General features: G+C 44.5%; 1 protein-coding gene across 1 annotated transcript; it reads left to right on the top strand.

The window, feature by feature from the left end:
• The first annotated feature begins 24,879 nt into the window (after positions 1–24,879).
• On the top strand, positions 24,880–121,965 carry FAM174A (family with sequence similarity 174 member A). Its single transcript, XM_029572705.1, has 3 exons — positions 24,880–25,770; positions 102,063–102,197; positions 121,370–121,965. The coding sequence occupies exons 1-3, from the start codon at positions 25,445–25,447 to the stop codon at positions 121,371–121,373; spliced, it is 465 nt and encodes a 154-aa protein (XP_029428565.1). The 5' UTR covers positions 24,880–25,444; the 3' UTR covers positions 121,374–121,965.
• The last annotated feature ends 22,214 nt before the right edge of the window (positions 121,966–144,179 follow it).

The following is a 144,179-nucleotide window of genomic DNA, read 5'->3' as shown; positions in this document are numbered from 1 at the left end:
GGGCCAGATCTTAAAATCTACGCCTGATTTTATAACATGCGCACGCTGCCGCACGCATGTTATAAAATCCAGGCTTGGCACGCACAAGGGGGTGCACACATGTGCACCCCCTTGTGCGCTGAGCCCGAGGGGAGCCCCAATGGCTTTCCAGGTTCCCTCCAAGGCCGCTCCTTGGAGGGAACTTTTTTCCCGGCCCCCCCCCCCCACCTTCCCCTCCCTTCCCCTATCTAACCCACCCCCATCCCTAACTAAATCCCTCCCACCTTTGCTCCAAAAGTTACACCTGCCCGAGGCAGGCATAACTTGCATGCGCTGGCCAACTGCCAGCGCGCCTTGCCCCGGCACAGGCCACTGTGCCGGAGCACTCAACCCCACCCCGACCCGCTGCCAGCCCGTTGCCACGCCCCGGCCATGCCCCTGGACCACCGTCACACCCCTGGCCATGCCCCCGGTCTGCCCCTTTTTCGAAGCCCCGGGACATAAGCGCATCCCGGGGCTTACGCGCGCCGCCGAGCCTATGCAAAATAGGCTCGACATGCGCAGGGCTAGGTTTTTGGGGGTTACGCGTGTATCTTACGCGCGTAACCCTTTGAAAATCTACCCCTATATATGATAACAACCTGAATGTCTCACTGGAGAATCTTGCTGGAAACATCCTAACATGCCCAATCCCAGCTGCTGGGGGGCGGGTGGCAGCTTCTCAGAAGCTGTTTTCTTTGGAAGCAGGAGCTAGACAGATGGCATAGACTCATTTGCATGACAGCCTTCCTGTTACAGGCAAAACTGTGATTCTTCTATTTCAACAATTGGGTATGCCTGTTCTTGGTTTTGCTATCTTCAAGATCGATCAAGTTGTATGAGAACATAATTCCCTAAAGATGCAAGGTGGTAGTTAAGGAGTGCTTTAGGGAGTAATGGAGGTAACTGTGATCCAGTCATTAGTCTCGTTTGGTCATATGGGGTTGGGATGATTATCCATCAGGCTGGGGGATTATGCTTGTATGGTGTATTTTTGAGTGTGGTTTAGGTGGTTGGCAGTTTATACAACTTATTAATTGTATTACTATGTTTTTATTTATTATATTTTAAATTAATCTATTTCTGTGAAGCCCTGTCAGGCAGTTATTTCCATCAGAGCAGGGCCTTGCTGGGCCTCTTAGAATACCTGTTCAGTCTTCTAGTCAAAGGCCTTATCAAAATCCAAGTACATTACATCTCATGCTCTCTCCTGATCCATCTTTCTGATCACTCAAAGTGATTGATCAGATTCTTCTGACAAGACTTACCTCTGGTAAAAGCATGCTGCCTCAGATCTTGTAATCCACTGGTTTCCAGAAATTGTGCTACTCACACAAGCTGTAGTTCTCAGCCTCCTCCTTACTTACTACCTCAGATGCATCCCATCCGGCCACATCACTTTATCTACTCTTAGTTTAGTTATCTCCTTATGATCACAGTCTTCTGAAAAACATTTGCAGTTTATTTTGCTTTCAGTCCTATTTGTGTTCATTTTTTAGTAAGCCATTCCTCAGTGAACAGAGAACAATTTGCTAAGCATGTCCACTTTCTCGTCATCAGCCTCCACATATTACTCCCCTTCGCATCTGAGTCTCACAATGCCACTTTTGAGCTTTCTCCTATCACTAATATAGTGATAGGAGAAAAAAAGTATTAACCCTCCCTCATTATACTGTTTTTGCTACTTTTTCTTCTACTTGCATCTTTGTTCTCCTGACTACTTTCCCAGCTTTTTTGAACTGTCTCTGTTTCTGTGGCCAGTGGTGAGTGAAACCTTTGCAAGCTACTGTTGCATTTTGTTCCTCAGTGATGCAAGAAAAACTTGCTGGGCTATCCACCTTGTCAATAGAATATGAAATTGTACAAAACATTGGCCTGAAGAAACTTATTTCTACATTTGTTGAACTGAAATCATATAAAGTAATATTCTATTGTGCATTTCTTCTAGTGCATATCCTTGTGAAAACTGTGCATTCTCATTATTCAATTTGTTCTACAATCAGTATCATTATTTTTTTTCCATATACAATTTATTATAAACATTGAATTTTTGTTCACACGAATACACAATTTCATCACTTTTACAGTTCTAAATAATTCCTGGGAACATTTTAGTTTCGTGTACTGAGTGGAATACACTGCACACTGGCTTCTGTGACAACTTTTATTGGATCTATGCAAGTATTATTCAAAAATATTGTACATGAGCTACTGAGACTATATAGATCCCTTCTTCAGATGTGAATGTCTCTGTGACATCTGAAGAAGGACCTATGTAGTTTCAGAAGCTTATGTACAATATTTTAAGATAATTCTTATGTTGATACACTAAGTTTCCTAATCAGACAAAAATCCCATGATTAGAAAAGCAAGTTTGCTTACTGTAAATGGCGTTTCTGTAGATTATTTATATTCCACTTTTTGCACTGCATCAAAGTGGATTACATTCAGGTAGTGTAGGTATTTCCCTATCCCCAGAGGGCATACAATCTACATTTTTACCTAAGACAATGGAGGATGAAGTGACTTGCCCAAGGTCACAAGGAGAGATAGCAGGACTCAAACCTTAACCTGCTGGTTCATAGCCCACTGCTCTAACCACTAGGCTTCTCCTCCACTCAGATTAAAGGATGAATTAGCCATGCTGTCTGGGAGACGTCATCCAGCGGCCTCGAGGCGAAGCTTCTCCTAGCCATTTCAGAGCTCGGCTCTGTGCAGCTGCATGTGTCTTCCCATGCAATCTAGCGCCCTTGTTCCCCTCAGTCTGTAACATAGCAGAGAAAAATTCATATGTAATGGACCCTGGCCAGGGCTGTCCAGGGAGGCTGGCGGGTCCACATGGCTACTTCGTCCTGCTAACTGCAGAAACAAGATAAGTAAACTTGCTGTTTCCCGTTGATAGCTGGGATGAACTAGCCATGCTGTCTGGGAGACCCCAGCCCCTGGGTTGTGTTTCGCGTACTTATAGATATTGGTCCCCGGTACACTGCCTTTACTATGCAAGCTCAACCCATCTTACTGTGGACAGCCATGGAGGGTCCTCACTGCGTGAAGTGGTCCAACACTGCCACACCCAGCGCAGCATCTGAGGACATCTGCTGGTCCAGGCTGTAATGGTATGTGAAGGTATGCAGTGACAACCATGTTGCGGCTTTGCAAATGTCTAGTAGTGGTACACTACGAAGGTGAGCAATCGAGGTAGCTACCTCTCGGACATAATGTGCCTTCCCTTGCTGGGAAGTGATGTTGAACGTTTGGAATAGCAGAAATGGATGCACTGCGAGATCCAATTCAAAATAGTTCTTTTCACCACTGGAAGTTTAGGTGAATTTGGATTAAAGAAGATGAACAGCTGTGATGCTCTGTGTTCAGCATGCATTCTTCGCTTTAGTTCGCTAACGCCCTCTTGCAGTCTAGGGTATGCAACAGGCTTCTAAGAAAACTAAAAAGTCATGGGATAGGAGGTGATGTCCTTTTGTGGATTACAAACTGGTTAAAAGACAGGAAACAGAGTATGATTAAATGGTCAATTTTCTCAGTGGAAAAGGGTAAACAGTGGGCTGACTCAGGGATCTGTACTTGGACCGGTGCTTTTCAATATATATATAAATGATCTGAAAAGGAATATGATGAGTGAGGTTACCATATTTGCGGTTGATACAAAATTATTCAGAGTAGTTAAATCACAAGCAGATTGTGATACATTACAGGAAGACCTTGCGAGACTGGAAAATTGGGCATCCAAATGGTAGATGAAATTGAATGTGGACAAGTGCAAGGTGTTGCATATAGGGAAAAATAACCCTTGCTGTATTTACCCGATGTTAGGTTCCATATTAGGAGCTACCACCCAGGAAAAAGATCTAGGCATCATGGTGGATAATACTTTGAAATCGTCAGCTCAGTGTGCTGCAGCAGTCAAAAAAGCAAACAGAATGTTAGGAATTATTAGGAAGGGAATGATTAATAAAACAGAAAATGTCATAATGCCTCTGTATCGTTCCATGGTGAGCCTGCACCTTGAATACTGTGTACAATTCTGGTTGCCGCATCTCAAAAAAGATATAGTTGCGATAGAGAAGGTACAGAGAAGGGCAACCAAAATGATAAAGGGGATGGAACAGCTCCGCTATGAGGAAAGGCTGAAGAGGTTAGGGCTGTTCAGTTTGGAGAAGAGACGCCTGAGGGGGGATATGCTAGAGATCTTTAAGATCATGAGAGGTCTTGAACGAATAGATGTGAATTGGTTATTTTCACTTTCAGATAATAGAAGGACTAGAGGGCATTCCATGAAGTTAGCAGCACATGTAAGACTAATCGGAGAAAATTCTTTTACACTCAACGTACAATTAAGCTCTGGAATTTGTTGCCAGAGGATGTGGTTAGTGCAATTAGTATAGCTGGGTTCAAAAAAGGTTTCGATAAGTTCTTGGAGGAGAAGTCCATTAACTGCTATTAATCAAGTTTACTTAGGGAATAGACACTGCTATTAATTGCATCAGTATCATGGGATCTTCTTGGTGTTTAGGTACTTGCCAGGTTCTTGTGGCCTGGTTTTGCCTCTGTTGGAATCAGGATGCTGGGCTTGATGGACCCTTGGTCTGACCCAGCATGGCAATTTCTTATGTTCTTATGTTCTTTTGTGTGGTTTAGGGAAGAATGTTGGTAGAGCAATAGTCTGGTTAAGGTGGAACGCCAAGATTACCTTAAGCAAGAAGGAGGGGTGGGTTCAAAGGATCACCTTGTCATGGTGGAACTGCAGATAAGGTGGGTAATGTACTAACACTTGTAATTCACTAACTCTTCTTGTGCAAGTCAAAGCCACGAGAAACACCACCTTCGAGGTTAAAATATTTCATGTGACTACTGTCCAGTGGTTCAAACGGTGGTAACATGAGCTGCTCCAGTACCAGATTCAGATTCAATGGCACTGGAGGTTTGGTCACTAGGGGCCTGAGGTATAGGAGGCCCTTCATGAAATGAGAGAACAGCAGGTGATTTGATTGAAAGGCTGTTGTGTGGCCGGTGATAGGCTGCTATCGCACTGACATGGACTCGTACTGAGGCCATTGCCAAAACCGATTGGTAAAGCGTGTGAAGAAATCCAACAGGTTTTCAGGCAAACAGATGAATGGGTCTACTTGATGAAGCCGGCACCAGGTAGAGTAGCGTTTCCACTTGAGTTAATGGTTTTGTGAAGAGCTTGCGCAAGGAGATCAGGACATTTTGGACAGCGCTCAAAACTCCTTGTTCAGTCAGTAATGTCCTTTCAATCTTGAGGCTGTAAGATGGAGAGAGGATTGCATGGGATGCAGAAGAGAGCCCCCCTCCTGCGATAGGAGATCTGTTTCCTGTCCCAGTGGAATGGGAGGAGCTATCGACAGACGAATGAGATAAGCGTACCACGGTTGGCAAGGCCATGCTGGGGTTATCAGGATTAGGTTGGTGACACCCTCTATGCACTTTTGGATGGTGTGTGACAGGAGCGGGATTGGAGGGTAAGCATAGAGAAGGCCCTTCAACCAAGGAATTAGGAAAGCTTTCTGTGCGGACCTCAGTGGACTTGGAAATATGGAGCAGAATCTGCAGTGCTGCTTGCCGCTTGATAGTTTTACCAGGTTGTTTCACCAAAGTTTCTTACAAACAACTGTTTCTCCATTCCACAATGCCGCGGCGGAGAAACAGTTGTTTGTAAGAAGCTTTGGTGAAACAACGTGGTAAAACTATCAAGCGGCAAGCAGCACTGGGGTCTGGTGACCAAGGAATGGAGGTGAAAAACTGGTGACAGAGGTACCAAGAATGTGGGATTAAAGAATGGTAGCTGGTATATCCGGGATAGAGAATAATTGTAGTATACGAGGTTAATGAAAATTGACAGATTAATCGAGAAGTAAAGTCGGATGTTCCCTGTATGTGGAAGAAATAACAGATGTAATAAGTTGATCGGATATTCCTTATATATGAAAGAAATAATAGATGTGACAAGTTGATCCCCTGAGGAAACCATCGGGTGAAACAGGAGTCTCTTGTCGGGAGTATTTTGAAGAACAAGAAAGGAAGTATTTTGGGAGTATTCTGAAGAACAAGAAAGGGCGTATTCTGAAGAGTAAGAAAATAAGTGGTTTAAAGGACAGTAAAATAAAGAAAAATTTAGAGGGAATATTAAAGAATAAAATATAAGGGTAGAACATAAGGGAATAATTCAACTAAAAATAGGCTGCTATGGTAAAAAAATGTGAGATTTTATATGACAGTGTATTGTGTAATATGTATTGTAAACTGTATTATTGTTGTGAATGAATGTGGAGTATGAGTGATATGTTATATATAAAAATATGTGATGTTAATGTGTTTTAAAAAAACTTTTTGTAATAAATACTATTGATAATATTTATTTATTTATTTATTTATTTTTAGTTTTTATATACCGATCTTCTTGCATTAGATACAAATCAAACCGGTTTACAATGAACGAAAACTTGCCTGTAGGCTATACATAGAACCATGAACATTTAAGAAAAACTCTGGGTAACATAGTTATAAAGTTAACTAACCAGGAAAACAATTTGAATTACATAGTGATAAAGGTCAAAATAAGCTATTGATCCAATTAAATTGGGCTTGGATCTGATTAGGGTAGAGTAAATGAGATGAAGTGCAGAGGGCTAGGGAAAGGGGAAAGATAGGCAGAATAAGACCAAAGGGTATCTGAAGGTCTCTTCAAGGGAACATGAGTTAGAGAAGCTAAAAGTGAAATATGAGAGAGAAAATAACAAACCAAACCAAACTTGTGAAGAGGAATGAGCAGGGATATGATGCGAAAAAGGAGAGAATGTGTTAGCTAAAATGCGGGTTCTGGAAACGCAAGGTTGAATAACCATGTTTTTAGTTTTTTCTTGAAGGAGATTGGGCAGGGGTCCTGTCGGAGGTCTGGTGGGAGAGTGTTCCATTGAGAGGGACCTGCGGTAGAAAAGGCCCTGTTCCTTAGAGACGTTTTAGCTTGAGGGACGAAGAGAGGGTCTAGGTAAGCTCTTCTCATTGGTCTAGTGGAGTTATTAGGGTGAACCTGGAAGGTGAGATTGATTGGAACAAGGTTGTGTAGGGTTTTGTGCATGATGGTCAGCACTTTGTAGAGGATTCTATATTTGATCGGGAGCCAGTGGAGGTTGTAAAGGATAGGTGTGATGTGATCCCTCTTTTTTGAGTTCGTTAAAATCCTGGCGGCTGAGTTCTGTAACATCTGTAGTGGCTTAATGGTGACAGCTGGGAGCCCAAGCAACAACGAGTTACAGTAATCAACTTTGGTGAGTATGACTGATTGCAGAACCAAGCGGAAATCATTGAAGAGCAGGAGGGGTTTAAGCTTTTTAAGTACTTGTAATTTGAAAAAGCACTCTTGTCGTATTGTTGACAAACCTTTTTAGGTTCAGCTGGTTGTCCAGGAGGCTGCCTAGATCTCTAACGTAAGAGGTGTTTTTGATGTTATCTGGCATAGTTGAAGGGAAGTTAGGTAGAGAGTGGCTATCGACTTGAGGCTGATCATCTAGGTGATAGGATGTCTCCTTAGTAAAGAGGTTTTCATCTTGAGAGATGATTAGGAATTCGGTCTTGTCTTTGTTGATGACAAGGTTAAGCTTGAATAGGATACAATATATACAGGTTGTATATTGTATGATTATTTACGTAAAACATGGCCACTTGGTTGTCTGTGTGAACCATGATGTTCTTGCCCCGAAACTGATCTACAAAGGTTAGAAGGGCATTTCGAACCGCTTGCAGCTCCAGGAAGTTTATCTGTTGAGATCGTTCTGTTGGCGACCATATGCCTTGCATTTGAAGGTGGCCAAGGTGGGCTCCCCATCCTTTGTGCAAAGCGTCCATGGTGAGGATTACTTCATGTGCTGGGTTGTGGAATAAGGCACCTGTTGTGAGCATTTGTGGGCGTAGCCACCAAGTTATGTCCTTCTGCATGGCCTGGGTGAGGTAAACTGTGTCTGACAAGGGCTGACGGTATTGAGTCCACCGTGCCTTGAAACCCCATTGAGGGTGACACATGTATAGCCAGGTGTGAGGAACCACATAAATTGCTGCTACCATGTGCCCTAGAATCATGAGGACTTGGTGGGCAGAAGGCCTTGGTTTCGTCTGCAATTGTCTGGCAAATGTGCATAGGGTGTCTGCCCTCTCGCTGGATAGGAACGTTTTGCTTGATATCGGGTTGATTCTCGCAGCAATAAATTGCAGGATTTGCATTGGCTGGAGGCTGGACTTTTCATAGTTTATCACCAGTCCCAGCATTTGCAGGCAATTGATCGATTCCCTTAGATGCTTCTGGAGAATCAGGATGTCTGAGACTCCAATAACCAGTCATCCAGGTAAGGAAATAGTTGGACCACCTTCCGTCGGAGGTGGGCCACCACCACTGCTAGACATTAGATAAACACCCTGGGAGCAGAGGACAGTCCAAAGGGGAGCACCTTGTATTGCTAGTGTTGCCCATTGGACTGGAAGCACAGGTATCGCCATGAGGAGCAGTGCGTGGGAATGTAATTTGTAATTTCCTCCTTCAGTTATATTGTAAACCGGCATGATGTACCCACGAATGTCGATATATAAAAGCTAATAAATAAATAAATAAATAGAATAAATAAATGTGGGAATAGCCATCCTTGAGGTCCAGAGAGCACATTCAATTGTTGGGCTGTAAGAAGGGAAGGATCGTTTTTAGGGATGTCATCTTCAACTTCTCTCTGAGAAAGAACTTGTTCAGTTTGTTACCTCGGCCGCGCGGGTCTCGGCGCGGCGGCGTGGGGGTGGGACCGTCCGGGCTCCGGGGAGCAGCGGGGCCGACTTGGCAGCGATGGCGGCGCGAGCGGGCGAGGATCGGGGCCTCTCTCTTCGACGCGTCAGCCAGCTCTCGCGCGCTACTAGGGCCTCCAACTCTCGCGCGATTCGGGTCCTGGCCACGCCCCCCTCGACGTCAGACGCCGGCAGAGGCTTCACGGCGCGGGAAACTTGAGTATTTAAAGGAAACTGTTTCCCTGGTCCCCTGCTTCGGCCACAATTGCTGTTGAGCGCTTGTCTGGGGTTTGTGCCTGTGATTCCTGCTCATTGACTGCTGCCTGACTCGGACTGTGACTTGGATTTCGCTGCCTGCCGCCTGCCCTTGGATTATCTGCTTCTGGTTCCTGCTTGTCTGCTGCCGGCCCTGACTCGGACTGTGTCTTGGATTTCGCTGCCTGCCGCCTGCCCTTGGATTATCTGCTTCTGGTTCCTGCTTGTCTGCTGCCGGCCCTGACTCGGACTGTGTCTTGGATTTCGCTGCCTGCCGCCTGCCTTTGGATTATCTGCTTCTGGTTCCTGCTTGTCTGCTGCCGGCCCTGACTCGGACTGTGTCTTGGATTTCGCTGCCTGCCGCCTGCCTTTGGATTATCTGCTTCTGGTTCCTGCTTGTCTGCTGCCGGTCCTGACTCGGACTGTGTCTTGGATTTCGCTGTCTGCCGCCTGCCTTTGGATTATCCGCCTCTGGTTCCTGATGGTCTGCTGCCTGCCCTGACTCGGACTGTGTATTACGTTCCTCGCCTTCAGGTAAGCGGTTTCACCAGTGGTTCCACTACTATCTGTAAGGCTAGCGTAACAGTTGGCCGAGGCCATGGAGCCCGTTGATTTGACCGCTCTACAAGCCATTCCCGGGATGGCCAATAAGATCCAACAGCAGCAGGGAGTCTTGGATCAAGTGACGGGGGTCCTAGATCGGTTGGTGGCACGTATGGATGCTTTAGCCCACGTACCCACAGGGCCCGCTCCCATTCCGGTGGTTACTCCTGCTCCTATCCGGGTGCCCCCTCCGCCTCGATTCAATGGGACTGCAGTCTTATGTCGGGGTTTCATCAATCAATGCCGGATGCATTTCTCCTTACAACCTGCTTCTTTCCCCAATGATAAGACGAAGATTACCTTCCTTCTGTCCTTACTAGAAGGTCCGGCACTGGCGTGGGCGTCTCCCTTATGGGAACGAGATGACCCTATCCTCCATTCTCTGGACCGGTTCCTTAAAGAATTCCGTCTGATTTTCGATGAACCCGGACGTTCCTCTTCCGCAGCGAATGAATTGCTCCAGATACGACAAGGCTCCAGAACTGTGGGGGAATATGCCATTCAATTTCGTACCTTAGCAGCTGAACTGGCCTGGGGAGAGGAGAGTCTCACGGCCATTTTTCGACAAGGCCTAGCTGAAAATATCAAGGATCAATTGGCTGGTCGGGATCCTCCGGAGACCTTGGAGGGCTTGATTCGGTTAGCTATCCGTTTGGACTTACGTGTTCAAGAGAGAAACCGAGAGCGAGCTGTCACTCGCAGGAATTTCCGTTTGGCCCCTACGTTCCAGCAACCGCTGGTCGTACCTCCAACGTCTCAGACTGCGGGGGACTCGGAGGAACCCATGCAAATTGATAGATTTCGTCTGACTCCTGAAGAGCGGAATCGCAGACGGGCAAAGAATCTCTGTTTATATTGCGCTGGAGCAGGTCATTTCCTCAATAAATGTCCCAACAAGTCGGGAAACTCCCGGACCTAGGTCGGGTGGGAGAGGCCTCCCTGGGTTCCACCATTCCCTCTCCGCAATTATTATTACCAACAACCATTTGCCTCAATGGCGACTCCCTGCATTTCCAAGCCTTCATCGACTCCGGAGCAGCGGGAAACTTCATTCAGGAACACTTAGTGCAGAAGTATCGAATTCCGGTGGAACCATTACCCATTCCTCTGGCGGTAACCTTTGTTTCCGGACAACCGGTGGGAATGCATATTGCCTACATAACTAAACCTGTGTTGCTACGCACCGGTATTCTTCATCAAGAAACCATTCAACTATTTGTACTTCCAGCATCAGTGAATCAGATAATATTGGGACTACCTTGGTTATGGATTCATCAGCCGCACATAGAGTGGGCTTCTCTACAGCTCACAGCATGGAGCCCCTTCTGTTTCCACCATTGCCTTGAGAGACTTCCAGTTACCTCCGTATATGCCACGCAACTCTCCAGTGCTATTCCACTTCCTTATAAAGACTTTCAGGACGTTTTCAATAAACAATCCGCAGAAACCTTGCCACCTCATCGAAGGTATGACTGTGCCATTGACATTCTGCCTGGGCAGACTCCCCCGAAGGGACGAATCTACACCTTATCGGAACCGGAGTCCACCGCTTTACGTCAATATATCTCTGAGAACTTAGTTCGTGGATTTATCCGACCCTCTACTTCCCCGGCAGGAGCTGGATTCTTTTTTGTTAAAAAGAAGGATGGGTCCCTAAGACCCTGTATTGACTATCGGGGTCTCAATTCTATCACCAGGAAGAACAAGTACCCTATTCCTCTCATTTCAGAATTATTCGACCGGATTAAGGGGGCTCAAATCTTCACCAAGTTGGACTTGCGGGGAGCCTATAACTTGATACGGATTAGGGAGGGGGATGAGTGGAAAACCGCGTTCAACACCCACGACGGGCATTATGAATACCAGGTAATGCCTTTTGGGCTTTGCAATGCTCCAGCGGTGTTTCAGGACATGATAAATGACATCTTCCGCGATATCCTTTATTCCCACGTCATTATCTATTTGGACGACATATTGATTTTTTCTCCCTCCTTGCCCCAGCATGTGCTTCATGTTCGACAAGTTTTGCAACGCCTCCGGGAGCATAAATTGTTTGCCAAACTGGAGAAATGTGTCTTTCACCAGCAACGCTTACCGTTCCTCGGTTATATTGTTTCTAACACCGGATTATCCATGGACCCTGACAAACTTAATGCCATTCTGCACTGGCCTCAGCCGGTAGGCTTGAGAGCCTTACAAAGATTTTTGGGGTTCTCTAACTATTATAGACAGTTTATTCCTCATTTTTCTTCCTTAGTGGCGCCACTTACAGCTCTCACTAAGAAGGGTGCTTCTATACTGAACTGGCCGAAGGAGGCGGTATTAGCCTTTCACCGGTTGAAGGCTGAATTCACCAACGATTTGTGCCTCCGCCATCCTGATCCTGCAAAGCCTTTTACACTCGAAGTTGACGCCTCAGCAGTGGGAGTTGGGGCGGTTCTTCTACAACGATCAGAAGAGGATCAGTGGGTAACATGTGCGTTCTTCTCTAAGAAATTTACACCGGCGGAGCGGAATTATACCATTGGTGACCGAGAACTTTTGGCCATAAAATTGGCCTTTGAGGAGTGGCGACACCTTTTGGAGGGGGCCCGCCATGTCGTCACGGTCTATACCGATCATAAAAACCTTGAATATTTGGCGACTGCCCAGCGTCTGAATCCACGTCAAGCCCGGTGGGCGCTCTTCTTCAGCAGGTTTCATTTTCTCGTCCGCTTCCGTCCGGCACAAAAGAATGTCCGAGCTGACGCCCTATCACGTAGCTTCGACGTCATTGATGCTCCAGATCCTCCCCGCTTCATCATTGATCCCGCTCAACTTCAGTTGGCTGCCACCTTCACTGTACCGATTGGGAAAACCGTTGTTCCAAAACGGTTGCGCCTCAAAGTCCTTCGGTGGTCTCATGCTGATCAACTAGCGGGCCATCCGGGGGTCGCCCGTACCAAGGAATTGCTCTCGCGCCATTATTGGTGGCCCAAGTGGGAGAGGGACGTCAAGGATTTTGTGGACTCCTGTTCTGTCTGTGCGGCTCAGAAGACACCGCGCCGGAGACCTCTTGGCTTACTACACCCGCTTCCTATACCATCGTCCCCTTGGACACATATTGCCACCGATTTTATGACTGATCTTCCGCCCTCCGGTGGTAATACGGTAATCTGGGTGGTGGTGGATCGTTTTTCCCGGTTGGCGCATTTCATCCCTCTTCCTGGTTTGCCCTCGGCTCCGGAACTGGCACGACTTTTTTTGCACCACGTATTTCGCCTCCATGGACTGCCTCTTAGTATTGTGTCCGATAGGGGCGTCCAGTTTACAGCACAGTTTTGGACTAATCTTTGTAAACTTCTACGAGTGAAGCTTGATTTCTCATCTGCCTATCACCCTCAGTCCAACGGCCTTACTGAACGAACCAATCAATCGGTGAAGACGTTTCTTCGAGCATATGTAAACCAACGCCAGGATGATTGGGCCTCTCTGTTAGTCTGGGCTGAGATCTCCCATAATAATCACGTTCGCCAGGCCACCGGCGGCTCCCCGTTCTTCTTGGTGTATGGCAGGCATCCACATTTTCCTCTGCCCATTCGTACTGTTTCCAATTGCCCTGCGGTCAACGCCACGGCCACTTCTATGTCTCGTCTGTGGTCCGCCACCCATGCCTTGTTGGCCAAACACACTGCGGCCATGAAGCGGCGGGCGGATAAGACGCGGATTCCAGCCCCTGATCTCCATTGTGGGGATCTCGTTTGGTTGAGTACTCGTCACCTTCGCTTACGTCTCCCATCTGCCAAGTTCGCGCCCCGATTCATTGGGCCGTTTCCGATTCTGCGACGGATCAACCCAGTTACCTATGCGCTTTGCCTACCGTCCTCGTTGCGCATTCACAATGCATTCCATATCTCATTACTGAAGCCTGCTATCCTCTCTTGGCCTCAACGGAGACGGAGGACCACCGTACCCATTTTTCCTGATGATGGTCAGTATGAAGTACGTGATATTCTCGATTCCAGACGCGTGAGAGGGCGACTTCAATATCTTATTTCTTGGAAACACTTCGGCCCTGAGGACAATACCTGGGAACCTTCTTCTCATATACAGGCTCCCCGTTTGCTTCGGGCCTTTCATCTTCGTTTTCCCTCCAAACCGGGTCCTCGTGGTGGGGAGCGGGGTCCTTGCGGAGGGGGTACTGTTACCTCGGCCGCGCGGGTCTCGGCGCGGCGGCGTGGGGGTGGGGCCGTCCGGGCTCCGGGGAGCAGCGGGGCCGACTTGGCAGCGATGGCGGCGCGAGCGGGCGAGGATCGGGGCCTCTCTCTTCGACGCGTCAGCCAGCTCTCGCGCGCTACTAGGGCCTCCAACTCTCGCGCGATTCGGGTCCTGGCCACGCCCCCCTCGACGTCAGACGCCGGCAGAGGCTTCACGGCGCGGGAAACTTGAGTATTTAAAGGAAACTGTTTCCCTGGTCCCCTGCTTCGGCCACAATTGCTGTTGAGCGCTTGTCTGGGGTTTGTGTCTGTGATTCCTGCTCATTGACTGCTGCCTGACTCGGACTGTGACTTGGATTTCGCTGCCTGCCGCCTGCCCTTGGATTATCTGCTTCTGGTTCCTGCTTGTCTGCTGCCGGCCCTGACTCGGACTGTGTCTTGGATTTCGCTGCCTGCCGCCTGCCCTTGGATTATCTGCTTCTGGTTCCTGCTTGTCTGCTGCCGGCCCTGACTCGGACTGTGTCTTGGATTTCGCTGCCTGCCGCCTGCCTTTGGATTATCTGCTTCTGGTTCCTGCTTGTCTGCTGCCGGCCCTGACTCGGACTGTGTCTTGGATTTCGCTGCCTGCCGCCTGCCTTTGGATTATCTGCTTCTGGTTCCTGCTTGTCTGCTGCCGGTCCTGACTCGGACTGTGTCTTGGATTTCGCTGTCTGCCGCCTGCCTTTGGATTATCCGCCTCTGGTTCCTGATGGTCTGCTGCCTGCCCTGACTCGGACTGTGTATTACGTTCCTCGCCTTCAGGTAAGCGGTTTCACCAGCGGTTCCACTACTATCTGTAAGGCTAGCGTAACACAGTTATCTGAGGTCCAAATTGGGACGAAGGCCTCTCAACCTTTTGGGAATGAGGAAGTAGGGGGAATATAATCCCTTGTTTCATTGATGTAGTGGAATAACTTGGATAGTCTGTTGAGCGAGCAGAGTGGATAGCTCTTATTGCAGGAACTGAGGTTTTGTCAGGCCCCTGTGGAAAACGGCAGGCCAGGGAAGCATGAGGACATGTTTGAAATTGAGTTGGTAACCTTTGAGAATGATGTCCAGCACCCAGTGGTCAGATGTTATCACAGACCAGGAACTGAAAAACTGTGCTACTCTGCCCTCCACTGGAGTTGGCAGGGGTGACCTTGCTGGCCTTAAAAACTGCTTCGGGGTAAGGGTGGATGGTTGATGCTGCTGGCATTGGCCCCTGGGTCTGCCCCTCTGATGTTGCTGCTGAGGTTGTTGGTGAGGCAGTTGGGAATCTGGGCCCTGGTATGGTGGGTAGGGGTGGAACGGATGTCGTTAGAAAGTGGGCTTACGATAGGTTGAATAATACCTCCTTGCACTTGCAGACTGGTCCGCTGGGGAGGCTAAGGACAGGACTGCTATGTTTGTTCCTTCAGCAGTGAAACCGTTTCTCATAGCTTGTCCTCAAAAAGGTTGTCACCTCTACAGGGGAGGTCTGCCAGTTTGTCATGTACATCCTTCCTGATTGCGCTGGCCCTCAGCCAGTTATGGCGGATGCAGAGGCTCTGGACGATGTCTCAAACGATTCATAAATGGTATGGAGGAGGTGTTGCAATCCTTTCTGCATGTCCTGCACCTACTGCGGTAGCCCAGTTCTTGACAAAGCATCACTGAACAGGGGTTTGATCAACTGGAGGCACTCATAAAGATACTAGGTGATGTAGAACTGATGGTGCTGTATCTTGGCTCCCAGAATGGCGGACTGGAAGGATTGTTTCCCGAAGCCATCTGGGTAATGGTTGTCCTTCCCTGGAGGCATATTGGAGTGGAGCCTTGTCTTTTTAGCCCCCTTCATAGCAGAATCCATGATGATGGAAGCATATGGGAGTTGAGGAGAGGTATAATAAGCGGACTTCCTCATCATAACTTTAAATCTGTTTTCCTATAAGTCGATAATGTGGACAAAGGGGACTCCCAAATCTCCAAAACTGCATCCAAAACTCCGTGGGAGGGAAGGGCCATAGTTTCAGCCAGCACCTCAAAGATTTTCAGTATCCCCAGGATTTCAGCTCACGGGTCTGAGATCTTTCTAGTTTCAATATTAAGCTTTGTTCCCACCTTCTCCATGAATTTTGAAAAGGATAGATCCTCTGGTGGTGAGGAGGGCAGGTGGCTCCTCAGGGTGGTCTGATAGGTATCTGGTGGATGACCATGGGGAAGTGGGGGGGTGAGTCCTGCGTGTGCAAACTTGGTTGGGAAGAGAATTGTGGTGGAAGCGACCTTACTGTCCTCGGAGACTTTGCACCCGGCATTTGCGGTTCATCCTCTAGAGGACTCTCTTTGGACTTCGGGTTAGCCGGAGGTGGTGCCTGGTCACTCGGCTCCAGGGATGCGAAGATCCCCATGAGGACTGCTGAAATTTGAGAGATTGCTTGCTCAGCTAGGTTCTTCTTGTTGTGAGCTGAAGAAGCCCGCAGCTTTGGCTGCTTGTTCTCCTGCTTAGAGGTTGGTGACCACGCTCCAGAGGTACTGGGAATGGCGGCAAGTAATATATGTGAATTGGGCCCCCAGGGCCGGTGGGTGTGCAAGGCCATCGCCTGCGAGAACCTGGTTCATTTCTTGAGTGGCTCTTGCAACTGTGGAGACCTCCTTTTATGTTTGGATATGGAAGTGATTTCCAAGTACACTCGGAGTGAGGAGGAAGAGACCTTGGAATCCGGGTAATCCGATAATGACGCAACATCCGAGAATCCCATTTCATGCATCTCCTCTCGTGTGAAGATCCTCTGATGGTCTTGAGGCCTCCCTCTAGATCCATGTCGATGTTTGTGCATCGCCTGTGTCGATGGCTGCATCAACGATATAGGCCTCGAGTGCATCAGTTGCTCGGCAGTATATGTCGATGCAGGCTCTCGCTGAGAGTCCTTGGGGGTGCCATGTCCCTGCACTGTGCATTGTGTTCTGAAGCACTGCAACGGTATGTTGATCCCCCAATGCATGCGTCAAATGATCTGGTTTCAATGCTTGAACTAGCGTCAGTGTCAATGTTCTCGGCGCTCTTGGACTCTTGCATCGGCTTTGAGCCTTTGGCGTCACATTGAGTGGACTGCGCTCACGCTCTCGGTCTCTCGACGCATTATCCGGGCTTGTGTTTCATCTCATCTGCTGGTGCAGGCCATGCTCCATTGGGGAGGGCACCCTTGCCCTTTTTGTGCCCTTTCCTTGGGGCCCCAGCGAGGAGGCTCTTTTCCTTTTTTCGGGCCGCTCCATGTTCGGTCTTGCGGAGGAGTGGAACTCCGATGGCAGGGCATAGAAGCCATCGTTGCCCTCTCTCAGCCTCGCTGGTCCCAGGGAGACATATGACTGCAGTCGCAACATGCTGACTGGCCATGGTCTGGGTCCACGCAGATATAACAATAATTGTGGCCGTCGGTGATTGACATCACCTTGCCGCACTGGCAGTATTTAAATCCAGGTGGCTTCGGCCCCCTGGTAGCACTGAAAAATGCTGTTTTCTTCTTCTTCTTTTGAGAAAGAAACGGAGAAATGAGCAGGGCCGGTGCAAGGGGATTAGGCGCCCTAGGTGAGCCTTCTCCCTTGTGCCCCCTGTTGCGCTGCCACCCCCCCCGGTCTTAGCCCCGACTCCTACCTCATTCTCGATCACGCCTGCTGACTGTGTGGTTTTCTGGGTCGTGAGCAGGTTGGACACTGCTTGCGACCCGCCAAATCTCGACTCCTCTTTGCCACCGCTTGCGGCCCCATATGGCTCGCACCCAGTGGCGCACCAAGGGTCTCCGGCGCCTGGGGGCCAATGCATTTGTGTGCCTCTCCAGCATCCCCCCCATAATCCTTCTTGTACTAATGCTTAAGATCACAGAAAATCAGTGGCATCTCTAGACAGAAGAATTTTGGGGGGGAGGAGCCAAAATGACATTTCTTCATCACACCCACCTCTATAGCATGGATCCTGCTTTAAAACTGGTTATAAAAAAAAAAGTGTTAATAAAAAAGTCCAAAGGGTCTTCTGCGTAATTTTAAAAAGCTGGCCAGTTTCACACTTCTAGTAAAACTACTATAAAATTATTTGATAGCCTCATTCAACTAATTCTATATGGCTATGAAAGTGAAGTCTGGAATATATAGGAAGGGACAGAATGTCAATACAAATCCTGCACCTCCAGTTCTGTAACTCTGTGCATCCACTGAAATTCCCCTAAACAATGGAGCTTGGATATTTCCCTTACAGCTCATCATACTAAAATATATTTTCAAATTCTGGTGTCACCTTTCAGTAACAGCAGCACAAACACCTTCCACTGCGAGACACATTATGAACTAACACAAAACCCCGCAAAAAAGACACTCAACATCTATACTGCAATCCCATCATAACATAACAGTAATAACACCAAGGACTCAAACAACAATAACCCTACCTGTGAATAAGCAAGGGTAAATATTACACTGGGTCCTAGAATACCAATACATCATCTACTGAGGAAACAAAACAAACCCGATTGCTATAGATCCCTATACAGACACTACATGCTAGCAGAATCTCTCATCATGGTCACACACAGAGAGAAGAGACAGACCCTCACCAAATACAGAATACAAAATAAAGAAGCACAAATTAGAAAAAAATGAAATGTAAACCCCAAGAAGCCAGACTCTGTGTATTAACAATGGAAAAACAGAACCACCATTCCTCATAAAACAATAAAATCAAGAAACATAAAGCATCAGTTATAATAGTAAAACCATACTAATAAAAGAATATTTTAAAACTACTGATAAATAGAATTTCTATTAATTAAAATCATATACATTTTTTACAATTTCCCAAACACCAATAAAACATTTCAAAACAGCACATATATCAAATAACACCCAATAATTTAAACTAATAAGGATTTTTAAAAGCCCCTGCTGTCCATACATGGGAACTCTTGATTTCCAGTCACCCTGATATTGTCGAGGATTAGGAGGTTATCCTCTCTCTCTCACACATACTCACATGTCCATTCTCTCTCACACATACACTGTCACATACATACACATTCATGCTCTTATACCCACCATAACCTCTCGCTCTCACAGACACTGACACACTCTCAGGCTGTAAGACACTCTCTCCCCCTCCACACACACCCCCACACACTCACTCTTATTCCCCTGGATTTTCTCATACATACTCATGCTCCCTCACATACACACAAACACACACACCCAGGCAAGCTCCCAATCATTCTCACACACACAGACCCCCAGGTAGGCACCAATTCATTCTCACACACACAGACCCCCAGGCAGGCACCAATTCATTCTCACACACACAAAGACCACATACAGGCAGGCACCTATTTTCACACATACAAACCCCAGGAACACACCCATTCATTCTCATACACAGACACACCCTCAGGCAGGCACACATGCATTCACACACATACACCCCCAGGCAAACTCCCATTCATACACATGCACAAACTAAAGACAGACCCCCCTCTCTTTCTTTTGCCAGCAACCTCAGAGCCTCTCATTCCTCTGTTGCCACTGTCACTGCTGCCGCGTGGCTAATGGGGAGGTGCTGATTGCTGCTACTGGCACTGAAGCCCATTCTGCTGCCTCCTCTGTGCAGGCCCCGTGGGCTTCCACTTCTCCATGCTGATCTGGTACATTTTGAGATCCGCATAGAGAAAGTGCTACTCTTGCAAATTCCCAAAGATTACATGTGCCAATCAGTAAAAAGTACTTTTTCTTTTTACCTTTGCTGTCTGATCTTAGTTTTCTAATCAGTTAGTCACAGGCTTTTTTTTTTCCACCTTCCATTTCTTATTTTTTTGCCAACTCCTTTTATATTGTCTTTTTTTCTATTTCTTTTCTCTCATCTGTCTTCTTCCCTCAAACACTGTCAGGTTCTCATTCTCACATGCTTTCTCTCTCTCTCACACACATACATACAGACACACACACACACACACACACAAACAAAGGCTCTTACTCTCACATGCTCTCTCTCATACAATCATTCATAAACACAGTCTCTCACTGGCACATGCTGTCTGACTCTCACACACACAAGCTCTCTCTCACTCCCACATGCTGTCTTGCTCAAGCACAGGCTCTCACTGTCACATGCTCTCTCTCTCACACACACATGCTGTCTCTGCAAACATTCAGGTCCTCACTCCCACACAGAGTCTCTCAACTCACTCTCACACACACTCTCTCAACTCATCTCATACACGCACACATACACACTCTACAGGCCCTCAGCCTCTCTCTCACCTCTGGGCCTCCTCTTCATGGGTCGCCGCAGGATGGGCTCTGCAGCGGCCCTGATCTTCTCGGGCCACCCACAATGTGGGATCTATGGCGGCGGCGGCCCTGCTACAGGGCCTCCTCCTCTTCTCAGGCCGCTGCGAATTGGGATTTGCAGCGGCCCATAAGCGCTGCTCCTCTTCTGCATGCCGCTGATGCTCCTCCTCCTTCCTGCCAGTGCGGTTCCGGCAACATTTTTCTTCCGGGGCTGCGCGGGCAGGAAGAAGGAGAAGCACCTGCATGTTTAGACGTGACCTTTTTCTTCGGGCCCTGCCGATCTTCTTGCTGTGTGTATCCTGCACACAGCACAGTAGTACTTCACTGCTCAGCCGCCAGTGGGATGAGGTCCACCGGCGGCCGCATGAGCCTTCATGTTGGCCATCAGTGGCTTGGCGTCCCCTAATGCTCAGCGCCCTAGGCCCAGGCCTAGTTCACCTAGTGCTTCCACCGGCCCTGGAAATGAGCTCCATGTACGTTCGGCAGCGTGGAAAGAACAGACTGAGGGGAACGAGGGCGCTAAATCATGCAGGAAGACACATGCAGCTGCACAGAGCAAAGCTCTGTAATAGCTAGAAGATCCGCCTCGGGACTGCCCCCCCAGACAACATGGCTAATTCAGCCCTGCTATCGACGGGAAATTCAATTTTCAGTATAATGTTATTGTACATTCTGGGGTCATTATTCAAAACTGGCTGGTAAGAAACATAAGAACATAAGAAAATGCCATACTGGGTCAGACCAAGGGTCCATCAAGCCCAGCATCCTGTTTCCAACAGTGGCCAATCCAGGCCATAAGAACCTGGCAAGTACCCAAAATCTAAGTCTATTCCATGTTACCATTGCTAATGGCAGTGACTATTCTCTAGGTGAACTTAATAGCAGGTAATGGACTTCTCCTCCAAGAACTTATCCAATCCTTTTCTAAACACAGCTATACTAACTGCACTAACCACATCCTCTGGCAACAAATTCCAGAGTTTAATTGTGTGTTGAGTAAAAAAGAACTTTCTCCGATTAGTTTTAAATGTGCTACATGCTAACTTCATGGAGTGCCCCCTAGTCTTTCTACTATCCGAAAGAGTAAGTAACCGATTCACATCTACCCATTCTAGACTTCTCATGATTTTAAACACCTCTATCATATCCCCCCCTCAGTCGTCTCTTCTCCAAGCTGAAAAGTCCTAACCTCTTTAGTCTTTCCTCTTGGGGAGTTGTTCCATTCCCCTTATCATTTTGGTAGCCCTTCTCTGTACCTTCTCCATCGCAATTATATCTTTTTTGAGATGCGGCGACCATAATTGTACACAGTATACAAGGTGCGGTCTCACCATGGAGCGATACAGAGGCCGATTAGAACTTATCCACTATGTTACGATACATATTCAGCAGCATGGCTAAGATGCTGAATATATGTGTATAACTGAGTGCTTAGCCATATAAGTCTAACTGGCTAAGTTTAGACATGCTCTCTATGGCATGTTTAGCTTAACTATACAACCTATGCGGCTAAGTCCTAATATTGGCAGTTAGCAGCATAAGTTGTACGGTTAACTCGCTCTGCCCCGAACTGCCCACTGCCTGCCCACAACTTATACGGCTAACTTTTTAACCATATAAGAGATTTATACAACTAAGTGGCGGCCGTTGAACATGGGTATATATTCAGCGGCTGCTACTTAGCCGCATAAGTCCTGCTTATCTGGCTCTATAGTGCTGAATGTGCTTTGAATATCGGGCCCTCTATGTATAATTTATTTTATCTAGAGGGAGGTGGTGATGGATTTAATAATTTTGTGAAAACAAGGAATGTCTTAACAAATGCAACAGAGCTGGTGAGAACTTCCTGATAAGAAATGTGCAGCACCTCACTGATACTGTAAGAATCAACCAAAATAGTCTTGTAATAGTTCATGTACACTATAAGGCCAGCCGGAACTCTGTTCTGTATTTTTTACTGTATCCTTCTGAGAGAGGGAGGGGGTTCTGTTTAATGACTGTTGAATTTAATCAAACAGGGATGTGAATTCATTTGAAACATTTCTGATTTTGTTGCATTATGTTTGCAAAACAAAACAGAAGAAAAACCAATGACATTTTGTTGGTTTACTTCCATTTCATTTTGAAAAGAAAAAAAAAAAAGAAAAAGCCCTCTTGCGGAAGACCAGGGGCCTTCTGGAGGCCTCCCCAGGACCCAACAACTGAGACCTCAATTCCCTTCGTACCAAAAGGTACTGGGTGCCGGGAAACACCCTGGCCCCCACTTACTCCGTCCATAGAAGCCCAGAGAGGCAGGAGGGATGCATGCTCACCTCCTGCCCCAAGGTCATCCAGATCAGCTGGAAATGGCCCCAGTCAGCCTGGAGACAGGTGCCATATTGTGATGTCAGAAAGGCACCAGTCGGACTAGCACCGTAGTACAACGTCAAAATGGCTCCTTCTCAGGATTGGCTGGCTGGAAACATTTTCCTGTATGGTAGTATAGAAAATGGTGCCAGCTGCCCCTGCGAAGATGCCAGTCTAACAATGTGGCGCTAGTCTCGGACTGACCGGTGCCATTATCAGCTAATCCGGACAACCTCGGGGCAGAAGGTGAGTAGTCATCACTCCTGCCCCTCTGGCCACCTGTGGAGGAAATGGGTGCCAGGTTTAATGGGGGGTACTTCCCAGTGCCAGGACTTTTTTGGGGAGAGAAAGGTGGGCATGGGAGGCCTTGATTTGTGTGTGTGTGTGTGTTTTTTAGGAGGGGCGATTAAAGATGTTTATTTTGTTTCTGCAAAGAAACGAAATAAACATTAAATGAAACAATACCTGCCAGGAGAGCAGGCCCAGCGCGATCGGGTGTGCATACCATGCATTTGCATGGAGTGCTTAAGGCGGCCCCTTGGCCTCTTCTGCTGACATACGGCCCACCAATCTTCCTGCTTGGGGGAGGGAGGGAGCAGAAGCTGTGCGCGGGGAGTGCGCACAGTTTCTGCTATCTCTCCCACCAAGCGGGAAGATCGGTGGGTGGTATGGCCTGAAGGTAGCAGGAGGCCCTTGGGGATATGGGGGAGCTCATCCCGCCACAGCCCGAAGACAACGGGACAGGAGGCCCGCGGGAACTCATCTCACCATGGCCCGATGATAACAGGAGACCATGATGTGTTTGAACTTGTATGTATGTGTGAATGAGTGAGAGCCTGTTTGTGTGTGCCTCTGTGTGTGTGACTGTGTAAGAGCCTGTGTGTGTGTGGTGTGACTTTGTAAGAACTTATGTGCCTGTGAATGTATGTGAGAGCTTGTGTGTTTGTGTATATTTTGTGCCTGTGAGAGCCTGTCACATGTAGGCTTTTACAGGTATGCACACACACACATACACACACACAAATGCATTTGTGAGGGTGAGGAGAGGCAGCCTGTGTATGTTAGAGAGAGGGAGTGTGTGAGAGAATGAATGTGTTACTGTGTATGTGTGGGAGAGAGAAGGTAAAATTTGTGCGGCCCTACCTCCCCCAATCATCGACAGTCTCAGGGTGACTGGAAATCAGATCCCAGGTATGGAGTACAGATTTTTAAATCCTTATTAGTTTTAATTATTGAGAGTAATTTGAAAATTTTGCTGTTTTGAAATATATATATTTTTTGGGGGGGGGGGTGGGAATAGAACATTTTTAATTGGATTTTTTATTCTTCAGATTTTTCAAATGTATTTGTTTTCGATATTCTATTCATTAACTGGTTTGAAATATTTTTTTTAATATTGCTTTACTATTATGATTAATGTTTTATATTTCTTGATTTTATTTAATGTTTTATGAAGAATGATAATGTTTCTATTTTTCCATTGTTGCTCTGCATATAGATTGATTGGCTTGTTGTGAGTTCTAGTTCAGTTCTTCTCAGCACGCTTGTTTATACTTTCTGATCTCTTCATTCTGTATTTGATCAGGGTCTCTTTGTGTTCAGCATATGTGACCGAGGTAAGGTATTTTGCTAGCATGTAAGCTCTGTGTGTGGCAAGCAAGGGATCTATAGCAGCCTGGTTTCCTAATAAGAGCTTTTATTGGTGTTCTAGGGCCTGGTGTAATATGTGCAGTGTTGCCTTTTCATAGATAAGGTAGTTAGGTTTCTTTTGCTATGGGAGGTTTACTATATTGTAATGGTAATTCCATATATTCATGGCTTTCTGAGTGTCAAGCTCACATCCAATACATAGGCCCTCCAAATGTCTTTTTTGTAGTTTTCTGGTTGGCATCACAGGTGTGAATGTAAATATAATATGTTGTAAATATAGTATGTTATAAGTGATATCTTTGCCTCAGAAGACTGTACTCTTGAATGTTCTTTTTCATGTACAATTTGTTATAAATTCATAACTTAATTGTGTGTGTCTGTGAAGGGTGAGGGTGGGTGTGTGTGTGTTGGGGAGGGGGGAGAGATATGTGTGCAAGGCTGTAAAGTATGCCTGGAGTACTTAATACACTTTCTTATCCACGGGTTGGGGCTTGTCAGTTATTACAAATATAGATTGCAGGGCGGAGCTGAGCTTTATTTGATGGGCCCAGGACCGACACTAAATAAATCGGCAGCAGCGGGGGGAGGGGCAGCACAGTAATTTTTCACACAGGGCAGCAAAAAAAGCTAGCACAGGTCAGACAGGTCCTGCAGGCGAGGGGCTGAAGAGAAAACAAAAACAAAATTAAATTTTTGAGGCTGCACACTCCTATTATCAAAATCTCGGCATGGGATCCTGTTGGGCAGGATCAGTGCTTCCATTAGGCAAACTAGGCAGTCTCCTATAGCACTAAGATTTTGGGGGCAGCAAAATCCCACCCGCGCAAATGTCCAGAGCGGCGATATACTAAGGCCAGTATTACCAAAGAAGGAAGCATAGTCCTTGGAACCAAGGAGCGCCGAGCCGGGGCGGAGGTCAGCAGAGAGACGCGGCGGGTCGTGAGCGAAAAAGACACAGGCCGATCCGGGCCAGGTTTTCTCTTATGTGATGCTGGGACTTGTAGTTCTGCCACCGGCCTCTCCCCGACGACAGTCAGGTCATGACCTCTTACCAAACCCGAGCGCAAAAGCGGCTTCCCGACCTCCTTCTTCTTCTTCTTACGTCACAGCCACGCGTCACATTGGAGAGATAGCAACAGCCAGGCGGCGTCCATGGCAGCTGAGGGCTCTTTCCGCTCTCGCTACCCGTAGACTCGGTAGGGCAGCGGCGGAAGCGGCAGACCGCCCGGGGTGGGAGTGGCGAAGCTTGGAAGATGCTGGGCCCTCGGGGCCGACTGCGGACGCTCAGCCCGCTGCTGTCCTTGCTGTTGACGCTGAACGCTGCCGCCGCCGCCGTCCAGAAAGTCGCGGCCGACAGCAGCGTCGGGCAGCCGCTGCCGTCGCTTTCGCCATCCTCCTCTCCGCCGATTAATGGCAGCACCAGCGGCAAGGCGCTGCCGACCCGCATGGCAGCCAAGAACGCCGGGGTCTCCTCGGCAGTGGCGCCCGAGAAAAGTAAGCCCCAAACCCAGAGAGCCCTGGCCGTGCTAGTGGTGGTCAGCGCCGCTGTCATCGTCTATTTTGTTATTCGAACCATCAGGTAAGAGGGTAGGCGGCAGAAGGAAATCTCCCAACGGTGTCTCCCACCCCGGGTACTAGTCATTAAAAGCGCACCGAAGAAAAGGGATTAGTGCATTTGTACGAGATAAGGGAAATGGAGGAAAACTCACTTCCCGCACTTTACACGTTATTAAATGGTAAACGGTGTTGTGCTTTCAAAGACTCTTAAGATTATGTGATCAAGTCACTGTAATGTGGAAATCTGCCCATAGAATTTTGATTGTGGGCCATGTGGTGAAACTCATTTTAAACATATTTTATAAAATTAAACGTAGAAAAACCAAACCACTTGTGTTCTTTCAAGATCACAGTAAAACCTTCCCTTAACAGCCACATAACTGCCAAAGTTGTGTGTGCTTATTATTGTTCTAGATAATGTAAGTGTGACTCAAGCTAGTAACATCAACTAGGGAGCAGGTATAAGACATAGTTTATGTACACAAATCATTTTCTGCACATAAAATAGTCACACACAAAAATGCTTTCTGAGCAGAAAGCATTTTTTTGTGCATACATCAGATTTTATGCATTGCAATGATGAGTTTTGTGCATAAAATATCAACTATAGTTTCTGGCACCAGAAAACCAGCTTCCGCCCTTAGACGAATAGCCCTAAAAACTTTATTCAACCTGGAATAAGTGTTAAATTTTCAGCTCTAAGAAAATATGAGGTAAGCCAGTGCATCTTCTCTGCATTGTAATAGCTAATGCATTCATTTGCATGAGCTTTTCATGCCAGTGTGCTAATCAACACACATTTTGGGGCCGATGCAAAAAAGTTGTGCTGAAAGCTGGCGCTGTGTGTTCAGCGCCCCTAACCACCTCTCCTGGGGGCGCGATGCAATATTTAAATTAGGGCTCGCGCTGTTGAGGCGCTAGGGGCGATTGCGAGCCCCTAGCGCAGGGGTCGGGAACCCATGGCTCGCGAGCCAGATATGGCTCTTTTGAGGGCTGCATCTGGCTCGCAGACAAGTGTCGCCATACTTCGCGGTTCCCCGCTGACCCAGCTGCTCCCCGGTCCTCCGCCGCCCGGGCTTAAAATGCTGTCAGCCCGGGCGGAACGCGGCAGGACAGCTGGAGTCAGCGGCACCGGGGTGCTCTCTTCTCCCCCCCCCCCCCCCCGCGGCCCGGAAGAGGAAGTGGAGAGCATCGGGTGCCTGCGCGGGAAGAAGAGACCACACTAGCGTGGTCTCTTCTTCCGCGCAGGCACCCGATGCTCACCACTTCCTCTTCCGGGCCGCGGGGGGGAGGAGAAGAGAGCACGCCGACTGGAGTCATTCGGGTGCCTGGGCGGGAGTCATCGGGTGTCAGCCGGGTGCCAGCGCTGGAGTCATCGGGTGCCTGCGCGGGTCTTCCCGCGCAGGCACGCTAGTGTCCGACGGGAAGAAGACTGCAGCGCGGCTCGGAGGAAAATGAAAATCTTCAACCGCGGCCGATGGGACTCCGCCTTCGCCTCCGCGAGGGCTGAAAATGAAGGAGGTTAGCGTTGGGAGGTGGCTGCTGCTGCCGCAAGTTCCCGGGGGGGGGGGGGGGGGTGGGTGGAAGGGGGAGAGAGAGAGTGAATGAGCGAGCAAGCATGTGTGTTTGAGATCCTGTGTGTGTGAGTGAGAGATTGCATGTATGTGAATGATTGAGAGCCTGTATATGTGAAAGAGAGTATGTCTGTGATTGAGATCCTGCCTGTGAGAGAGAGAGCATGAATGTAAGTTTACCATTGGGAACCTGTATGTGTAAGTTTGTAATTGAAAACCTGTTTGTTTGAAAGAGTATGTGTGTATGATTGAGATCCTTTGTGTGTGAGAGAGATCATGTGTATGTATGATTAAGAGCCTGTGTGTATAAGTAAGAGAGAGATCATGTGTGTCTGTGTCTGATTGACAGCTGGTTTAGGTGATGGAGCATGTGAGTATGTGATTGAGAGCCTGTGTTTAAATGAGAGAGAAAGACCATGTGTGTCTGTGTGATTGAGAGCTGATTTAGGTGAGGGAGCATGTGAGTATGTGATTGAGAGCCTGTGTTTAAATGAGAGAGAGAGACCATGTGTGTCTGTGTGTGATTGAGAGCTGATTTAGGTGAGGGAGCATGTGAGTATGTGATTGAGAGCCTGTGTGTAAATGAGAGAAAGAGAGGACATGTTTGTAAGCATGTGAATGAGAGTCTGTGTGTGAGAGAAAAAGACAGCATGTATTTATGTGATTGAAAGCCTGTGTGTGTGTAAGCGTGAAAAGATAGACAGCATGTGTGTAAATGTGTAATTAAGAGCTTATATAAGTGAGAGAGAAAAAACATTTGTATATGTGAGTGACTGAGAGCATGTGTGTATAGGTGTGTCATTGAGAGCCAGTGTGAGAGAGAGCGCTGGTATGTGACTGAGAGAGGAGAAAGTTCCAAGCAAACCACCCCACCTCCTGCTAATTCAGAACAATCTCAGGACACCTGGATATCAAACGTTCCCAGGTATGCAGAGCAAAAAAATTTTTGTATCCTTATTATTTTTCATTACTGGATCTTTGTGTCTGCTATTTTGAAATATTTTGTTGGTATCTGGAAATGTTTTATATGAGTTTTTAATTATTTTAATTATCAGCTGTTTTGAAATATGTTCTTTTTGTTAGTACAGTTTTACTGCTGATGATTTTATATTTCTTGATTTGTTTTATAAGGATGTGTGATGTTTCTTTTTTCCTTTGTTACACTGCATACAGAGACTCTGGCTTGTTGCAGTTTCCAATTCAGTTTTTGTCTGCATGCTTCTTGTTATGCGTTTTGGTCTCTTTATTCTATGTTAGGTGAGGGACAGCACGTGATTCAGGTGAGGTTTTCTGCTGGCGTGTAGTTTCTGTGTAGGACTCTATAGCAGCCTGACTTGGTCCATTTTCCTAATAGGAGATGTATTGGTGTCTTAAGGCCTGGTGTAATATTTTCAGAGACTTATTGTACTTTAAAAGTGTGATCTTACATAAAATGCACACATTTACTTGTATTTAGTTTTAAACATATTGTATGGCTCTCATGGAATTACATTTTAAAATATGTGGCGTTTATGGCTCTCTCAGCCAAAAAGGTTCCTGACCCCTGCCCTAGCGCCTCCTTGACAGCATGAGCCAGAGAGAGGTCTGCTGTCAGTGGCTATCCGCTGGTTAAGAAAACGGACGCTGAATTTATCAGCGTCCTGTTTTCCTAACTGGCGCACATGCAGGAGTTAGGAAAATGGATGCTGATAAATTCAGCGTCCATTCTCCCAACCTGACTACTGGCACCAGAAAGAGTGTATAAATCAATATTAAAGTGTCTTGCTCTTAATATTAATTTATTCACTCCTTCACTAATTGCTGATTGGTCCCTTTTACTGTCACATGTCAGTGAGAGGATCAATCACATTTCAGAAGGCTGCCCTAGAAGGGACTTGGTCTCTTCACTGTCACATGTCAGTGAAAGGACCATTCACCTTTCGGAAGGTTGTCCTAGAAGGGGCTTGGTCCTTTCACTGACAGATGTCAGTGAAAAGGACCAATGAGCAATAAGTGAAGGAGTGAATAAATTAATATTAAGTGCCCGACACTTTAATATTGATTTATACACTCCTTCTGGTGCCGGTAGTCAGGTTCGGAGAATGTATGCTGAATTTATCAGCGTCCATTTTCCTAACCCGTGCATGTGCCAGGGGTTCAGGAAACCGAAGCTTGTCAACTGAGTGTCTGCTTCCTGCACCCAACTGCCAGTGCTTTTTTTTAACTTTTTTAAATTAATTTTTTTAAAGAGTTGTTCCTACTACTTAATATCCCAACGATATTAACGATATTAATATCCCAACGATATTAAGTAGGAGGCAGTACAGAAAAGCAGTTTTTTCTGCTTTTCTGTACTAGTTTTAGTAGCGCTCAGCAATTAATGCCTGCTCCGGGCAGGCATTAATTTCTGATTGCTAAAATGTGTGTCCTAGATGCACATTTTTTTTGCATTGGGAGTATAGGTAATAGCCTCATTCACATGCATTTGCATGTGATGAGCGCTATTAGTTTCACTCTGCATTGGACTCGGCTGAGCTCACTGTATTGCATTGGCTCCTTTGTGTTGCTGTTAGGCCTGCAGGTTTTTAATGGGTGGCTCAGGCCTTTGGTTTCTGGTTCAGCTTTGCCCTTCATTCCAGGTGCCTAGATTTGACCCTACAACTCACTGAGTCCGCACACAATAGATTTTTTATGATAGCAGTGTTTTATTATTAATGCTTAGTGCCATATCTAAAAGTAGTGCAATAGAAATAATAAACAGATACAGCAAAGACAGTAGTTGCAATAATGTAATAATGTCTTCTTAACAATTATTAGGAGGATGGCTCAGTTGTGTCTGTCAGTTGAGGATTCTTTTACTGTCTGTCCCTCTACCTCCTTCCTCACGTGTGTTTTAAGAAATGTATACAGTTTTCCTGAAACACAGTCCAGAGTGAGAAATAATTCATGCTCTCTTGTGTCTCTAACTCTCTCACCACATCTGTTGTTTAATATTCCTATACTAACACTTATACAGTCACATGATGTAGATTCAGTGTGAGAATAATGACTCCAGTTAGGTCCTTCTTCTGCATACAGTCTAAACCACTGTTTCTCAACCCTCTCCAGGAGGCATACCCAGCCAGGTGGGTTTTCAGAATTGCTAGAATAAATATTCATGGGATTTGCATACCCTGGGTCTCCGATATATGCAAATCCATCTCATGCATATTCATTATGGATATCCTGAAGACCGAATTGGCTAGGTGTGCCTCCAGGAGAGAGTTGGGAAACACTTGTCTAAGCCAGGCTCGTCAGACTTAGGCCAATCAATCCCAATTCAGTTAGATGAATAAAACATTGTAGAAAAAACGATGAGAAGCTAGGGGAGAAAGAGGAAGACATGATTGATGGACAAGGAGAAATGTCAGTGGTAAAAAAATCAATTAGAATGTTAGGAATTATTTGTAAAAGAATAAAAAGCAACATGGAATATAATTTTTATTTATTTATTTAAAAACTCTTCTATACCATTGTTAAATAACCACCAAAACGGTTTACAGTAAAGGCATGATAATGAAAAAAAGAGTGGTATAGTTTATAACTTAATAATGTGCCATCATAATGATTTTGAATTGATCCATGGTGCAATTATTCCTGGAGTATTGAATGCATTTCCATTAACATCTAAAAAAAATATTGTAATACTAGAAAAGGTGCAGAGAAGGGCAACAAAAATGATAAAGGGGATGGAATGGCTTCCTTATGAGGAAAAGCTCAACATGTTGGGACTCTTCGACTTGGAAAAGAGATGACTTAAAAGGGGATATTATAAGGTTTACACAATCATGAGTGGTGTAGAACAAATTAATTGGGAATGGTTATTTTTCCGTCTAAGCAAGCTGAATTAGCCATGATCTGTGGGTGTCATTATTCGGCAGCACCAAACAGACTTGTTTCTCCAAGCTAATAAAGCTTTTGAGTAGCTCTGAGCACGTACAGGAGGAGTTTCTGCATTGGCGTTGCCTCGAGAGCCTCTTCACTCTTTTTGTCTGAGCACAGCCCAGATGTGTACTCAGTCTCCAGATTTTTTTCCAGAATCCTTTAAAATTTTCTTTTTCTTCAGTTTCTTCTCTATTTGTTGACTTACTGCTCTGCAGCACCCACAATAAAAAAACAAAACAAAAAATAAAACAGCCTTGAATCTCCTCAGAATGGCTGTAGAACTGCATCCCTAATAAGATGAAGTTCGTCATGACGTGGCCACCACACTCCAATACTCCAGGCCACCACACATAGAGGAACTGTTTAAGTCTCTCAGAAGTGGCAGTAAATCCTCCTCTCATGATACAGTGTTGTCTGCCTTATTGGGAAATGAGTTGAGCAGGAGTTCAAAGCCATAGGATCACTTGTTACAGTTGCCCTGCATTGAACTGGCGCCTGCATCAAAGAAATGTAAGCATTGGCACCTTTAGCACAAGGTGCTGCAGCATGCATGATGCGCTCGGCACACCCGCTAGACTTGCTTGATGCAAGCTGCTCAGATGCACTCGAGCATGATGCATGCACAGGGGCACTCAATGGAAAGGGAGCATTAAGAGACATAAAGATCAATCCAACAGCTCCTCTTCAACAATATGGCAGCGATTCCTCAGACCAGAGTCCCAGTATCATTCATTATGGTGAACACTTCCACAGAACCTTTGATAGGGGATTTTTGATATTCACATTTAATTGCAGTGGAGCCTAGCTGCTCAGACGTGCTTGTCCAGGGTTTTTCCCCTTGCAAAGTAACTGGAAGAGTCCCCTGGTTTGCCTTCATCATTGGAGTCCTTGGTTAGTAACCCTCACTTTCAAAATAGGGTTCTACAAATACACCCCCTAACCCATTTCCGGATACGCCTGACATTGCATCGGAACATCTTTCAAATTCATAGTTCATGGACAGGTGAGGACAAGGCTTAAGGCCTGATTTTCAAAGCATTTACATGCTTAGAACTGGGTTCTTCATGTCTGCATACACTTTACCTGTATTGCGTGGCTTTTTAAGGATTGCTACAAGATATGGTATTGAAGTCATATGTTTTACCCACGTTAAGTGTACTTAGCTTAGGAAAATAGCTTTTGAAACTTACTACGATAGTATGATAAATTTATATATATTCAACTGTTAGCATTATAGACCCATCTGCATAAAAAGCTTAAGGTCCCTCTAGATATTAGATATCCCTCAGAGCCAGTGGCTCTTCCAGTCTTCAACATTCTGATCTGTTTGAAGATGAGAATGTGGAAGCACCTATCTCTGGCATTCCTACGACTACAAAGCTGAATCTCGAATGCAGAGTTCAAACACTACGGATTTCGGAGTCATCCAGCTATGCATCAGTCAGTTGTTTTTAGGTTTGCTCTGAATAAGGCTGCTTGGACATTTTTGGCAAGGAAGACTTCAAAGGCTCCATGTTTCCTGCCCATATCTGTATGCATGATTAAGTGCAGTATCCTTGCAACTGTATTTAAAATTGGAAGTTGTTTGTTTCCTGCATTCTGCAGGGGGGTCTTACTGCACTTAACCGCTTTTGAAGGCAAAAGAGTGCATTTGTCACCTTTTCCATTCTGTTTATGAACTTTTCAACTCTTCTCCAAGCATCATGTCAATTGGAACTTGACATATGACATGACTGAGGGCGAATAGCATCCAAGATGATGTCCATATGAAGTCACTGGATGTACCTGGGCTCTGTGACAATTTAAGAAACTGAACATAGCTGTCCAGATCTTCATGGGTCCATGACCACGACCTACACTTACCAATGGTCAGACTCACCTAGGAGCCATTTCTGACCTTTTTAGCAGTACCACCTCCCACCTCTTCTGGCCCAAGATTATCAGCTACTTCCAGCTGCACCCCAGCAGCGTGAGCGCCATCAGCCTAAGGCTACTGAACAGCCCAGGCCCAGTTTTTCATCCCTCCAAAGTCTGTTCCAGAGGGGAACAGGATTGAGATCTTCTTCAAGGGTGGCATTAGAACTCTAGGTTCTCTGAATCATGGAGTTTGGATACTGTTTGTGTTTTCTCCCGGTTACCATTCCCTCCAAACTGCTTAAATTTTGATTTATTTATTTATTTTATTTAGCATTTTTTATATACCGAGGTATAGCAGAGTTGCCTTCACTCCGGTTTACATACAGAACAACGTGTTACATTGAACGATGTTTGAAATTTAAACATATCAAAAATTAACAATAATGAGCAAGAACATAACAAGGAGAATGAGTATAACAGGATAACACTGAGTTGAAACCCTGAGTAGGTGAACAGAGATATCTGGGAGCATTGAAAACAGAGGACATCTGCATCATGAAACAGGGAGATTGATTGAAGGAGATATTGAAAGATAGTAGGCTATGTTAATATACTATAAGTTCATTGAGTGCAGTCTTTAAAAGATTGGCTGAGTAGCCAGGATTTTAGTTCTTTTTTGAAGGATTTTAAATTTTCTTGATTGGTGAGGAAATGAGGTAATGAATTCCAAAGTTTTGGGCCAATAATGGAAAGGGCTCTGTTTCTGGTGGAGGATAATTTGGCCTGTGGGAGTGAGGAAATCACTAGTTGGATTTTACTAGACGTTCTTGTTGTTCGTTGAGAGCAATGTAAGTGAATGATGTCATCAAAGGTGGAGTAATCGGCTTTGTAAATTGCATTGTGAAGAATAGAGAGAACTTTGAATTCTACTCTTTTTTCAATAGGGAGCCACTGTAATTGATTGAGAACAGGTGAAATGTGATCGGCTTTTCTTTTACCTGTTAGTACTCTGGCTGCAACGTTCTGAAGGAGCTGTAGGGGTCTCAAAGAAGATTTAGGAAGGCCAATCAAAAGGGAGTTGCAGTAATCCAGACTGGAAAATAAAAGGGCTTGTAGGACGGTTTTGAAATCGTGGGGGTGAAGCAGAGGTTTTAGATGTTTTAATATTTGAAGTTTGTAGAAGCCTTCTTTTATTTTTGTAGCGATGTGTTTTTTGTAGTTTAGCTCAATGTCTAACCAAAATCCCAGGTCTTTAATGCTCTCTTTAAGATGGACGAGGGTCTTATCAAAGTGGAAGGGTGGAATTGTTTTATGATCAGGATTTTTTTTTTGCAATTAGGATACATTCAGTTTTGCTGGTATTTAGACATAGTTTAAGATGAATTAGCATGTTTCTGATTGTGTCTAGGTGTGAAGCAGCTTTAGACATAGCATCTTCTATTGAGGAGGAAATTGGAATGAGGAATTGTATATCATCGGCATACATGTAATACGTTATGTCGAGTCTAGATAGGAGATGGCAAAGAGGGGTAAGGTAAATGTTGAATAAGATGGGTGAAAGTGCTGATCCTTGTGGCACACCTGTTTCGAGGGGGATGGGGTTCGATGAGCAATTGTTGTGAGAAACTTTGAAGTGTCTATTATTGAGGAAGGATGTAAACCAACTAAGAGTCTTGCCAGCTAGTCCAATGGATTCTAGACATGAGATAAGAATTTTATGATCCACTGTGTCGAAGGCTGCAGAGAGGTCTAAAAGAATCAGAAGGTATCCTTTTTTGTTGTCAAGTCCTCTTAGGATGGTATTGGAGAGGTTGAGTAGGAGGGTTTCAGTGCTGTGGTTTTTTCTGAAGCCGAATTGGGAGGGAAAGAGAATTTTGTTATCGTCTAGATGTTCGTTGAGTTGTTTCAAAGCTGCCTTCTCTATCATTTTGGCGAAAAAGGGTAGGTTGGAGATTGGGCGGTAGTTGTTTAGGTTGTCTGGGTTGAGGTTTTTTTTTCTTTAATAAAGGTGTGATGGTGGCAATTTTTAACTTGGGAGGCAGCTCACCTTCCTCGAGCGACCTGTTGATGATTGCTGAAATTGTTGGAGCTAAAGGATAAGCAATTTCTTTAAGTGCTCGGGTGGGAATGGTGTCAAGTTCGTGTCGTGCAGGGTTGATTTTCTTCAGCATTTTTTCTGTTTCTAAGATGGAGATAGGTCTGAAATCGAGCCAAGGAGGGATGTTAATTGTTGATGATTGAAAATTGAAGCTTGAAGTGGAGTTAAAGGTATCTGTTATTTTAGAAATTTTGTCCTTAAAGAAGAAGGATAAATCTTGGCTTAGGTTTTTATTGGTGATAGTTGCGTTGGAGGTGGAGATATCAGAAATGAGGTTATTTACAAAGTTGAACAAGGATTTGGGTTTGTTAGAGGAATTAATAATTTTAAAGCCGTAGTAGTTCCGTTTTGTATTTTGGATTGATTTTTTGTAGGCCGCTAATTGTGTACGGTATTTTTGTTGTGTAGCAGGTAGCTTATTTTTTTGCCATTCTTTCTCTGTTTTCCTGAGAGCTGATTTCATGTTTTTTAGGGTGGTGTTAAACCAGGGGTTTTGAATTGCGTTTTTGTTCTTTAGAATTTTGATCTTCTCCGGGTTAATGATGTTAGCGGTTGTTTCAGTGATTGCAGACCAGGAATGGATAGCGTTGTTTATGTTAGATAAATCTAGATTCGCTAGTTGAAGTCCTAGCTCTTGAAGGAGAAGATTCGTTTGAAAAGGAGGACGGAATTTGAAGGATTTTTTTGTAGAATTATTATTTGTTGTGTTGTTGTAGTTTGTTTGAGACTTGCAAAGTAAGAGATGGTGGTCAGACCATGGAACTGGGTTGTGAGAAATGGAAGTGTTCGTGAAGAAGTTATTGGTGAAAATCAGGTCAAGTGTGTGACCTGCTTTGTAAGTAGGGTTGTTCACCTGAAGGATGAAGTTTAAACTTGACAGCATGTCTAGTAGGGTTTCGCAGCTTGGAGAACAGGGGTTGGCATCTGTATGGAGGTTGAAGTCTCCAAGGATGATAGAAGGTTTTTTTGTGTTGATGTTTGAAATAAGAAATTCAATGAGCGGAGAGATGTTGCTGTCTAGCAGTTTGGGTGGGCAATATACAAGGCAGATTTGCAGATATTGGGAGTCGAAGAGAGTAACTTCAAATTGTTTTGGGAGGTTATGTGGGATTATTTTCATTGAAAAGTGTTTTCTTATAATGAGTAGCAGGCCTCCTCCTCTTTTGTAATTACGGGGAATTGAAAAGGTATCGTAGTCATTGTGGGTAAGGTGGTTCAGAATTACTTGGTCGGTGTTTTTTAACCAGGATTCGGTTATGGCAAAGAAGTCAGGATTGTTTTCTTGTAGTATGTCGGAAATTAACATGTGTTTCTTGGACAAGGACTGAGCGTTGATGAGAAGGAAGGTGAGACAAAGTAAGTTTTTGTTGTTTTTCAATAGGGGGATGTTTATAAGGTGGCTGTGTCTGTTTTGTAGATGAGGGTTGTTGAATGTCACCATCTTTGATTAGGCGAGGGAGTGGAAGAGAGGAAAACAGGTGAAGAGTACAGGAAGTTGAAAGAGACTGAAGGGTCCGAGTGGTGGATGCTGGAGGTTGAGTGCAGTCCGAGTGATGGATGCTGGAGGTTGAATGCAGTCCGAGTGATGGAAGCTGGAGGTTGAGTGCGGTCCGAGTGATGGAAGCTGGAGGTTGAGTGCGGTCCGAGTGATGGAAGCTGGAGGTTGAGTGCGGTCCGAGTGATGGAAGCTGGAGGTTGAGTGCGGTCCGAGTGATGGAAGCTGGAGGTTGAGTGCGGTCCGAGTGATGGATGCTTGAGGTTGAGTGCGGTCCGAGTGGTGGATGCTGGAGGTTGAGTGCGGTCCGAGAGGTGGATGCTGGAGGTTGAGTGCGGTCCGAGTGGTGGATGCTGGAGGTTGAGTGCGGTCCGAGTGGTGGATGCTGGAGGTTGAGTGCGGTCCGAGTGGTGGATGCTGGAGGTTGAGTGCGGTCCGAGTGGTGGATGCTGGAGGTTGAGTGTGGTCCGAGTGGTGGATGGAAGAGGTAGAGTGGGGTCCGAGTAATGGATGGTAGAGGTTGAGTGCGGTCCGAGTGATGGAAGCTGGAGGTTGAGCTTGAGGTTGATCCATATCTGTCTGACTTGGTGCAGTTTCGCTGAGAAGTGCAATCACTTCCTCACCAACATAATAGAACCAATCTCTGCATCCCAGTATGGACAAGGTTTCTACTCCACATATTTCTTAATCCCCAAGAAATTGGGGAATATTGAGGCCCATTCTGGAACTGAGGCTGTTGAACAAATGCCTACTTCAGTAGACATTCACAATGAATTCCCTCAGTATGCTTCTCCTTTACATCCAAAAACAGAAATGATCTGCTCTATATGCTTAAATACCCACCCATACTTTCTGTTGCGCTACCTTCGCTTCAAGGTGGATTCTTCCCATTACCAGTACATGGTTCCCCCAATGCCATATCGGCAATTCTGAAAGTCTTTGCCTAATGTTTTACAGTAGTAGCTGCACACTTCTATTGCCAGAGGTTCAAGTTCTTTCCCACACCTGGATGACTGGCTAATCACAGCAAAGTTCTCAGGAGTAAGCTTTATTTTTTCCCTGTACAGGATGGCCTGTCTTCTCCAAAATTTTGGACATTTTGGGTCTTTTTTTTTTTTTAAAAGTCAGATCTAGTACCTACAAAGAGAATGAAATCCATTAAACCATGGATAGACTCATTACAAGAGTTTCTGATGATGGATCAAGCATATACAGTGATATTGCTCATACACAAACTATTGACCTCTCAGGACGCGATGGCTGGAGCGATTCTCCTTGTGGCAGTGGCTGTTGAATGTGATTTCACTGAATCACGTTTATATCAGTTATCTACACAGGGATCTCCACTCTCAATGGGATCAGCTGATCCATCCATTATCCACCACAATCCAGGTTTCCAAGGTGAGAGTTACTTCAATGGTAAAATCCTTGGGTTCAGGAGGGAGTGCCACTTTTTGCTCTTCCCCCATCAGTTCTTGCTAGCGACTAACTCCCCCTCAAAAGGGAGGAGGCACTCCCATGGGATCATTTTCATTCTAGGGCACCTGGTCTCACAAACAAAGCCATTGTTGGATCAATCTGCTCAAATTCTTTTTAGTTTTTGACATGGAAAGTAGTATTCCTCTTCGTAGTTACCTCATCTATGAGAGTCTACAAGCTTTAAGCTTATGTCTGCTATGTACCATACATACAATTTTTCCCATGATCGGGTGGACTTTTCCACTCAACCAAAATTTCTACCAAAGGCTTTCTCTGCTTTCCATATCAATCAATCCATCATATTGTCTATCCTTTTTTTTTCTGAGACTACATGTCCATGAAGGATAAAGAGCCCTTCATACCTTAGGTTATAAAAGTGTTTTCATCCAGTATAAGAAAAGAATTCCATCACATTGCCAGGCTTATCATCTATTTGTCACATGCAACACTAACTGACTTGAATTTAGTCACCTACCATACAGGTTAGTGCAATGTGTTAAGCACTGCTGCTTGTTAGAAGGCTTAAAGATACAGACTAGGTCCAACCTCTTCAGCTCAGAACTCTGGCTACTCCTGTTGCTCATCTTAGGGTAGTACCCTTTGGGACATTTGAAAAGTGCAACTTGGTTACAAATTCACACCTTTATTTATTTATTTAAGGTTTTTCTATACCGGCATTCATGATAAGATCATATCATGCCGGTTTACATATAACAGGGGGTGCAAAAACTGTTCTTTTAACAAGTGCAACGGAAGCACTTATGTCTCATTGCTGCCTGAGAAACCTCTCAAGGACTGATAGTAACTTGGGGCAAGCAATTTTGCATATCCTGTTCTCACAGTAGTCTACTCTCCACGGAGGAGTCTGGGTTGCTTACTCAGTAATTGCTCCATTACAACCCTCAGCTTAGGACTCCCCACAGATCATGGCTAATTCAATCTGCTTATCGATGTAAAAAAGCAAGTTTCGTACCGTAAATGGTGTTTTCTGTAGATAGGATAAATTAGCCATGAGATGCCTGCCCATCTCCCTGGAGAGTCAACTATCTAGCTATATATTTAGTTATGATATAGACTGAAGAGGCTCTTGAGGCAATGCCCATGCAGGAAATTCTGCACATGCTCACTAGACCTCAAAGCTCTATTAGCATGGAGAGAGAGACAACCATTCAAAGCTGTCGAATAATACTTCATACAGATTATGGCTAATTCATCCTGCTATCTATGGAAAACACAGTTTATGGTAAGCAAACTTGTTGTTACTCCATCAAACAGTACTAGAACTAAAGAATATTCCATGAAATTAACTAGTAGCAGGTCTAAAACAAATTTAAATAAGTATTTTTTCAGTAAATGAACAATTAAGCTGTGGAATGGTTGCCAGGTTAAGACAAGTACTATAGTTTCAGTTACAGATTTCCTCATTGTCCTATCAGATCAGTCCAGAAATGTGGGTTTGTTCACCCTGCCAGCAAATGAAGGCAGAGGGCAAACTTTGACCTGATGTCTCTCCTCCCTATATAGCCTGGTACAGCAGGGGAGGCATCATTAGTTCTCTGCTTCCAGCAGGTGGTAGGAGACTCTCTGGTTCAATAGAACAGCAAAGTAGAGAAGAGAAGAAATGAAGCAGCTGAGGCAACATCCTTTTAGAAAGTTGATTTTCCGCAGTTATAACTGAAGTCGTCAGGGGAAATAGATGACAATCGGAGACTATTCTTCTTTCCCTGGGGCAGTCATCTTCAGTAGAGCTTTGCATTGTTCCTAGAGAAAGAATTGCATGTCAGTGATAGGTAAAGATTTTATTGAAAAAAAATAAAGGAAGACTAGCTGGCAGAACAACCGAGGGAGGGAATCCTTTTCAACCCACAGCATTTATGTGGCCTGATGTCAGCTCCTCCAGAAACCCTCAGCAAGGATGGAGAAAAGGCAGGAAATGTGGAAGGTGTGGCCTGAGATGCCTGCTGAGTATTGCCAGCTCATTTTGTTTGATGTACGACATGAGCTCTCAAAGGAGGAGCTGTCGAGGAGAACAGTGGCCAAGACAGATACAGACAGCATGCTACCCGAGCGCTATGAGAACGCAGCAGCTATGCTTCCAGCACTGTTAGTGTCTGGAAACTTGGCAGTGGGATGGTCCTGCCATAAATTTGTTGCATCAGAGACGTCTTGCATGGAGCACAGGGAGGAGGAGGAGCCTCAGATGTCCAGGAGGGCTAAGGGGAAATAATTTTCAACAGATTTTGGGCTTCTTATGCACGGCATATTTTCCCTTAAATGGAATAGACACACCTCAGGACATAGCGTGTTAAGGTCTCTTGGACCTTTATGGAAAAAACTCAGAATGGAAGCAGGGTTGGATTCAACTCCAGGAGGCACAGCACCCTTGCTTTCAGTGCTGGGTGCAGGTTCTGGCCAAGGTGATTTTTGAGGAGGAGAAGGAGAGCATTCCTCATTAAGAGAGGATTCAGCAAGAGCCCAAATGTATCACCTACAGAAGTCTTCTATTCAGAAGGTCCCCCCCCCCCCCAAAAGCCTTTATTTGTAGAAAAGTGTATTGGTTGCACCATTTATCAGAAGGAACCTAGAATGGTGATTAATCTAGGCCAACCTGGAATGGCAGACTAGTCTATAATTCCCAGTGACATATGCAAGCAGGACAGGATGAGGAGCAGGTAGCTCAAGGTCTCTGGTCTTGGATGGGAGGCTGCCTAGGGACTAGAGCCATCAGATTAGCACTAATAAGCTTCCTTCCAAGGACAAAAGGAAAGGCAGTCGAGGTATTTTCAGACAATGCCACAGCAGTGGCCTAAGTGAACAGGCAGGGAGGTACAAAGAGCCCGCAGTCAGCAAAGGAAACAGAACTACTAATGGCATGGACAGAGACAACATCAGCAGATATCAACAACATACATAGTAGACAATATACAGATGTATTTCGTAATCAACAGAGACTAGACCCATGGGAATAAAAGCTAGTCACAGTTAGGGTTACCTCAGTGGACCCTAATGGTGACATGCAAAAATGTGAAGGCAAAGGAATTTTTCAGCTGAAGGAAAGAAGGAAGATCCTACAGGATAGACACCCTGACACACAGATGGCTGCAGAGCAGTCTTTTATATGTATTCCCACCCTGACCAGTGGTGGCAAAGGTTCTAAGAATTGCAGACCAGCCAGGGAATATTATCTTGGTGGACCTAGATTGGGTGAGGTGTACGTGATATGCAGACCTGATCAGGCTCAAAGAAGAGGAACCACTCATATTCTCCCAGAACAGGGGGCTTCTAAGACAACAGGAACCATGGAGGACCTGACAGTATTTTGACATATGGCATGGCTGTTGAGAGGACGAGATTACGCAAAAGAGGATGTTAAGGGCAGGTTATATCAACCATGCTGAAAGCAAGGAAAAGGTTGACCTCCCTAGCATATGTCAGGATATGGAAGGTCTTTGAAGCATGATGTATACAGTGGAGGGGGATACCATTTAAAGCACAGTTAGGCACTATATATATATATTTATTTATTTTTCTATACCGACATTCGATTTGACATATCACATCGGTTTACATATAACAAGATGTCTAAAGCGAACCTTATAATGACATGATACAATATAACAGCTTAATTGAGTAACTGGCTACGTACATATAACTGTTTTACAAGATAGTATTACAATATAACGTGCTTAATAGCATAACTTCTTACAGAATATATTAAGAGTTAAATTAACTATGTACAGTGGCAGGGTTGGGGGACTGGGGGAGGTTGGAGGGGATTGTTATATGGTGGGAGGGGGGATCTGTGGCGGGATTATTTGTCTAGAGTGAAAGCTTTCCGGAAGAGCCAGGTCTTGAGGTTCTTTCGGAAGGTGGGTGTAGATGGTTCAGTTCTGAGAGAGGTTGGAAAGTTGTTCCAGAGGTGAGGGCCTCTCTATGGATGCAGCGCGTTCTCTAGTGGGGACTCTATGTACTTCCTTGGCGGGGGGAATGGGGAGAAGGTCTGTGTTGGTTGAGCTGAGATTTCTAGTGGGGTTGCAGGGAGTCAGAGGTCCTTGTAACTAGCTGGCTTTATCATTATGGATTGATTTGTGTATGAGCATGAGTGTTTTGTATGGGATCTGAACGGGACGAGCAGCCAGTGGAGTTGTTTGAGTGTGGGCATAATGTGATCTGTTTTTTTTCTTATTTGTTAGCGACCATGCAGCAGCATTTTGTAGGAGCTGGAGGGACTTGAGGGTGGATGCAGGAAAGCCAGTTAGGAGGGTGTTACAATAGTCTATTTTGGCGAAAAGGAGGGATTGCAGTACCATCCGGTAGTCTGGGGGATGAAGTAGAGGTTGGAGTTTCTTCAGGTTTTGGAGTTTGTAGAATCCTTCTTTTATCAGTGTCTTGATATGCTGTTTGAAGTTCAGTTCCTGGTCCAGGGTGACTCCGAGGTCTCTAACCGTCAGGAGCATGTTATAATTGGATAGAGTTGTGGGGTCAGAGATGGGTTTTTCTGGAGAGGTGAAGAATTTCCGTCTTGCTCTGGTTGAGCGTTAGTGCCATTTCTGAGAGGATGGAGGTTATGTCTGTCCGGTATGCTTCCCATCGGTTTAGGGTATTGCTGATGTTGTCTCTGATGGGGAGCAGGATCTGTACGTCATCGGCGTAAAGAAAGTAGGTGAGCCCTGTTTTGTCTAAGTATTTGCATAGTGGCAGCATATAGACATTGAAGAGGGTGGGGGATAGGGATGAGCCTTGTGGGACTCCCTGTGAGAGGGGCATTCTTTCTGATGTTGTATTTCCTTGGGCTACTTTAAAAGTTCTGTTGGTGAGGAATGATTGAAACCATTGGAGAATGGTGCCAGTGATGCCTATTTCTTTTAGTCTGTGAATTAGAATCTTATGGCTGATGGTGTCAAATGCGGCGGAGATGTCTAGTAGGATTAGGAGGAAGGATGTGCCTTTGTTGAAGCCTCGTAGTATAGTGTCTTTGAGGGTGAGTAGTAGTGATTCGGTGCTGTGAAATTTTTTTAAGCCATGTTGAGCGGGGGCCAGTATGTTGCGGGTTTCCAGGAATTCTGAGAGTTGGTGGTTTACCGTTTTCTTGATGATCTTGGCCAAGAACAGTAGATTCAAGATGGGTCGATAGTTGGATGGGATGGTCGGGTAGAGTTGTGGGTTTTTTAGGATGGGTTTGACTAAGGCACATTTAAGGGAATCCGGGAGTACTCCTTGCTCGAGGGAGAGATTGGTGATGTCAGCGATGGGTCTAGCTAGGCAGTTCGGAATTAGCTTGAGGGTTTTTGTTGGGATGGGGTTGAGTGGGTGTGCTGCTGGGTTGATCTTTCGAATAATGTTTTCCACTTCAGTAGAGGCTGTGGTCTCAAACTGTGACCATGCTGCTGCTGTAAGGGATGTTTGCGTGTTGGGTTCAGGATTGATTTGTGGGTCTTTTGGGTTAAGTCTGGCTGTTTTTTCTATGAGGTATTGGGCAAAGCTGTGGCTGGATATTGTTGATGAAGCTTCTTTTTGTGAAGGATTGTTGATGGGTCACGTCAGCTGAGTTACATACTCGAACAGGACTCTAGGGTTGTATTGGTAGTTGTGAATTCTTTGGGAGTAGCAGTTCCGTTTGGCTTCATTGATGTCAGTTGTATATATGTATAGGAGAGTTCTATATCGGTCACGTAGTTGGCTTGTGGGGTTGCTTCGCCAGGCTTTTTCTGCTTGTCTTAGTCGGTGTTTCATGTTTTTTTAGATCCTGGTTATACCAGGGTGATTTGTGTTTTGTTGTGGTTCCAATTTCCTTTTCGATGGTTGAGCAGATCTTTTTTGCTGTTTCCATGTTGATTGTGGCCCATGAGTTGACTGCATTGACTGTATTAGAGGTGTCTAGTTGTTTTAGGGCATTGGGTAAGGTTTTTTCTAGGATTTCACTGGAGCAAGGTTTGGTGAAGATTATCCGTTTTTTGTCTTTTAGGGTGTGGATGTGGGTGTAGTCCACTTGGAGTTTGGTTTTTATTATCATGTGATCTGACCAGGGGACAGGAGCGGTGGTGGGAGGGGAGTTGAGTATTATCTTGTTGTTAATGAAAATCAGATCCAGGATGTGGCCTGATTTTTGCGTGGGGGAGTTTATTATTTGTATGAAGCCCATGGCAGATAGCGAGTTGAGGAGGAGCTCACCTGAAGGGGAGAGGGGAGACTTGTCAAAATGGAGGTTAAAGTCTCCTAGGATGATGGTGGGGTGGTTGGTGTTGATGTTAGATGCAATGGTTCCGATGAGAGGGCAAGGATCTTTGTTGAGAGTGCCTGGGGGGGGGGGGGGGGGGGGCATAGATCAGCAGGATTTGGAGGGTTTTGGACTTGAAGAGACTGACTTCGATGGGTAGTAGGGAGTTGATGGGGAGCGTGCTGAATTTAAGTTTTTTGGCTGCTAGGAACAGTAGGCCGCCTCCTTTTTTTTTGTGTGTCTTTGGTATGGAGAAGATGTTGTAATTGTTTGTTGGAAGTTGATTAATGAGAGGAGAGTCTGTGTCATTGAGCCATGATTCTGTGATACATAGTAGGTCCGGCTTTAGGTCAAAAAGAAGGTCGTTTAGGATAGGGATTTTCTTTGTAATGGATTGTGCATTCAGTAATAAGAGGGTGAGAACTGATAGGGCGGCCATGTGAGGGGCATGGAATAGGGGAATCTAGAGTAGTCTGAACTAGCCTGCAGTTCCTCCAAGAAGTATTATATAAAGGACTAGCAGGTACAAGCAGTAGCCATTTCATGTTTCAGGTACAAGCAGTAGCCATTTCATGTTTCATGGGCCAAATCAGAAAAACTCCCTAGTTATGCACCTGGATGTGGTCTTCTCTTGGGGAGCAAAATGCCTGTGCCTACCAAGGAAGCCGCTAGTTCCATCATGGGACTTGAACTTGGTCCTGAAAACTCTGGCGAAGGCACCATTTCGACCTTTGAGGAAAGCTTCCATAAAAGATTTTACACTGAAGATGACATTTCTGGTAGTGGTCTGTTCAGCAAATGGGTTTTTGAATTACAGGCTCTATCTTGTAGGGATCCTCAAGGAAAAAGTCACAGTTAGACCAGTACTATCACTTTTTGTTGAGGATATTGTCAGAGTTCCTTACCTGGATTCAGGAAGACAGACTGCATGGAAGAAGATGTTGCAGTTCTTGGCTGTGAGGAGGGTTCACTGATGATACCTGAAAACCATGAACTCCTTCCGTATGTCGGATAGGATTTTTGTTTTGTTTGCAGGCTCCCATAAAGGAGAAGCTGTCTTGAAAGTATGAATTCTGGATTAAAGAGCATATATAATAAAAGTTAAGACAGTCCTAACGTGGCTAAGAGCACACTCCACCAGGGCATAGGTGGCATCCTGGGCAGAGTACAGATTGGTGGCACCAGTGGATATCTGTAAGGTAGCAAATTGGGCATCCTTACGCTCATTTATAAAATTCTACAGGGTAAACCTGCAAGCAACAGGAGTCCTAGAAGCAGCTCTGGGATACGTCCACCAGGGAAAGCTACTGCTTAGGTAATCCTGCATGTCTGTCTGTATTGGTCTGATGGGATGAGGGGGAAGGTTAATTAAGTTCTTGCCTGCTAATTTCCTTTCCTTGAGTCCTGCCAGACCAATCCAGAACCCACTTGAATAGGGGGGATCTTAGGAAGATGAGAACTCAAAAAAGGGAAGAACATGAAAGAAGTGGGTCATCTTTTCCCCAGTAGAGAAATGCAACCAGGGAATAAAAGCAGGGTCACTGCTCAGATTTTTCTGTCTTCTGATGATCTTCCTCCCAGTTGTTCCATTCACAATTGAGGTCAAATAGGATCTGCTGGTAGGGAGAACAAATCCCACAAGTCTGGACTTGCCTGGCAGGACTGAAGGAAAGGAAATTAGCAGGTAAGGACCTAATTTAATCTTGCACAAATTTCTGGAGGGCAGTGCATAAATTATTAGCCCGACACATTTGGGTGTGCCCATATTTTTGGGCATGAGAAATGGGGGAATTACTGTTTATGATCTGCTGGGCTCTTCTAAGGGATCCAGATTGGCCACTATCAGATTTAGGTTGCTGGACTCAGTGGACCATTAGTCTGTTTGTGCATGGAACATCTTGTGTTCTTATGAAGTAGAAGAAAAAAGGAGGAATGGTCAAAGTCATGAAGAGAGAAAATACATGAAGTGTGGTGGCAGAGGATAGAAGATGTGCCTTATGGAAAGAGAGAATAGCAGGGTAAATGAATGAGGAGATATAATGAAAGCAAGAAAGAACACAAAAGGAAAAGTAAACCAGAGGAGAAACTGAAAGAGATGTAAGAAAAATTATCCAAATCACAAATTGAAAAGTATTGTAATTTTAAAGGAAAATATGCATATTTATATAAAATATGTAAATTTTACTCAAATCTGGCAAAGAACTTAAAAAAAACTTTGACACCTAATTTTTTAATGTTTGTAAAATCTATCTCCTCAGTTACTGCAAAAAACTAGTGGCTTTGTACTACTACTAGTACTTATCACTTCTGTAGCACTATTCGATGTACTCGATGCTGTACAAAAACAAGTAAGAGTCCCTAATCAGTAGATCTTATCTAATCAAGACTTGCAGGGCTTGAGACTTTGAGAATTTCATTTATTGTGAAAATGTTTGTTTAAAATCAGTAAGGCTATGAGTGGCATAATCAGGCACTAAAATGTAAAAGCTTCAAAAAGGTGTGTTTTTAGACAAAATTTGAATAAGATAAGAGAGGGAGCATGATGCACCTTCTCAGGAAGTCTGTTCCGAGCATATGGTGCAGCAAGCACAGAGTAAGGATGCAACTTACCGTCAAGCCATGTCTTGCTGCTGAATCCTGTGGCCTTTTGATGTGCTTCTGGTATCTGGTCTACACCCCACTCTGTCTTGGGGCTCAGCTACTTCCGGGTTTTATAGGCCTTACTTCCTGAACTTCCTATGGCACTGACTGATGTCAGCACTATTCCTGTATATATAGAAGCGCATTCCACTCACCAGATGCCTTGTCAGCAAGTCTTGCTTTCTGCTCCTGAGTCTCTTCACTATTCCTGCTTCTGACTACTCGTGTTACCTAGCCTTATTCCTGACACTGTGCTGCTTACTGTCTGCACTGACACTTGCTCGACTCTTGTCTATGTATGAACTCTGCCTGTCCCGAATTCAGCCTGTCTGACCATGAATTTTGCCTTCTGCTATAACACAGTGTCTCAGGTCCTATCCATCAGATACAGTCTGTGAATGTCCGGGTGTCGACTTGTGACCTGGATCTTCACTGTGGTCCTAGGCCCCCATGAAGACAGGAAGTGGCGTTAGAGTTGAAGGGCATAGATAAGAGTGACTTCCCCCATGAATGGAGTTCACAAGGAGGTATGTAGGGAGAGAGAAGAGAGGAAAGGCAGTGAAGAGCTGCAGTGTGATGGCTCTTTTAGTTGATTAACAGGAGCCAGAACTGTATGTGGAAACAGATTCGAAGCCAATGCAGTGACTTGAAAAGAAAGGTTCCTGTACATACCCAGATCAGTCCGGACCAGTGGTTTATACACTCCCACCAGCAGATGGTGTCAGAGCAAAGCTTCGAGGCACTGGTATCCCAAGTGTGCCACCTGCAGCTCATTAGTATTTCTCTGACTCCAGCAGATGGTGGTCATGTATACCTGAGGTGCTATGTTCAGTATCTGGGCCATCCCTCAGGTAGAGCCGGGCGAACGGGGGGGGGGGGGTTGGTTACCCCTGGCAGTGCTAGCCCATGTAGTTCCAGATCCCCTGATAGCCAGGGGACTGGCTCCCTCAGCGACCCGAAGGCTCCCCCTCAGTATCCTCTTTGGGGATTTTTTTCTATTATTCTTAGCTTAGGCTTTATTTTTTTCTGTTACTAGAAGTTAAAGATTTTGTGTGTTTAAAAAAACAAAACCAAAAACCAAAAAAAAAACCCAAACAAACAGCTCCAAGTTCCCTGTTTGCTGCGGCTCTTGGGGTAAATCAGTCTGCCCGGTGGTGCAGAGCCAGGCAGACCCCTGAAGAGGAGGGGAGAGTGTTTCAGCCCTGGTAAGAACCTCTGAAGACATTTTTAGGCTCCCTGCCTCATTTTTACCGCCAGCTCCGGAGCTATTTTTACTGCGGTGGCCATTTTTGTTTTTTATTTTTCGACCTCCCACGTGGCTCCCCAGCGTTCCTGCCACCGATTTTTTGCGGCGGGAGTCACCAGGGCTGGGTGGCAGCACCTGCTTTCTTCCAGGTGGGGGGGAGTTATATGCCCCTTTTTGCAGGAGGAACATGGCAGAAACTCCTCTAGTGGAACCCTGTAAGGCTTGTGGAGTATGGTCAGCTTATTTAGACCCCCTGTCACTGTGCACAGACTGTGCACTGGGTGGGGAAGGGGCCTCAGACAAGAGGACCAATCCTAAAAAGTCTGCACACAAGTCAGGCTCGGCGGCTGGGTCTAACGAAAGGAGCCCAACCCCCACTGTGCACCCTGTGGAAAAGGTCTCCCAGGATGACCCTCCCCCGCTGTCCCCCACTGCGCGGACTCCGAGACCGGAGGAATCGAGAGACACGGACATGGATTCTAGCAGTGACGAGATGGGACCGGGGGGATTTTTACTGGAATTTGTGCTGCTCATGCAAGAAGCATTTCTGGCTCGGAAGCTTGCGAAGCGCAGAGCTCAGGATGGGAGCGTCCAGGGAACGACTCCACTCCTCCCCCGAGGGAAACCACTGCAGATCAGAGTGAGGTCCCTCCAGACGCAGATACAGGCGACGACGATCAGGATCCGGTAGAACCTAGTGCAGAGGGGGACGACCCCCGCATAGTCCGGCTGTTTAAGAGGGAGGAATTGTGTCCCCTTATTCCCCAGGTGCTTGAGGAATTGGGGGGTGTGACCCTCACTGGAAGATTCCGACAGCGAGGGAGTGAACCTAGTCCTGGATGGTCTCTGGGGTCCACCTAGTGCTTTTGCCATCCAGAAGAAGATTCAAAAGCTCATCAATCGGGAGTGGGAATCTCCATAGGCGGGGCTTAAGGTCGGCCGGGTGATGCAAAACTCTACCCTCTAATGGAGGAACATTTAGAACTCCTCAGGGTACCTAAGGTGGATGCGGCTGTATCAGCGGTGACCAAGAAGACGACCATTCTAGTGGCGGGAGCGGCTGTTCTCAGAGATGTGCAGGACCGCAAGCTGGAGTTGCATCTGAAGCGGGTGTTCAAGGTCTCCTTCTTAGTACTTCGGGCAGCAGTGTGTGCCAGCATGATGCAAAAAGCGTGTTTATGTTGGATTCAAAAACCGCAGGACCCTTCGTCTTCTGGGACTTTGTCAGCTTCTTAGGTGGCGGTAGCATATGTGGCGGATGCCTTATATGACTTGGTGCGTTCGGTGGCCCGGACTATGGTCTCCTCGGTGGCTGCTCGGAGACTCCTATGGCTCTGCAATTGGGCAGCGGATGCTTCCTCCAAGTCACAACTGTGCAGTCTGCCTTTTCAAAGGAAGTTGCTGTTTGGAGAGGATTTGGATCAGCTGATGAAATCTCTGGGGGGATTCCAAGAGCAATAAACTGCTGAAAGATAGAAAGCCCTACAGGAAATCATTCGGTCCTCTATCCCCTTTTCGGGATTTCCGAAAAAGCAGGTCGGGGAGGAGTGTTCCACTCTCTGGTTCCAGACAGACCTCTTCCTGTACACAGTCCTTTCGTGGCTCCAGTCATCCTGCCAAAGGTGGTTTCGGTCATGGAACTGGAACTGGGAAACCTGCCCAATGAAATCAGGCCCGCCCACTCCTTGGATGGGATGATCAGAGACAGGTTGTCCCAATTTTACGAGGAGTGGGCCAGAATCGCCTTTGATTGCTGGGTGTTGGAGGTGGTAAAAGAAGGTTACGCCTTAGAATTTTCTCAGCCTCTCATGCTGGCCTTTGCAGAATCGCGATGCGTTTCCCGCAACAAGCGAACCGCGGTAGAAGACATTCTACAAAGATTGCTGGCCCTGAAAGCGATCGTCCCTGTGCCGTCCGAGGTATGGGGAGGGGACGGTACTCCATTTATTTCGTGGTTCCCAAAAAGGAGGGCACTTTTCGACCCATCCTGGACCTACAGAAGCTGAATCGCTGTTTGAAGGTGCCCCGTTTTCGAATGAAATACTTCGAACAGTCATCGCAGCGGTTCGAAAGGGAGAGTTCCTCGCCTCTTTGGATCTCACTGAGGCTTATCTACACATCCAAATTTGCAGCACTAACCAGATATTCCTACGATTCAAGATCCTGGGTTAGCATTTTCAGTTCCGGGCGCTGCAGTTCGGACTGGCGATGGCCCCGTGCATCTTTACCAAAGTGATGGTCATGGTAGCGGCGACCCTCCGAAAGGAAGGGATAATGGTCCATCCTTACCTCAACAATTGGTTGATTTGAGCCAAGTTGGAAGAGGAAGTTGAGCGGACGGTTCTTCATGTGATCCATTGTCTCCAGTCCCTAAGCTGGGTAATCAACGAAGCAAAAGGTCATCTGACTCTGTCACAGTGTCTGGAGTATTTGGGAGCTCATTTCGACACCCTCCAGGGCAGGGTGTTTCTCGCGAACGACAGGATGTACAAATTGCAGCAACAAGTGTGTCTCTTGTTTCAGCTTCCAATCCCCAGGTGTGGGATTACCTACAAGTTCTGGGGTTCGTGGCTTCGACGTTGGAATTGGTGCCTTGGGCCTTCGCTCACCTGAGACCATTGCAGAGAGATCTACTGTCGCAGTGGAACCCAGTGTCGGAGCAATACCAATTGCCCCTGCCTTTGCCACAGTGAATCAGGTCCAGCCTGCAATGGTGGCTGTCGGAAGCCAACTTACTGAAGGCGATGCCCCTCGAAGTCCCTGATTGGGTGATCGTGACAACGGATTCGAGCCTTCATGTCTGGGGAGCTGTGTGCCTTGGTCATGCAGCGCAGGAACCTGGTCCTTACCTGAATGGTTGTGGTCTATCAATCGCCTAGAGACAAGGGCAGTCCTCAAAGCGTTGTTGGCATTCCAGTCCCTGGTTCAGGGGGAGAATGGTTCGAGTCTTCTCTGACAACGCCACTACGATGGCATATCTCAGTCGCCAGGGAGGAACCAGGAGTCCGGCCATGGCATAGGAAGCACACTTCCTCTTCGCTTGGGCCGAGCTTCATCTGGAAGGCATCGCAGCCTCTCTCGAGGCAGGCATGAACAACGTGCAGGTGGACTTCCTCAGTCATCAACAGCTGGATCCCGGGGAGTGGGAACTATCCCGGGAGGGTTGGAATCACATTTGTGCTCGTGGGGAGTTCCCCAACTGGACCTCTTGGCGACCCATGTCAACGCCAAGATGGACCGATTCTTCAGCCAAAAGAAGGAAATCGAGGCAGTAGGAGTAGACACCCTAGTCTGCAAGTGGCCAACCGGAATCCTCCTGTATGACTTTACTCCATGGCCCCTGATCTGGCGCGCTCTTCGGAGCATAGAGGACCATCCCGGTTCGGTAATTCTGGTGGCACCAGAGTGGCTGTGGCGGCCATGGTTTGTGGACCTGGTACAGTTGGTGACAGACGGTCCACTACGCCTAGCTCATCTGATGAACTTCCTGTGACAAGTGCCCATTTTTTCGGATCGGGAGGATCACTTCTCTCTTGCAACCTGGTGTTTGAGAGGCAGCGGTTACGGATGAAAGGTTATTCAGAACAGGTGATTTCCACCCTGCTTCAGTCCAGGTGGCCCTCGACGTCTATGGCATATGCTCGAATGTGGAACGTGTTTGAAGTCTGGTGTGACCAGCAGGGTAGTGCCGTTGTCGGTGACCATTCCTCAGGTCTTGGGGTTTTTGCAGCAGGGATTATCTAAAGGTTTGGCTTATAGTTCCCTGTGTGTTCAGGTTTCGGCCCTGGGATGTCTCCTAGGGCAGGTAGGTGGCAGGCCTCTAGCCAACCACTCGGACATTGTCCGTTTCCTGAAAGGGGTGAAGCACCTTCGTCTTCCTCTTCGTAAGTTATGCCCGGAGTGGAATCTCAATCTACTGTTGAGGGTGCTTCATGATCCCCCCCCCCCCCCCCCTTTTGAGCCTCTGGGTCACACTTCCTTAAAGGACCTCACCTTGAAGACTGTGTTCTTGGTGGCCATCTGTTCCATGAGGCGTATTTCAGAATTGCAGGCTCTTTCCTATAGGGATCCCTTCCTTCGCATCCCGGCTGATAGGGTGTCCCTGCGCACGGTCCCTTCCTTTTTGCCGAAAGTGGTTTCTTCCTTTCATGTTAATCAGTCCGTGGAGTTACCCGTGTTCCCTGATTGGGCTCATGACCCACTATGGGAAGAGATCTTCATCTGTTAGATGACCACCGGGTTCTCCTTCGGTATTTGAAGGCCACCAGTCTGGCGTGCCTCTTTGTGGCTCGTTTTGAGGAAACCTTTGTATATCCATCTGAAGGTTTTCAGTGTATATCCCTGTGGCGGAGTTTAATGCAGTGCTTACGGATCAGCAATTCTTTGATGACCCTGCTTCTATTGAGGCACCTACTGTCACCTGGCCCGATATAATCAATTTACAGAAACGTCTTACACGAGCAGAACTCCATGCTTTAACCTTGGTTGAGTATTGCAGGGTTCGAAGAATCCCTCGGGGACTCCGTGTACAAAAAGCCCCTCGGCTACACACTGACAATCCTACGTTCGTAACCCGGTGGAACCAAATTTTAAACAAGTGTTCCTTTGACTTAATGGTACTCATAGAAACAACCAAGGTTCTGCAAACCTCTTTACAAGAGGAATTGTCTACCCAATTGGAAGCCATTAAATCCTCGACTCCAGTTGAGGTCTTTGATCGGGAGTTGTGTGAATTCCATGACAACCTTACTAAATTTAAAACTGATTTAAAAACTGTGAAATACAATAAATTTGTCCGGGACGAGACCGATTATACATCTGGCTTTGTATATCAATGGATGGCCAAACCTCGCCAGCAACAAGCCTCAAGAAAGGTGACCTTTGCCCAGTACTCGTCCGGAGACTCTTCAGGCGAAGAAATCATTGTAACTTGCCCAAAGCAAACACGCGGCGAAGGTGCATCGGCCGGAGTACGACCCGAGAATACAGTGGCATCTACACGTTATGCATCTATAACCTCATCTTTTTTGGACTCGGGTCAAAAACCTCCGGACTCAGGACAACAGTCTCGACAGGACCGCAATCCTCGATCGCGACTGCGAGGCAATGCTACACAAGCTCAACGGGTAACCCGAGCGACCAGCCAGCGAGCAGATCCGTGGCAGTAGAACCTCCAGCCATCTTTAATTTGTCATCTCGAAACCTGTCTGAGGTTGAACTTGGGGTATTGGGGAAAGGACTATCATTTGTACCCACGGTCCAATATAATTTGTTTGACCTTAAAATACATCTGTACCGTTTCTGTAGAGTTCTTAAGTTAAAATTATTTTTTGCTGATTCACCTACTGTACGGGATGATTCATTGGTGTCTCCGAAATCTCGATGGATTCCGCCTGGCACTACTGACCCACTTATTGCAGCCTTTGAGACTCTGGTTGACCAGGATATAAGTAGCTTGGTATCTAGTCGCCATTACACATGTTTTAATTTGACTAAATATGAATATGAGGCCATCAAACTTTTGGAACGTGATCAGAGCATCATAATTAAGCCTGCAGATAAAGGTGGTGGGCTAGTGGTGCAGGACATTGAACATTACGAGGCTGAGGTTTACCGTCAGCTGAATGATCGCTCTTTTTACCTTCCATTAGCTGGTGACCCCACACCGGACCTTGTACATCAAATTAAGGAAGTGGTACAGAGGGCAGCAGATGCAAAAATATTGACCCCTCGGGAAGCCAAGTTTCTGGTGACAGAGTTCCCAAAAATACCGGTTTTTTACACCTTGCCTAAGGTGCATAAAACCTTAAACAAACCCCCAGGTCGGCCCATTGTGGCAGGAATTGGGTCAGTTCTCGAGCCATTATCACAGTTTGTAGACCTATTTTTAAAACCCTGGGTCCCGCAAATTTCGTCATATATTCGTGACTCCTCCCATCTGATTACTATCTTAGATAGTACACCTGTTCCATCCACCGCATTTTTCTTTGTAACCTTGGACATAGTCTCCCTGTATACAAACATCCCGCAGGTAGAGGCATTGAGGATTGTTGAAGAAACTCTAAATTTACGTCAAGCCCCATATCGGGTTCCCACGCCTTTTTTAATCACTTTGGCGGAGTTGGCCTTGACTAAAAACTATTTTTGGTTTAAGGATTCCTTTTTTCAACAAATAAAGGGCACTGCTATGGGGGCCACTATGGCCCCCAGTCTGGCGTGCCTCTTTGTGGCTCGTTTTGAGGAAACCTTTGTATATCCATCTGAAGGTTTTCAGTGTATATCCCTGTGGCGTCGATTTATTGACGATATTTTTTTAATATGGGCAAGGTACAGATATACAGTTTTTTTTTTTTTTTTTTGATTGGCTTAATTCATGTGACCCGAATATACAGTTTAATTTTGCAATACATCCACGCCAAATTTCTTTCTTGGATATACTGATATCTGTTCATGACAACCAGTTTACCACCACGATTTACCGCAAAGACACTGATCAAAATACTTTGCTTTCATTTCAGAGCTGTCACCCGCGCAATTTACGCCAGAATATCCCTACTGGGCAATTTCTGCGTTTGCGCAGACTCTGCACAACCCGGGCGGAATTCCTATCTCAGGCCAAGTTAATGACGGGGAGGTTTTTGTCAAGGGGTTACCCCTCTCTAGTAATAAAGAAAGCCTTTAAACGGGCCCTGTTTGCGAATCGGGATCTGCTATTTCTCCCACGCTCTGAGTCATCTGAGAGTATCAACAATTGTATTTTACCTTTTTCTATTTTGAGCCGTCAGGTTACGAGCATCATTCGTAGACACTGGCAGTCCCTCTCTTTGAATCGTCTCTTTCAAGGTCCCTTAAGGTTCACCTATCGCAGGGGCCGTAACCTTCGTGACAGATTGATTCATGCGGACTTACAGTCGGAATCGGGGGCTCCTGCATCCCCAATTGGACATCAGCCCTGTGGGCGTTGTATCATGTGTCAACACACTGTAACCTGTACATCCTTTATACATCCTATCACACAAGAGGTTTTTCCACTTCGGGCTTCCTCGGACTGTACTTCAAGAGGGGTGATTTATACTATTACTTGCCCTTGTCCCTTAATCTATGTGGGAAAAACTACTAGAATGATAAAAACACGCATTATTGAGCATTGCTCAAATATACGTAATTCTCGCGAAAATGAACCCCCTAGTAACACATTGGGCTCAACAGTCACACACTCTTTCCGACTTAGTCTTTTGCATTATCGAAGTTGTCCCCCGCTCTTCTCGCGGTGGAAACTATAATGAGCAGTTGGGTAGAATTGAGCAGAGGTGGATTTTCCGCCTTGATACAGTAGCTCCGAAAGGGCTTAACCGGGAACTCGAATGGCATCTTTTCACATAAAGTGTATGGGGTCACCAGAGATGACTTGCTGTTTGCACTGCTAGTTGCGCCTCAGGAACGTGGGCCACTGTGATTGGTCCCTCTTGACCATGTGACCTGTCAACCTGAGTTTCGCACTCACTCCAGTAGGTTTAAATACCTGTCTGCATCCAAGATGGACGCGCTCCCTGCCAAATTTGAAACTGTTCTGCATTCAGGTATGCGATGAAATTGTAATAGAATTAATGTGTCGGCAAATTGCAGCTCTATGTCCTAACCTTTGTATGTTTATTTACAGTGCCTTTGATAACTCTGTTGCTCCCCCCCGATGCAGCCCTTGGCGAAACACGGGACCGTGTCGGGGGACGCGGTCTAAACTGTGGTGTGATTGCAAGTCAGTGGAGTTGCCGCTTGAAAAAATGAATAAAAATCTCGTGCTCCTTAGAGCTTTTTGAATTATCTTGTGGTTTGGACTAACTCTTTTCTGCACTCTTGTGTTTGGATACAATTGAGAGCTCCCATCACATTTGGCAAACCGGTTATGTTGAAAAACGCTCTCTTCATTTGTTGCCACTCCTGAAGCTACTATGGTCCCTCTTCAGCATGGCCCTCAGTACCTGGGTGAAGTGACGGGAGAACGTGGATTATTCCATGTCAGCCACCACAGCAACTGTGTTATGGAAAGAACCAGTGGCCAGAAAATGAAGGGCTCAGATCGGCTTCTCCAGGCCTGGGATGGCATGTCCATATTCTGTGAGGGGATCAATGTCCTCTCTGAGTTCTTCATACAAGCCCATGATAGCTCTGAGTTCAGTCTGTGGGTCCTCACCACATCAGACTCAAGGCAGTCCCAGCAGCATGGTCCTGAGTCAAAATATCTGCTCCCTCTGTACTCTTCTGTGGCCTGTTCAGCTGGAACAGCCTGCTTCTCACGATCACTCCTCTCCACCTGCTCCCTCCGGATCCTCTCTCTCCTGTCATGACCTGTTATCTACCAAACCTTCTGCTGCTATCATCCTTTGTCGAACCCGCAGGATATACCACAGCATCAGGAACAGCTGGACACAATCAGAAATTTCCATCATAGAAATCACACCAGAGCTGCATGGACACACAACCACTCCACACCAATGCAAGCAATGGAATAAAATGACCCCCCCGAGTCGGCACTGTCACTTGACTTGTTCCCTGACCGTGGTGGTAAAAAACCCGCATTAAAATACCTGCACTAGCATTAGCAGGGCTCCCTGCATTGCCAATCGCCTCCCAAATTTGCATGCCATCATGCATTCGCACAAAAAAAACAAAAAAACACGGGTCAGTAAGTGCGTTATTACGCACATTTTTTTCCATGCACAAAACCATTATTACATCCCCCGTAGAGGGCTTTGCACGGGAAAACGTGCATACAAACGCGTACATGCGTGCCAAACCCGCCGCAGCTTCAGCACACTTTGTCTGCCCCAAAGAGACATCCAGGAGCTCACATGGCTGACTGCTGCAACTCATAAATTTGTCAGAAACAGAGCAATGTGTTGGAGCAAGGCAGGGCTTGTGTGGCCTGGTGGGGGCCGAGAGAAGTTCCTCTTTTAAGGGAACCTTAGTGCTTGGATCATGATGAATTGTAATAAGCCTCAACAAGTTTTCACTGTTTGCACTGTGTGTTAGATACTGAAGGGTGGCAGTACTGAGTTTTTGTTTAATAATTTTGATTGTTTGACTTCAGCTTCGAATTGAGACTGTTTTCTGTGCTAGAAGAGTCTGAGAAATTGGGGTAAGCAATAGTGGGATTTTATGAGGAATGTTTGATTTTCTATAGCAACTTTATATTCCAACCTTCTTGCTTACATAAAAACAGACAGTAGAAAAATTACCAGCCTGGGCAGCATTGTAGATTTCTAGCTGAATGGTAAAGGCTTCTGAGTTGCCAGGGCATGCAATGAAAAAAATTGGGCCTAAAAGGAATGGAATCATTTACCTTTTAAAGCAGTCATAAAAAAAAAAAATTGGAATGAGAGTATTTTGCTTTAATTAAATGCAGTACACTAATATTTACTTTGTGTGGCAAGTGTCCAAAGCAGTCATGAGTGCTTGTAGTTGCTGTTTCTTTCACAGGTAAAAAAAAACCCAAAACAAAACAGAGAAAATGTATGTTACATTCTTTCTGGAATAGGTTGAGAGAGCTGAAAAAGATAGCATTAAAAAATCTTATTTCCACTGTCCTTTTTTTTTTTTTTAATCACATATTCCGTTTTTTGGCATTTTGAAGCACATTACATTCAGGTACTGTAGGTATTTCATGATATCATGAAGCTGCATGGTCAAATCAATTCCTTATAAATAGATCGTACTTCTCACTTCTGAATCTAATAAATGGCACTTTTTCAGGACAGCCAATAAGGCAGAGGTGTTTTGAGTTTTGGGGGGGTTTTTGTTTGGTTTTTTTTTTTTGCTTTGGAAGCCTAAAATGTACATAGCAAATTGTGTCTGCCTTTTTAAACAAACAAAATGTCCACAGACCTCAAAGCAGCATCCTATTGTTTTTCATCCATTTACAAATCTCTGTATGGGGTGGAATTAGATGCCTTAGGAGATCCAATAAAAAAAACAGTTGAATTCCTTATCTTTACTCCCATTGCTGGGAACAGCTAGCAAAATATTGTGGACACCGTTCTCCTAAGGTCACAAAAGCTGCAGGTCCTGATTTTCCTTAGGCTTGAATATTTAAAATACTCTGATTATTATGTCCTGAATAGCTTTACAGAAGAAGATGACTTTTATTCTTTTAGAAGTTGTTTTGTCTATAGTCCACACTAGGGTTGTGCACATGAAAAATGTTGTTCTTTCGGGCCATTTCGTTTAATTCCTTTTTTTTTTTGGGGGGGGGGGAGGGGGGTTGTATTTTTGTTTTTTACCCATATAAAATGTGTTAATATAAAAACGAGATAAACCATATGGTCTCTTTCTTTTATCTAGTCTGCCCATTCCCACCAACTATTCAACTCCACAATCCCTACCTCAGATCTTCTGTACTTATACCATACTTTCTTGAATTCAGATATTGATCGTGTCTTCACCTTCACTAGAAGGCTGTTCCATGTATCTACCAATCTCTCTGTAAAAAAGAATATATATATTTCCTTGGATTACTCTTGAGTCTACTTCCTTTCACCCTCAACCCATAAACCCGTGTTCCAGATGCCCACCTACTCTGCTCTGATACCTTGGAGGTATTTAAATCTCTTTAGCATATTGCCCCATCCCGCTTTTGTCCCCATATGCTTTTACAATAAAGATCCCTGACTGTTTTGGTAGCCATCCTCTGTAGGATAGATAGTGGCTACAGAGATTAAAAGATTTAACAGATAATCTGATGCTACTAATTCAGTAGGTTTAAGGACGCAGTTATACTTTTGAGAGGTAATGAATCAGTTTTATTGTAGCAGCATCAGTATACAAGATTTAATCCATTACAGATATTTCCTTTTTGTTTTTGTTTAAAAATTGTTAGAGCAAAGCTTTGTTCTGTAGCAACTTTAAACAAAAACAGATTTATGCAATGTCAAACTAATTAAACCAATTCAATTAATTTCATCCCCAATACTGTACCGCTTCCATGAGTTTTGCAGACCAAATGCATGAGACTGCATTTTTTTTTAGCTTTTGTTTTCTAGACCATTCCTCATGCTTTGTTAGATCCTTCCCTATGTTTTGTCTTCTTGAACAACTACTCTGTTTCAGATTTTGGTATCTTATGCAAGAAAACCCCAAACCTTTCCTGAGGATTTTGTAATCTTGCTTATGAAAATGTTGAAAAGAACTGGTGCAAGAATAGATACCTGTGGCGTACTATTAGTAACGCACCAGTCTTTGAAGTGAACTCTTTCTCGTTACCACTAAGCTTTGGCAGAATGGTTTTAGGGGCTGCAGAAGCCTCGGCCCACCCAAACTAGGTACTGCTGAGGCACATCCCACTGATATTCACTAGTCTGCAGGACAAAGAGGAAGGTGAAAGTTATACTTACCAGTTAAATTGGCTCCATGTAGGCATAAAGATTCAATTTAGTATCCTTTGTATGACTTTTAAAGTACTCAGAAGAGGCCTTCCACAGTATTTGACGAATATCCTGATTCCTTATTGTTATGCTTGGTGGTCCATGGGCCGTTCCTGCGAACTGTTGTACTCATCTCCGCATTGGTGTTCTTAATTATCTGTTATGTTTGTTTAATTTTATTGTTGATGATGTTTTTAATATGTGAATCACTATGATATAATATGATGAATGTTGGTATATCAAATTTTTTAAATAATAAATGATAGTCCAACCATCAAAGATGAATAACCAATGAGAGGAGGAAGGACATCAAATACTCCACAATGTCCAAAAAGTTCCAAAAATAGTTTTTATTGTATATAAGCAAGCAGAAGAGTTTAAATTGTCAGCCTCAAGCCAATAGTTTATATCAAAATCCCCTGGCATGTGCCGTGTTTCGAAAAGACTGCACTGGGAGAGAGCCCATAAATTGTAAGGAACTCAAGTCAAAATGAAGGTTGTAGCCAGAGAGCATTAAATCCCCCCCAAAAGCCTGGAAGGGTCAAGATAATCAACAAATGTATAGGTAACTACTGGTTCAGGAGTCTTTATAAAATAGTTGCATAAGGGGACTGTACAGGTTTGACGCTGACAAAGCTTTTTAAATATGTACCCCTCCGGATCTAATCATGATGGAGACAAATACAAATTCTAGTTGTTTCTCCTATGAATGGCAAAGTAGGAAAGGTTGTTAGGTACTGTGACAACTGCTGAAAAAATTTTGATTGACATTGGGAGTATATATATATTAACTTCTATGTCAGAAAAGAGTCTCTGAAAGTAATGCACTGTACAGATCATAATGATGATGATAGGCAATGATTTATGAAATCTAGAATTATAAGAAGCTGGAATAATATGACCCTCCCAATCTCTGCAAAGCCTTAAATGCTTTGATTTAGCTAAGTGAGTCTTATAACAAAGCAATTTGTCCTTTCTTACTCCAGAATATGATATGGAAGCGGGCAAACATCAAAGGGCTGTTATTGGATAGACAGAATTTAAATAAATCAATCATGGATACATATCATACAAACTGTGCCATACACTATTTGATGTGTGGCAGATTCAAACTAATCAAATAGTCAACATTTTTAAGAGCCATTTTCCTATCTACTTTTAAGGAGAGAACAAAGATGGCTTTATAGTCTACACGTTATGGCATTTGGCTTAAACAATGAAATTAAATGGCCTGTTTTCTGTAAACTGTTTCGTACAAGGATGATATTTCAGACCTGGATTGAAGAACCATTTTCTTATTGGATGATGAGTTTGGATGTATCACAAGTTGAATAGTGTGTCATATTTTTCCAATGTCTATCCATATCACCTCCTCACACCGGACATAAGTACTGCAGTTCACATCTTTCTATGTAATCCGCCCTGTGCCTTTCCTAGGAAAAGAAAGAACAGCAATTGGAAATAGCTAATCATTAATTTTATTTATTTACATTTTGTCTATTGAGTCACAACTCATTGAAATTTACTAAATTCAACATAAAATTCTGGAGTATATGTTCTGGTTCTTCAGCGAATACAATGGAGGTGCTGTGAACAGGAAAATATTAATTTTTGTAGTTCTTTATGAAACATTTATCTGTTGTATTGAATTGATACATTCATTGCAGCAAGGTCATTTTGGCAGATCCCCCCCAAGGAAGGCACTTGTTAACAAAAAAATTAGTATTGGAACATCACAGCTATAGTTTTTTTTTACCTGTACCAATTTAATTTTTAATTTTATCTATCTTTGAAGCCTAGTAAATTTATATTTGGTGCATAGCACTGTTAAATCCATAGGGGCAGATTTTAATACCTCCGCGCGGGCGTAGATTTGTGCGCACAACCCGGCACGCACAAATCTACACCCGATTTTATAACATGCGCACGCAGCCGAGTCACCATTGAAGCAGCACCGGCCATTGGAAGTCCCATCCTCCGGTACCCCCAGTAGCCCGAGGCGTTCCCCACTGGCAACTGTGCTGGGTGCCGTTCCTTCTCGTGATCCTTCCGAGGATGTGCCAGTCCTAACTACCCAGGACTTTCAGGAGGAGTTGAACTGCAGGGTGCAATCAGCGGTGCTCAAAGTGCTACAGAGTGTCGAACTGCTGGCGGCACGGCCCCCATAATGGTGCCCGAGCTTCTGCCATCAATGCTCGCACCGCTGCTGGAGCGTCTGGACGTCCTTCTTGGTGCCCTACCAACACAATCTGTGCCCAAGAGGCCTCCAATGCCTCCTCGGCCACTGATGCTCTACACTGGAGCAATCTTGATTCCCAGGTCCTTCGAGGAGGATGAGTCTTCGGAAACCAGGTGCCTGTGATTCCCCAGGGCACAAATGATGCCCCCCTCGATGCCCGGGGTTCCATTGATGCCACTGGTGCCTTCAGTGCCCTTGGGGGCCCAGGCCTACAGCCCCTCCTGGCTCCCCTCCCCAATGACCTGTGGGGTGATGACTCATCCTCCGAATTCTCCGCCGACACCCCCCCCCCCCCCCCTCTCGGCGCCTTCCTCTCCAGAGGAATGGTGTCGATCTCCATCTGAAGACCTGTCATTTACCAGCTTCGTAAGGGCCATGGCAGAGGCCATCCCCTTCCAGCTCCTGTCGAAGGAGGATACCCATCACAAGATGCTGGAGGTCCTCCAGTTCATCGATGCTCCAAAAGAAATTGTGGCGCTGCCAGTCCACGACATCTTTAAGGAGCTCCTCCTCTGTATGTGGGAACACCCAGTGTCAGTGTCCCCAGTTAACAGGAAGGCTGATGCGTCCTATCTGGTACAACAGGCTATGGGCTTTGAATGGGGGCACCTACCCCACCAGACAGCTGTGGTGGAGTCCGCTCTTAAAAGGGCCAGATGCTCCCGGACACATGCTTCTGCCCCTCCGGGGCGCGAACACAGGGAGCTCGATGGCATAGGGAGAAAGATGTTCCAGGGGGCTATGCTGGTTGCCCGTATTGCAGCCTACCAGCTATGCATGACCCAATACAACTGCAACCTATGGAAGCAGGTTCAGGAGTTTGCAGAGGGCCTCCCCCAGCAACAGCAGGAGCTTCTTGAAGCCATTTTCACACTGGGGCTTGAGGTGGGTGGACACGATGTCAGGTCTACCTATGACATGTTTGAGACCGCAGCCCGCCTAGCCACCAGAGGTGCCTTGGCTCCAGGGCTGGCTTGGCTCCAGGACTCAGGTTTCCGACCAGAGGTTAAGGATAGGCTTGCAGATCTCCCCTGTACAGGAAAAAACCTGTTTGGGGATAAGGTGAAAGAGATGTACAATTCTGGTCGCCATAGTGTGTACAATTCTGGTCACCGCATCTCAAAAAATATATAGTTACGATGGAGAAGGTACAGAGAAGGGCGACCAAAATGATAAAGGGGATGGAACAGCTCCCCCTATGAGGAAAGACTGAAGAGGTTAGGGCTTTTCAGCTTGGAGAAGAGAAGGCTTAGGGGGGATATGATAGAGATGTTTAAAATCATGAGAGGTCTAGAACGGGTAAATGTGAATCAGTTATTCACTCTTTTGGATAATAGAAGGACTAGGGGGCACTCCATGAAGTTAGCATGTGGCATATTTAAAACTAATCGGAGAAAGTTCTTTTTCACTCAATGCACAATTAAACTCTGGAATTTGTTGCCATAGGATGTGGTTAGTGCAGTTAGTGTAGCTGTGTTTAAAAAAGGATTGGATAGGTTCTTGGAGGAGAAGTCCATTACCTGCTATTAATTGACTTAGAAAATAGCCACTGCTATTACTAGCAACAGTAACATGGAATAGACTTAGTTTTTGGGTACTTGCAGGTTCTTATGGCCTGGATTGGCCACTGTTGGAAACAGGATGCTGGGTTTGATGGACCCTTGGGCTGACCCAGTTTGGCATGTTCTTAGGTCATGGCGCAGCTGAAAGATCAGCATGATACTCTTGAGCAACTCTCTGCCAGCCCCTCTGAGGACACTTCCTCTGCCAGGAAGTCCTCTAGGCCGGGCTCTAGCAAGCCCTTCTACCTGCCGAGGAAACACTTTCCTCTAACTACCTGTGTCCAACCACCTCGGTCTAGCCCTAGAGGTCATAGCTGACAGCAGTGGGCTCCGAGGGCCCAACCAGCCTCCCAGCAAGCCCCTTTTGCTAGTTTTTGACTGGCGGCGAGGGGGTGCTAGCTAAACGCTGGTTCCCCTGGCAGTCGAACCCCAAGTCGGTGCCAGGCTCCTTTGCTTCGCCCACGTTGGGAGACAATCACTTCAGACCATTAGATCCTCTCAATTGACCACCAGGGCTACCGCCTGAACTTCAGCAAGCTCCCAGAGACCGCTCCCCCAAGTCCATCGTGGGGTTCGCCCGCCCATCAGGTTGTCCTTCTGTCAGAACTTTCCACCCTTCTAATGGTGGGCACGGTAGAACCAGTTCCCCGTGAGCAGCAGGGCCATGGCTTCTACTTGAGGTACTTCCTCATTCCGAAGAAGAATGGTGGCTTACGCCCCATCCTCAACCTCAGGGCGTTAAACTGATTTCTCGTAAGAGAGAAATTCAAAATGGTCTCTCTGGGCATGTTGATCTCACTCCTCCGAAGAGGAGACTGGCTCTGCTCCCTCGACTTGAAGGAGGCTTACGCCCATATTTCAATTATTCCCAACCACAGGAAGTACCTCCGCTTTTTGGTGGGGATGGAATATTTTCAGTAAAGAGTGCTGCCCTTTGGGCTGGCATCCGCCCCACGCGTCTTCACGAAATGCTTGGTGGTGGTGGCAGCCTACCTCAGGCGTCGCTCGGTCCATGTCTTTCCATACCTGGACGATTAGCTGATCCGGATCGTCTCCCACTCCGGGGCCCTGAATGCCCTGGTGTTAATGGTTCCGACCTTGCAGAGATTGGGATTCATCATCAGCTTCCCCAAGTTGCATCTCAGTCCGTCTCCAAGGCTAGACTTTATTGGCACCCAGTTGGATACGTCACCAGCGAAGGCTTTTCTGCCCAAAGATCAAGCTGTTGCTCTATCCTCGCTGGTCACCCTCATTCGCGACAGAGGGTACTGGCCCGTTTGCTGCTCCGCCTGCCGGGTCACATGGCGGCCTTGGTCCACGTGACCCTTTTGGCCTGCCTCCGCATCAGGGACCCTCAGTGGGCCTTGCGGTCCCAGTGGCAGCAGGCATCTCAGAATCCAGAGGCGTCGGTGACGGTCACGGACTCTCTGCCTCTCCCTGGCCTGGCGGGAAGCCCTGCCCAATCTGGAAACCAGCTCCCATTTCAGCCCGCACCGCCCCAGATGACCCTCACCACTGATGCCTCGCCTCAGGGGTGGGGGGGCCCACACGGACAGCCTGCATACCCAGGGCCTTTTGACTGCAGCCGAAACCCGCTGCCAGACAAACTTCCTGGAGCTTCGGGCAATCCAGTATGCTTTGTGGGCCTTCCAGGACAGGCTGGCCTCCAAGGTCATCCTCATCAGAATGGACAACCAGGTGGCGATGTAGTACATCAACAAGCAGGGTGGCAAGGACTCCTTCCTCCTCTGCCAGGAAACGATACAAGTCTGGGATTGGGCCCTTTTCAGAGAGATGCATCTACGGGCCACCTACCTGCTGGGCCACCTGAACACACTGGCGGACTGTCTCAGTTGGTCCTTTCAGCCACGCGAGTGGTCCCTCTCGGCAGTGGCAGCCGACTTGTTGCATCGCTGGGGCACACCAGACATGGACTTGTTCGCCTCTCCCCACAATCACAAGGTGAGCATGTTCTGCTCCCTGATTCCGGGGAAGGGCCATCCGACCTGCGACACGTTCTCCCTTCACTGGGGACAGGGTCTCATGTACGCGTACCCCCCTATCCCACTCCTCTCGAGGACTCTGACGAAATTGCAAGAAGATGGGGGGACCATAATCCTGGTGGCATACTCCTGGCCAAGGCAGATGTGGTTTCCTCTGCTCCAGATAGATATAAGATAGATATAGATAGAAGATATATATATATATATATATATATATATATATATATATATATATATATATATATATATATATATATATATATATATATATATATATATATATATATATGCTACTTTTCTTTTTTCTTGTACACCATGATGTTTTGTATGAATGGCAGTGTTTTAAGTAATAAATTAAACTAAACCTGTTTTGGTTAAACAACTTTGCAATATTTAAATACATAAAACATTTGTACATGTTTGAGACTGAAAACAGTGTAATTGTTTTTTTGTTTTTTTTGGGGGGGGGAGGTTATATTTCTAGGCCTTGTTTTGGAAACTTGTCACCTTTTCTAATTCATTTTCCCAGCTTGATTTGAAATGTGATTGTTTGCTGCTCCCTTTTGACCTTGAGTACTGATTTTCTTTTTCTCAGAACATATTATACAAAACATTTCATTTCTGAAGTCTTGTTTCCACTTACCATAATTGGAGGACATGACCTCCTCGTATCTTATTCTGAACTAGGAGAGCGCCGTTTTTTTCATTTTAGTGTTGCCCTTGCAGATTGTTTTATGAATAAGAGACTGAATTGGATGTTGCTCAAGACTGTGTTTGGAAGAAGTAGTACCCATTTGGAGTGCCCCTACTATGAATGTCTTGTATGAATGAGGTATTCATGACACATGGTGGAGCCACTAGACCTTAAACCAGAGATAGTAAAGGACTTTAAAACTGTTGTCTGTTTATCTCTCTCACTCTTTTACATTTGCCTTGTACATCACTTTTAAAGATACAGTGTCAAAATTAATTATGCCTTGCATTTCTTAATGACTTAGATTTTTTTCTTAGCTTTTTAATGAAATTTAAAAGTTTTAGGGCCAGATCATACATTGGTGCAATAGCAGATAATTGCTTACAGCCATGGTGCAACAGCAAAGCCATGCATAATGAAGCAGCAGGTCAACAGAACACAGCTTAGCTGAATGTGTCAAGTCTGTTCAATTTACATATTTTTGCTGCTGCATCATTCTTGTAAGCAAAAGATGTTGAAATTCTGGTTTAAGAACATTAATGGTATACTTTTAACACTAAATTTTGTAACTTGACGCGGTGACACAGGATTAAAAGTTGCATACCTTTTTTATGCCTTATTGATCACTGTTTTGTCATTCTCATCTGTTCTGTTTAATCCTCCTACTGTTAGTATTTATATAGCAATATTAGAGATATGCAGCGCCATTCATATACAGGACAGTTCCTACTCTGTGTAGCTTATGATCTAGTTAAGAGAGACAGACAAGACCAAGAAGTTTCAATGAAGTGGTGGTGTTAGTAATCAAAGAGAAGATTTAGATCTAGGAGAGTAATAATTAAACCCTGTGGGGAGCTTGCAGGCCTGCAAGCTAATTTTCAAAGGGAAACATCCCACAGCATTTCTGAACATTCAGGCTGACATTTACACTACAGGTGCAAAGTACCCTCTCCAGTGGTGTCTGCTTTCAGTGTGGCTAAAGATATACGCAATGTCATCCAGAGTTGTTCAAGTGGAGTGATTTCTAAATGCCATTTTTGTGCAGGTAAAAATGCTTTTATCTACATAAAAACGTTTACTTTTTACCCACTATGAGAAAAACTGCTAGTGGTGTGGTGGGTGTGAGATAGGTTAAGTGGGACTATATGTTCTTATAATGTAGCCCAATAATTGTTGCAGAAAGAAGAGAAATGCATGTAATTTTGCCAACAGCATCCAGCAGTTTTTTTTTCTTGTATCTCTTGAATTTTGTGTAACAATATTGTTTTGATCTTGAATTCTTCCTAAGATAAAGTATATTGCCATTTTTGTCAGTCTACTAGTGTGAAATGTAGCAAATACTGTATTTCCTAGTGTGTAGACAGATGGACTCAGGACCAGTGGGTTATGCTCCCCTGCCAGCAGATTGAGACAGAGCAAGTTGACTTCATAGTATATATACTCCTGCAGTGACCCCAGCCTGCCAGTATTCTCCGTCTCCAACAGATGGTGGCCATACATCTCCCTATGGGGATTGCTGTGAATTTTGAAAGGAGAAGTTTGTATTGAGAAACGAAAGCCCTGCTCTCCTGCGGTGATACCTAAAGGTCCCTTTTCCAGTTGAGAATTCCTGAGGTGATTTCCGTGGGTCCTCAGAGGTGTTCCTTGGTCCGATAGTTGGTTCCTGGCGTGGACTTAGCTGCTTGTATAGCTGACAGGCAGCGGGTGCAGGAAGCCAAACGTGGCGGTGACGGCAAATACCCTATCCCTCCACAGACATAGACCTTCTCTGTACTCAGCCGGTAAGTGCTGAGCTCCGGTAAGTTTAAAAAAAAAATAATTTTTTTTTTACCTACAGAGACAGGGGTTTTTAGGCCTTACTTCTGTCTCTGTGCTCTGTGCACTGTCCTGACATCGTTCCCACTCCCGTTTGGGTTAGGGGAACTGGGTAGCTTGACAGGTTGACCGCCATGCAGTAGGCCTTTCTCTGCATGCCGTGTGGTAGGCTGCAGTGGCATTTTGCCATGCGCTTCTACATGCTTTACTGCTCTCTACAGGATGTTGGTGTGTGCAGTGCATCGGCTCTGTGCATGTGTTGTGCGCACTGCACTAGGCGTGACTTTTGCATGCATAACTTTTTTGAGCGTGGTGATTCGCTCCAGCGGTGTGCACTAATAGTGCATGCGCCTTACCATGCTTATTGCTGGGGCAGCTAATTTTTGCGTGCAACTTTTTTTTTTTTTTTTTTTAAAGCGTGTGCCATTTTGAGCACACAATTACTGGCGCTCATGGCGCTGGTAAACAAGAAGCCTAAGTGCCTTTCTCTTTGTGTTTTCTGCTCAGGGAGAGTTGTCTTCTTCGGATTTTGCTAAGCCTAGATCCTCTCATTCTGATGATGATCTGGTTACAGTTTTGGCTAGAAGTTGCCAGATCTTGGTATTCTCTTGAGTGGCTCCTCCACAGTTGCTGGCAGTTCTGTTGGACCCACTCCAGCACCTTCTGGGCTTGGTCTGGATCCAGCTGCTTTTTCTTGGTTGGAGTTTTTTCACAGTTTACAAGCCTTTGTTCAGGTCGGACTCTCAGCCAATGGCCCCTCCCTCTTCAGGTCCTTCGGTTAAGCGCTGTGGCACACCTCAGTTCACCACGAGTATCCAGGGTGGGTACCCAGATGGCTTAGATGATGGGCAGATCCTGATTCCTTGGAAGATGGTGAAATTCCTCCTGGTTTGGAGCTTATATCAAACCATGTTATGGTTCTTTCATAGAGATGAACTACCGGCCCTGATTTCCCAGACGTTGAAGATACTGGGATTGCCTTGTGCGGATTCTATGTCAGACCTGAAGAAGAATTCCATTTTGGTCTCCTTGCATAAAGCCTCTTGCTTTTTTCCTGTTATGGATGCCATTAAAGAATTGATTGATCATGAATGGGATGCCCCAGAGGTAGATTTCAAAGGGGGTTGGGTATTGGAAGGCCTATACCCTCTGGATTCAGCTGCGAGAGAGCGTTTGTGTTTTCCCAAAGTGGATGCGCTTGTCTGCGCCATTGCTAAATGGACAACTATCCCATAGAGGAAGGAGCGGCCTTGAAGGATGTGCATGATAGGCAGATTGAATCTATCCTTAAGCAGGCCTTTGACACAGTGGCGATGATCTTGCAGATTGCTTCTTGTTGCATTTTTGTGGTGCATTCTTGTCTATTTCTATCTCAGGAGGTGGATGATTCAGGGGTGAATTCCAGAGCAGTTATGGAACCTGCTGCCGCCTTTTTGGCAGACGCACCATTACCGAAGCCACTCCTCGGCCAGAGGAGTGGCTTTGGTAATGGCGGCCAGACATCAGCTATGGTTGCAGAATTAGTCAGCTGATGCAGCCTCCAAGGCTAATATTACAAAAATCCCCTTTAAAGGCTCACTCTCTTGGGGGCGAGTTGGAAAAACTGGCCAGTAAGTGGGGTGAATCTCCAGATCCTTAGTTACCGGAGGATAAGAAGCAATTGCAGTGCCCCTTTTCTGTGAGGGGTCATCTCAAGGGATTCCAAGTGTTTTTATCCTTACAGAAACCCGTCCTTTCAGAGTACTCATCCTTTTGGCAGGTCTCTGTCCTTTCGTCCCAGACAGTCCAAGAGAGGAGCAGGCTCGAGTCATCCCAAGCTTCCCAATGAAGGTTTGCCAACCAACCTTTGGGAGGAGGAGGAGATAGGGGGATGCCTAGCTATCTTTTATCAGAGGTGGGTCGAGATCACATCTGATCAATGGGTCTTGGAAGTGATATGGGAAGGCTATGCACTGGAATTTTGCAGCATTCCTCGGGATGTGTTCATGGTATCTCCTCGCCACTCCTTGCAGAAGAAGCAGGCAGTGGAGTCTACGCATCTGAGGCTTCTCTGGCTGAGGGTTGTGATTCCTGTGCTTATGTCTCAGGAAAATATGGGGCACTAATCCATTAATTTTGTTATGCCCAAGAAGGCAGGTTCCTTTCATCCCATCCTGGACCTCAAGAGTGTCAACCGTCATCTGCGGGTGACTCATTTTTGCATGAAAAAATTAGTCTGTGATAATGGCCATACAATCTGGGCAGTTTCTGACCTCCCTGGAACTGTCCGAGGCTTACCTTCATATTCCCATCCATTTGGAACATTTTCTAGGCTTTGCAGTGCTGGGTCACCGTTATTAGTTTCAGCGCTGCCCTTTGGTCTGGCCACCGCCCCCAGAACATTTTCCAAGGTTGTGGTTGTTGTGGTGGCGGCACTGAGAAAAGATGGGATCCTGGTACACCCATACTTGGATGACTGGCTAATTTGGACCAAAGTCTGGAGACTAACAAGGTAACTTCCTTGTTGCAGGAGCTCGGTTGGGTGGTGAACCTGGCCAATAGCAGTCTCTGGCCTTCTCAGTCATTGGAATATCTGGGAGTTCGCATCAACACGAGGCTGGGCAAGGTTTTTTTTACCAGACGTGAGGATCCAAAAGTTGATCTCTCAGGTGCATCAGTTGATGAACACTATCCACCCGACGTGGTGGAGCTATCTACAGGTGCTCAGTTTGATGGCGGAAACCCTGGAAGTGCTGCCGTGGGTGAGGGCGCATATGCATTCTCATCAGCGTTCACTGCTGTCTCATTGGAACCTGCAGTCTCAGGACTATTCTGTTCAGCTTCACTTGCCGATGGAAATCTGCTCTCTCCTCCAGTGGTGGTTGCAGGAGGCTCATCTGAGAAAAGGAGTTTCCTTGTCTTCCCTGAATTGGTTGGTGTTCACGACAGATGCGAGTCTCCAGGGTTGGAGAGCTCACTGTTGGGAACTGATGGCCCAGGGACATTGGACGGCCAAAGAGGCGCTCTGGAACATCAATTGCCTGGAAACTTGGACGGTCAAGATGGCATGCTTGCAATTCAGCTACAGACTACTGAGTTGAGCAGTTCGCGTGATGTCGGACAAAGCAACGACTCTGGCCTACATCAATCACCAGGGAGGAACCAAGAGCCAGCAAGTGTCGCAGGAAAGGGACCAACTTATGGAATGGACGGTAGGATATCTTTAGATGATCTCGGCATTGACATCGCAGGAAAAGACAACATACGAGCAGACTTTCCCAGCAAGGAGAGTCTGGGTCCCGAGGAATGGGTGTTGTCTGCCGAGGCGTTTCAGCTGATAGTGGATCACTGGGGCCTTCCATCCCTAGACCTGCTGGCAACTTCTCGCAATGCAAAGGTTCCTCGATTCTTCAGTTGCAGGAGAGATCCGTGGTCCCTGGGCATCAATACTCTCATACAGATCTGGCTGGAAGGCAAGTTGCTTTATGCCTTTCCTCCAGGGCCCTTTCTGTGCAGGGCCCTTTCTGTGCAGAATCATAATCCACAGGGGGCTAGTACTCCTGGTGGCTCCGTTTTTGGCCCAAGAATCTGTGGTATGCAGATTTGCGGGGACTCCTGGTGGAGGACCCCCTTCGTCTTCCGCACATGGATCTGTTGCAGCAGGGGCCAGTTCTTCATAAGGATCTGGCTCTGTTCTGTCTTATGGTTTGGCCCTTGAGAGGGCTCTCCTGTTGAAGTGTGGATATTCTTCTGCAGTGATTGCTACCTTACTCTGTGCCTGGAAGTTTTCCACTTCTTTAGCATATGTGCAGGTTTGGAGAGTGTTTAAGGCCTGGTGCAAGAAGCACAGTGTTCTTCCTCTTTCGGTTAGGATCCAACTTATTCTGGATCTTTTGCAGGATCAGTTGAATAAAGACTTGGTCTTTAATTCCTTGAAGGTTCAGGTTGCGGCTCTTACATGTTTCAAAGGCACAGTAAGTGATGTCTCCTTATCGTTCCATCCTGATGTGCCCTGTTTTTTGAAGGGAGTGAAGCACCTTCAGCTTCCCTTGTGGTTGCCAGTTCCTTTGTAGAGTCTTAACCTGGTGCTGGATTTTTTAGCGGTCCCTATGCTTTGACCGCTGTGTCACCTTTCCTTGTGGTTATTGACCCTGAAGACAGTGTTCCTGGTGGCTGTATATTCTGCGTGTCACATTTCTGAGTTGCAGACCTTGTCTTGCCGTGAGCCGTTCCTTTGTGTGACTCTAGATGCATTGCAGTTGCATATTGTTCCATCCTTCTTGCGTAAAGTGGTCTTGGAGTTTCATTTGAATCAGTCCATTTCTTTGCCGTCCCTGGATCAGGTCAGGGATGCAGAGGAGTAACACCTCCTGCATTCCTTGGATGTCAAGAGACATGTGCGGTATCTGGAAGTTTCTGAACCTTTCCAAAAGTTGGATCATCTGTTTGTCCTTCATGGTGGAAGGAAGCAGGGCAGACCAGCTTCGCGGCTATGATAGCTCACTTGATTAAGGAGGTGGTCACAGCTGTGTATGTGGATGCTGAAAAACCGTTGCCTATTCAGGTTAGGGCTCATTCCACTAGAGTTCAGGCAGTGTCATGGGCGGAGGTTAGGTTGTTGTCTTCTGTCGACATTTTCCGAACTGCGATTTGGTCCTCCTTACATGCCTTTTCCAGGTTTTATCGTCTGGATGTGCAGGCCCGGAAGGATGCAGCCTTTGCACGTGTGGTGTTGACTGGACCGTGGGCAGCCTCCCGCTTTGTTTGGGAGTAGCTTTGGTACATCCCACTGGTCCTGAGTCCACCTGTCTACAAGCTAGGAAATGGAGAATTTACTTATCTGATAATTTCGTTTTTCTTAGTATAGACAGATGGAATCAGTTTCCTGCCCTCGGCTGTCAAATGATTGTATCAATAGTTTTCCTGTGGAGATACGGATCCCAAGGGATTACTGGTAAGCTTTCATCCAGTTCCTAGCTTGGGGTACCTGTGTTCTTACTTGAGATCAATGTTTATTGTTGATTGAGTAAGTTATGGTTGTCTGTTTTTAATCAAGTTTTTTACTAGTCTATCCACAGTTGCTTTTGAAGAGAATACGGGCGGGCTGGGGTCACTGCAGGGTTATATATACTGTGATGTCAGCTTGCTCAGTCTCCATCTGCTGGCAGGGGAGCATAAACCCACTGGTTCTGAGTCCACCTGTCTACACTAAGGAAAACAAAATTATCAGGTAAATTAATTTCTCCAATTTACAGTAGTTATCTTTCTATATACTTACATTTCTATGAATAAGAGCGAGTCTAAAAAAGGGGGAATTTAAACTATGATCCATGATATTTTCTGAATATTAGCATTGTTTTTATTAGAAAAAGTAATAAATAATATACAGAAAAATAGCTGAAAAAGTTTTAGTGTACTAAACCTCAGGGCTCCAAAACTGGGATTTACCAGTATGGCAAAAAAAACAAAAATCTAGAGCTGGCGAGCACAAGCAGCAGAAAGGGATGCAGAAAGTGCTTACAGTGGGGATGTTGAAAGAATGCGTGCATATGCCTTGCTTATCATCCCCATGGTATTTCTTCCTTCACCTCCTCTGCTCACAACACAGGCTTCCAAAAGGCACTGCAAACAGAGCAGGTTGCAGAGGGATAGTACAGGTGTTCATTTAATGTCCTTGTAGTGCATGTTGTCAGGCTGTCTTCTGCTGCTTGCAAAGGCAGAGGGGCAAAGAGGGATAACACAAAAACAAACAAACAACTCCACACAGCCCCATATATGCTTGTCCACGTATATGGGTCCGCACAATTGTAAAATATGTGTATATGTACCCCCCAACATATTCGCATATGTTTCAGTGTGTAAAGATCAGCAAGGCATTGAAAGTGCATATCTTTTTCTACCTGTTTTAAAAATTATATGCATGTATATTTTATGCACGAAAAATATGTGCTCGCCTAAAACCCTGAGTTATACGCGGAAGTAGATATATTTTAAAATATATGCACATATTTGAAATCACCAGTTCACCTACTCCATCTCCAGTTCATTGAGACCCTCCTAGTACTTCATCCTGAGCTCCTCCCCCCTCCCCCCCAGTTTACTCAAACTCATCGTTGACGGATAGGAGGAGGTCTGTCAGTTGCACTAGATGATTAGCCAGTGTAAAATTGCACAGATACGTTTTCTCACGTATTCACGTAAATCTCTTATAAAAATAACACCTTGGGTGCGTACCTCGTAGCTCTGCCCCGGAATGCCCCTAGCTCATCCCTTTCTTGCACTTGTATATGTGTGCACATACTTCTAATTTTTATAAAATGTGTATGCAAGTACAAGTTACTTATGCATGATTATGCTAATTGTATGGACTTAACTCCTTTGAAAATTAACTCAAAAGTGAGGAGAGTAGACCAGGGAGAGAGGTGAAGGGGTGAGGTTGAGAAGAGCAAACTTAGAGGTGAGATGAGGGAAAGATGGAGAAAAGAGACACAAGAAAAAGTGAAATGAAAAGAAAATCAGGCAAAGGATTCAGAAGACAGGAATAATCTGAGGAAGGGGAAAAAAAGGGGAAAAAAAAACATTTGGTAGCAATTGCAATGTATTAGGTTTCTGGGTCTCAGTATTTTGGTGTCACACTCTCTCCACTCTCCAGCCCCCCATTGAAAATTGATGCATTTGATTGGAACTGAAAAACACCATGATTGTACCTGATCACGTGTGATCCAAAACTGCTCCTTGTCATTCCTCTTCATTGCTCAAGCTCTTGCTGAGCTTTTCTGCTGCCTCCACCCCCTTCTCTGCTTCTGGGCCTCTTTACTGTCAGCTGCTTCTGGAGTTCTGCCTCCAGTTTCAGGCTACTGCAGTTCATCACGCTAAACCATGAATGGACTGATGCTACAGCTCGGAGTCAGCCACTGCAAAGAATGTTATAGGCCCAGGTTCCTGAAGGAGTATAGGCCAAATTCTTGAGGGTCTTGTTGGACTGATTCTCTCTTCCCCCCTTGAGAACCGATTCAGTTGGGATCTCTGCACCAAAGAGTTAAGCACTGGGTATCCCCCATTGACTTGGTTCCTTGTTGGGTCCAGGAGCAAGAGCTACTAATAGGACTCCTAGGACAACAGCCTTGCAGCTCATTTCCCTGGTAGAATGGACTCCTAGGGCAAGAGTCTTTGGCTGATTTTCCTGGAAGAGTGTCATCCTAAAAAGAAGGGGGAAAAATGGCTTGCAACACAATCTCCTCCCTGAACTGCCTCTATCTCCTATGATGCTGTGTCAGGTTTGAACTTAGTCAAAGGATAAGAAGTGATTACCCTTCCCCCTCCTGGCTTCTGGTTTCTCTGTGGCAGGGGAGATGGGAGAAAGGGACCTGAGACAACACAGATAAGTCCTGATTGCTCAGACAGGAGCCAGGCAGGAAGATGTAATCTGTAAAACAAAACAAAACAAAAAAATCAGCACCCTGCCAAAAGCAAAACTGGGTGGGTTCCCTAGTTCAAGCCCTGGCCCCTATGAGGGAAGGCAGTGCTTTGGTGCACATGGAACAGGATCTGGTCAGCACACCTATTTTGGCAGGATTAGCAGCTATTTTTACTGCTGCTTTGCACCCAAAAATTGATACTCATATAAGTAAGTCGAGCATGCCAGGCTCTCTACCTCACTCCTCCCGCCTATAATCGGACAGCAAGTTCTATGGGGGCTACAGATTTACCCTTAGGCATGGGAGAGTCTGCACAGCTCCAGTTTGTTATGGAGTTGCCTCTCCGCTAATAGCATGATAAAAAAAAACCCAGCCTGTATAACCTGCTCTCTTCCCCTCTACACAAATGAGGCTTCCTAGAGGGGCTTTAAGACCAAAATAAGCTTATGGTGCTGAAAATGACTACAACCTGTTTAAAAAAAAAAATAAAAAAGAATCCTAGGGTGGTTCTGCTTGGGTTCTCCTTGAGCGCTTCCCAATTATTATTTGTGATCCTACTTGGAAGAATCTCGGGTTGGCCTTGGCAGTGTTAGAAGTACTAGAACAGTCCTCTGGCTGAGACAGTCCTAGGGAATTGGCAGGGCAAGAGGAGGAGGAAATAGCTGTACCAGCTCAGAAGGGGGAATAATGCCTCAGTGGGGAAGCTGTTCAGGGGACGTGAGATGGGGGACAGATGGAGAAAAGAGACACAAGAAAAAGTAAAATGAAAAGAAAATCAGGCAAAGGATTCAGAAGACAGAGGAATAATCTGAGGAAGGGGAAAAAAAAACATTTGGTAGCAATTGCAATGCATAAGGTTTCTGGGTCTCAGTATTTTGGTGTTGCACTCTCCACTCCCCAGCCCCCCATTGAAAATTGATGCCATTTCAGAGGCCATAAGCAATCTGCTCAGGCAGCTTTCTCTATCTCCCCCTTCAGGAAGTATTCAAGGACAGTGGATTTGGCTGAAGCAGTCCTCTTCTTGTTGTGTTCTGGGTGTGCTCCTTCATGGAAACACTTGGGGGTAGATTTTCAGACCGCGCGAATAGGCGTACTTTTGCTGGCGCATCAGGCGCAAGCAAAAGTACGCGGGATTTTAGTAGATACACGCGTAGCTGCTAAAATCCTGGATCGGCGCGCGCAAGGCTATCGATTCTGTATAGCCGGCGCGCGCCGAGCCGCGCAGCCTACCCCCGTTCCCTCCGAGGCCGCTCCGAAATCGGAGCGGCCTCGGAGGGAATCCTCTAACGCCCTCCCCTCACCTTCCCCTCCCTTCCTCTCCCTAACCCACCCGCCTGGCCCTGTCTAAACCCCCTCCTTACCTTTGTCGGGGGATTTACGCCTCCCTCTGGGAGGCGTAAATCCCCGCGCACCAGCGGGCCGCTAGCGCGCCGGGACGCGACCTGGGGGCGGGTCCGGAGGGCGCGGCCACGCCCCCGGGCCCACCCCCAAAATGCTGCCGACACGCCCCCTAAACACCGCGCGGCTCGGGCCCGCCCCCGACACGCCCCCTCGCCAAACCCCGGGACTTACGCGAGTCCCGGGGTCTGCGCGCACCGGTAGGCCTATTGAACATAGGCCTACCGGCGCGCAGGGCCCTGCTCGCCTAAATCCGCCCGGATTTGGGCGGATTTAGGCGAGCAGGGCTCTTAAAATCCGCCCCTTGGAGTCTTCTTCACTGGGTGGTGGACTACCACGAGAGGTACTTTTCTGTCCCCTCATTGTAGGCCTCAGGCGGCAATGATATTAGAATGCTTTGGTCAGTCACGGATTTTGTGTCGTCTTCTCTTCCTTGAAAAGAGGTTGGGGTGTAGTACTATTTATTTCAAGTGTCTTAGTAGAGGAGGTGAATTCTATTCTTGTGGTCCCTATGGAGCAGTGGTTCTCAACCTTTTTTCGGCTGGGACACACCTGACAGATGGTTCTCACATGTGTGACACACTGAACATGTGACCATCACGGGGCAAAATGTAAATATACATTCTGCATCCTCAGGAACCCCCTCGACCCCCAAAAATGGGTGCAGAGCAGAACGAGGGCATTACCCGTACAACTCACTATACAAAAAAAGATATTCTGGATCTGATGACATCTCAGTAAAAGCAAAACAAACTCTATTTACTGGCAAGCACAATACCCCTCCTTATGAAAAGACAGTAATTTACCACTACAAATATTTAACCAGGCCCTAAACACTAATACACCTCCTTTTAGGAAAACAGAGCAAGGAAAACAAACAGCTGATGAACAGAATAACATCCAACAATTAAAAACTCATAAAAATTATTAAAAATTGTCCAAATATCAATAAAATATTTCAAAACAGCAGACACATCACAAAATACCCAATAATTAAAATGGCAGTCACTCAAGAAAAATAAACTTAAAAAGCCGTCTTTACTTACCCTCTCCAGCAACTCTCCTACTCCTTTCCCTTGCAGGCCAATAGCACTCGCCAGAAGCAGCAGTGACTGCTGAAGCTCTGTCCTCACAGACCTCTTTCTTAGGGCCCACAACCAGTCTCTATCTCACACAGACCAGTCACCTCGCTGATCAGTCTCTGTCTCTCCCACACACACACACCAGTCACCTCGCTGAGCAGTCTCTTTCTCTCTCTCACACAGTCACCTCCCTGACTAGTCTCTTTCTCTCTCACACACAGTCACCTCCCTGACTAGTCTCTTTCTCTCTCTCACACACACACACACACACCAGTCATCTTCCTGATCAGTCGGTCTCTCTCTCACAGAAACACATCACCTCTGACCAGTCTCTCTCTCTCAATCACACACATGCTCTGTCACTTACATACAAGCTCACACATACTCTGTCATTTACAACCCCACACACACACTGCCACTCATGCACCCATTGTACCACACACACACAAGCTCACTCATGCACCCAGGCACCCATTCTACCACACACTCTCACACTCACATAATCACACACACACACACGCTTCTCATTGTTTGGCCCAGTAAGCCTGGCCTCCGCTTATCAGCCACTGCTGGCCTGACCTCCAGCAGTGTGCAACGTCTCTCCAGCCACCGCCGGCCCAGCTTCTGGCGGTGCGCAGGGTCTCTCCACTCTTCAGCCACTGGTGGCAGCACGCAGCGTCTCACCATTCTTTGGCCCTGCCGGCGGTGGCGCACATCTCTCCATTCTTTGGCCCCGCCGGCTTGGCCTCCGGCGGTGGCGCACAGATCTCTCCACTCTTCAGCCCAGCCTCTAGGGAGAAGGGAAGCACAAGCGGGACAGTGGAACACTGGTGTGTCGTGACACACTGGTTGAGAACCACTGCTATGGAGAATGGCAGACCTTTTAAGTGGTTTCCCACTGAGATACACAGGGACATTTCCTCTTATTTTTTCTAGAGATTATGTAGGCAGGTTTAAGGGTGCAGGGATCTGTCTGCCAGAAGACACTGCCAGCTACCATCCTACCTTACATGCGACCCTAAGTCAGGGAAGAGACATTAATAGATGACAGTTAAATGTGTTAAATTTGCATGTAAAGAGCGCTATTACATTCACTCCGCGTTAGAAGCATGTTGAATAGGCGCTAATCCCCTTATTACATTAGGGGATTGATTAGCGCCTATTCTACCCACGTCCAACTGCACGTTAAGAGTGTGCTCGGCTCAGCACACCATATTGCATCGGTCAATATATATTCTTCACAAAAATAGATTTTTATTTATCAGATTTGGCAGGACATAGGAATTGGTATTTTATAAATGCTATCTCTAACATCCTGGCCACTAAGCATCAGTTTTGCCTAAAGAAAGTTCTCTATCATTGATGGTAACAAAACATGCCATAAACTTTAGCCTGCTTAAGATATTAATAGTTAAGTGCTGACAGGCCCCAAAAGCAAGCCAGTTTTCATACGCCAAAACAAAGTACCGCTAGCTTCCAAAGAGTCAGTGCAAGAAATCTTAAACAGTCTAGAAGAAAGAGGAATTATCAGACAATGAAACAATACCTTTAACAGCCCCATATGGCCCATCTTGAAAAAGAATGGCAAAAGGAGATTAGCTATAGACTAAAGGAAACTGAACAAAATTGTGCCCCTGTCCAGGTGGCCCATGGCTCACCTGGATCGGAATTTAACCAGAATTCAAGAAGCCTGTCTGCACTTGAGTTGCATGTAAGTCAGTCAGGCCACAGTCATAGGCGTGGCTGGCAAAGATACCTTTGTATTTACATAGCAGTTCCTTTAACTGATCTCTTTCTGCTGGGCTACTACAAGCATCTGCTTCCATGAGCTGATTGTTTACTGTCTCCTTGAATCCGGGGAAAGGTTCATTCTGAGCTATCTCTACTCGCTCTTCTATCTCCTCTGAGATGGAGTGTGTTGATTTTTCTCTTTATTAAACAAAGCTAGGCAGTCTTGAGCGAAAGAAAAATACATTTTATTGACAGGAGTAAAGAAGTACAAAATAATCAGCTTAGAAAGGAACAAAGCACCCAGAGGTTTCTGAGGGATGGAGATCTGTCCTGCTATGTTGCCTGAATCTAGCAAAAATAGATGTTGGTCAATCTGCTCTTTTTCTGCCATAGCTTTATACTTTTCTTTTACACACCCTCTCATTCTTTCTTCACTCTTTTTCTTTGTTTTCTTCTGCTGACATATACATTTCCTGAGCTATGCCTACCACAGTACTTGGTCTATGCATGTTTTCTGGCTTGTATACGGAAGTCTCTTCGGGACTGTACCTAGAAATTTCTGCCCTAATATTATTGTTCCTCATTTCCCTCTTGAAACCTTGCGTGCAACACACTCATAGGTTTTACTATATACATCTTCCGATTTAAATCCCAGGCGAGAAGCCTCTGTCTTAGGTTTGGTCAGTCAGATAGGGACTATGGTACTGATCCTCTATCTCCAATCTGTTACCCGACATTGAGCACTCCTCTCTTCCTGGGGGCCAGGTGACTCATCACAGTCAGCAGTTTCAGTCTGAAGTAAGGATGCATATCTGTAAGCAAAAAGGTGGTGTTTAACTATGAGTTAGAAACAATATTAGTAAAGAACAAATGCATGGCAAACAGGTAAGCAGGAGTAAAATGCAAAAGAAAACTATCAAAAATTCTAAAATTCCTTGTAATCCTTCGCCCAAATTCTTAAACCAGCTAGTAAAAGTCCAAGTTGAAGTATCAGTTCCTCCCTGAAAATCTTCAATATGCAACTTTGCCAGACACTGAATTTTTTCCATAGCATTTTTAACAATTTCTGATCTATTAATGACAACTGTACAGCATTCAGTGCTATTAAGTAATGTACATAGTCCTCCTTCTTTAGCAAAAATGTAATCAAGTCCCTATAGATTATACCTAGCGACAATAGAAAGTTCATTAATCTGTAATTGGAGAGCCTGCATCGCTTTAGTCATTTCATATGACATAACATGTAGCAGTGATTGGAGACGCCTAATAGCCATTCCAAGTTCGGCTGTGACAGCTGGAGTCTGAAATATAGGAATCCAGGAAGTCCAGGATAAAGCATCAAGACATACTTTTTGTTAGAGGGTAGGTAGAGTTTATGTATTCCAGGGAAGCTGCGATTGCATCATCTTCTGGAGCCGCGGAGGGAACACTTCTACAGCAACGGTGTCCATGAGGAGAAGTACGATGAGATGCTGTATGTCACTGTATAATCTTGGAGAAATAATTTGTTACAAGAACACAAAATTTAAAAGTGTTAGGTAGAGAAGTGTACAGAAAACGGTCGCATAACCAGTAATGACCTACATACAGGTCCGTGAAATTGGATAACCCAGAGTCATTGCCTGTATAGGGACCATAAGTAAAAGATGACATGAACCTGCTACAGTGCAACTAGAAAAAATGAGTCACTGGAAAAACTGAACAAACGCCCAAAGTAGCTTTTAAAAGAAGAAAAATAAGTATCGACAGATAGGGGAGCAAAGCGTTATATTCTGCATTAGTGAAGCAAAATCTGTAGTATCAGTAACATTAAGGCTATTCAACCATGTGAAGATCTTGGGTATAACTGTGCCAGCAGAGACTAATCAAGTGTTATTGTAAGACAGATAGATTGTTAGGTAAAATTGCAGGGTATTATGGGGGCAGATTGGTTTGAAATGCAGAAGAACCTTTGCTCCAGATTTGCAACAGTCATAGGGGGAAAGGTTATATTAGGGAAAACGTCCCTCCATTTTCTTTCAGTGAAGGACATCCTGAGTGAAGTTGCCCTGAATTTGGTATGAGGGAAATCCCTGAATTTGGCACAATGTCAGTAGAGAGGCAACTGCTGGCAAGTTTCCCATATGAGAAGGAAAGTGTGTACAAACAATGCAAGAAAAAACATTACTTGGAAGTGTTAGTTAATTCATTATCCATACTTAACTCAATATTCTCCCTCAAGGGAAACCCCTCACAGAGCAGAAAGCCTAAATAAATCAGAAATTCAATGGTTAACCACATGTTATTGCTGGACACAAGTCACACAAATGAGTGAAAACTTCGTCTCCCTCAAGTAGACCAACAGTGGGAATGGCAACCTGAACCTTGAAAGGGCCCAAGAACACTGGTTATTTCCAGGTCTTGTGGGTGAAACGTTTACGATATATCAACTGTCTTTTATTATAGTGGTAAGTTGGCAACAAGTCGTCTTTTGAGGAAGCTGTTCGTGCTGCAGTAATCTGGTTCACAGCCACCTGTAAAGCAGAGACATACGTTTTCATATTATCCTGTGACAGAACATGTCAAGATCATGAATCTTCATATTTCTTCCAGTGCACAATTCAAATGGGGTAAGCTGAAGTACACGTAAGGAATGGTTCCTCAGAATCATTAAAGCTGAGGGTAAAACCTGTAACCAATTTAAATTAGATGAAATCATAAGCTATCTTAGCTTAGTCTTTAGCAATCCATTACAAAGTTCAACAATACCATTACTACTCGGGCGATAAACACGTGGCGGTTTGTGATTCGAAAGGCATTAGTAATTCCTGTAACTAAAGCATTGTGAAAATAAGAACCATTATCAGTTACTATTTTATCAGGTATATCAAAACGTGGGATCAAATGAGTAATGAGGGCTGACACCATGGCTGCAGCTGCAAAACTCCCACACTTTCATGATCTAAATAGTGCAGTGAATTTAAGAGAAGTTAAGCTACAGCACTATTGTCCTCCTGGGTGTACCCAGTATTTCCCTGTTTTTTTTACACTCTACCCGCTCCCATTGCTGTATTTCACTAGTAGTAGCAATTTCTTGACACATTTGGGGGGTAATATCAGTAACTTTAACATTTGTAGCTCGTGTTTGCACCACATAAATATCTTTTTGCTGTGTAGTTACCTTAGCAGCACTTCCAGCACTCTCCTGAGCTAACATATCGGCTATAGTATTACCCATGGAATGCCATGACATATTTTTCTGATGCGCTTTAACCCAACAAATAGCTGTCATAAGTCTCTCTCTTGCCTTTCCTGTAATGTCTCGAGAAGATACTGTCATAGACAGTGGTGGGATAACTGTTCCCCAACAGCAGATATAAAACCCCTCTTATTCCACTTCCTAATGTGCTGATATATGGATGAAAAAAACATACAGAGTAGTTAAATCACAAGCAGATTGTGATAAATTGCAGGAAGACCTTGTGAGACTGGAAAATTGGGCATCCAAATGGCAGATGAAATTTAATGTGGATAAGTGCAAGGTGATGCATATAGGGAAAAATAACCCATGCTATAATTACACGATGTTGGGTTCCATATTAGGTGCTACAACCCAAGAAAGAGATCTAGGTGTCATAGTGGATAACACATTGAAATTGTCGGTTCAGTGTGCTGCGGCAGTCAAAAAAGCAAACAGAATGTTGGGAATTATTAGAAAAGGAATGATGAATAAAACGGAAAATGTCATAATGCCTCTGTATCGCTCCATGGTGAGACCGCACCTTGAATACTGTGTACAATTCTGGTCGCCGCATCTCAAAAAAGATATAATTGCGATGGAGAAGGTACAGAGAAGGGCTACCAAAATGATAAGGGGAATGGAACAACTCCCCTATGAGGAAAGACTAAAGAGGTTAGGACTTTTCAGCTTGGAGAAGAGACGACTGAGGGGGGATATGATAGAGGTGTTTAAAATCATGAGAGGTCTAGAACGGGTAGATGTGAATCGGTTATTTACTCTTTCGGATAGTAGAAAGACTAGGGGACACTCCATGAAGTTAGCATGCGGCACATTTAAAACTAATCGGAGAAAGTTCTTTTTTACTCAACGCACAATTAAACTCTGGAATTTGTTGCCAGAGAATGTGGTTCGTGCAGTTAGTATAGCTGTGTTTAAAAAAGGATTGGATAAGTTCTTGGAGGAGAAGTCCATTACCTGCTATTAAGTTCACTTAGAGAATAGCCACTGCCATTAGCAATGGTTACATGGAATAGACTTAGCTTTTGGGTACTTGCCAGGTTCTTATGGCCTGGATTGGCCACTGTTGGAAACAGGATGCTGGGCTTGATGGACCCTTGGTCTGACCCAGTATGGCATTTTCTTATGTCTTCTTAGTCTTAATCAGTGTATATTGTCAAATTATTGTTGCAAATCTCTACTGCAAACATGGCATACAGCAGCTAATTCGGCATACTGTGCAGATGAACATTTATCTGCCCTGTAGGTAATTTTCTCTAGTACTTCTTCCTCATCTGAAAATAGTATGGCTGTAAAGGCAGCTGTGCCATTTTTACAGGACCCATCAGTGAAGCCCGTTAAAGGATCCTGTATCTCAGTTCTGTATTTGGACCGCATTTGGCAAGGGTAGGACAGTTATCCTGCAAACATGGGGGATGGAATCATAACAACATATGGATTCTCATCTTGCGGGGTGACAATGGTTACTCCTGACCTCAACAACAACGCAATGTATTTCCCTATGCGAACATTGGTGAAGATAAGTTGCAGATTTTGAAATAATTCCTTTACATCATGACTAGTGTGCAGGATAATTGGCGCATGAGGTACATGGGAATTAAATTTCTTTACTGCTTCAGCTCTTCAGCACATGCAATTGATCCTTGTTCACAATCAGAAAAACCCCTCTCAACACATCCAAAGGCACCAGAAAAATATGCCAAGGGGTTCTGAGAGACATCCTGTGTAGCACAAGCTCCCCATCCCACATCATTGTGTGTAACCCCTAAATCTACAGGCAATTGCACATTCATAATAGCCAGGGCATTAGCATAGATGATATCCTGCAGAATTTCCTTCAATGCTTGAACATCCTCTTCATCTAGATGTATAGGCTGTTTACCAGGTGGATTACCTTTCTATGACATCGCGTACTGAAGGCAGGAATCCAATATATCGTTATCTGATAATAAATTAAATACTCATAGCCTTTGTAAAGCTAATTGTCATATGAAAACTGTTTCAGATGAGCACATTTTTGCAGAAACATTTCTCAGTTCCATAGTTCAGAGCAGGAAGCGGGAATGCCGATAGATAATATCCAAAATAAAAGCAGACAGTAAAACAAACTTTCTTACCGCAGAAGCAACTCTAGAGTTTTAAATAGATAAAAAATATTTCACTTTACACTGAAGGCATCGTTGAAAACTTGACCTGGCCATGATGGGCCAGAAGGCTGCCAGATTCGATAAGCATCACTAGTCAGTGATGGTGGAATCCACTCTCAAGAGGGTCAAGCGCTCTCAGACCCATTCCTAGGTGCCCCTGGGGAAGACCACAGAGCGATGGACGCTCTTGGGAAGAAGGTGTTTCAAGGCTTCGTTCTTATTGCCTACATCGTTACCTACCAGCTCTACATGAGCTAATACTCGCAGGACATCTGGAACTCAATCTACCTGGCAGCGAAGAAAAGAAGAGGCTCAGTGGCTGCCGGCAGAGCTCAACCTGCTGACAGACGAATAAATAAGGAAAGGCCCTGTGGGCTACCTGCAGAATTCAGTCTGACCAGCAGCACAGAAAAGAAAAGGGTCAGCGGATGCCGGTGGAACTCAACCTGCCGGCAGTCGAAGAATAAGCAAAGGCCTGGCGGGCCCCCTTGTAGAGCCCAATTTGAGTGGTGGCAAAGGAAAGAAAAGGCCCAGTGGCCGCTAATGGAACCTAACCTTCTGGCAGCCGAAGAACAAGAAAAGGCCTCATGTGCCACCAGTAGAGCCCAACCTGCTGGCGGCTGAAAAATAATAAATGACCCGTGGGCCTCTGATGGAGCTCAACTAGCTGGTGAAAGAGAAACAAAGAAGGACACTCCCAGCAGTGAAATAGGAAAGGACCCCCCACCGGTGGCCAAAAAAGACTAGGCTTAGCAGTGGCAGAAGAAAATATGAGGCTACGGCTGACTGCTGAGCCCATCTGCTGACAGCCTGACAAGCGTGTGAGTGAGGTGGAAGGCATGGGTATCCGTTTGAAGAGCATGTGTGTTATGAATGTGTATGAAAAGCAAATGTGTGTGAGCATTGGTAGAGAATGAGAACCTGTGTTTGTGTGAGAGTATCTGTGTACATGAGTATGAATGTGTGAGAGAGAGAGAGAGAAGTAAAAGAAAGTTCCCCCTTTCTGCCAACACATCTTGCTCTCCCACTAATCCACAGAAATCCCAGGATGACTAGAAATAAAAAATTCCCAGGTATGGATTTTTTATTCTTACTAGGTTTAATTATCTGGTACTATTTCATGTCTGCTTTTGGAAATATTTTATTAATGTTTGGGGAAAAATGTTATCATTTTTTATTAAATTTTAATTATTGGCTGTTATGCTGTTCATCAGCTGTTTTGAAAATTGTCTTTATTAATATGGTTTTACTATTATGATTTTCATATTTCTTAATTTTATTGTTTTGAGGAATGGCACTTCTGTTTTTCATTTGCACTGCATATAATGTGGTTTGTTGCTGTTTTCAGTCCAGTTTTTGTCTATGAGAACATAAGAAATTGCCATGCTGGGTCAGACCAAGGGTCCATCAAGCCCAGCATCCTGTTTCCAGCCGAGGCCAAACTAGGCCACAAGAACCTGGCAATTACCCAAACACTAAGAAGATCCCATGCTACTGATGCAATTATTAGCAGTGGCTATTCCCTAAGTAAACTTGATTAATAGCCATTAATGGACTTCTCCTCCAAGAACTTATCCAAACCTTTTTTGAACCCAGCTACACTAATTGCACTAACCACATCCTCTGGCAACAAATTCCAGAGCTTTATTGTGCGCTGAGTGAAAAAGAATTTTCTCCAATTAGTCTTAAATGTGCTAATTGCTAACTTCATGGAATGCCCCCTAGTCCTTGTATTATTCGAAAGTGTAAATAACCGATTCACATCTACTCTTTCAAGACCTCACATGATCTTAAAAACCTCTATCATATCCCCCCTCAGCTGTCTTCTCCAAGCTGAACAGCCCTAACCTCATCAGCCTTTCCTCATAGGGGAGCTGTTCCATCTCCTTTATCATTTTGGTTGCCCTTCTCTGTACCTTCTCCATCGCAACTATATCTTTTTTGAGATGCGGCGACCAGAATTGTACAGTATTCAAGGTGCGGTCTCACCATAGAGCAATATAGAGGCATTATGACATTTTCCGTTTTATTAACCATTCCCTTCCTAATAATTCCTAACATTCTGTTTGCTTTTTTGACTGCTGCAGCACACTGAGCCGACAATTTTAAAGTATTATCCACTATGATGCCTTAATCTTTTTCCTGGGTGGTAGCTCCTAATATGGAACCTAACATCATGTAACTACAACAATGGTTATTTTTCCCTATGTGCAACACCTTGCACTTGTCCACATTAAATTTCATCTGCCATTTGGATGCCCAATCTTCAAGTCTTGCAAGGTCTTCCTGTAATGTATCACAGTCTGCTTGTGATTTAACTACTGTGAATAATTTTGTATCATCCGCAAATTTGATAATGTCACTCATCGTATTCCTTTCCAGATCATTGATATATATATTGAAAAGCACCGGTCCAAGTACAGATCCCTGAGGCACTCCACTGTTTACCCTTTTCCACTGAGAAAATTGACCATTTAGTCCTACTCTCTGTTTCCTGTCTTTTAACCAGTTTGTAATCCACGAAAGGACATTGCCTCCTATCCCATGACTTTTTAGTTTTCTTAGAAGCCTCTCATGAGGGACTTTGTCAAACGCCTTCTGAAAATCCAAATACACTACATCTACCGGTTCACCTTTATCCACATATTTATTAACCCCTCAAAAAAATGAAGCAGATTTGTTAGGCAAGATTTCCTTTGAGTAAAGTCTGTTGACTGTGTTCCATTAAACCATGTCTTTCTATATGCTGTACGATTTTGATCTTGAGAATAGTTTCCACTATTTTTCCCGGCACTGAAGTCAGGCTCACTGGTCTGTAGTTACCCAGATCGCCCATGAAGCCTTTTTAAAAATTTTGGGGTTTCTGTTTATACTATATGGTCTCTTTATTCTGTATTTGTAAGGGTCTGCATGTGTAATTGAGGTGAAGTATCCTGCTAGTGTGAAGTTTCTATTTTAGGATCTATTGCAGGCTGGCACTTTCCATTTTCCTAATAAGATATGTATTGGTTTTTAGGACCTGGTGTAATATCCGCAGTGTTGCCTTTTTCATAGTTAAGGTTTTTACTGTTTCACTGCTGGCGGTTAGTGTTCTTTCTTAGTATGGGAGGTATACTACTGTAATTGTAATTCAGTTTACTTATGGATTTCTGAAGGCAAAGCCCATACCCAACACACAATACTATAGGCCTAATACCATATGCATGCCAAGTGTTTATTTTGCTTTTTTGTACAGCTTTCTGGATGGCACCACAAGTAGTGCATATATAAATAATATGCATATTGTGATATTTTTATCTCAAAAAACTATACATTGAATGTCTTTTCATGTAAAATGGATTATAAATTCAAACATTTTTATTGTGTATGGTGAGAGCTGGGAAGGAGGGGGGGGGGGAGCAAGACTATTAAGGTTCACCTAGAGTACCTGATACCCTTACATTAGGCCAGTAAAGAATTTTCCACACAAAAACCTCTTATTCACCCATCCCCCACTTCTCCATGGACAAATGCTGGGGAAACAGACAGGTAAAGGGGTCCTGGAATTGTGACAGGGTTGCCAGCTTCCTAGAAATACTGAATTATCACAGCCATTATGGCAACCATGACAACAGAGATTCAACAGAGCCAGCAGGTATCAACATGGCACATGTTGAGGCAGTTGGGTCATAAAGCTGCAACTGTCCATGTTACTCCCCTGGCACGCTTACACATGCAAGGAGCCCCATGGACCCTGAGGTCACTGTGGCTCCAGTCCACTCAGAGCTTCAAGGATTGCATTAGTTACCCATTTTCTCAGGGTCTCATTGTCCTGGTGGTAGGTACTTTACAATCTTGAACACGGGATTTTGTTTTGGATTCGTCCCACTCAAATTGTTTTAACCACGGATGTGTTTACGCTGTGTGGGGAGCTCCTGTAGATGGGCTTGGTACCCAGGGTTTTTAGTCTGCCTAGGAACGTTCTTGTCAACTCAACTTCCTGGAGCTTCGGGTGATCCGATACATGTTATGGGCTTTTAGAGATTGGCTTTCCAAAATGTTGTCCTGATCCAGACCAACAACCAGGTAGCCATGTAGTATGTCAACAAACAGGGAGGCACGGGATCGTACCTCCTGTGTCAGGAAGAAGTCCAGATCTGGTGGTGAGCCCTGTCCTTCAGGTTTGTGCTCAGGGCCATGTACCTGGTCGGGACAGAGAACGTGGAAGTGGGCAGGCTAAGTTGAGCCTTCAGACCCCATAAGTGGTCTGTGGACCAGGGGGTAATGAATCGGATACTCCACCTCTGAGGGAAACCAGACATAGATCTGTTCATGTCGCCCTGCAACAGGAAGGTGCCTCTGTTCTGCTCCCTGTACAGGTCAGACTGCAAACCAGCCTCGGATGCCCTTGCCCATCACTGGGGCAAGGTTCTTCTGTATGTGTATCCTCAGATTCCCTTAGTGGCAAAGAGTCTCTTAAATCTTTACAAGGACAGCGGGACTATGATCTTCATAGTCCCTCATTGGCCGAAACAAGTCTGGTGTCCACTCCTGCATGAATTGTCCATCCAGAAACCGATCAGTCTGTGGACTTCCCCAGATCCCATCATGCAAGATCAGGGCAGGCTACTGCATCCCAAATGCATCTATCAGAGGCTGACTTGAAAACCAATTCTGTTAGTTCATCTACGTGCAATTGGTGCAACCCACCATGGTGTAGATGGTGCTCCCATCTCTGTACAGCCTGTTGTATATTTCAGGCAGGGCCTGCTTCAGTTGAATCCTCCCCAAAGCCTTCTGCTTTGTCTTGGGACCTCAACTTGGTGTTAGTTCAGCTGATGAAAGCTTCTTTTGAGCCACTGCACACCTGTGACCTGAAGTACCTGACCTGGAAGGTCATTTTTTGCAGTCACTTCAGCGCACACGGTCAGCAAACTCCAGGCCTTAGTAACTCATCCACCTTATACTAAATTTTATCACAAAAAGGTGGTCTTGCATATGCACCCTAAGTTTCTACCTAAGGTAGTGATGGATTTCCATCTTACCCAGTCAATCTTCTTACCAATATTCTTTCCCAGGCCCCATTCGCACCAAGGCGAACGAGCACTGCACATTTTGAAATGCAAGTGAGCCTTAGCCTTCTGTCTGGAGCAGACAGAAGTCCATAGTCAGTCCACCCAATGTTTTGTTTCTTTTGATAAGAATAGGTTGGGTTTTGCTGTTGCTAAAGACAATACCCAATTGGCTAGCAGATTACAGCTCCTTCTGATATTCCCAGGTGGGACTGCATCTTGGGAATCATGTCAGAGCCATTGAGCGTCGATAACCCACTTGCGAGCAGTTTCCATGGAGGAGATCTGCAAGACCTCGGCAAGGTGTTCTCTCCACACATTCACATCACATTACTGTCTTGATAGGGATGGCCAGCGCGACAGTAGGCTCGGCTAGTCTGTCCTTCGGAACATGTTTGAGGTGTAGAACCTAAGTTTCCCAACCTAGAGCTCGTTGTTTGGATTTAGGCTATCTCCCCTTCTGTTACCAACAGCACCGGTGGTGGTGTACCCATTGGCACCTGGTTAGGTTTCTGTTGGTCCCCTTTTTGTGTTGGGGAGCAGCCTGTAGCTAAGGATTCACCCATGTGAGAGGACTACCATCCTGCTTGTCCTCAGAGAAAGCAGAGTTGCTTACCTGTAACAGGTGTTCTCCGAGGACAGCAGGATGTTAGTCCTCGCGAAACCCACCTGCCACTCTGCAGAGTTGGGTCTCTTCTACTATTTTGTTTTATTTTAATCTTAATTCTATGTTACAAGACTGAAGAGGGCATGCTTAGTGTGCTTTGTCAAAGTTCTCGAAACTGATATAAATTTTCCGCATCAGAGCTCCATCTAATGATGTCACCCATGTGTGAGGACTAACCATCCTTCTGTCCTCATATAATACCTGTTACAGGTAAGCAACTCTCAGGCTGATGCAATACAGTACGCTGACCACCGCATGGCTCAACGTACAATTAGATGTGCATTTTTGACGCACATCCGTAACCCCTGATGCAAAAGAGGGCTTTGCGTGTCCAATCAAGCATGTAAGTAATAGCGCTCATCACATGTAAATTTATGTTGATCCCCTCCCAATGCAAAAAAAAAAAAAAAAAGTGTGACCGACACGTACATTTTAACCCGCAAAAGTTAACACCTGCCCAGAACAGGCATTAGTTCTTGAGGGGCCCAATAAAATTACAGAAAAGCAGAAAGTAGTGGTTTTCTGTTATTTTTTTCGGTTCCTCTGATATAATATCATTGCAGTATTAGGTCATAGGAACTGAAATAGAATAATTTAAAAAAAATAAAATAAAAGTGTGCCAGTGGTCAGGTTAGGAAAAGGGTCACCCAATTAATAAGCATCCATTTTCCTATCCCTTGGTTGTGCACAGGTTAGGAAAATGACTCTCATAAAATTGAGGGTCCATTTTCCTAACCTGCTGAAAACCACTTCTCCTGGGCGCCTGCTGCCATGGAGGCGCTAGGGGCACACAATTTCCCCTAGCACCTCCTTATTAAATCGAGCGCCAGGGAGAGGTGGATCGGCGCGCGTTAAAGAATCATGAACACCCGATTAATGCGCACTGATACTGCATCGGCCTGTCTGTTTTACAGGAATAGAGAACTAATAATGTTGAATCTAACAGTTCTTAATGTTTTTATTGAGGGGATCTTGGAGGTCGCCATTCATTTGTGTCAGTTTGGTTTTGGGCATACTAATGAGTTTTAATATACGCTGGTCCATTGTTATATTTGTTAGAACCTGTTAGTGAACAAGAAAGTGATTTAGTGCATGCTTTATGGAACAGGTGATGTGTATGTTGGATGCATCACTTCTTGGACAAAAAATGCCACTCGCATTCAACACCTGGTAGGAGTTCATCTTTTAGACTTGTTATAATCAACAGTGTTTGTAATTTAATATGAAATTATTTTATGTATGAAGTGTTTTGTGGAAATGATTGTTTTAAAACATAGACGAAAGATGAGAACTATTTAGCTCACTTTGTCTGCCCAGTTTATTTTATTTCACTAACTTATATACTGCTTGTTAACATTTTCAAGCGGTTTACATGTTACACTCAATTATCACTAGTAACATAAAGGTAGTAAAACCATTAAAAAAAAAACCCCATAATATCAATATAAAATTAATCCATACCCTACATAAAATCCGCAAATTACTAAAATAAACAAAACAAAGATAGATAAAATTACAGTATATAAAACATTGCAAATTGGACAAAAGAGGTTGCCTCTATTATTTAGCTGTCAGTATTGCAATGCTAAGGTAAAAGCTTTTCGAAACAAATATGTCTTAATCAGCTTCCTAAACTTCAGTAATGTTTGCTCCTTTTCTTTTTTGGCAGCATGTTCCAGATTAGAGGTACTTGAACATATAACATTCCCTTGATTCATCCAGCCTAATTTGCTTAAATAAAGGAACAAGTATTAGTCCCTGAGAAGCAAACCTTAGGGATTGTGTTGGTTGGTACAGTTTTAAAATAGCATTAAAAGTAGGAGAAATAAGCCTGTTAATACCCTTAAATACTTGTAAAAGAATTTTAAACATGATTTGCCATTTTACAGAGAGGCAGTTTATAAGTAAAAAAAAAAAAAGTTTAGGTGTGATATGTTCCCATAAAGAGCTACCAGTAATGATGCGAGCAGCAAAATTCTGTACAAAATGAAGGGCACGTATAGAAGTTTGTGGCAAGCCAAGATACAGTCTTAACAGTAATTCAAAGGGGATAATTACAAGTGCATGCATTACATTCTCTAAATTGGGCATATTAAAAAAGTTTCAATCGTCTTAGCATGTGTAGTTTAAAGTAGGCCTCCTTGACAACCTTATAAATATGAGGGTGAATGATTTCACCTATCCTTATTTGTTTCAATCGTGAAAGCAGCAAGTCATGATCAATAGTTTTGAATGCCACTGATAAATCAAACAGCGCTAGGTGGACATCAGTCCCGGCATCAAATCCTCTGTGAAACACATCAAAAATTAAAAGGAGTGTCTCTGTGCTATGTCCAGAGCAAAAACTGTACTGATGGAGATCCAGAATGGAAAAATCTTCCTTAAAAGATAGTAATTGTTTCAATACCACTTTTCTAAAACTTTGGATAGAAAAGGTAGATTAGAAATGAGCCTGAAGTTATTTAAATCAGACATGACAAGATTTTTATTTATTTATTTTAGAACAGGTTTGACTGAAGCAGATTTTAGGGAAACTGGAATATGTCCAGAGTTCAAAGAAAATTGAGAAAACAATGCAATAAAATTAGCAAGTTCAGACCTTAAACAGATCATTGATGCAGTTGAACAATCATTTGCTTAGACAATAATTAACCTTCAAATTCTGTATTGTCTCAACAGTTTCAGAAGGGGAAACTTCAATAAATGAATCCCAGAGCACAACATGATTAGCTGGATTAACATCTAAACTGTAATTAGATGTGGGGAAGGATTCTGCTATTTTTGCCATTTTATTGCAAAAAAAAAAAAAAAAAAGAACGAAAATCATCAGCACAATGAGTAGAGAAAATAGGAGAGTTTAGATCCTGAGAACGTCAATTATTTAACTATAAAAAAAAAAAAGAGCTCTAGTGAGGAGTTTGAGGCCAACTGAATTATGTCTTGAAAATAATTTTGCTTGTTATGATCAACCAATGACCTAAACTCATTCAGTTTGAAAATAAACAACTCCTGGTCCACAATACAATGAGATTTCCGCTATCATCTCTCCAGATGTCTGAGTTTTATTTTTGGTTTTTTTAAAGTAATAAATTCTGTTTCAAACCAGGGGGCCCTATGTTTTGATATTACTAGTTTATTAACTTTTGGGCAACCTCATTTGCAGATTCAGTTGAAAATTTTGAACCAGAAGAAACCATGCTTCTGTCAAGGTCTCAAGATCATGATGCTTACATTTGTCTACGTATATGGGACTGCTTGAAAAGCTTGATTCATCACTTCCTATCAAGATCTGAGAATTATATTTAATCAAAAAATGGTCTGACCAGGGGACAGAAATACAAAGCAAAGAAAAATTATGAAATACAGTTGTGGTCTTTTGACAAAAAACAAATCCTAGTCTTGTGGGTTCATTTGTTATCTGGGACCAATCCCATGCTATCATGTCATATAGGATGGACTCAAAACTATCTGAAAGAGGAATAACCTCAATATGAAGGTTAAAATCTCCCAAAATAAGTATCTCCTTCAAGTCAAGTCAGTCATCAGAAAATCTGTGCATATCGATGGAAACAAAATTCAGTAATGTAGGAGGTGCATAGACCAAACATATGCCCCAGTCCCTGTTAGTTAACACAAGTACTTCCAGCTGGATTCAGTGAGGTATAATTTCAAATTCAAAGATTTTTTTGCCAAAAACAAGAAGTCCCCCACCCCATCTATCTTTCCTATTCTGAGAAAAAAGTGATAATTTCTTACCTCTAGTTGTTCAGGAGGATTAAGGGCCTCATTTTCTAAAGTATCGCAGGCTGCGATACTTTAGGGAATGAGGGATGGGGGGCGGGCCTGCACTAGCCGGCAGTGATTGCACCGTCGCGGTGCGATCGCTGCCAGTTTCGCACCCAATAGCGCCACCATAGAAAGTGTAGCTATTGGGCGTGAACTCGGACGTGAGAAGGGCCTTACCTTTTCATCACCCGCGGCATCTTCGCGGAGTTGCCCCCGGTGATACCCCGACTCCTTCTCTTCCGGGGCCGACTCCGCCCCCATTTTGGTATCGCACGCGATAAGGGACATTTCGCGTGTGAAACATCCCTTATCGCATGCGATCCGTTTAGAAAATGAGGCCCTAAATCGGAATCAAGTAACCAAGATTCAGTGATACAAAATAAGTCCAGCTTATCACAACTAAGATCATCAGTCTCAACTGGAATCTTTTTTCTGATGGCTTGAATATTAATTAGATAAACAACTTCTGAAACTTATGGGTAGAAGGGTAACTGGAACACTTTAACAATAATAAAACTCTTACATCTGTACAACTTTAGGAAAGGATATATCCCAGCTGTTATTTGTGATAGTTCAACTGCCTGTAGGATATGACTCCTTCTCTATCACTTTCTCAGTAAAAATGTATTTCCTCTGCACCTCCCTTCTTCTGAGGTGATTAAGCTATCATTTCTATGACTCCTTGCTTTCTCACTGTTTTGGGATATATATATATATAAATTTACTTGCCCTAGTGGGCTTTTCATAATTCATACTCTCATTCTTTTCAGTTCAAATTTAGCTAAGCTGTCTTTGGTTTAGACGAGATTTTCATTGAATCTCTTGTTCATCCATGCCTAGTTTTTGATAGGTAAATTTTGCATTATTATGACTTCTGTACTAGCATTACCATAAATGAACAAACTTTATACTTTTAAAAAATATTTTTATTAAAATATATCATATGCAGTTTATTCTAGTATATAAAAATCCAAATGAAGTATATCTGGTTCATCCTTTAAAATCCAAACATATGATGGCAAACATGCCTATTTCACATGCAGTTTTCAATATCCGATCTGTTCCTATCCTCTGTGCTGCTTCAAAATGTTATAACATTGTAACTGAATTGTCTATCGTTGCTGTCACTTAAAATAGTTACTTTATTAAATAAGTCAGAAATTTGTACCAGTAAAAAGGGGTCCTTTTTTGATTGATAGATTAAATAATGGACTTCCAACTAACTGTATTCTTTTCATATGATATAATTCTAGTGATCAAAATGAAAGATTTTCAAAGAATTTCCAATTTTATACTATCATCCTCTGAGCTAGCAAAATAAAAGAAAAAATGAAGTCCGTGCTAAAGTTCAAAGGACAAGAGTATTCTCTCATTCTACCAGAGAAAAACCCTAGGTTCCTAGACAGTTTTGGTAAAAAGGTGTTCCAGAGCTTCATGCTTAGGGGCAGATTTTCAAAGGTTTATGCGCGTAACCACCGAAAAGCTGCCCCTTCCACCCCCTGCGCGCACCGAGCCTATCTTGCATAGGTTCGGCGGCGCGCACAAGCCCCGGGACGCGCATAAGTCCCGGGGCTTGTCTCGGGGGCGTGTCGCGGCTGGCGCGTCATCGGGGGCGTTCCGGCGCGGGGCCATGGGCGTGGTTCCAGCCCAGGAGCGTAACGGGGGCGTAGCTGCGGCCTCCGGACTAGCCCCTGGACTGGAACATGGTGCGCCGGCAGCTGGCCGGCGCACGCAAGTTATGCCTGCCTCGGGCAGGCGTAACTTGTAAAATAAATGTAGGGGGGGAATTAGTTAGGGCTGGGGGGTGGATTAGATAGGGGAAGGGTGGGGAAGTCTCATATCAAAAGGTCAAGTGGGGGGGCCAGAAGGAAAGTTCCCTCCGAGGCCGCTCCGATTTCAAAGCGGCCGCAGATGGAACGGAGGATGGATGCGCGGCTCGGCGAGCCCAGGCTGCCGATTTTGTACAGCCTTGCGCACGCCAACATGCGAATGGCAGCGCGCTCATGTTATAAAATCGGGAGTAGATTTGTTCACGCCGGGTTGCGAGAACAAATCTACTCCCGCGCGCACCTTTTAAAATCTACCCCTTAATGCGCACATTTCTGCTTAACAGTTTTACTTGGTACAATACTCAAATGACTGTTCAAAAATTGAACACATATAAAATAAAGTTCTTCCCAATTAAGTGCTATAAATCCATGATGTATTTTTTAAATTTTAAACAGTGGTGACACAAATTAATAAAAGAACCCTTGACCTTTTGATATGGGACTTTCATATGAGGGCTGCTAACATCGCTCACAGCTCTAAACAACTGTTTGTTGCAAATGGTCAATATTATGAGCATCAGTCCTTATCCATAAACACAACTTTAATAATAATTTTAAATATATAAATAAAATTGCTTATCTCTATTTGGTGCTGATTGTGTATAAAATACTCCCAAAGCTTGTCGGATATCATTAAGTCCAAACTGACTTTGGGAGTGTTATGCACCCTCGATTTTGGACCCCTCACATGTCATGGCTAATTCAGCCCTGTTTGACAGAGAGAACAAGTTTGCTTACTGTAATCAGTGTTTTCTATAGATAGCAGGATGAATTAGCCATGCTAAATATCCCCTCCCACCACCTCCCTGGAGAGTTGACTACCAGCTAGACTTGGCTCTAAAATTGACTGAAGATCTAATGAAGCAAGCCTGTGTGGGAATTCCCTCAAAAGCTCTATGCGCTAAGAGAGAGGGTCTGTTCGGTACCGTCACATGATGGTATCCCACATGACATGGCCAATTCATTCTGCTGTTTATGGAGAAACACAGTTTATGCTAAGCAAACGTATGTTCCATTTTAGGTCTTTTATCTCTTATTTTCAATTATTAGTCATCTTTTTTTCTCTTCTCTATTTTTTCTGTAACCATATCCTTAATCACAATGTATTTAACTTATATTCCATCTTTCAGACACTTCAGAGGTATATTGTTTCACTTCTCAGCGTCTTCAATTCCTTCTACTCTCTATTTATTTATTTTTTTTAATTTTGATGCTCATCATCTTTAGTCTCCATCTCTTTAACCCTGTTTACCTTCCCCGCAATCTCTCCTTAAACTCCCCTCCCTTCAGGTCTCTTTTATTTATTTATTTGATTTATATTCAACTTGTTAGGCACTTCGAAGCAGATTACATTCAGGTACTGTAGGTATTTTCCTGTCCCCAAAGGGCTCATAATCTAAGTTTGTACCTGAGGCAATGGAGGGTGACGTGACTTGCCTGAGGTCACAAGGAGCGGCAGTGGGATTTGAATGCTGGTTTCCCTGGTTCACAGCCTTCTGCTCTAACCACTAGGTTACTTCTCCACTCTAGGTTGGATTTTCTGTTCCCCCAATCTCTTTCCCTATTCCCACTTTTTCTCCCTTGTCTTCTGCTCTTCCATAATTTATCCTCGCGTCTCCCATCAAGTCTTCATTTCCTTCCCCAACTCTTTATCTTTATCTTCCTGACAACCACCTGCATGCAACATCTAGCTTCTTCTAATTTGTCTCCACCCCACCTCTTCTTAACGTACCACTGCTCCATGCTCTCTTAATTAAGCTAGCATTTTCCTGACTGAGGAAGGGGTGGCAGCAGCAGCAGGACCACTACATTTGTTAAAAACATCAGTAGGGATAAGAGAAATATTTGGTAAGGAGTAGCAGCAGCAACCAGACATGGAACAGTGACAGCCCAGAATGAACAGCAGTGTCTGGGCTGACAGGAACCAGCAACACAGAGGACTGCGGTAGCAGTGAGAGAAGTTAAAAGGAAACTATGGTAGTGGGGAAATTGACCAGAAGGCAGTAGGTTGGTCAGTATGTTCCATGTTTTCGCAGCAATCAAGTAAATGCAAGTTCTTATATGTCCACAAGCTTTCCAAAAGCTGTTAGAAAATTTACACAGTGTAAAATGTTTTATGCTGTCCAATGAATAGCATTACTCTTGATTGTATTTAATTCAAAGGATAAAGATTCTTCTCCATTGATAAGCAGGCATGAAATACCCCATTACATGTGGGTGATGTCATCTGATAGTGCTGTGTAAAATTTTACTGAATATGTGAGGGAGGTATTGAGTGCATTCTACCTCATGAGTCCCTCAGTCTTTCTTTGTGTGAGCTACCACGTGGGTCCCAGTAGCTCTTTTAAATTTGTTTTCAGCATTTGGCCTTGTGCCTTATTGCTGCTTCTATTTTCTTTTTTGCCACTGCCTCTGCAGCCTCTCAAAAAGCTTTTTATTTCTACCCCCACCCCCACCACCACCAAAAAAAAAAAAGAAGAATCAGATATGAGTTTGGAGAAATTCAAGACCTGTATCTGTGGGTACTGGATGTCCATCATGGATACCATGCTATCTGCTATCATTGCCTGGGCCTGGACCTGGGCCTGGGCCTGGACCTGGACCTGGGCCTGGGCCTGGACCATGTCTCCTCCAAATGCTACAGCTGTGCTTAGAAGATGGAGGCCTTAAGAAGAGGACCGGCAAATAAGAGCTCCAAGCCTAGGTGCAAGGCTGTGCAGCAGAGCTGCTCCTCATCCAGGAGCGAGGTGGCTGACCATCAGTGCAGGGAGCAGAGGTGGGAATCCTCCCAAATCTTGATCCCACAAGCATGGGAAGGTGCCTCCATCCCCACACATGTTGCCATTTCCTGCATCAGGAGTTGAGCATGGCGTAGAAGCCTATAGCACCAGTCAAGGTTCCAAGAAGAGCACCTAAGTGATACAAGCAACCCTTTTTGGGGCCTTCCCCCTCAGAGCCAAAAAGGTCATCAGCACTGGGATCTATTTGAGCAGGTCTCTCCTCAACGCCAGTTTGGGAGATAACCTCACCAGCGCAGGTCCCTTCATCCTTCATGGCATGGAATCTGTTCTTTAACTGGACCTGAGGCAGATTAGGGCATCATCTATATTCTCAACACAGAGCTCACACTGTAAGGCACAATTGATCCACTTGGCATGGCATACCAGTTTTCTGTCAGCTGCGTCAGAGTGGAGCGCTTTGATGCATTAGCCCCAAAGTCCTGCTGCTGAAGCTAGGGTGTGGTAGGAGGTGCAGCTGGTGCCATACATAAACCAGGACCCTGCTCAATGGGAGATATTGATGCAGTCAGCACAAGCACATCAAAGATGGCCACTGCCATGACAAAGACAGCTGCTGTGGTGTAGCATTACTCCACAGCTGTACAGAGTGTCCTTAGTGATGAGGAAGTGATCTCTGTTTTTGAACAGGATGTCTCTCCTCCAGTTCTGGCACAAGAGTCCCGCAACCTGTGGAAGCCCAGCTGTCAGAACTAGTGAAGAATATCTTTGCCTCCTTAAACCATGGAGATCAGTGAGGGGAATTAGTCTCTCCTATCGAAGATGGAGGAAAATGTTTCCACATTGGTGGGGGTGGGGAGGCTGCAAAAGGTTCCATTCCAGTGTGCACATCTCCTCAAGAGATTCAGGAATTAGGAGTAAGTTCTAACCATGAGGTAGTGGATTCTTCTCATCCAGGAGAGTCCTTTCACTAGTCAGAAAGGGATCAAGTGAGCTCTATCCATTCTGAATTATTAGCAGACATTTCCCCCCTCGGAACAATGGAAGTCTCCTTCTTGGTCACCTCCAGCCTCTTGAGGGTTGTGGCTTAGTGCTTCTCATGGTCAGTGGAGAAGAAAGATTATTTGCGAATTCCTGCAGATCCCCTGCCTGGTTTGCCATAGTATACTTCTCCCAAAGATCTCTGCTACTCCAAGTTCTTGGATAAACTGGCAAAGATGCTGTCCATTAGTGTCAGGAAAGAAGAGGACCCAAGAAAAATACAGTATGTCTTAGGGCATCTTCAATTTCTCCAACTTCTAGTGGATTCTGAATGAATTCTGGTTCACAAGCTCCTTCAGGGTCTGTAAAGAGGATATGGCAGAAGCCAATTTCATGCCTGCTGGTGGCGTGGAAACTGGATTTTAAAATATAGGGTCCAAGCTTCCCCAAACTTTGGGGTCATCCGTCTTCCCCCACTACTCAATAAGTGATGGAGTTGGCAATGAAACATGCTTAAGTGTATTTGTGATCACTCCAACACGCCTACTGGAAAGGACCCAATGGTATTGGACATGTTTGGAGAAAAACATTCCTCCAGGAGTCCATGCTGAGTGCTCAGATCGAGGTGCACTAGCTGTTCATTGCGCAGTATCTGTCTTCACAAATGTATGCAAAAGTTAAAGTCTCTGACAGATTTGATAGAGCCAGAGCAGGTAGACTTCCACTGAGCAGTGGAGAAATGTGAGAAGCACCTCTTCCATTCTACTTAGGAAGCTTTTAATACTGCAGCCAAGCCTGTAGTCACTTCTGTAGGTGCCCAAGCTCTCTTGTGGCTATGAGTGAGTGTCCTCCAAAAGGACATACATAATCAACTTGTGGGTATGGCCTGTACAGATGACAATTTATTTAGTGTGAAAGTTCGAGACAGTGGCTCTGATTTCAAAAACATCAGTCTACCTTGCTGTCACTGTCAGTTGAAGTGGAGAACTAATTGGCTCTGCCCAACACCAATAGTTTCCCTACAAGTGTCCATTCTTTCAGAGATGCCCCTTCTGCTCTTTTTGGATTTATTGAGTTCCTACCACTCTTCAATAGCAGCCTCTTCCTGCCCAGGGTGACAGAGGGAAAAGCTTCAGCCAAAGGCTCAGTGGCAAACACAGTCTAAGCCCAGAACCAGTTTTAGATTATATTGAGACCTGCCTCTGGTGAGGGAAGGGTTAAGTCCTTACTCCTGGAATGGCTCCATATGACTAAAAATAGGTGGATATACTGCTGAATATCCTGATAATGTTGGCCGGATAAGTTTATCTGGCTAACTTTGCTGTCCAGGCAGCGGCTGAAAAAGGACCCCAAAGTTTAGATCTTGTTTACCTTATTTTAAGCAAATTGTAAATTTATCTATGTATGGTACAATGAATACTTTTTTTTTGTGAGCCTATGTTTGTTTATATAGACAGTTTCTAAGTGGAAGACATTTCTAGATTTTTTGATAAGATAGATAAAATCTATCCTTCAAGTCATCTTACATATTGTAAGATGTCAGAAAAATATATGAAAAATTATTTTCTTAATTTTAAATTACACATTCCAAAATAATGGCCTTCTTCCTTTATTAGTTGGAGAAAGTCCATGATGTTTATGAAAATGTTGCTAATTTTTTATGTTTATCTAATGACATCTATGAAATACAGTAGATTTTGGGAAAGAAAATGTAGCAGATATAACCTAGAAGCCATACTATATGTACAAGTGGAACTCTGAGTTGCATCTTCACAACATTTTTTTGTACTATGTAAAACTTTTAATGTTCTTTTAACAACTTTGATGTTTCAAGAGGAAACCTATCTAATTCATTGACATTTAATATTACCGCACACTGTAGCAAATGATGCTTAGCTTACATAGTGAAAAACCTTAAATACCAGATAAAATATAGCTAATTTATGAAGTAAATAAAACTAGCCTCATAATTTTTTAAAATCATAAAATTTTATATGTTTGAATTTGTATTTTCAAATATTGCATTTCAGGACAAGAAGACGAAACAAAAAAACAAGGCGGTATGGCGTTCTGGACACTAACATAGAAAACATGGAATTAACACCATTAGAACAAGATGACGACGATGATGACACAACACTGTTTGATGCCAATCATCCTCGAAGGTTAGTCTTTGAATTTGAAGTTCATTATAAATTGAAATGTGTTTTCTGTTAGGACATGTTGCCCATTCCTTCTTGTAAATGGTTCAGTATTGTGTGGTTTTGTAACATTTTAATATAGAACAAAAAATTAGTTATTCTCTTTATTTAAAATACTAATTCAAAGAAATTATTTACCCATAACTGTGAATTACCAAGTTGTATATAACAGGCCTGTGAAGGTATATGCCCTAATACAATCAGACAGGTCAACAAATCATACGTGTGCAATGTGACAACTTTTTACACTTGGCTGCTTTCGAATTTTATTTTGTATTATTACTCTTAGAAACTTGACCGCTAAAAAGAAAAATGCTAGCCTTTCTTATATTACGTATTATCTTTATTTTTTTTTTTATTTCAGGATTGTTGAACCCCTTAATGTTCTTTATTTTATTTTTTTAAACACTTTGTGTTCTTTCTCTTCTCATCTGCTCTGCTGTACATGTTTTTCCTCTCTGTTGCTGCCAAGTGTCATGGGCATCTGGGCTTGGCAATCAGGGCCCCAGAGGGAAGATGCTTACTTAGAGAGGCAGGGTGGAGACATGGTAGCAGAATCAGGAGCTGGAGAATCACCAGGAGAGAAACACAGCACAGGAACACTGAGCTGGACACTGAACTATGAAGTAGCAAGCTTTGTGTGCAGGAATCGTCAAAACAATTGCAAAAATCTTGGAACGCAAATGCAATTGCTGGAATCTTGGAAACAGGAAACTTAATTAGAAAAAGACTTTAATACTTAGACAACGCAAGGCTTGGATACTTAGGAGACAAACAAATAGTTCTTCCCCTTATATAATGTGGGAATAAGAGGCACACCCAGTGCTGGTCCAATGTGGTAACTGCAGGGGCATGTCTGACTCTTCCAGGAAACCGGACAAATATACTAGAACTTCAGAGAAAGCCAGCCAGCTCTGTGGCAGGTTCATGGTCCTGATATCCCAGGATTGTGGGTTCAAATCTCATTGACTGTGACATCAAGAACTTCATCCAGTTAAACTGGAGTCTTCAGTTTTTAAAAAAAATTGCTTTATTTAATTTTTTGGTGGCAGTTTTCCTCACAGTGCTGAAGAACCAGTGTCTTCATGTTTTGTCTGAAGTGCAAACTGAAAATGTCCACCAAATAGTTTCATTAGAAATGTTTGGGGCAAGGCTATGATACCCAGAATCAATTGGATAACAGTAGGTTCTGGCAGAATAAGACCAGTGACGGATACACAAAGTGAAAATAACATAATCAATCAGCTCAAAAAAACAGAAAAGGTTCCTAGGAAGTGCAACATAGCAAGTGAGAAAAATTGGAAAGCTATGACTACAAATGCTTGCAGTTTGGGCAATAAAATCCCAGACCTGCAGGCCTTAATGGTGGAGGCAGACTTGGACATTGTTGCTGTCACGGAGACATGGTTCTCGGATTCTCATGACTGGGATACGGCCATGTTGGGCTATAACTTGTTAAGAAATGACAGAAAGGACAAAAAAGGGGGAGGAGTAGCACTTTATGTCAAAAATAATATCCAAGCAACTGAACTGCAAGGAAAGTGGGTAGAGAAGAAGCATTATGGGCCATCCTAAAAAAAGATGACTGTACATCCATTTTTACTGGAGTAGTGTACAGGCCTCCAACTCAGATGGAAGAACTAGACAGAGTTCTGATCAAAAGACATTATAAAGGTGGGAAAGAAGGGGGAAGTGTTAATTGTTAGTGACTTTAATCTGCAGGACATGGACTGGAGAATCCCTTCAGAATCTAACAGGAGTAGAGAGATAGTGGATGCTCTGTTCAAACAAATGGTAATGGAACCCATGAGGGAGGGAGTTTTACTTGACCTAGTGCTCACGAACGGGGATAATGTCTCCAATATCTGGGTGGGTGCCCACCTCAGCACCAGTGATCATCAAACAGTATGGTTTGATATTGCAAATACGATCCAGAGAAGTGTCACAAAGACACGAGTTTTGAACTTCAAAAAAACAGACTTTGGTGAAATATCTGGAGGCAGAACTTGAAGACTGGGAGAAAATAGGAGAGGTCAACCAACAGTGGGCCAAACTAAAAGGAGCAATTACAAAAGCAACAAATCTGTATGTTAGAAAAGTAAACAAAAGTAAGAGAAATAAGAATCCAATCTGGTTCACAAAGGAGTTGGCTGATGTAATAAAAGAAAAAAAAAGCAGCTTTTAAGAAATATAAAAAATCCCAAAAAGTGGAACACAGGGAGGATTATCTAGCATAACTGAGGGAGATGAAAAAAGTAATCAAAAAAGCAAAAAGTCAGGCAGAGAAAAGGATTGCCAAGGAGATAAAGCGAGGTGACAAAACATTTTTCAGATATATCAGAGAAAGGAGAAAGGTACATAGTAGTATAGTGAAATTGAAAGGGGATAAGGATCAATGGGTGGAGAGAGATGATGAATTAGCAGAAATATTAAACAAATACTTCAGATTAGTGTTCACAAAAGAAGACCCTGGAGAAGGACCGTCACTTGTTATCAAGACTGTAGAAGGGGGTGGAATAGACGAAACTCCATTTACGGAAGATAATGTATGGGAAGAGCTAAGAAAACTGAAAGTGGACAAAGCCATGGGGCCTTATTTATTATTATTATTATTATTATTTAAGGTTTCTTATATACCGAGGCACGTTTGCAAAACATCACCTCTGTTCACAATGTAACATAACTTAGCAACAGGCTTTACAATAATAACATTAACAGGGGGAGTGTTAACAGGGGTAGGAGATAATACAGGACTTATATACAGGAATTATATACATATGTACATGTTAGTTTTAACAAGGGAGTTAAAACAAGGCAGTGAAGAAAATTAGCAGGGGGAAGTAAAAGATGGATGGGAGGAAGAGGAGAATACCTACAGGGGTGGGGGGGAAGGGAGGGCAAAAGGAGAGGTCGCGGATCAGTCTTATGAGGTTCATCCCAGAATACGGAGGGAACGCAGAGATGTGCTGGCGGGTCCACTGTGTGACCTGTTCATAGATCTTTGGAAAAGGGTGTAGTGCCTAGTGACTGGAGAAGAGCGGTAGTGGTCCCGCTTCACAAGAGTGGGAGCAGAGAACAGGCTGGAAACTACAGGCCAGTTAGCATCACCTCGGTGGTGGGGAAAATTAATGGAGACTCTGCTGAAGGAAAGGATAGTGAACTGTCTACAGTCCAGTGGGTTGCTCAATCAGAAGCAGCATGGATTCAGCAGGGTAAGGTCCTGTCAGACAAATCTAATTAAATTCTTTGATGGGGTGACTAGAAAACTGGATGAGGGAAAAGAGCTCGATGTAATTTATTTGGATTTTAGTAAAGCTTTTGATATGGACCCACACAGAAGACTCATCAACAAAATGAGAAGCTTGGAGCTCCAAGGTGTTGGTCTGGATTAGAAACTGGTTGATGGATAGAAGACAACAGGTGATGGTAAATGGAACCTACTCTGAAGCGAGAATGGTCTTAAGTGGAGTGCCACAGGGATCCGTGTTGAGACTGGTTCTGTTCAACATCTTCGTGAGCGACATTGCGGAAGGGATAGAAGGTAAAGTTTGTCAATTTGTGGATGATACTAAGATCTGCAACAGTGTGGACATGCCAGAAGGCGTACAGAGAATGAGACAGGATTTAAGGAAGTTGGTCGAAGATATGGCAGCTGGAATTCAATGCCAAGAAATGCAGAGTCATGCATCTGGGGTGTGGTAATCCAAAAGAAATATATGCGTTGTGGGGTGAAGGGCTGATGTGCACGGAGCAGGAGAGAGACCTTGAGGTGATAGTGTCTAACGACCTGAAGTCAACGAAGCAGTGTGACATGGCAATAGCCAAAGCCATAAGAATGCTGGACTGCATAGAGAGAGGAATATCTAGTAAGAAAAGGGAAGTGATAATCCCCTTTTACAGGTCCTTCGTGAAGCCTCACCTGGAGTACTGTGTTCAGTTCTAGAGATCGTATCTCAAAGGAGTCAGAGACAGGGTGGAGGTGGTCCAGAGAAGGGCGACCAAAATGGTGGGTGGTCTCCATCGAATGATTTATGAAGAGAGGTTGAAGAAACTGAATATGTATACCCTGGAGGAGAGGAGGAGCAGGGGTGATATGATACAGATCTTCAGATACTTGAAAGGTTTTAATGATCCATGGTTATCAACAAACCTTTTCCATTGGAAACAATTTATTTATTTATTTATTTATTTATTTATTTTAGTATTTTTCTATACCGACCTTCATGGTTAAATACCATATCAGGTCGGTTTACATCGAACAAGGGGATTGTAACAGAAAATACATTATTTAAATAAGTGAGTAAACAGAAGAATCAAAGTTACATTCAACAGGGATGGTAAAACTTGGAAGCTTAAGCAGCTGGAAAGAAAGGCCTAAGAAGGCATTTAGTAGAACTAGGGGTCACGATTTGAAACTCCAGGGTGGAAGACTTAGAACCAATGTCAGGAAATATTTCTTCACTGAGAAGGGTGGTGGATGCCTGGAATACCCTTCCGGAGGAAGTGGTGAAGACTAAAACTATGAAAGATTTCAAAAGGGCATGGGATAAACACTGTGGATCCTAAAAGGCTAGAGGATGGGAATAAATAAAAAAGCTTAACAGACATGGAGCGGCAGTTACTACCCTCAAGAGAAAAATGGGGTAACCTGCATGGAGCGGCAGTTACTACCTTGGGAAGCTTGCTGGGCAGACTAGATGGACCATTTTGGTCTTTTTCTGCCATCATTACTATGTTACCTCAGGGTGCAACATCTGTGCAAGGTGTTTTTCCTGAGTGGCTTGCTCCTGGAAGGTAAAGCTCCTTACCCACCTTGCAGAGGTCATCAATTCTAGTTTCTTGAAGCTGGTGCCAAAGACTTAGCATGAAAACCAGGGGGCTGCACTGAGCACTGGTGCCAAGACTGCACTAAAGGGACCCTGAACCTCTTCTCCTTTTATTTCATATGGCTCCTGGTCTTGCTTGCCTCCAGTTCTCTGGTTGGTTCTATTACTTTCACCTCCTGGCTGTGTCACTGGATTGAATCCAACCAGCACCTTCTCCTGACACATGCCAATCCTGATGTTGTCCTCTGCACACTCTGAGGTGGAGCTGAATAGAAAAATTGAGGAGGTGCATCAAGGTTCAAACATCAGATACTGTGATGCTTCTTGGAATGGCAAGTAATCTCCTCTTGGCACCCCAACTCTGACACCAGTGAATATGCTGTGCCCAGGTTCTCTATCAACACTGTTGGTGCTGAGAGAGTTCATAACAAAAACCCTATCCTGCCTCTCGGAACTACTTGGTCCCAATGTCCAAGGAAACATGACTGACAAATTATAGATCAAGGGTGAGGATAAGGCACATTTTCTTGTCCTCTAAGTACCTGGATGTCCTTAAAGAGTTGGTGGCATTTTCCATCCACACTTTCAGAATGTATGGAAGAGAATGTGGGAAACTCCACACACTGTACTTCATGATGGTAAGAAGTTGGACAGGCAGTTGTGTGATTTAACAGGTCCCTTTGTCTGTTGACAAGCAGTGCTGACTTAGCCATGACATGTGGGTGATGTCATCTGGCGCCGAATGGACCTCTGCTCTGAGCTGAGTAGAGCTTTTTCTCTACTGAACATATGCGTGTGTTCCCGTGCGAATGCTACCTTTATAATCTCCCTCAATCAGTTTTTGTCTGTAGTACCATCTGAATGTTCACCTCACTCTTTCTCATTTTGTAAATTTTTCTATAAATCCTTCGAAGTAATTTTTTTAATGTCTTGTTGCCTTGGAAGCCTCACAGCAATATTTTTCAGTGGTACAAATTAAAAAAAGAAAAAGAACGTCTTGATAGGAGGAAATGCCTGTGGCCCAAAGAGCCTACCGTTAACAGCTTCAAGGACTATGTCTGCACTATGTTCATCATGGATGGGTATGACTTATATTACAAGTACCTGGGGCTCTACCAGGACTCCTTCACTTGTTACAGTTGTGGCCAGATGTCCTCCAAGATGCAGAAGAATTGGGCCTATAAGATGGCTGAGCTCTAAGCCATTGGAGTTCCTCTGCTTCAATGGGCTCCATGTGCAGTGAGTCAAATAGGACCCTCCATTCCGCAGAGGCAGTGTCAGTCAAGAAGCTCCAAAAAGCAACGGGCATCAGATGACTCAGCTCCGTCAAAATACAAAAAACAGGTATAGGACTCCTTGGTGTCATTAGTGCAGGATCCAGACGACTGACTAAACAGAAAGGAAGGGCTGACGTGTTTCATGCGGGGTGGCCCCCACGTTAACATGGTGCAAGCCTGAGGGGACCTCCCCTTCTCCTGCCATGACAGCCTCCTCTTGCTCCCGAACGAGGAGCAAGGGGGGGGGGGGGAGCACTGTGATGACGCAACGCTGTGGCTGATGTCAGCCTTGCGCTTATTGCGAGAATGAGGCCAGCCATAACTTCTCCGCAGGTGCCCGGCACTTCCTCTTTGTTCGGCTGGTGCCCGCGTTCCCACCCACCCACCCCTACATTAGGGCTTCTAGTAAAGAAAAGGGGCTTGATGGACGAGATTTATAGTCAGAAATTAATCTTAGAAAGTTTATGTTCAATCATGTATAATCTGTCGCAGCTGGAATTAAGGGCGGGGGTACCCAAGTCAGTAGGCAAACAGAGACCTGGAGGACATGGTGTGGACAAACTGGAGGTCCTAGGGGATGGAGTAGTATGTCAAGTGGGTGTGGGCTACACGGAGGTGATGGCCCCATTGCATGGAGCCACGGCGGGAGGCTGGAAGACTTTTGGCGGTCTGGCTTAACATGGCAGATGCCGGCAAGACGCCCAGGACTCTAATCTTGTAATACACACTAGCGACTCATATACCAATAGTGTTGTTTATGTTAACGGTTAATAAAGCTGCAGCTATATTTCCCCAAAACCGAGTAGTAGCAGTGCTTGACTGTGGGGGGTCGTTTTAGCGAAGACGCAGGGAAGGTGGCGGACACTAAGGTGCAAGCTGCCGATGTTAACTCTCTTCTCCTAAGCCAAGGACCTTGAAACCAGAGTTTAGGTATGGTTAGTGCCGTTGAAATCTAAGGACCTGTCATGGTTGACGCCTTGAAGCATCAGGGCTTGGCACAATTGGCACAGAGGACATAATATAAGAAATTGCCAACAGAGGCCAAACCAGGCCACATGAACCTGGCAAGTACCCAGACACCAAGAAGATCCCATGCTACTGATGCCAGTAATAGCAGAGGCCATTCCATAAGTCAACTTGATTAATAGCAGTAAATGGATTTCTCCTCCTAGAACTTATCCAAACCTTTTTTGAACCCAACTACACTAACTAACTAACCACTAACTAACTAACCACATCCTCTGGCAACAAATTCCAGAGCTTAATAGTGCGTTGAGTGAAAAAGAATTTTCTCCGATTAGTTTTAAATATTATACTTGCTAACTTCATGGAGTGCCCCTTAGTCCTTCTACTATCCAAAAGAGTAAGTAACCGATTCTCATCTACCCATTCTAGACCTCTCATGATTTTAAAGACCTCTATCATATCCCCCATCAGCTGTCTCTTCTCCAAGCTGAACAGCCCTAACCTCTTTAGCCTTTCCTCATAGGGGAGCTGTTCCATCCCCTTTATCATTTTGGTCGTCCTTCTCTGTGCCTTCTCCAGTGCAACTATATGTTTTTTGATATGTGGTGACCAGAATTGTAGACAGTATTCAAGGTGCAGCCTCACCATGATGCGGTACAGAGGCATTATGACATTTTCCGTTTTATTCACCATTACCTTTTTAATAATTCCTAACATTGTGTTTTGCTTTTTTGACTGTCACAGCACACTGAGCCGATGATTTCAATGTATTATTCACTATGATGCCTAGATCTTTTTCCTGTAACCACTACCAATCCACAAAAGTGGGGGTAATTCAATCCAGTCACAATACACAACCCGCACCAAATAATTTCTTATATGTTCTTTTTTGTTGTTTATTTATCCTTAACCTCTTTCAAAAAACTGCCAGAAAAATGGTCATTAATATACCCATCAACTTCTAACCTACTTATCACACCAAAAAAAGTTTTAAGAGAAGAAGGTGATGTTTCATAAAATTTCAGGGCACCATCCAGGTGTTCCTTATTGTTTTTAATCATGAACACCACCGTCCACCCTATGTAACTTATTATTGTTTATACCAAAAAAAAAATGTATAATGAATTTTCTATTTTATGAAAAAATTGTGAAAAATTCACAAGAAGAATAGGAACAGTTCACCAATATATCGCTTAAAAATCAATAACCGTAGAGACATCACTTCAACAATGGCATTTTTTTCTAAACATTACTTAGCTTAGACACTGAGATTTCCATTCAGCAATGGCATATTTGCCCCAATAAGGCCCAGTTTCGAATCACTTCTTCGTCAGGGGAAGCCACTTCACCACTGTTCATCTCAGCTGTCCACCGTCACTAGAATATAAGAACATGCCATACTGGGTCAGACCAAGCCCAGCATCCTGTTTCCAACAGTGGCCAATCCAGGCCATAAGAACCTGGCAAGTACCCAAAAACTAAGTCTATTTCATGTTACCATTGCTAGTAATAGCAGTGGCTATTTTCTAAGTGAACTTAATTAATAGCAGGTAATGGACATCTCCAAGAAATTATCCAATCCTTTTTTAAACACAGCTATACTAACTGAACTAACCACGTCCTCTGACAACAAATTCCAGAGTTTAATTATGCGTTGAGTGAAGAACTTTCTCCGATTAGTTTTAAATGTGCCACATGCTAACTTCATGGAGTGCCCCCTAGTCTTTCTATTATCTGAAAGACTAAATAACCGATTCACATCTACCCGTTCTAGACCTCTCATGATTTTAAACACCTCTATCATATCCCCCCCCTCAACCGTCTCTTCTCCAAGCTGAACAGTCCTAACCTCTTTAGTCTTTCCTCATAGGGGAGCTGTTCCATTCCCCTTATCATTTTGGTAGCCCTTCTCTGTACCTTCTCCATCGCAATTGTATCTTTTTTGAGATGCAGCAACCAGAATTGTACACAGAATTCAAGGTGGGGTCTCACCCTGGAGCAATGCAGAGGCATTATGACATTTTCCATTTTGTTCACCATTCCCTTCCTAATAATTCCCAACATTCAGTTTGCTTTTTTGACTGTCGCAGCACACTGAACCGAAAATTTCAATGGTTTAACCACTATGATGCCTAGATCTCTTTCTTGGGTGGTAGCACCTAATATGGAACCTAACATTGTGTAACTATAGCATGGGTTATTTTTCCCTATATGCATCACCTTGCACTTATCCACATTAAATTTCATCTGCCATTTTGATGCCCAATTTTCCAGTCTCACAAGATCTTCCTGCAATTTATCACAATCTGCTTGCGATTTAACAACAATTTTGTATCTTCTGCAAATTTGATTACCTCACTTGTCTTATTCCTTTCCAGATCATTTATAAATATATTGAAAAGTAAGTGTCCCAATACAGATCCCTGAGGCACTCCACTGCTCACTCCCTTCCACTGAGAAAATTGCCCATTTAATCCTACTCTCTGTTTCCTGTCTTTTAGCCAGTTTGTAATCCACGAAAGGACATCGCCACCTATACCATGACTTTTTACTTTTCCTAGAAGCCTCTCATGAGGAACTTTATCAAACGCCTTCTAAAAATCCAAGTACACTATAATCTACCGGTTCACCTTTATCCACATCTTTATTAACTCCTTCAAAAACGTGAAGCAGATTTGTGAGGCAAGACTTGCCTTGGGTAAAGCCATGCTGACTTTGTTCCATTAAACCATGTCTTTCTATATGTTCTGTGATTTTGATGCTTTACTTGATTTTCTATTTAAATATACAAGTTCATCTTAAAAAATGCTCGCAGCGCGCTGCCTGTTGTATTCAAAAATATGGCGAACCTAAGTTCCCCTTCTCGGCGTCCTCCTTTAAAGGGACTCCATCACATGACACTCCAAATGACATCAGTGAAAATCAGCTTGCCCTTTAAATCAAACTTAAAGTAGCGAAAGCCAGTCCATCTGATCATTTAATCTAGCCGGTGCTTCAGATTTTAATTTATAGATCCAAAACTGCTCTCTATAGTTTAACAACGATCCCATATTCCCAAATGGTGTACTGCTTTCCACTTTCTCAATAACCATCCACTGTAAATCGTCAATACATGGCCCTGTTCAGTAGAAAATTCATTATAAAAACTTTTTTTGGTATAAACAATAATAAAAGTTACATAGGATGGACGGTGGTGTTCATGATTAAAAACAATAAGGAACACCTGGATGGTGCCCTGAAATTTTATGAAACATCACCTTCCTCTCTTAAAGTTTTTTTGGTGTGAAAAGTGGGTTACAAGTTGATGGGTATAATAATGACAATTTTTTTGGCAGTTTTTTGAAAGAGGTTAAGGATAAATAAACAATAAAAAAGAACATATAAGAAATTATTTGATGCGGGTTGTGTATTGTGATTACATCTTTTTCCTGGCCGGTAACTCCTAATATGGAACCAAACATCGTGTAACTACAGAATGGGTTATTTTTCCCTTTATGCAACACCTTGCACTTGTCCACATTAAATTTCATCTGCCATTTGGATGCCCAATATTCCAGTTTCGCAAGGTCCTCCTGTAATGTATCACAATCCGCTTGTGATTTAACTACTCTGAATAATTTTGTATCATCTGCAAATTTGATAACCTCACTCATCATATTCCTTTCCCAATCATTTATAAATATATTGAAAAGCACCAGTTCAAGTACAGATCCCTGAGGCACTCCACTACTCTCCCTTTCCTGTCTTTTAACCAGTTTGTAATCCATGAAAGGACATTGCCTCCTATCCCATGACTTTTTAGTTATCTTAGAAGCCTCTCATAAGGGAAATCCAAATACACTATGGGGTAGATTTTCAAAGGGGTACGCATGTAAGATACGCGCATACCCCCCGAAAACCTACCCCAAACCCCCCCCTGCGCGCGCCGAACCTATTTTGCATAGGCTCAGCAGTGCGCGCAAACCCCGGGACGCGCGTAAGTCCCGGGGCTTGCAAAAAGGGGCGGTCGGGGGCGTGGCCAGGGGGCGCGGTTAGGGATGGGGGCGTGTCCAGGGGTGTGTGGGTGGTCTGGGGGCATAGCCCTGTGCCCCGACACAGCGGCCTGAGTCGGGGCCTGCCACGCCGGCGCGCATAAGTTACTACTGCCCGGAGGCAGTAGTATCTTCTCCGATAAAGGTAGGGGGGGTCTAGATAGGGCCGGGGGGGTGGGTTAGGTGGGGGGAAGGGAAGGTGCGGGGGGGGTAGAAAAAAAGTTCCCTCAAGGCCGCTCCGATTTCGGAGCGGCCTCGGAGGGAACGGGCAGCGTGCGCTGGGCTCGGCACGCGCAAGTTGCACAAATGTGCACCCTCTTGCGCGCGCCGACCCCAGATTTTATAAGATAAGTACGGCTACGTGCGTATCTTATAAAATCCAGCGTACTTTTGTTCATCCACGTGTATGTTTTTAAAATCTACCTCTATATCTACTGGTTCACCTTTATCCACATGTTTATTAAACCCTTCAAAAAAAATGAAGCAGATTTGATAGGCAGGACTTCTCTTGGGTAATATTGACTGTGTTCCATTAAACCATGTCTTTCTATATGCTCTACGATTTTGATCTTTAGAATAGTTTCCACTACTTTTCCTGGCACTGAAGTCAGGCTCACTGGTCTATAGTTTACCGGATCGCCCCTGGAGCCCTTTTTAAATATTGGGGTTACATTGGCCACCCTCCAGTCCTCAGGTACAATGGATGATTTTTATGATAGGTTACAAATTTTAACTAATAGATCAGAAATTTCATTTTTTACTTCCTTCAATACCCTAGGATGCATACCATCCGGACCAGGTGATTTGCTTCTCTTTAGTTTGTCAATCTGGCCTAAAACATCTTCCAGGTTCACAGTGATTTGGTTCAATTCGTCTAACTCATCACCCTTGAAAACCATCTCCGAAACTGGTATCTCCCCAATATCACCATTACTAAACACGGAAGCAAAGAATTAATTTAGTCTTTCTGCAATGGCCTTATCTTCCCTAAGAGCCTCTTTAAACCCTCCGTCATCTAACAGTCCAACTGACTCCCTCACAGGTTTCTTGCTTCGGATATTTTAAAAAGGTTTAATTATGAGTTTTTGCTTCTACGGCCAACTTCATTTCAAATTCTCTCTTCGCCTGTCTTATCAATGTTTTACACTTAACATTGCTTATGCATTATCCTATTTTCTGCAGATGGATTCTTCTTCCAATTTTTGAAGGATGTTTTTCTGGCTAAAATAGCCTCTTTCACCTCATCTTTTATCCATGCCGGTAATTGTTTTGCCTTCCTTCCACGTTAATGCGTGGAATACATCTGGACTGCACGTCTCAGATTGTATTTTTAAACAGTGTCCATGCCTGTTGAATACTTTTAACCTTTGCAGCTGCACTTCTCAGTTTTTTTTCTATTTTCCTCATTTTATCAAAGTTTCCCTTTTGAAAATGTAGTGTTACAGCTGTAGAATAACTTATTGTCCCCAGTTCCAGTTAATAGTTTAAATTTGATCATGGCCCCACCACCATTACCTCTCTCACCAAATCCTGCATTCCACTAAGAAGTAAATATAAAATAGCTCCTTCTCTTCTTGGTTTCTGAACCAATTGCTCTATGAAGCAGTTATTTATTACATCCAGGAAATTTGTTTCTAGCAGGTCCTGATTTTACATTTACCAGTCAATATTGGGGTAATTGAAATCTCCCATTGTTATTGCACTGCCAAATTGGTTAGCTTCCCTGATTTCTCTTAGCATTTCATCATCTGTCTGACCATTTTGTCCAGGTGGACGGTAGTAAAGTCCTATCACTATATTCTTACCCAATACACATGGGATTTCTACCCATATAGATTCTACTGAGCATTTAGGGCCAGATTTTCAAAGGGTTACGCGCGTAACCGGCCTTACGCACGCCGGGCCTATTTTAAAACTGCCCGGCAGCTCACGTAAAGTCCCGGGACACGTATAAGTCCCAAGGCTTTATAAAAGGGGCGGGACGGTCCAGGGGCAGAGGTGTGGCCAGAGGCCTCCGCACGGCTGCTGGGCCAGGGATCGCGCGCCGGCAGTTGGCCAGCGTGCGCAACTTACTTCAGTCCCAAGGAGATTAAAAAAAAAAAAAAGACGAATAAGGTTGGGGGGAAAGGGAGGATGAGGGAAGGGAAGGTGGGGTGGGGGGGTAGGGAACCGGGGAAGGCTGCGCGGCTCAGTGCACAGAAGGTGCACAATTGTGCACCCCCTTGCGCGCGCCAACACCGGACTTTATAACTTGGGCGCGCCTGCTCACCCAAGTTATAAAATCGGGTGTACATGTGCACGCGCGTGCACAACCTTTTAAAATCAACCCCTTAGTCTCTTGTATGATCTTTACCTGTTGAACTCTATAACCTCCTAGACATAAAGTACCACACCCCACCAATTACTGCAATTCCTTCTTTTTGGGTTTGCCTAAATCTACGATCCGCGCTATGCAGCTTGTGCAAAGTTCCACTGCTTGCATTATGGCTGAGATACCTCTTTGAGATCATATTTCCCCCACTTTGTCAAAATTGCATTGGCTCCCTATAATCTGGCATGTAAAATTTAAAGTGGTGATGCTTGTATTTAAGGGAATTCAAGGTTAGGCCTCGCCTTCCTTCAATGCAGCCTTAAAATTGTTTCAACCAGTAAGATCATTGCGTTCAGAGAATAAAAATGTGCTCTGTATACCTTCATTCAGAGAAGTCTAATTAGATGAGCTCAGAAAATGCTCTTTCCCATTCAAAGGCCAACCATCTGGATCTCCCTGCCAGAAATTGAAAAGATTGAGCTTTCCTTATTAAAATTTAGAAAAGCTGTTAAAGCCTTTTTCTTTGAGCAAGTCTTCCCCATGATGTCTAGATGAATCTTACTTTTTGGTATAGCGTCATGGTGGTTCAAGGAAATGGAGGACAAAGTATAGAGTGACTGGCAATGAGATTTTAATTAAGGTGAACGATTGCTATTTGTTTACTGAGGTTGGGTATTTTTCTTTTTTAATGTTTGTGTTTTCTTTTACTATCTTATGTATGTATGTTTTATGATTTTGTACATTTTTTGTGAACCACCTAGAAATGGTGATAGGCAGTCAAGAAATATTTCAAATAAATAAATGCCACTTTTGATGCCACTTTGCCACACTCTAAATACCTTACAGTTCTTTCCCCTTCTGATTATTTCTTATCACAAATTTTATTAAAATTGATTTAACCCCCCCCCCCCACACACTCACTATTCTAGAGCCTATAATAATAGGTAATACTTTCCCCATAGAGTTTAATAGAAAAACAATTAAATCGATGACATGAATAAACAAAAAAAACTTATTGTATTGAAACTAATGAAACAAATATGGTTCCCTACGAACCAAAATACATTTTTTGGTTCTGCACATCCTTAGCACTCTATAGTCTCATTGTCACTTTCCAAGAAAGTTGAAGATATTATCATTTTAGAAGAGCACACATTTTTAAATGAAAGCTTTTTTCATCTGTGTCAGGCAGACTTCTAGAACCAGTTTGCCTGCAATCCAAAGGATGTACTTCAGCACTTATTTTCCCTCTCTTTGTCCGCCTTGGTACGTAAATCTCAATGCCATTGCTGCTTACCACACTCAAGTGGATGGTAAGCGGTCTACATGCATCCTCTGGTTTCAAAGTTCATGAAAAGCTTGTAATGTATGAAACCTCCAGTTACCAAACCACTGGTGTCATGGGATCTCAATGTCATCTTGGAATAACTGATGATGCCACCCTGCAAACCATTAGCTTCCTTACAGTTCCTCACTTGGAGAGTGGCATTTCTAGTCACCATTACTTCAGCTAGAAGAGTCAACAAACTACAAGCATTAGTTTATTACTCCATATCTGCAGTATTTCCATAATGGAGTGGTGCTCTACATGCATCCCAAGTTTCTGCCTAAAAGTAGTTTTGACTTTTCATTTGAACCAAGTTATTGTTTTGACCATGTTTTTTCCAAGCCTTGGCATATTATCTAAAGAGAACTGGCTGCATTGCCGCATCTCTTACAACCCTAACAAACTGGGAATAGCTGTTGCCAAGCACATGTTACCAATTGGCTAGCAGACTGTATCGCACATTACTATGCTCTGGCTGACTTCCAGATAAGACTGAAGCAAGGCTCAAGTAGGAGCCATGGCTACCTCGGTGGCTCTCGTCTCAATAATACCCATTGAAGTCATTGCAAAGCTGCAACTTGGTCATACATTCACACCTTCACATCCCCCATTACTTTCTTGAGCAAACTCTCAAGAAGCAAGAGTGACTTGCTTCTTGAGAAATTGTGCAGGCTTCACTAGGGAGTCCAGATTGCTTTCAGTAAATTCTCCAACACACATCCCTCAGCTTGGGCCTCCCCACATATCATGACAAATTCAGCCCTGCTTGTTGACGGAAAAAGCAAATTTGCTTACCATGAATGGGGTTCTCTTTAGCCAGCAGGATGAATTAGACCTGCTTAATACCTGCCTTCCTGCCTCGCTGGAGAATTGTCTGCCTAGATAATGTGAAGCTCTACAGTCGACTGAGGGGCTCACAAGGCAGTGCACACACAGAAGCTCCTGTGTATGTTCAGTAATAAAACTTTACTAAGCTAGAAAGATGGGTGTCCGTTCAGTACCGTCAGATGACAAAATCCACGTGTCATGGCAACTTCATCCTGCTATTGATGAAGAGCCATGTTTACTGTAAGCAAACTTGCTTTATACCAAAGAAAAAAACACACAAAAGTATGATATTTTGTATGCTTGCAGATGAATGATAGGTTTGGAAATGATTAGTTAATGCATCCAAAAAAACGTTCACAATTGGAAAACATGCATTGCCATTCCACCTTTCAGTCAAGCTGCAACAAGGAAAAGGAACCAAGTTCAAAAAAGGTCCAGGTTAGCAACTTGGCATGACCTGGCAGAAAATCAGCACTGGTACCTGCAGTGAAACTGCCTGCAAAAGCTTCCTTTTGAAAACTCTTGCCGGTAGGGGAAAGCCAGTACTTTTATTCCTGTGTACTTGTTATCTGCTTTGAAGCAGTTGCACAGCACACCTGTGAAAGGATGCACAAGGATTTCAAAATTACATCCTTGCATATACTTTCCCTTCCTTACAGGTGTTTAGCCACACAAAGTTTTGAAACTTACCCTCTCTGAAAACTGACCCCCCCCTTTTTGCCTGCTTTTCTTTTATACCTTGTTTTCTTTTATGATTCTTACAAACACATACAGAAAATGATGGTCACAAAATAGATTTTAGATAAAGAAAAACAATAGTGTTTCCTACTAAATAACTTTTGTGTTTGTCATATTCACACCTGGCTGTTGTCTTGTCCACCCTCCTCTTTGATCCCTGGAGGTCATCTTTCCCTTCTTCCCTCCTGGATCATAATGGTCCTCTATCCCTCCCTCTCTCTCTACTTCTGTCCAGCATGATTCCTGGGGCTCCTTTCCTCCTCTCCCCTGATAGGCTGCCATCCACTCTCACTTCCCGTAACCAGGTTAATCATGGATTCCTGTCTTCCTCTCTATCTTCCATTTCTCCCTTCATTCCTGTCTCATTTCTTCTCCCTTCTGTCTTATCTCTCACTGTCAACCCTGTTCCATTTCTTCCTTTCTTCTTTTGAGCCATTTTACTCACTCTTCTGGTCCATCTGGCCTCTCTTCTCCTCTCTCTCTCTCTTTGTCAGATCAGTGGCAGAGCATGTAGCAGTAGTGGGAAATATTTCTCACCATTGTGATAACCCAGTTTTCCTCTGCTCTTCTCAGTGTGCAGCAGAGACTGCAAAGATTCTGCCAGCCACAATAGACCCCTCTCTGCCTCACATCCTCATGAAGTGGAGCGGTGGAGTTTATGATTCTCGAAGGCTGCAATCAATCCCTCTCTTCCACCATCTCCATTAAACATGCAGTGTGGTTTGAATGGCTCCTGTCTGCACCTCCGTCTCCTCCTGATCTGCAGCAATGTCGGGTGATGTTTTTGGGGCCATGATGGGTCCCACTCTGCTCTCTTGGCCTGTAGTAGCAGCCCACACTCATTTTCTCTCTAGCTAAATTTCCTTGTATCCCTTGTGGAGGACCCTCCTGGGGACGGTCTTTGGACCCCTGAGGGTCCATGAACAACAGATTGGGAATCATTGATTTAGAATGAAGACCCACAGACAGACATAGCAATCTCATTAGCCACCCTCTGAACTGACTCCAGCCGGTTTATATTCTTTTGAAGTTGAGGTCTCCAGAATTGTATACAGTATTCCAAAAGCAGCAGCAGTTCCTGTTCTCAGCCTCAGACTGATGCCCAGGCTCTTTCCACTTCATTTTTTTTTTTAGGAATTATACAAAAGAATGCACTAGTTATATTAATATATTTATTTGATAGGTTTCTCCTTTAGAAGTTCAAGATATTATTCAGATGTTTTAAGTAATGCAGTGTTTGCCCTAGACACCTACTGTATCTTTCTATGGGGGTCATTTATCAAAGTGCTATATGGTGTTTTCGCATGCGTCAAAAGGCGTTTTCACATGCGTTAAAGGTGCTTTTTGCATGCGAAAATGCCTTAACGGATTTAAACTACACTTTTTTTCATTTGCGTTAAGCCGTGCGATATGGCTTTATCACACTTTGCGATGTTTTCACAAATAGAGTTTTCAGTATTTTAAGCTTCTAGGGGAGAAGGAGAGAGCGAGTGAGCCTAGCTATAAGGCCCTCATACTATAGGAGGCCCACCTAGCTACTCGAGGTGAGTAGGTATTAGTGTAGGGGTTTGGGGCCACTTTGACATGCAGAGTGCGACGTACGAACAGAACAGTGCACTCTTGTGAAGATTTGATGACCTTCGGAGTGAGGAAACTCACCCAAAGATGAGATTTGTGCAATGTTCTCTCAGCCTAGCTTGATGTTACCCAGGTAGAGAGTCCATCAAGCTAGGAAGGTCATCAAATCTTCACAAGAGTGCACTGATCTGTTCGCACGTCGCACTCTGCATGTCAAAGTGACCCCTAACTCCTACACTAATACCTAAACCTCACCTCTCGTAGCTAGATGGGCCTCCTATAGAGGTATAAATACCTACCTAGTATGAAGGCCTTATAGCTAGTCTCTCTCTCTCTCTCTGTCCCTCCAGTGGTTGTAGGTAGGAATTACAATTGTGGTACTTACCGCAAAGTGCGAAAAAGTTATCGCAGTCTGCGGTAATACCTTTGTGAAGCGCTAAAATAGTGCACTTTGCGATAAACAGCCTATTACCATAAAGCACGCCCCTTTTCCTATCACATGCGATATTTAGTGCATTTTGATAAATCCAGTCCTATGTAATTAACAGCATGACAAACTGTTGATGTTGAGGGCATTTTTAGAAATCAGAAGCTCATATGTTTGGAAAGATAAGATCTTTCTCAAGAAAACATAAAAATGATTACATTATTTCAGTTTAAAACAAAAGTGACATTTCACACTTAAGTTGTAACTCGTATGCCTTAACTTGATAAATTGTTGAATTTTTAATTTGCTACATTTTTTTATTTGTATATAGTTTAAATATTGTTTAGAAACAAATACGGTTTTCAATAAAATATTTTTTTGCTTAGTCAGAGGTATGAATTTTTCTGCAAAATTATGCAAATTTTCTGCATAATTAAAGCTGAGTTTTGAAAAGTCTACCACAGAATTTGCTCTTGGAGCAAGATCTTGAAAATCAAGATAATATAATATCAGAGCCCCACAAGCTACTGGGGCTCTGATTATAGTAACATTAAAGGCAACTCCTTCTTTAAGATCTAATCCAGTCGTTATCTATTCAATGTATAGTTACCTCTCTCTTATGAGTGCCTTTGTTAGGCTGTGTGTATGATCCTGCTGCCCTCATTCTTGAAGTCTCAAGTAACATAATTCCAGGTAGATTGAACCTTGTTAGTTTTCTACAGTATATTTAGTAAAGAACATTATAATTATTGTACAATTGATAAACAGTTATTCAGGCTAAAATAGTATATAAAATATGAACATAACTCTATTTTTGTCCATTTCAGATGAACCCTGTGCCTTTTGATGGATGAATTTCATATTGGAGCAACAGGTGTAGTTTATGAATGAAGAATAAGGAGTTAACTGAATTGGCGACTGGAGAGGGTGGGGGGTATTTATGTCTACCTTGGTTTTGTTATGGTTATTAAATACAATACCAATCCATCTTTGTATATATTTGTAGCAATATTCTGTAAAGTAATTCTGAACCACTGGAGAAAAATTGTGAATTAATAGAATTTTTTTTTAAGTTACTATAAAGCAAAATATTTTCTGCTGGTTTGTTGTACAGCAATTAGTAATGGTAGTAACATTTTTGTTCGAATCCACTACAGAGTATGAGTTTCTTAAATGCTTTTTTCTTCTGCAATGATTTCCTTAAAAAATCAACTTTAATGCTGTACTGATGCGCGGACTTTCAAATATAGTTAGAAATGTCATTAGTTGAAATGTTTCACATTTTGACATTGACCTGCCAAATTTATTAATTTATGAATCAGAACATTTGTATTTAATGTTTTGGGATTTCCTAGATGTACACAGTAAAATGTATTTCAATGTGTTCTATGCAAGTGGTCTAAATAAAAAAGTTTACAGAATATGTATTGTGTTGATTTTATTGTTTGCAGTAATGGTGGTTATTGTTTAAAATATATTGTAATGTGGAAAGTGTCTTTTTCTGCATCAAAAGCAATTGATATGAAAACTATTTGCTTGAAACTGTCCTCGATTTTTCTCTTTCCACATTTAAATTGGGTAGAAGTGATGTAGTGCCTATTCATAAAATTCCTGAGCCACACACACATTGAAACATTTCTGAATATATTTGGCTCACAGCCTTAGATACTTTTGAGAGTTAAACAGTGTTTTAAGTCTGGAAATGGTCTTTTCATAATTTCCCTCCTGAGAGGCAGGTAAGCTTATTGCGCGCTAGGGGTGTGCATTCGTTTTGACCGCATATGTAAAACGCAACTTTTTTTTTTTTTTAACTTAAAAAAGTGATGAGGCGAAAACGATCGGATTTCCAACTTATTCAACATGTTGAATACGTTGGAAATCGCGATTGTTGATCCTAAATAGAAATTTAAACCCCTCACCCTCCTTAATCCCCCCCCAAGACTTACCAAAACTCCCTGGTGGTCCAGCGGGGAGTCAGGACGCCATTTCTGTATTCCTTTGCGAGGCGCACGTGACGTCGGCGTCACGTCGGAGTGACGCGGACGTCACGTGATTCGCCGCGCGTTCGCTCCGGGACCCTCGTTGGACCCAAAAGGAACTTTTGGCCAGCTTGGGGGGGTCAGGAGGCCCCCCCAAGCTGGCCAAAAGTTCCTTCAGACAGTGTTTGATCCATGCCATTCCATCAGATGTTCAGAGCATGTTACCAGAAGTCAGAATATACATCAAAGTATATCACATGAGGTAATATTATAGGGATACAATGTTTTATGATCTATGCTATGTGTTGGTTATCTATCATTTATGTAGCAAAAGCAAACCAGTCATTTTTGGATGAATTGTGTAGGGGTGGATTGCAGTGTTCTGTGCTTGTTTCTGTGAACTCCTACTGATATAAATCACAATTCAGAGTGAGAAGGAAATGGCACCTCTACCCTACTCCCAAGTTGTTTGGTCTTCTTTGATTCTTTGCAATGGGCTACCATAGAGTACGGTAACTTTTTTTCTTGTGCTCTAATTTTTTTATCAGGAAAAATGTAGTGGTTAAGGAGTTTTGGATTCTTCTTTGTATATCTGTTGATGTTCTTTAAAATAGGGTAAAAGTTCCAAGAGTGCAGTTGAGGAGTTAGATTTATTTTGTATTACTAGAAAGGGGAAATCCTAAACTTATGTATTTCTTTCTGGAAATATTTTGTTCGATCCTTATGGTATTGATAACATGTAGTAAGATGCTGTAAAGACTTAATTGTACCTGCGTATTTTGTGTCTGTCTTGTATGTAGTAGCCTCCTCTAACCTTCCAGGAGTAAGGGTTCAGTTAATCACAGAGTGAGCTGAAGAGGGTGACAGCCCATGGAAGGGAATTCCTCACAACTGTTCCTATGATGAACATTAGAGCTTACCTAGCATAGGATTTGAAAGGGTGTTTGTCTATAGATATAGAGATTATTTGCTACATTTGTATGTTGGTTATTCTGTTTACCACTCAAAAAAAAAATTATGCTGCATTTTCAAGAGATTTAATTGATTTTATTTTGTTTGTGTCTACTCTTGGTATCTCACCAGAATTGTCCCTTAATAACCACAATTAAACATTAAAAATACAATGCAACTGTGAATAATGTATTTAAATATTTGCATACTGTGGCAATCACTAAGACTACAGTATGAAAATGAGTACCACTTTAAAATTCTGCAATAAAGGGTTGGGCCCTATTATTATGGAAATCTTAGTTCCCTCATAGAAAGGAGACATGGGACTGCCATCTACAATGGTGACAGACCTGCAGCTCACAGAGAAGAACTGGACAAATATTTAGTCCTAAACATCCAAAAAGGTGGGACTGAAAGTGTGATGATGGGAGATTTTACTTCAGTGCTTTCAAAACTTTTAGCCAGTATGACCCCGTTGTAACACCTGTATAATCACACATCCCCAGACAAACAAACCTAACAGTAGATCTCCACACATCTTCTCCTTATTTACCCCTCCCTTTTCTCCACTCACCAAAAGTGGGAAAACAGCAGTGGTGGCAACAGCAGTGGTGGCAACAACAGTAACAGACTGCACAGGGTGAGTCAGAATGCACACAATAAACCTGTGCACATGTTTATTGTCTTAATAGAAAATCTACACGAGAGAATGAGGAAGGGCCTGTTGGATGTGTGCAGGCTTACAGGGCCCTATGCTGATTACAGTTTGGAGTAGAATTCGGGAGTGAACAGGAACAGTCATCCATTTGTATGCGTGGAGGGAAGCAGCTTTTTTTAAATTTTATTTTATTTTTTAAACATCCACCAATTTGGTAACCCTATTTGGGATCATAATCCACAGTTTGGTAACTGCTGTTTTCTACAATAATCTAGAAACTGACAACAGAAAAGTATCAAATGGCATAACCAATTTGCCCAGTTATATCTGTCTAGACTGCTACAGAATATGGCCGCTTGCAAAATAACACTCCTCATACAGGACAGTCTTTTTTTTTTAGTTTTTATTGTGATTATAAGAAAGCTAGACAAGCCAAATATCTAACATAGAAACATCTAAACCTCTTCAGAAACATATATACACCCAATTCACAACGTCCGAATTTTAAGAGGGCCCGCGTGTATAAAATCTGGAAGTTATGCACGTGACTGGCCATGTGTGCACCAAACACATTTTAGAAACAGCCCACCATGCGTGTAACCCATGAAACGTCAGTAGTGCTTGGCCATGGAAAAGGGGCAGCTGGCTGACCTCCCCTATACAGGGGAATACCTGTTTGGGGATAAGGTCGAGATGCGGTGGCCCAGTTAAAAGATCATCACAAAACCCTCATCAGTTGTCCGCTACCACCTCAGGCCCTTCCTCAGCGACCCACAGAGCGCCATGTAGGGACCCCAGGAAGGCTTTCTATAGGCAACGGAGATATTATCCTCCAGCCTCACATGCTCAACCAGCTCAAGCTGCCCCAAAGGGTCACTCCCGCCAACAGCAGGCTCCTCAGGCTCAGCCCAGCCTGCATATCAGCCCAGCCCAGTGGCTGGTTTTTGACTGTCACAGAGATAGCAGCTACCTAACTCTGGTGCCCACAGCTTCCGACCCTCCGGTCGGGGGCTGCCTCTGCTTATTTGCAGACCTCTGGCCCCCATCACCACCGACAGATGGGTGTTAACCATTGTGAAACAGGGATACCACCTGAATCTTCTCAGCATCCCACCAGACTCCCCTCCCTCTCCGGCGTGGAGCCTCATGGAACATGCATCGACCCTTTAGTTGGAACTCTCGGCCCGGTTGCGGTCCAAGGCTATTGCACAGGTTCCCTGCACCCAACAAGGCCAGAGGTTCTACTCCAGGTATTTTCTCAATCCAAAGAGCACAGGCGGCCTCTGTCCCATCCTCAACCTCTGGGCTCTAAACAGGTTCTTCCAATGGGAGCTGTTCAGAATGGTCTCATTGGGCACCTTACTCCCGCTTCTTCATCAAGGAGATTGGCTCTGCTCTCTTGATTTGCAGGATGCGTATGTGCACCTCGCCATATTTCTGCCTCATTGGAAATACCTGTACTTCATGATAGACCTGCGGCATTTCCAGTACAGGGTTCTTCCCTTCAGGTTTGCCTCCGCAATTTGAGTCTTCACCAAGTGCCTGGCGGTGGTAGGAGCACACCTACTTTGCAAAGGGGTGCATGTGTTCCCTTATCTAGGTGACTGGCTCATCAGGATTTCCTCGAGGAAGGGAGCCCTGCACTCCCTGAACTCGACAGTTTTTTTTATTTTTATTTTTATTTAATGATTTATATACCGGAGGTTCCTGTATAATATACATATCACCCCGGTTTACAATGAACAGTAACTATCGCTTCAAGTTAGCAGTTTACAATGAACATAGTTAATCCAAGAAACAGAAAAAATATATATATATAACAATGCTAACAATTAATAAATTGTTGGGGTCCTCAATCACTGGGGTTTCTCATCAACTTTCCAAAATCCCAGCTGATGCCATTCCAGTGGCTCAACTTCATCGAGGCAGACCTGGACACCATGGTGGCCAGAGCAATCCTCCCCAGCGATCGCAGGGCCACTCTGGCGTGTTTAGCCAGGGCAGTTCGCTTCAGGCAGACGGCTTCGGCCCCCCTGCTTTTGAGGTTGCTGGGTCGCATGGTGTCATCAGTACATGTCACCCCAATGGCCTGCCTGGCCATGAGGGTAATGCAGTGGACCCTGCAGTCCCAGTGGCACCAAGCCTCTCAGGAACTCTCAGTGCTAGTCAACTTCACCAAACCTCTTCGGCTCTCCCTCGCCTGGTGGGCACAGGAAGCCAACCTGAGCAAAGGACTTTCCTTTCAACCCCCTCCTGCTCAGGTGATCCTCACCACAGATGCCCCCAACTTTATCTGGAGTGCCCATGTCAATGGCATCCACACACAAGGGGTGTGGTCGAAGCACAAGGCAAGATGCCAGATAAATTTCCTGGAACTCCGGGCGATGCGGTATGCCCTCTATACATTCCAGGACTGCCTGTCCCACAAGGTCATCTTACTAAGTAAGCTAACTAGTGTATACTAAGTAAGCTTGCTATTGAACATTGAAGGATTGGAGTGGGCGTGGTTAAAGAACGAGGTAGACTCAGGTTTTGATTGGATGCATGTTAGGCAGGAGATGACATTTGATTGGACGTAGGTTAGGAAGTAGGAGGCATTTGATTGGATGTAAATTAGGTAGCAGGAGGCATTTAAACCAAGACAGCGTTTGGAGGAGAGCCTCGTTTCAAAAATAAATGCTGAGAGAAGCGTGCTTGGGGTAAGTGATCATACTGTAGGAGGTGGTGTATGTTAGGTGGTGATTGGTGAATGAGATTTATTGGCTTTTTTTGAATGAATATTAGTTAATGAAGATAAAAGAGAGTGGGAATAAATACATGAGATTTATGGTGATGTTGGTCTCTGATTTGTTATAGGGTACATTCAGTAGACAACGACCCGGGCTTAGCCTGGGAGGTTCATGGACAGAGCGTATGTAAAGTTTTGAGCTCCTTTAACCTCCAACTCTTTGGAATAATCTTTGTCCATTTTGAGGCGTAAGTGTATCAAGTGAGTATATTTGTCGGTGGGGGAATCTGGGATTTGTGGTGAAGTACAATTTGACTAGGACTTACATTGTTATAACTTTTTTTAGGGGATTCTTAGTCATATTGTTTACCATATAATAGGTTTGAACAATGAGGGATACAGTTTTTCTATGTAGAACGCTCAGGACATCAGGAGCATTGAATATACAGCCCGATATAGGTGAGGTGATTGGTTACATAAGTGAGTATTTGTGTGTTTGTTTAAATTGTCATTAGCTGCTATATATTGCTGTTTGTGAGCTAATTCAGTTAGTAATTATAACAGGACTGATAAAGGTTATTTGCATAGTGGGATTATTAGATTTTTTGTATATAAATATCTTAGGTAAACTAATGGGTTCGGTATATGAAATTTGTGTTGACAGTAGAAACTGATTGATTCAGCCACGAGGCAATATTGAACCCTGTGATTTTTCTGGCTCACCCCTTGATGTTAAGGTGGGAGTGAGATCAGGTAAATATCGATTTATTTATTTATTTTTTTTGTAGATTTAAAAAAAATATATTTTTTTGTTTTTTTGATAGTACAAATAATGTTTGATAGGGGTAGTTAGTATAAGTATACTAAAGAGGTACATATATACACATATATATATTTGGTAGTTTTGGAGTAATATATATTATGTGGTTAGTAACAGCTTTATTGAATACATCTAAAAAAAGAGAGATATATCTATTATAATGAGAAGGAAATATTTAGAAAGAATCCTTGATTTTAAGATTATTTCTGTTTTCTATTAGACATTGTTTCAAAGTAAATCGTTTGGGGTGAATTACCCGCTGTTGATCATTCCTTTTGAAAGTTCCCCTGAAGAAGCCGGGACGGCGAAACAAGGGCATTGTTGGGACAGGATTTAATACCATCAGGAACACCACAGCTTGGAATATATTTATATGTAACATCTCTCATATTCATATGACAATTTATAAATTAAAAGGTTAAGAACTACATTGTCATAATATATTTTTTTCCAAGGCCCTCACAACACACACAAAACAGGACTGAAGTCCGGGAGGCTCCAGCGGGGAACCAGGACCAGTCCAGGACACATCTCCTGCACTACGGCCATCGGCTGCCAGTAATAAACATGGCGCTGACGGCCCTTTCCCTTACTATGCCACTCGGGGACACCAATGGCGGCAGTAGCCCATGTGACATGGTAAGGGCGAGGGCCCCTCGGCACCATTTTCAGGACTGGCAGCCGGCAGACCTTTGCCCTTACTATCGGGTCGATACAGTATCGTTCGGTCGAAGATTGCCCGTCTGTAACGTGCTCGGAGCGCACAATTCGGGCACGTAAGGCGATCCAGCGATACAGTCTCCAGTTTTACGCGTCCTTAGCGCTTCTTAAAACAGACGCATAACCCTTTCCGCACGCAGCATGTAAATGAACGAATTAGCTGTATAATGCTGTATAATGAAGGAATTAGCTATTCCCCTCCGATACCGTAACGCGCGCTCAGATTATCTCCTTAGTAACCCGCTGTTTTGCCGCGGCCTTAACGTGTTAGTTTACCGCCTCCCCCTAGTAGGTGTTAGGACTGTGAGTCTAGTAACAAATCCATCGACACCACTTAAGATACTCAAAAACAATAAAACACAATAAAAAAAAAAAAGCAATACAGAGATGATCGAGAAAATGTAATGCTGTGGGACACATAAAACCTGTCAGAAAAAAAAATAAAAATTTTTAAATACCTGTCAGAGGGCTGCATGGGTCCAGGCGGCGGCGGGTGGACGCGCGTTAGTTTCAGACGACCGGCGGCGGGAGCCGGGGGGCGGGTGGTCGCGTGTTAAATCTAGGCCGGGTCGCACAGACGCGCATTCATCCAGGCGGAGGAGCCAGCGGCGAAAGCAGCCGGCTCCTCCGCCTGGATGAATGAATTCATTCACTGCCGGAGGCAGCCCCCACCGGCAGTCACATGCAGTGACGTCACGCTCAAGGCGTGACGTCACGGCATGTGACTGCCTTGAGCATCGAATCACAGGGGGTCGCACAGGCGCGCATTCATTCAGGTGGAGGAGCTGGCTGCTTTCGCCGCCGGCTCCTCCGCCTGGATGAATGCGCGTCTGTGCGACCCGGCCTAGATTTAACACGCGACCACCCGCCCCCCCCCGGCTCCCGCCGCCGGTCGTCTGAAACTAACGCGCCCCCCCTGCCCGCCGCCGCCTGGAACAGGCACCCACCCGCCCGCGGCCTAGATTTAACACGCGACCACCCGCCCCCCGGATCCCGCCGCCCGCCTGGACCCACGCGGCCCTCTGACAGGTATTTAAAAATTTTGTGTTTTACACTTCCTGGTGCCTGTCATTTCAAATGACATTTGAAATGACAGGTACCAGCGCACCCAGGTTACTGTATAGGCGCTGTATTAAGCGCCTATACAGTAAAATAGGTTGCGCGGGCATAACCCTTCCCTAACGCTTTACAGCCGCGGCATGCATTTGCATGCAATTAGAAGAGAGTATCAGGCGCTAGGTCAAGAGAACTGTGCGTGCGGGGAGGAAGGGTGCGCCTGACACTGCCGCACTGTTTCTACCGCGGCCTTACAGTATCGAGCCGTATGTCAGAGAACCTACCGCTGCCATTGCTTCACCCCACTGACATAGTAATGGCAAAGGGCCGTCGAGACCCGTTTCAGTGCTCGCAGCCGACGGACCAACGCCAATACATCACTCCCGGTCTGCTCCTGAACGCCCACTCCACCGACTGGCATTTTTATCAGGTCTCGGGGGGGTCTGGAGGGTGGGGGGTGGTGATGAATTTATTGCGAACATCTTGGGGAGGGGTCACGAGGGGGGGCAGGTTTCATTCATTCAGCAACCCCGGGGGGGGCAGGGGGGTGGGCTACTGTTTTTCGCATGGCTGGGGGAGGGGGTGCAGGAGAGTGTGGGGTGGTTAGTTTAAGAGAACTTTTCTCATAGGGTTGTTTTTTGGGGGAAGGGGGAGGTTCACACACAAATACATACACTAAACTTGCACGATCTCGGGAACGCACCAAAATAGCCCTCCCCAGACCATAAAACAAATTTGGAAGTGCAAATTTGGTTAGGTACTCCCCTATTTGGCTACATAACACGAACAGACGCCCAGGGACAGACCACATGTAGCACCAACAATTTTAATTTCCCAGGTCTTGAGAGGGGGCAGGAGGGTGGGGGGTTATTTGATTTAAAGGGTTGGGATTGGGGTTTGTTTTTTTGGGGGTGGGGGGTTTGAAACAAATAGACAAAGGTTTTCTGATCTGAAGGGTAGGCAGTAGGCGGGAGGAGGTGACAGTGAGGGGAGGGAGAATGAGGGGGGAGATGAGTGTCAGGGGAGGGATAATGAGGGGAAAGGTGAGTGTGAGGGGAGAGAGTTGGAGTGGGGACAGGGGAGGGAAGGGGGAGTGAGTGACCAAGGGGGAGGAGGATGAGTGACTGAGGTAAATGAGCAAGGGGGAAGGGGGAGGGAGGGAAAAGAACCTGACTCTGCCACTGCAACGCGTGGCCGGGTACCGCTAGTAGGAAATAAAAAAAACAAAAAGAAGGCACAATATTAAATTAATCTCACAATATAAAACAAATTGGATTGCAACATTAGGTACAAACAGGGAGGGGCCATTCTCGATTTTGAAGAAAACTTTCCAGCTGATCAGGATCAAAGAAAATAGATTTGTTAGTACTTGTTTTTATAATACACTTACTGGGAAATTGCAAAAAAAATGATGCACCCATATCAAGCACTCTGCTTTTTAGCCAAGAAAAGCTTCCTTCTAAGTTGGGTTGCCTTAGCAACATCAGGAAATAAAGCAAGTTGTTGACCTAAGAAGAATTTGTTAGCAGAACGAAAAAACATTTTCATAGTCTATATGGATCATGTTCCAAAGCAAATACAACAAGCAAAGTAGCAGTACCCTGTATTTTATCTGAGATTCTTGCAAAAATGTTGTCAAATTTTCAAATGCATTAACGTGGTGAAACGTGACTATTAGCATTCCCACTCTGTCTAAAGGGTAAATAAAATGCTTTGGTAATAGGAGGAACTGAATCAGGAGGGTCTTTAAGAGCCTCTATGTAAAATTTCCATAATTCAATTGGAGAAATACTCAAGGATTTAAGAAAATTAAGAATTCGCAAATGTAATTTACTCAAATTATTCTCCAACACTTCTAATCTACGTTGGATAGATTCCTGACCTTTAATCAAAGACAGATTACATTTACCTAAAGAATCAGACTGTTTTTCTAAAGAGGAAATATGATCAGAATTGTTTTTAAGAACATGATCATGGGCAATTACTTGAGTTTGACTTGTACAACTGCTAAATGAACATTATCAAATTTGGACACCAGACACTGTTATAAACCTTGATTGCAATCCAAAGAGTCTCTAGTGTTGTCTGTGCAGGAGTCTCAAGAATTGAAACTGCAACTTTTTTTTATATATATGTATGTATAGATATATTAGTGATAGGAAGAAATGCAAAAATGGCATTGTGAAACTCAGAAGTGAAGGGAAGGATATGTAGAGACAAAAGCAGAATTGCTTAACAAATATTTGATTTAGTATTCACTGAGGAAGGGCCAGGAGGAGGACCACAGAAAATGGACACAAATAGGATTGGAAGTGAGGTGAACCCAAAATGATTTTCACAAAACTTTGTGAGATGCTAGGTAATCAAAAGTAGATGAAGCAATGGGGCTTGAGGGAATACATCCAAGGCTATTAAGGGAACTTAAATAAATTCTGCCAGCTCCGCTGGCTGATCTTTCCTATGCTTCTATTGAGTTGAGAGTAGTTCTGGAGAACATGAGACAGATGGATGTGGTTCTTCTCAAAAGTGGAAGTAATGAGGCTGGAACTACAGCCTCCTTTATTGACCTCTGTAGCAAATAATATAATGGAATTGCTGCTAAAACAGAGGATAATGCAACTTCTGGAATCCAATGGAATACAAGATCCGAGGCAGCATTGTTTTACTAGGGATAGGTATTATCAGACAAATCTGATCAATTTCTTTGGGTGACCAGACATTTAGATCAGGGGAAAACGCTAGGCCTCTGATATGGTTCTGCATAGGCAACATAAATAACGGAGATAATTTTCCAAAGAGTTATGTGTGTAAATGTAGCATACTATTGTAGCAATTTTCAAAAGCCCATGTATGCGTTTAAAGTGCACTTATGCATTAAAACCTACTGACAATACAATGACATATTGTAGTAACTTTCAAAAGCCACTTACATGCATAAAGTGCATTTACACATGTAAAACTCAGTTTTAAGCATGTAAATCCTTTTGAAAATTATTCCCAAATTGAACACCTTGGTATGGGTTAGAAACTGTTGTGAGGGAGGCAAGACTAATAGTGGTAAATGGAGTTGTGAGGGAGGCAAGACTGGTAGTGTAAATGGAGTTCACTGAGGAGAGGGTCATTAGAAATGGTTTGTCATTGTGATATGTCTTGGACTGGTTCTTTTCAACATTTTCATAAGTGATATTGTGGAAGGACTACCAGGAAAGGTTTGTCTTTTTGTCAATAAATCTGCAACAGGATAGACCCCGAAAAAGGTGTGGAAACCATGAGAAAAGTTTTAGGGAAACTTGTGAACTAGTCTAGAGTCCGATTGCTAACATTTAATGCTAAAAATTGCAATCATGCATTTGGGCTGCAAAAGCCCAAAAAGAAATTTGTCTAAGCATGAAACAAGAATTGGATATGGGGTGATCATATCTGATGATCTTAAGTATCATTTCATCACCTTATCTACTAGTTTGGCCACCTTAAGGGCTGGAATTTCAAAAGGTTACGCGCGCCGGGCCTATTTTCAAAAGGTTACGCATGCCGGGCCTATTTTAAAAAGGCCCAGTGACGCGTGTAAAGTTCCGGGACGCATGTAAGTCCCGGGGCTTTATAAAAGGAGCGATCCAGGGGAGGAGAGGTCCGGAGGCGGAGCGTGGGCATGGCCAGAGGCCTCCACATGGCCACTTGGCCGGTGCGCACAACTTCCGCCCCAGAGCTGAAGTAAGTTTTGCAACAAAGAAAACGAAAAGGTAGGGGAAAAGGGTGGGGGGGAGGTAGGGGAAAGGAAGGGAAGGTGGGGGGGGGGGGGGGGTAGGGAAGTTCCCTCCGAGGCCACTTCGATTTGATTCTCATATAAATTCCCATACTTAAACTAACACCAACTCTCTTCTTTTTCCCCTGATTTCTCTTACACTTTCTCTCAGTCCTGTTTCCACCACTTCTCTCTATATCTGTCCCAAGCATGTTTATAACCTCTTTTAAGTTTGTGCTTAGGATATCATGTTTTTTCAGAGCGAATGCAACTTGCTGTGCAAGCTATACACTTGCAAATGACAGCAGCTCAAATGGGATGAAGCAGCAGCTCTTGAAGATCACAAGAGACCTCATGGCCAATGAAAGATCCCATTTTCCAGTGACTAAAGACCAAAAGAGATGCCAGGGCCACCAGTGGACCCGATCCTGCAAGCAGCCAAAGATCGCAAGAATCCCCGACTCACTGGTGGGCCCCATTCTATCAGTGGCCAGAGGTTACAAGAGGTCCAAGGGCCACCACTGGACCTCATCCTGCTGGTGATTGAAAATTGCAAGAGGCTCTGGGACCACTGGCAGTTTCTTAGTGTGTAGCCAGATGGACTCAGGACCAATGGGTAGTATAGTGTACTCCTGATAGCAGATGGGAGACTGAGTCAGATTTCAAAGCTGACGTCAGCCTACATCTACCCCTGAGCATGCTTAGCTCTTCAGTATTTCTCTGTCTCCCATAGCAAATGCGGAAACTATTCCACACTAGAATAGTGTTAACAATTACAGCAAAAAGAAAAGAAATCTACAGCAAAAAGAAAGAAATGTACCTTTAAGAAGATCGAGCCCTGCTCTCCTGTGGTGAAACCTAAGGGCCCCTCCCCCAGTCAAGAATGCCTGAGGTGATTTCCAATATCCCTCAGAGGTGTGGACTTAGCCCCCAGAGTGGCTGAAAGGCAGCGGGTGCGCATCTGAGTGCGGCAGTGAAGGTAAAACCCTCTCCCCCAGCAGCTGGAGACTGTCCGATACAAGCGGGAAGCGACGAGACCAGGTAAGAAGGAAACTTTACTTTAAGGTCTCTGGTCTTCAGAACTCAGATCGCTGTACCAACTCTGCTTCCAGCAAGTTAAAGAGGGAATTCTGATCGGGTCGAGCAGCCTTGGTTAGGCTAGGCCCCGATCCGGTCCACACACGCGGAGACCCTTGCACGCCATCTTGCACGCAGTGGTCGTCTGTGCCATATCCCCTCCCCCTCGGCGGCACGCACAGGATCTTCCGGTGGCCTATGCACATAACTTGCGCGCACCCCATAGAGACGTGCGCATAGCTGCGCGTGCACAAGTCTGAGCCGAGTGTACTTCCGAGCCTCATGCACAAGTTGGCTGCGCACACTACCGGAGCACACTACCTCCAGGCGCATAACTATGGCTGTGCACAAACACTCTTTGTGCGCATAACTACAACCGCGCATAAATGCCATGCGCATATCGACGGCCATGCACAAATACCGAGCGCATATCTCCGGCCGCGCACAAATGCGAGCACATAACTACAGCTGCGCACAAATTCTCGCACGCAGAGAAACTTGTGCACCTAGACATAGATTCAATGGCACCGGCGTCTAAGAAGGCACTCTCTTTGCACTGCCTGCCACATTAGAGCCGCGCAGACTGAATTGAAGTCCTGCCTATGCCCGCGGTGTGAAGAATCCAGGGGGAATGGACCCACACTATCGGAGGGGTCCGAAACTACTGAGGATTGATCCCTAGACCTATGTATCTCAGCACAGCCTCCCCACAGAAGGACACCTCGGGGGCATAACTCCACCCCCTCCACTGGGATCAACATAGGCCCAGGGACCTCCTCTTGGGTGGAATTCTTCAAAGGGCTGCAAACAGCCTCTGCTGCACACAGGGCTCAATCCAGGCTGGGAGCACAAGATCCTCCCGGCACAACTCTGATGCCTCAAGACAGGCCTCACCTAACCAAGAATTTCTCTATTAGGGGCCCAGACACCTCAGTGAAGAGAGTGACTCCCTGGAAGAAGGAGAAATTCCTCCAGGGATGGGACCATACCGAACCATGCTTCACTTCTTCCACTAGGATGAATTACCAGCCCTAGTTTATCAGACTCCGAAGAATTGGGGCATTCCGAACTCTGACCCTATGGCGGAACCAAAGAGGAACTCTATCTTGGTGCCCTCTCGTAAGGCCTCATGCTACTGTCCTATGTTGGAAGCCATCCAGGAACTGATTGGCCTGGAATGGAATGCCCCGGAGGCCAACTTCAAAGGGGGGGGGGGTGCGACCCTTGGAAGCCCTATACCCTGGAACCTGCAGCCAAGGAGCGCCTGTGTTCCCGAAAGTGGACGCTATGGCCTGTGCAGTCTTCAAAGCGAGCAACAATTCCCATTGAGGGAGGAGCGGCCCTGAAGGACAGACGATTGGAGTCCATCGACGCAATAGTAATGACACTGCAAATTGCTTGCTGCTGCGCACTGGTAGCATGTGCCGGATTACTCCTCTCGAGAGACGCAAATTCGGTCGGAAATACAATGGAATCTGCGGCATCCTTCCTCACTGATCCAAGCTCAAACCTAGTGTGCACCCCAGCCAGAGGTGTTGCCTTGGTAGTAGCAGCCAGAAGACAACTATGGCTACGAAATTGGTATGCGGACATGACATCTAAAGCAAATTTCACAAGATTCCCCTTAAAGGATCTCTCTTGTGCGGGAGCATTTTGGAGAAGTTAGCCAACAAATGGGGCGAATCTCCAGTGCCCCGACTACCAGAAGATAGAGGTAAAAGACCCCAGCGTTCCTCTCCCAGAGGGACCTAGGGCAGACGTTTGCAGTGCTTTAGACCCTACAGGAACGCAGTCCCAGGTACCTCGCCCCTCCGGAAGGAACCAGTCCTCCCGGAGTAGACACACCAAGAGGGGAGCAGGACCGGGGAACAGGCTCCAGCCTAACCCCACATGAGAAGAGACTGGCCCATCCAAAGGAAGAAGCCATAGTGTTTGACTTTCCCTCTTCTACCAAAGATGGGTCGATATAACGTCTGACAAATGGGTCCTAAATATCATTCGAGAGGGGTACTCTCTAGAATTCCACTGCATCCATCAAGACAAAGTTATAAGATCACCCTGCCACTCCCACTCAAGAGACTGGCAGTAGAAGCCACACTGACAAGACTACTCAGTCTGAAAGCAATAACTCCGGTGCCCACGCCCCAGCACACTACTGGGCGCTATTCCATCTAGTTTATCATTGCCAAGAAGGGAAGGGTCATTCCGACCCATCTTGGATCTCAAGAACATCAACCATCATCTACGGATGCCACATTTCCGCAAGGAAACCCTGCGCTCTAGTATAATGGCAGTACAACCCGGAGAGTTCCTAACCTCCCTGGACTTTTCCGAAGCCTATCTTCACATCCCAGTTCTTCAGGATCACCAATATTTCCCGCATTTTGTGATACTGAGTCACCATTACCAGTCCCAGGAAGCTTCCCTTGGGCCTAGCAACCGCCCCCAGGACCTTCACCAAATCATGGTGGTCGTGGCGGCAGCACTGAAGAAGGAGGGGATCCTGCTACATTCTCTCCTGGACGGAGGGCTGATCAGGGTAAAATCTTCGTAGGAGAGCAGACAGGTGACCAGCAGAGTCAAGAGCCTACTGCAGGAGCTTGGATGGGTCATGAACACCAAACAGGACAGTTTTCCTTCCCCCGAGGAGAAGAAAACTGAAGTAACAATCATGACAATTGATGACCAATGCATGCCTCAAGGTATGGGACTACCTTCAAGCCTGCGGCCTCATGGCATCAATCCCGGAGGTCATTCCATGAGCAATTGCCCATACACGACTGCTCCAGCGCTCCCTACTGTCACGATGGAATCCACTGTCCCAGGACTACCCAATGCACCTCCAATTACGAGCAGAGGTTCAGACTCAATCCCAATGGTGACTACAGGAAGTCCACCTAGCAGAGGAGTAAGTCTATCCCCACTGAACCGGATCATGCGAGCCTGCGAGGGTGGGGAACCCACTGTCAGGAGCCGACGGTCCAGGGACAAGGGAACAAGAAAGAGGCGGAATGGAACATAATCTGCCTGGAAGCTCGAGCAGTCTGGCTAGGGTGCCTGCAATTCAGCCACAGACTCCGGGGCACCTAAATCAGAATAATGTTGGACAGCGCAACAACAGTGGTTTACATCAACCACCAGGGAGGAACCAAGAGCTGATATGTGTCTATGGAGATACACCCTCTCTTGACAGGGCCGGAGATAAACTTACGAGGGATCTCGGCCTCCCAATTCGCAGGAAAAGATAATGTCTCAGCAGACTACTCCAGCAGAGAGAACCTAGACCCGGTGGAATGGACGCTGTCGACCACAGCCCTCCAACTGATAATAAATAGCTGGGACCTCCCAGCTTTGAATCTACTGGCAACCCGGCTCAATGCCCGAGTTCCCAGGTTCTTCAGTCACAGACGAGAACCACAACCCTGGAGACTCGACGCTGTCATCCAAACCTGGTCACAGGAAGATCTAATGCAAGCTTTCCCATGGCCACCACTGGGCAGAGTCATCCGCAAGATAGAGCACCACAGGGGATTAGTTTACTAGTCGTCCCTGATTGACCAAGGTGAACATGGTACGCAGACATGCAAAGACTCCTTGTGAGGAAACCTCTGTGCCTACCTCCACACAGGGATCTCATCCGGCAGGACCTGATCCTCCATGTTGGTCCGTCTTGATTCTCTCTTACAACCTGAACCTTTAGAGGCCCAGCCTGAAGAATTTCAGTTGCACAAGGCCGTGATGGACACTCTGCTTCCAGCGCACAAGGTCTCCACATCCCTGCCTTACATACGGATCTGGAGAGTATCCGAAGTCTGGTGTAAGAACCGCGGGATTCTCTCACAGACAGCCAATAATCCATGATCCTGGAGTTCCTGCAGGACGGTATGTAGAAGGGGTTGGTACTCAACTCCCTCAAGTTCCAACTTGCCACACTGACCGGCTTCATTGCTGAAGTAGACTGCATCAGACTAGCAACCCATCTAGATGTGTCCCACTCCTGGAAAGGGGTTAAACAACTCCAATAACCCCTAAAGTGGCCGGCACCTCTATGGAATCTCTAGCTAGATGGGACTTCCTGCAGATCAACTTGTGGTCTGCCACCACGCCTCTTAACATTGAAGGCAGCATCCATGGTGCTTCAGCTTGTTCCATTTCTGAACTCAGGCACTCTCCTGTCAGGAACCATCCCTAGGCTCACGTCTAGAACCATATAACTGCGCACGGTCTCCTTCATCTCACCAAAAGTGGTTTCCCAGTTTCACGTGAACCAAACCATCTCGAGACCATCTTCAGATGAACATAAGGACTCTGAAGACTCCGCCTCCTTCGCCATCTAAATGTCAGCAGACTCCTAGTCAGAGACCTGAAAAGATCGGGACCTGTGCCCAAAACTGATTGCCTGTTCATTCTTCACAGCGGGAAGGAACAAGGGGAAGCAGCATTGCGGGTGACCATAGCCCGCTGGATCAACAAAGTAATTAATGCAGCATACATAGAGGCAGGAAAACCATTACCTCTACAGGTCAAGGCGCACTCTACAAGGGCCCAGGCAGTCTCCTAGGCTGAAACCAAGCCGCTTTCGCCAGCTGAGATCTGTTGGGCGGCAACATGGCCCTCCTTACACACCTTCTCCAGGTTCTACTGCCTGGATATTCAGGCCAGGGAGGACACAGCTTACACAAGGGCAACACTAAGTGGGCCACGGGCAGCCTCCCACCCTGTAGGGGAGTAGCTTTTGTACATCCCATTGGTTCTGAGTCTATCTGGCTACATGCTAGGAAATGGAGAAATTACTTACCTGATAATTTTGTTTTCCTTAATGTAGACAGATGGACTCAGCATCCCGCCCATGGCTGCTCCAGAAATAGAGAACCTTGGATATCAAATCTCGAGACTGAGCAAGTAAGGGTAAGCCACAGCCTACCTCTAATCCAAGACACCTGCAGTTGCCCAGGTGTCAGTGTTTATTGTTTCAGTGCACTGGCGGTCTCCAGTTTCAAATTTTACATATATATAACCAGTTGAACCAGTTCAAGGTCAATCAAGGGTAATCAAGTATTAAGCAACATATATATCCATACTGGCTTTTTGAAGAGAATACTGAAGAGCTGAGCATGCTCACGGTATATGTAGGCTGACATCAGCTTTGAAATCTGATTCCGTCTCCCATCTGATATCAGGAGTACACTATACCCATTGGTCCTGAGATCATCTGTCTACACTAAGGAAATCGAAATGATCAGTTAAGTAATTTCTCCAATCCCTTTCCACTGATAGCCAAAGATCACAGGAGACCTTGGGGCCACTGATGGCTCCCATCCCACTGGTGGGTGAAGATTGCAAGAGGCCTTATGGGCACTGGTGGCTCAGCAGAAGAAAAGAGAGGGAAATGCTCCAGGCCATTGACAAATCTCATCCTGCCAATGGAAACTGACTGTAAGAGATCCTGGAACTGCTGGCAGCAGAAGAAGAGAGAGGAAGAGTACCAGCAGGTCTGAATGAGGGCATGTTATGTGTGAGAGAGGGATGTCTGTGTTTGTGAGAGAGGGAGTAAGTTTACTGTGAGTGAGAAGAGAGGCAAACTGTGTGTATGAGCAAGTCTATGTGTGTGTGAGCGCACAAGAGAACCTGTGCATGTGAGAGAGACTGTGTGTGAGCATGTGTGTGTGTGAGAGAGTCTGTGTGTATGTTTGTAAGCTTGTATGTGAGGGAATGTGTGTAAGCATGTGTTTGTATTTGAGAGAGAGAGAATGTGTGTGTGTGAGAGAGAGGGAGCCAGTGTGAACAAGTATCTGAGAAAGAAGGAGTCTGTGAGTGTGTGTGAGAGAGGGAACCTATATGAATGAGTGTGTGTGTGTGTGTGTGTGTGTGTGTGTGTGTGAAAGAGAGAGAGCGCCTGTGAGTTTGTGTGCATTTGAGAGAAAGAGAGAGGGAGCCTATGTCAGGCTTCCTCTCACTCTCTTACACACAGGCTCCCTTTCTCAGTCCCCTATCTCACTGATATGCATATATGTGTGTGTATATGCGTGTGAGAATAAGAGAGGGAGCATGAAAGGAGTATGTGATGTGTCAGAATGAACATATGTGGTAGATAGTATGTGTATATATAAGGGAAAGGAGAAAATTAGTGTCCCTATTGGCCTGATTGGTCTAGAGATGAACATAGCTTGGAATAGTGATCCTGACATTTACATTTACCTATGCTTTCTTTCTACTCTTCTTGGAAAGTTATAATGCTGAAACACTCCAAGAGGAAGCTAATGTGTCTGGTCATATTCACTGGGAACATAAATCTTAAAGATTAGTCTTGAGAGGACTTTATTGCATTACAGATAAACAAGCTGCTATCCTTCTCAGGTTTATGATTGAGGTTTATTTATTTAACAGTGAAATCAGTCTAAAGGCCTTGCACAATATTGAATGTGTCTTCTTGAGAGTACAACCTAAGGGATATGGGAGCACTAGGAGCCTGTTTAGAAAGAAAATACCTCCATTTATGGACTTTTGAAATGTGCACAGAGTGTTGTGAAATGGCAGGAAAATAATAATGGTCTCTCTTCTACTCTCTCTCCCACCTCAGAAATACTATGAATTATACAGATTGGTAGTTAGAGGTATCATAGGTGGGGCGAGGGGGGATGACACAATTTTCAAAATCCATTTACCCAGGTAAAAGGGAGAATTGAAAATTGCCCAACCTGTATGCAGGCAAAAGTATGCTTGTGGTGCCAGGGTAGGATTAGGCTGGGGGAGGCAATAACACTCATAGTTCAGTTTTTTAGGGAAAAGCATTGGCTGAAAAAGCAAGTACAAATCTCTGCGAGTACGTTTTCTCTAGGCAATTTTGACAAGGAAACTAAGCGCATACTTTCCCTTGAGAACTGGTGCAACATCCACAAGGAAAACTACCCTCAAACTTGGCACCTGCCCACACAGTTTTAACAATTTCTCCCTATATATATATATATATATATATATATATATATGACAGATCTGGTATTCTCTCATCCTGGGGGTCTTTGGGCACAGGGAAGGTAATTTACATATTTATGAGGGTATATGATGGTGTACAAACCGAATGGCAGTCAATCAGATCAAATCAGGATAACAAATTGCATCCTGTAAAATTGCTTATATGATATGCTCGCTCACCCTGCTGCTGTGTATTTTTACCCACATATAAAAGAGGCATTGCTGGACACAGGATTTGGGTGAACTTAGCATTTTAGCATTTACCACACATACTTTTCAATTTTAACAGATATGTGCATAAGTCGCCCTGAAAATCCACCCACCATCATTAGCAGGCATAAATGTGTGGGGCTAATTTTCAAAGCAAACGTACATGCATGCTTTTGCTTTGAAAATTAGAAGTACCTGCAGACTTTACATCAATTTAAAAATGATCCCTTATGTATTCTTTTACATATATAATACATACCTATAGTATAGTATTATGGTTGAGGACTTGTGTCTACTTAGAGTGAACATTGTATCGGCAAAATGAAAGTTTCCTGTCTTGTATTTTTAGCTGTAAGTACTCACTCCCTGGTAGTTTTGCAAGGAGTATCTTATTCTGCTATGGTCATTGGCAAATGGTTACAGTGCAGGTCTCCTTTAACATTTCCACAAATGGAATGTATTTCAAATACATTTGCTCAAGTGTGTTTGAACTTCAAACTAAGGCCTGGATTTATCAAAATGCGGTAAGTATTGCATGCAATTGCAAAAGGGGTGTGGTTTATGCAAAAATTCAGTTTATTGCAATTTGCACTAATTACCTATGCGAAGAGCTAAGTTAGTGCACATTGTGATAACATTATCAGAATTTGCGATAGGGGCCAGACCTCTTGTATTTCCTGCATATGACCACTGGGTGGACCATTTTATTAGTTGTGAAGCAGAGAGGGAGAGACTCTGAGACTGAGACTGGCCATAATGTCATCCCCCTGGATAGGTATTTGTATCCCTATGGTAGGCCCACCCAGTCACTCAAGGTGAGGTTTAGGTATTAGTGTAGGGGGTTAGGAGCCACTTTGACATTCAACATGAAACATACGAACAGAACAGTGGTCTCTTGTGAAGATTTGATGACCTTCGGAGTGAGGAAACTCACTCCAAGATGAGATTTGGGCAATGTTCTCTCAACCTAGCTACCTGTGAAACATACGAACAGAACAGTGGTCTCTTGTGAAGATTTGATGACCTTCGGAGTGAGGAAACTCACTCCAAGATGAGATTTGGGCAATGTTCTCTCAACCTAGCTACCTGTGAAACATACGAACAGAACAGTGGTCTCTTGTGAAGATTTGATGACCTTCGGAGTGAGGAAACTCACTCCAAGATGAGATTTGGGCAATGTTCTCTCAACCTAGCTACCTGGGTAACATCAAGCTAGGTTGAGAGAACATTGCCCAAATCTCATCTTGGAGTGAGTTTCCTCACTCCGAAGGTCATCAAATCTTCACAAGAGACCACTGTTCTGTTCGTATGTTTCATGTTGAATGTCAAAGTGGCTCCTAACCCCCTACACTAATACCTAAACCTCACCTCAAATGACTGGGTGTGCCTACCATAGGGATACAAATTCCTATCCAGGGGATGACATTATGGCCAGGCGCTCTCTCTCTCTCTCTCTCTCTCTCCCCTCCCTTCAATTCACCTAAAATAGGCCTTACGGGAGACATCGCAAAAGGCGATGAAACCTTACCACACAGTCACGGCAGCTATTGCACAGCCTAACGCAATTCAACCTAACGCACGGCTGTGCGATAGCTCTTCACAGACAGGTAAACCCAGCCCACTCCCCACCATTTCTATAATACAGAGGTCCACATTGAGTAAGCCAGGGAGTGGAAAATTTACCTGGGTAAAGTTTCCCAGATAAGTTTAATCAAACATCCAGCAGGACATAACATAATAAGTTTTTTCCTGAATATGGTTGGATAAAGTTATCTGGATAAATTAGACAGGTATTTTTTATCACACTTTCCTGGCCAACTTTTGTCCTGGAAATGCCTCCAGCACTGCCAGATTTTGCCCATGATTTACAGGGACTGACGGGCCCAAATAACCTTTCTTCAAAGTGTGCCAAATCCCTGAAGGTCTTTCAAGACTTCCTGTTCCACATCCCTGCCATCCCTTGAGGTGACCAAAGAAAAAAAGAAATATAAAAATAGCCAAAAGTGAGGGTGTGCCGCAGGCCTTGCCTCTTCATCCTCCCAAATGTGTCAATTTGTTTTCCATAAAACCCCCCTGGATCCTGGCCCCCACACCATATGATAGGAACAGAGGCATTATATCAGCTGGCCGGTACCATTTTAGAAATGGCCGTGCTTGGTCCAGAGCCCTAGGGTGGGCACTCTGGGCCCCCACTAGACTACCAGGGCTCCTTAGGTAAGGGCCGAGAGGTTGGCAGGGTGGGAGGTCTGGGAATAGCTTTTGTGAAAAAAGAAAGGGGGGGCAGGATGGGGCCTATGCCATATTTTCACTTTGTACTACTTTTATTTTTTTCTCTTTGACTGCTTCAAGGGGTGGTGATGGTGGTGGTCTGGGGCTAGGGGACTGGGAGGGATTATGGAAGAGGGATGGGGCCTTGCCATGGGTCTTTCACTTAAACTTTTCACTTTTTTTGGCCACTTAAAAGAGAGATGGGGGGAAGAGACGGGTTATTGTCACATTTGGGGGAGGGGGTTATCTGAAACCATCAGCCCCTTTAAATCAAGCTGGGCTCACTGCTTCTGACTACCATCGCTCAGGTTTTCTGGGGATTGGCTAAGCTGCAGTATTTTTTCATACAGTATTATACTCCTGGGAAAATACTTTGGGGTTAACTAAAATGTGGTACGAAGTATCACAGTTTATTAAATCCCAGAGTATTTTCCCCTCTGAGGGAAATACCACATT

Source organism: Rhinatrema bivittatum, chromosome 1 (genome assembly GCF_901001135.1).
Source record: "Rhinatrema bivittatum chromosome 1, aRhiBiv1.1, whole genome shotgun sequence".
In the NCBI taxonomy this organism is placed as follows: Eukaryota; Metazoa; Chordata; class Amphibia; order Gymnophiona; family Rhinatrematidae; genus Rhinatrema; species Rhinatrema bivittatum.
Note: the sequence above shows the minus strand (reverse complement) of the source record. Positions and strands in the feature narration are given on the sequence as shown.

Bases quoted from the DNA above. Each gene is read 5' to 3' on its own strand.
- FAM174A (XM_029572705.1), top strand. From the start codon at position 25,445: ATGCTGGGCCCTCGGGGCCGACTGCGGACGCTCAGCCCGCTGCTGTCC. The intron at 25,771-102,062 runs GTAAGAGGGTAG...ATTGCATTTCAG, and splicing joins TTTGTTATTCGAACCATCAG to GACAAGAAGACGAAACAAAA.